Genomic DNA, 134,549 nt, shown 5'->3' with positions numbered 1-134,549 from the left:
AATGCCAGTTCTCACTTTTATTATCACAGGGACACACAAAAAATAATTAAAAATGAGGGCAAACAAAACAGACATGACCTCTTCAAACGCTGCTGTCAAAAGTTTTAACTAACAGCTTTGATTTAGAGACTGCCTCGCTGTTGTGACCAGCTACATTTACACTATGGTTACCTTGTTACAAGCGGAAAGTTGACCAATCTCATTAGAAAAATAATCAAATATTCACTACCAGAGTTAGATGAAGGAAGGAATTTTGTTGCAATTGTCCTTTCACTTGTCCTCCTTTCTGCATTGTTATTTATACTTTTAGTATTTGGCAGGAAGCTTCATCTTCTTTTCAGTCCACCTAAAATAATATAATGATTACAAGTCAGACTCCACATTGCAAAAATGAACTGAGTTGGCTCAGGTTCTAGTGCCACAGATGGGCATATGTACACACAGTCAAAATGATCCTCTGAAATACATTTTGCTAAAGATTTCAAGTCTTCATGTCCAAGTAATACACAGGAAATGTGCTTGGAAGGGTGCACAGCCAGGAAAGATGAACAATTAGCAGGATTCCCTTAGAAACTGGAGTTTGTGGTTGTTCCTTCATATACTGCCTTCTTAAGGGGACAGTACAAATCTAGTAAGGACTCCAATGGTTTAATTACAGTTAAATATCACTCTTTTAAGAAATTAAGAATATGTGTTGCTGTTAAAAAAATGTGGCTTTTAACATAGATTCTTGCCAATTTAGTTAAGTTTTTGAGGTCTCTGTGTAAAAGTTTGTTTCATACCAATTTATTTTCCATTAAGGGATTTTCGGGTGTAACTACAGGCAAAATGTACACTGTGCAAGCTCAGGTGATGTACACATTCTGTCTGTTGTGAGCAAGTCAAATAGTATTTTCTACTTGAAATTTCTACTGGATCTCTATTCTTTACGTACACCTGGAGAGTCTGTGGCAATATCCAATGTCACATGTGGAAATCTGTGTGAGCTGAGCCTGCCTGCAAACTGCAGCTTGCCAAACACAGTGTTTAACACTGAATTTCTGCTGCTTTCTTGCCTCATGAAAACAAATGCAAAACATAAACAGCAGCAATTTAGGGAGAATGTTCCTGTTAAGGGAATTAGGAGAACTCTACAGTTTGGGTATTTCTGGATCAGAACACTGAAGTCTAAAAAAAAAATAGAATTTTTTTTTTTACAAATGTAATTTTTTTTTACAAATGTAAAATATTTTACAAATGTTGTTGGAGAAGGGGTTTGTGATTCTAAATCTGCTGGTCACTTTGGAGATAAAGCATCTTAGTGCCACATGTTTTCTTACCTTGGGGAGTCAATGCCACTGTCTCCTGTAATGCTGTGGTTTTCTGTCCCCTCTGGGTGTTTCTGTTCTGGCCCCACAGGACATGCACTCTTTACAAGCTGCTCTGTTTGTCCTGCAGGGTTTCTCACTCCTCTGGTCCCTGAGCCCAGAGCACAGCGTGCTGCTCCTGCTCCCACCTCACAGGTGAAGTTCTGCAGAGAGCCAGAGTCAGAGCCAGCCTGGCAGGAACCTGCCCCAGCTGAGCCCTTCCCACACTCAGTGAGTTCAGCTCCTTCCTCCTTCCTGTGGCCTTTCAGAAGAGCCTGACTGCAGAGCCAGCTTTCCTCTGTGCAGTGTGGTTTAGGATGCTCCTTGGAGCCATCTGTTGATTCTGCAGGGCCAGCACTTCCCCTGTATCTCATACCACATTTGTTTATGGTTGTGTCATGCTGGGCAGGGCAGGTTCTAACCTTAGAGGCTTTTAGGGACACAGCTGGGCTCCAGTCTCCTGTGCCTGACAAGGCATGGCCAGGGGACAGCTGTTCAGAATTGTCATCCAGATGTGACAAGGTGCAGGTGTCACCATCACAGTCCCTTTTGGTACAGAAGATGGGAGTTAACAGTAAACCCTTCCCTTTCCAGCTCCCTTGATCCAGGATGGCTGGCACAGTCATGGTTAAATAGAGGTTCACTCTTTTTATCAGTCTTTGGTCTGTATTTCACACCATTTTGGGGGGCCAGATTAACACTGGCTGTGCAATGTGAAAGATGGACATTTTGAAAGTCACTGGCTGTTTGATCTAAGAGCTCACATACAGTGTCTGCTTTGCATCTGCAATGCTCATCTTTCAGGTAGGATGGAAATCTTTCATCCTCTTTGCACACACCACTATCTTCAATATAGGAGCAAGGGGATTTCTTTTTTACTGTTCTTTTATAGACATTTTCTTCAGGAATATTACTCTCCAGCAAGTGTCTGCTTCTGTTACCTATTTGCAGGTTACTGCCTTGTGCATAACCAGCATTTTCACTGAGACTGGCTTGCTTTAGTTGAAGCTCAGACCTATTAGCATGGAGTAAGTTGTTCTGCTTAGCTTTGCCAGCCTCACTTTCTGCACCCAGCCTTTCAGTTTCACAGCCAGAGGGTCCTGAGGGGGCCAAGGGCCGTGGCCTTTGGAAAGCCCTTCCTTCCTTGTGAGTCTGTCCCTTGAGCTGGCTGTTCCCAGCAGCCTGGTGCCCCCTGGCAGGAAAGCTGCGAGGTCTCCATGGCAGACCCTGGAAAGGATTCTTAATCTGCTTCTTGTATATCCCATGGGATTCCACTGCTGCAGCAGGTGGCTCTTGGGTTTTGATGGGCAGGGAAAAGCTCTCTTCCAGTTTCACATTCTGGGATGTTACCTTCTGTCTGTGAGATTTCCTGCTGCTCCTGCTCATCTGCTTTTCCCTCTTTGATTTGGTTTTCCTGGTGTGTTTTGCTGTTTTACTTGGTGCCCTCTGAATGCAGTTCTTTGAAAGATGGTTTTGCCTGACTGTTGGCACTTCAGCTGAGGTACCATTACTGATGTATTTTTTCTCTTTACTGTTACATTTTCTCTGCTCCTCAAACTTCTGCATTAATATTGTGTGTTTAATCAAATTATCAACTGTAAGAGCGGGGTTAATACGCTTGATGATTTCATGTTCAATATCACGTGGAATGTTGTCCAAGTCCTCTTCATCCCTGACTGGCCACTCCTGGGGAGGAAACTGGCCTGAAAAAGTGGAGTACTCCTTCTTGTGTTTTTCTTTCTTAGAACCACTTCTCCAGAAAAGGCCAAGGCCAAGCATTTTGCTTTTCAGTTTTGCTTTCAGAGACGTCAGGGATTTGATGGTGTCCCAGGAATGGTTCTCAGCAGATGTGGAGATGCCTTGAGTTCTAATTGAAGCCCTCAATTCACTGCAGCCTCCCTGTCCCTCTCCATTAGATCCATGGATCCTCACCTGCCCTTGCCTTTGTTCACAGAGCTTGTTTTGGCCAGGGAAGCAATGGCAGGATCTGGAACAGGGTACTGTAGGAATGCTTGCTTTCACTAGGTCTGCACAGGCCTTAATGTTTACCAGGTCAGGGATGGAAGGTGATGAACAGCTGTCCTCCAACAGGATCCTTCTGTTGTCTTCTGTGGCATCATTTGTGATGAAGTAAGTGTTGGGAGTCACAATGAAATAGCCTTCCCCTGTATGATAGATTTTTCTTTCCTTAATGAGAGTGCCAAGGATATTATATAATACATTGTGGGAGGGCACTGCAATGCCTAGAACAAAGAGACAGATACATCAAGTCAGTAACAAGTTTTCAAATAAAATGGGTGCTGGCCAAAAGATCTCTATCATCCAACAGCCCTGAAATCAACTGAAAATGAAATAGTGCAGCATTTAGCTGTGTTGCCACTGCAGCACCACTGTGAGGGAGCAAAGATGTTGCCTTTGTGTCTGTCAGAACATGATATTCATGAGAGAGACTTTCTGCCAGGTACAAACCAAACAACCTCTTGTTCAAAGCATTTCCTCCTGGCATGTTATCCATCAGGGGCTTCATCACTCTCTGAAGTTTCTGGTGTGGTTTGGTCAGATGTCAATTTATTACCTCACTCAGACTGGTCTCAGCTGCAGTTTTCCACCAGGTGTCACAGTCTCAGAGTCCTTAATCTAGTCACAGCTGACCTGCCCACCAAGTTAAGAACTTCCAGCAAGGTGAAAACTCAGCAAAAATACCTTCAGACCCTACAAACTTTGAGAATGATACTTCTGGCTGACCTATAAAATCTGCCCTGTGGTTATCACAGTGCACTTACTGAGTGCAAGTCATTCCTGGCATGGTTCTGTGCCACTTTGTGGGGTTACATTAATATTTTTCCCACTGGTTAAAATGCCCACCAGATCAGCCTGTAACATTCACAGAGCTGTAAGATTAAGAGGAGTCAAAAGAAGCAGCTCAGTATCAAACAAAGCAGCCTCCTGAGAGGGCCAGAATGAGCCCTCTCAAAGTCTCAAACACAGTAACACTTTGATATTGCAGATCTAAGGGAAATGGGATATTTTTCAGATATTAAGGGAGGTGGCTGCACCCCCCCTCAGAATCACAGAATATTCTGAGTTGGAAGGGACCACAAGGATCATCAAGTCCAGCTCTTAAGTGAGTGGTCTGTATGGGAACCAAATGCACAACCTTGGCATTATTTGCACCATGCTCCAACCAACTGGGCTAGAAGTGAAGAACTAAAGATCACTTAGTGTAAGTAGTTTCCTTTCAGGAAGAAAAGAGTTAGAACACGACCAACAAACCTGAGTTTGAGGCTGGTTATAGTTTTTGATAGCAAACACCAGATGTAGACTCCTACCCAGTCCCTTTGCAGTCAAAGTCAGCTGTGTTCCTGTCTCTTAGAGGAGGACTTAACAAGTCTCTGTGATCTAACAGTCTATTTTATGCTGTTCCATGTCTAGCACCTAAATACCACATCTGTGCTTTCCCACCCCCCAAAAGGGCATACTCCTAACTACAGCCAGTTCCCTCCAATTCTCAAAGATTTATTGAAATCTGTGCAAATGATTGCATTCAAATCAATGCAGTGACACTCACAGATTGATGAGAAGTTTGCACATTCATTTATCCACCAGTTCCCTGTTAACTGTACTCCTGCACTTTGCCTGTAAGCATTCCCTGATCCCTTGTCCAACATCTGAAACTCAGGCTTGATGATACAGCCACTTTTTAAAGGAGGGAGAAACAAACAAGTTACCTGGGAAATTTTTCTTTAACTGCTCCATTAGAGTCTCCTGAGTCACCACAACCTGATCTGCATTCAAGTCTGATATGGTCCAGCATATTCCTTGTGCCAAAGGAACAGAGCCTGGCTGGCAGAGAGGATTCATGACAGCAGGGGTCACATCACCTAAAAGAAAACAAAATTATTTGAATGGAACAGTGCATAATTTTTTCAATTAGCTATGAAAGATTTCCACTGAAAATTTCCCTTATCCTCAGCTAATTTTCTTTGGCAAATTACTCAGAAGTATTTCTGAGAGGAGGGAGGTGGTGCTAGCACTTGTCAAGAGCCTTTGTAATGAAGGAAACAGAGGTTGCCTTAAGCACAGTGGTTTGTTTGGTATGGAAATCCAGCCAAAGCCATAATTTAGATTAATAAACAAGGAGCTGAGAGAGAGAATTATTTCTGATGACTGCTGATTTTTTAGAAGACTGCTTACACGTTAAACCATGCAGAACCTGTATTTCTCCAAGTAGCTAATGGGGGAAGGTCAACATTCAATGATCTAAGTACAAAATGTTTTCACCAAGTCAGAACACAAGGAAAAAAAAACACAAGTAATAGGCTTTGTGCCTTGTCTTGCACATAAAATTGAATACAAATGGTAAAATGCCACTTTTAGACTAGGTTCTAGAACTAGAGATTATTTAGTAAACTGGGTAGAGAGCAAAAACTCTTATTACAACTGCATGCATTTTTTAGGCTACCTCACTATCTGTCCTGGTAAGAGACAAAAACATTGTTCTTATTCTGCATGACAAAAGCAGAAGTTTGGAGGGACCAAGAGTGTGGCCCATCTTCCCCAGTACCTCTGCAACCCCAGCCCAGAGGGCTGAAAAGGGTCTCAGTCCCTGACCTGAACTCCCCCATCCATAAAACCCAGCTAAACTCTGAGCTCTCCCCAAGGTGGCAGAGGACAAGCCCAGCAAGTACTCCTGACCCAGTAGCTGTGGGTGCTGTAGCTGAAATAAGAAATTCCCTGAGTTACTGATGAGCAGGCACAAAGCAGGGACTCACCTGAGGTCTGTGCACACAGTGAGACAAGTGACTGCAGACACCTCCTCAGACAAAACAAAAAAATCAACCCCCCTTTCTTCTGTGATGTTCTGTGCTCTCCTGGTTCCTTCAAAGGATAACCCACTGTTAAACACTAACAGGAATTTCCCCCAAGTAAAAAGTGATATTTTAGATTAAGCTGTGTTCACGTTTAACTAAACCACCCTCGTCTATTGGGTGACACTGTAACCCAATATTTATCCTCCAGGCAGAGAACTACAACACAAACACTCCTCTGAGTGAATGTAATACACAACATTGCTTTGAAGGGCTGAAGTTGCTCTTGACCTTTGTTTTACAACTGCTGCTATATTCAACAAAAAGAACTCTGAAAAGAAAATCCTGGCATACAGTTTCCTCAGTGGTGTTGCTAGGAAACTCCTTGCAGGTGCAGAAACCATTGCAAGCTTTCTTTTTCTATGGGAAAGGCCATCAGCATTCAGGAATGACTCCTGTGAATAGTTTGCTGTCTGAAGTCTGCTGTGGGCACACCGTGCTGCTGCCAATTTGACCATTTGTTCCTGCAGAGCACCAGGCTGCTAAGGAGTAAAATACCAACTGTAATTAAAATTTGTTCATTATCTTTATAGTTATTATCTTGCTGTTGTTGTCTGCATCTGTTCTGCAGCATCAAATCCAGTGCCTCCATTCAGGGAAGGCTGTTTCAGAATAATATTCAAAGCATTAAACAAAAGCTAGCTTGATACTGAAGGAATTTTTAAAAATCTAAAATCATGTTTGAACATAAGTCTAAAATGTTTCAGAGTCAATAGTGCTCACATGCTAACAACATAAATATTAGATATCATTCTCTCCTGACTTTGAAATAAAATCTGAAATTGTGAAAGCAAGAATTGGTGATATTGATAAGCAGTGTGGGTAAAGGCCCAGGCAGCACCCTCTAAGTGTCTATCAAGTTTTATTAAATCTTTGTAGATTTACTTTGCATAGCTAAATAACTGTTGTTGTGCTTCAAATAGTTTCCCAAGTTCATTGGAAGTACTTAAAAGCTGCATCCCTTAGATTTGCACATGGAGAAGATTTATCAATTTGTGCAAGCTGTGTCTCATAGGTCTGATGCAAAATCAGCAGAACACCATTCTCATTACAGCTCCTTGGTATCTGTCCTTTCACAGATCAAAGCCCCTGCAGAATGCCTTGCCCACTTCCCTACTCTGCATAAATGTGACGACAATCACCTTCCTGCTGTCTTACAGGCTCAGGAGGCCTTGCTCACACCTCTGTGAGGGCACTGCCAGCAGCAAAGAACCCAGCTGGGGTGAATACAGCAAACCTCTGAACCTCCCACCCTCCACCTCTGCAGGTTTTGCAGAGCCACTGAACTAAAGCAGCTGGCCAGGGCTCAGCTGTTCTTATCCTTCAGTTTGCTTTACAGGTCTGCTCAAACTCTGCTCATTACCTGGACACCTAAAACCCAAGAATGCCCTTTTTGGGGCACTTATTGGTCACAGTGTGGGAAGTCATCTGTAATGTGAGCATTGGGTAACAGAACTCAGCCCACAGAAAAGCCTCTGGGTATTCTTGACTAGCACAAAGTGATTTTTGTTCCATTTCTGTAATGTGAGCATTATCATTTTTCACTGAGTTGTTTAACAGCTGCAGAATTTGTGCATCTTCAGGCTATTCAGAAAAATTACACACAAGACAAGTTTATCTGGGTGAAACCCAGGCTAATTCTGGGGAATTGAACAGAGAGGCATTTGTTACAACAGCACTCAATTTACTTCTTAAGAGTTCAGGTAAACTGTCTGCAGAACAATAAAGGACTAGGAGTAAATCCATTGCAGAAAAAACCCTAAAACATCTGATGGGCAGAGAAGACACAGCATGTGGAAATAGAAGATTGGTATTTCTGGAGTTGGGAGAATCTATCATGGAATGGATTATACAAAAGATGCCACAGATCCTGTGCCTCTCTGCATGAGAGCCTTGGCTTGTTTGATGTAATTCACTTTTTGCAGAAGATCATAAGCAAGAGGAGTACTGCTACCAACTGCAAGGCTTCTGCTTGTCTATAGACTAGAGTGCATCATAGTCACATAGCAAAAACCACATATTATAGTTAAAGAATTTTCTGTAGACTAGAGTGCATCACAGTCACATTTTACAGCAAAAACCACATATTATAGTTAAAGAATTTTCTGTAGACTAGAGTGCATCACAGTCACATTTTACAGCAAAAATCACATAGTATAGTTAAAGAATTTTCTGTAGACTAGAGTACATCACAGTCACATTTTACAGCAAAAATCACATAGTATAGTTAAAGAATTTTAAGGAATAAAATGTTAATAAGAACATCATAGAAAGTTGGGAACTCTAGCAAAACTCTTTTTGAACATTAATGAGTTTACAAGATGTGTTCTTATTAAAGAATAAAAATTCTATGTAGATTATAAAGGCAGTTAAAATTAACATTTTCAAATGTAAGTCTATAACAGAGAAACTCTATTTTGGCACAAGTACTCTGTACTAGTGCTGTACTAGGTCCTGTTTTCAGAAACATCCTTTTACTGAAGCAAAGAGTAAATGGTTCAATTAAATGAAACTGTCAAGTCTTGTCATGTCTCTATCTATTACTGAAACAAACAAAAGCTCTCAGCAACAGCAAATATCTGTTCTTTGATTACTTTGTACAACCCTCAGAGAAACAATTAAGTATCAGTTTAAGGCCACCAACACTTCTTCAGTTGACATCAAAGCTACAAGCACATGAAGATGTCAGATTTCTGTACCTACTGATTCCTGCCAGGACAGACATTCCCAAATCAGCACATTTAGGCAAACAGCACCCTCCATTTGGTCACAATTTCTGTTTTTACAGTCCTAAACTTTCTGTGATTAACTTATCCTAAGTTCTTATTAACTTTTCATTCACTTACAACTTTCAAAGGATGATGCCATGCAATTTAATAAGAAGTAAACAAAACCAGCAAAAGCCAACCACTTTTTCTGCCTTCCCAACAACACATGAAAGCCTCTTCCCAAGTGCAATTGTTATGAATTTTTGGAAATACGACTTCCAAGTGCTCTCTGAGGTTCCTACCCAAGAGGCATCATGAAATCCTTACTCTAATCTTAGTGCTAATGGCAGCCCAGAGCCATCATTTCTTTCACCAGCTAATAAAAAGCCCAGAGGCAGATATGGTGAGAACAAAGCAAGATTGAGGGGGAATAGGAAGAGCTCTCTCCTGCCAGCTCTGCCCAAGTGCCCAGACAGGAACAGGTCACACAGCAATACACTCAGTGGGTACAGTTTTCCCTAAACTGAGCACTGTCACACACATGTTTTATGAAAAATCCTTTCCTTAGGATTGTTCGTCCTGAGAAGCTGAGAGGCCTCAGGAACAAAATGTAACCAATGGTTATCTGCTGCTGTGGAATGCAACAGGTGCATCTGGGATTGGGCTCATGTGGTTGTTTCTAATTAATGGCCAATCACAGTCAGCTGGCTCAGACTCTCAGTCACAAGCTTTTGTTCTCATTCTTCTTCTTGCTTGCTAGCCTTCTGATAAAATCCTTTCTTCTATTCTTTTAGTATAGTTCTAATATTATATATACATATCATAAAACAATAAGTCAGCCTTCTGAAACATGGAGTCAGATCCTCATCTCCTCCCTCATCCTGGGACCCCTGTGAACACCACCACAGAGCACAGTGGGTAAGCTTTTGCCTTTGGAATGTGTCTCTCTGACCTCCAAAGAGATTAACCCCTTCAGCTCTTAGCAAGGCCACTGATGTGTCCAGGTGGATGCTGAGCCCATCCTGGGAGCAGGTTTCAAGCTGCACAGGCACTGCCTGAACACAGGCAGGAATGCAGCTCCAAATGCACTGTTCAAGAGCACAGCCAAGGTCTCCAGGGATCTGCATTTCACCCACAGCTGGCACAAAAGCCAACAAGCAGAACTGCATAAGCACATCCAGCTTTGGGGCATTCACTGCAAAACTGGCAGAAAAATTCAACTATGAGCAACTGCACTGCAGATCATTATTTTTCATATAACGTATCATCCTTTTAAGTCAATTCATGTATGCATTGAGCACACAGAGCACAGCTGATAGCAAGGAAGTCAGCTTTAACTGTTTCAGCATTTAGTGTGAGGCTTGGGGGTAAAAACAGATTGATTCAAAACGTTCATTGCAAGGAGATAAAAAATAACATAAAACTAAACAGGCCCAAGCAAGGTGCAAAACAACCACCATGGAGCCAAACAGAACAGGAATAAACAAGGCACTGGCAGTGTCTCCAACTCCTTTAACTGTCCTGAGGTGCTGCCATCCACTGCTACAGGAATTTGACACAAGCACAGCTTTTGCATTTGGCCTCATCCAAAAATTCCCCTTCACAACCCTGGCATTTCCCCACTAAAACTGCTCTCCAGCTGTGCCCTCTCTTCTGCAATCAATCTCAGAAACTCCAATAGCTCTTTAATGTCCAAAGCTTTGTTCTAAGCAGCAGTGGGGGTTAGCCAGGTACTCACCTCTGGAGTGAAAGGTTGACTATAAAAGCATGGGGATGAAGCTGTGCATTCCTGTGCCTGTACAGCTCAAGGGCAGCTCCAGCTGCTGCAATATCCCTGCTGCCTCCTTTGCTTGGAAGTGTGCTGTCACATAAAAGGCAGACATGAAAAGCATACAATGTAATACAATGGTAAGATGTACCTATGGTCGTGTTTCCCCTCCCCAGAACGAACCAAAATTCACTTTGCACTTCAGCTCACACCTATTCCAGCCCAGGGAAGTCACACCCCAGAGTTTCAGAGGAGCTGTTCAAAGGAGAGCACAGCTCCCTGCAGGGGTTTTCCAGCAAATCCCAGTTCAGGGGGCCAGAGCTGGGGACAGCTCACCCCCAGGCAACAGCTGTCCCTGTCCCACCCCGTGCAGCCCCAGGCCCCTCCCTTGGATGAGGACAGGAGCCACCAGCACACAATGCAGTGGAACCAAGCAGGTCTCAGATCTTGTTTTGGGACAAATCCCATGGCAGGGAGGTTTTTAATTCAGCTGAGAACAAGAGTAATGGTATAGGGGCAACTTCACGCCTGCCTGGGAAGCCTGGGATGTTGATGGATGTGCACACTTTTCCTTCCACTCTCCCTAAGTGGATATCCAACTTTTAGGATGGCCCCTTTGCTAGAAAATAACTTTCTGCACCCTTTCATTAGACTGCAATTTATGGTCCACAGGGAAAAACAAAACAAACCAAACCTGTTTAGAAATGAAAAACAGCATCTTTACCACCATAAGAAGTCTCAGAGGAATTGTTTGGACACTGCAAATTAAATAGCACTAGTCTAAACTCCAGGACTTTAGTCTGCAGTTGCCAAAACTGTCTCCATGGCTTTAGTGCTATAAAACACCCTTTCCATGTTTTAGTTAATCCAGAATTCAGCCAAAAGGATGTCACAGAAGACCAACAATGCAACCAAGCAACTCCACTGTATTACAGAGGACTCAGTAAATAGTAAATGTTTTTTTCAAAAGCCAGTTTGGCAGAACACTTACAGTGAAGATACTGGGTTCTTGAATCCCACAGACCAAGGTGAAGCCTCCAAAGGAAATCACAGAGATGTGCATGTGTCTGTGGGATGCTGAAAATGTAGAACAATTTCAGGGGCAAAAATAAATCATAGAGTCTATGAAGCAGCTGAGGAACAGGGGCAAGTTCAGCAGAGGGACACCAAGATGGGCAGGCCTGGAGCACCTGCCCTGGAGGCACAGCCAAGGGAATGGCTCCTGGAGAACCTGGAGGAGAAACAGCTTTGGAGGGACCTGGCAGCAGCAGAGTGTGGTGGGACAATGAAACACAGCAGGCACCTGGTGGAACAGCAGAGGCTCAGATTTGCCATCCCCAGAACCTTTCAGCTTTGAGGGCAGCGTGGCTGTGGAGCCCAGGGAGCTTGTGCAGCCCCCAGCCCCAGCAGTTCCCAGGCTGTGACTGAGTAAAGGCCAGAGCAGCCCTGTGTGACCCCCTTGAGCAGGAGGTGGGACAGGAATGAGCAAGTGCAGCAGTCCCTGCTCCAGCTGGGCTGTACCTGTACCTCCCACAGCCACCCTGACCCCACCCTGCTTTCTGTGACCCAGCACAAGGGCACTTCTGAGCCCCAGGAGCTTTTCTGGGGTAGCACAGAGTGAGAGAAACAAGGTTACACTGTGCTCACACCGGTAGTGAGAGCATCCAAGCAGCAACCATGTGACAGAACTGTTGGTTTTCTCTTCAGCTCTCAAATAAATAGCTTCTGTATTCTTAACTTTTTTTGCATAGCTGAACCCCAGATGTAGCTGAGGACCCCAGCATGGGCTCACTGTTAGTGCTGGTGCTCTGCACAGCAATGGAGTATGCTAAAGCAAGATGGCAGTAGAGAAAAAGCTAAAAGTAGCCTTGAGTAAAGTCTCTGATTCTGAAACCATATCAAAGACCACAGCAGCAGCCCTACAAACTAATGCAATTTATTTTATTAACTTCATTATAATAACACAAACTATTGTCTTGTCTGACTGAGACAGAAAAAATTAAGCCTGTTCAAATTAACTGCCTTAATGCTCTTTTAGAATCAGGGGAGGATCTGCCTGCCATGATTCAACATGCAAGAATTCAAAAGACTGAGGATATAGCACAGCTCAGCCTATTTTCTTGAAATTCTTTTCTCACCTAAAAGACAGAAGCAATAGCTTTTGCTGCTGGAAGTCTTTAGCACCAAGAAGTACACAATAAATACCAAGTTCTTTCCAACTAATCTGCTTAGAGATTATTAAAAAATCAGAGTAAATTAAGTTGAATGGAGCTTATTATAAAAAATTATACACTTCTGTTCAGTGGTACTTGCTAAACAGTATGATTAGAAACTAATGTTGGGGTGGTATGAAAAAAATTGCATGCACAAGCGCTTTTACAGATTATACCTTTCAAGTAATTCAATCTGAGCAGATCTGGCAAATGCATCAGGATTCTGAAGAACATCCCAGGCCCTGGTACCTTGCTGCTGAGAGTTCAATCAGTAGTCTGAGTGCAGCATTTAAGGTCAGTGCAATACATGTTCTACTGAGAGAGGGCTTTTGTAATACAGGATTAACATCTTGGGAAGAGTTTTATATGGAAATGCATTAAACAGGCAGGGGATTTTCTGATGTCAGTGGTAAGGGCTAAATGCCAGCTAGAATTAGGTACTAAACATTATGAAATACTGTAAGTTTTACACAATCATCATTACACAGATAGAATTAGATCAAAAGCAAACAATAGCAAGGTAGATAAAAAGCTCTTTCAAAGAGCACAAATGTTTTCTTCCCTTTTTCCTCCTTGAAATATATCAGCAGAGCTATCACTGGAACAACTGTGATAACAGGTAAAACCCAATTACAACAGAATATGCAAGTAAGTAAGTAAGTTCTGAATCACATACCTTACTGAAGATAACTTTTAAAGTAGTGTTTGACAACAAAATTGTTAGAAACTCAAACTGTTCTTCATGTTTGGCAGCCTATCCACAGCAGTGCAAAATAAAGCACCATTTTAGGTCACCCACTCTTTTCAGGCCTGATAAAAATAAAAAGACACAGAATTCTACATAGTCCTAACCAGTTCAACAAAGCATGACCACATGCTGTGAGTTACATTTCACAGAAGCCAGCACCACTGAAATACAAAATGATTCTCCTTTGACTTGCAAACCTACATCCCTGTTTGTGGGGCAGGATGAAAGACACTGGAAGAAAGGGACTCCAAAAGAAAGGAATCCCATGAGGCACATCCCCAGCCTCTTGCTGAGCTGCCATCCTCATTAAAGTTGTGTGTTCCTGTGTACAACTGCAGTGCCTGGCAAACAATATCCACTCCAGAGTCCTGACCTTTTGTAGGCCAAACAGAAATCAGCTACTCACAAGGCCACAGTTTCATCTGTGGCTTCAATAATCGTGCAGCAGAACCGTGCTGACACTGACATTCATTGCTGTGAACAAATTTAAATTACTCAATAAAAACAAATGTGTCCTAAAAGCTTGCCAGGTAGCTTGGGGACAGGAATCTGTCTCTCATTGTAAGCAACTCTGAGAATTGTTAATAAGCAGGAAATGCTCAAATAACCAGCTGTAGATGGAGCCCAGGTGTACCAGTGCCACTTCAAACCCTTCCCAAAAGCTGCTACAGACATGCAGAGAAGCTGAGCATGAGGAGCTCCACAGGCAGGAGCTAAATAAGCTGAACACTAAATAAGTTACACCTGGGAACTAATTCAGTTCCCCAAAGCTGGGCCAGCTCTTTGAAAGGTTATTGCAGGCCACAATACTGCAGAAGTTTTGCTCCTACTCCTTAAGCTGTTGCTGAACATTTTCAGGAGATTCCATTCTACCCCTCTTCCATCATAGGGATTCTGTTTGAGTATCAAAGCAGCTTCAGGGACTATCTGCCCATTTTTTAGCTGCTTCTCTGAGTGCTTTTCTCCTTATGTTCTGTGGGAGTCACACAAGGAACAGTGAGGAGTTAGACCTATCAGATTACTCTACAAATGCACAAACAAGAGCACAAAACAATTCCTTCTCTGATCTCGTTCCAGTTCATTCAATACCTCCAGCAAAAACGTATAAAACTTGACACTTCACAGAAAAGTGCACTGTCCTTTCAATGTCACTCTTCAATAGGATATTTCCCAAGAGATATAAATTTCCAGCCTGCAGCAGAGCCTTCATTGGAAAAGGTGACCAGCACAGAAAAATCCCAGTCTGCACGTCCATCCCAGCTCCAGCCTAACTGGAAAGGACAGGGCTTTCTTAGCTTTCCTTGTGAATAATTTGTAGTTCTGCAACAGAGATGCTGAACCGACAGCAAATCCAGCCTCTAAAGGCTAAGCAAAAATGTTTCATTTTGATATTTTCTCTTCTACTCGACAGGAATCTCAAAGGAGTGGGGCCGTTCAGGCACACGGAGGACGCTGCTGGCAGGCTGGCATGGCAGAAACGAGCTGGTGAGCACCAAGGACAGCAAGCAAGCAGCTGCTGAGATGCATTCTCCTGGTCTGTCACCAGTTTCCCTCTCGGAACGCTCAGGAGGTCAGTGCGCTCAAATCGAGTATTTGTGATTGTATCTAATCTCAGCTGAGAGCTCCCCCGCTCCTCTCCCCTGCATGCATCCCCTCAGGCTGGGAGCTGTTTGCCCCTCGTTTGCTGAACAACTGACTGAACACCTCAGCTAAGCACGGGAGATGCTCGGCATTCCTGCAGAGTTTCTGAGTTATCAGATCAAGAGTTTTTAAAATTAGCTTCACCCTTTGGGGAAAATTTTAATTGCCGTGATTTTTCCCTTTTCTTCCCCTCCATATCCCAAGCAGAATATAAAAGCTCCTACCCAGTCCTGTGTGTGCCATTCACCCACTCCATGAGATCCTCATCAGAGACAGAGACATTTCTGGATTTTATCTGGGAATAAACACAGCAGGGCAGCTTGTGTTAGTTACAAGATTTTGGGACTGAATTTTCCCTTTATTTGATTAAAGTTCCGATGACCAGTATGAGTCAAGGTGTACCTGTTCTGTGAAGTCAGCGTGTCACACCCCACTGTGTTTCTCTAGAATAACCTCATTTGAACTGCTGGGGCAAAAAGCAGCAACGATTTGTGGGACCACAGCGTCTTCTGATACAAACAATAGCCAGGAAGGCTCCTTGAGATAAGCAGTGAGGAGGAGTTGGGAGTGCCCAAGGCTTTAAACCCAGCACGCAGCAGGGTCAGGATTATTCTGCACTGAAATGGGGCTTGGCAAAATCAACTGCGGTGCCGAACGCCCCTTGCTGCTCATCTGCTGCCCAGCAAACAAGTGGGGGTGCATTTCAAAGGAAAAACCTCTAAAGCCTTGGCTCATTATTCTCACGAGCCTGAAAACTCGTTCCCAACTCTTCTCTTGTACCACGGCCAAGGATGAAGGTATTGCAGGCTAAGTGATTTCCATCTCTGGCACCTGGTACACCCAGGTATTTGTGAAATTTCACCAAATGCTGCTGGAATTTGCAGATGCTGCCATTGCTACACGTGCAGGAAATGTTTCCTAGGAACCACATTGCTTGGTTCCCAACATCCCAACCTTTAGTCAGGAAACATGAAAAACCCAAGTGGTTTGAATTTCTCATTATTGCAAACGGTTACATGAGAGCAGATAGATTAAAAATGCAGTCAAATCTCTCTATGCTTAATACAGACAGCAAATCTGATACCAGTAGCTTCATTTTTTAAATATGGCAATTTCTTTTAAAAACCCAAGACAACGTTGTCCTTTGCATTTTAGTTGTGTAACTTGCTATTTGCTTTGCTATATATATATAAAATATATAATATTTATAATAATAGCTATAATATATATATCTGTTTTTATATATAAGAAATGTGAGAAAAGTAATCCAGAGCAGAAAATGGCCATTATGATGACTTTTGAAAGAGAAGGCATAGAATATATAATTTAAAATCAGAAAATTACCTAAATAAAGACACTCAAACGATTTTTTTTCAGTTAAGCTTCCAGAAATTTAAGTAAAATCATGAAAATATCACTTCAACATTAATTGTCTGAAAAAGTGAAATTCACAAAGACAAGTGAGAGAATTCTAACTTGTAAGAAATCCCATTGGCTGTTACTGCAGAAGGGGCAGGATAATAGGGGAAATAATGAAATTAATTTACCAAAGTAACATACATTTGTATTCAACTAGCCATCCTCTGCATCAGAAAAGAGGTTAGTAAAAAACAATGGAATCAGGTTCTCTAAATCATCCCCAGGAGACCAGGAATAACATATAATTTTTCATCAGTGATATAAAACTTCACTATAGGAAGAGAGAACCATTCCCAACATACCTATAGACGTTACTGCTTTTTAGGTGGAGACCAACAAAGCACTCTTGTTCCTTATAACTCCTCTCCTCACCTGGATTGAGTTAAGAGGTCAGCAGGTTAATTTGTGATGAGAGAAGATGAACTCCAGCTGGCATTAACAGGGGTTACCAGCTCGGTGAAGTTATCTGAGTGCCCAAGAAATGACTGAGGAAGAGAGAAATCTTATAGCCAGAAAATGGGGCTGCAACAGGGAGTGGCTATTTTATACAATTATTGGGAAAGAAGGGTAAATACCAGAAACAGGAAAAAAAGAATTATGTGATTTAAGTTAAACAGTGTTAAGAAATAATAATGAGATTGAGCTATGCAAGGATAACACAGGCTAGGCATCAGAGATTTTCCTGTTAAACGTTTTGAAATGTATCATTAAGAATTCCTCAGTCTTTCAAAAGTTGGCAATTTCTCCTGCTTTGACAAAAAGTGCAGTTTTGAATTCTTTCTTGAAGAATTGCTAGTTAGTTTCAACAAAAAGCTTTTGTGATCTAACATCCAGTCCTGCTCGAAATGAAGTAAAATGCACTTCTAGATATAATTGAATTAAGATATATGAATGAATATGAATTATGATATAATTCATCCCTAGACAGAGAGGATTGCAGAGCTACAGTCAGGGAAAAGTAAAAATAAACATCTCCAATTGATAGCTATGAAAATCCCTCCTAACCTTTGGAAATCCAAGTGAAAAGAGATTTGTTTGCACCCCACCAAGCACCCAGCACTGAGCTGGAGAGCTGAACGTCTCCACTGCAGCATCTCCTGGTGTTTGTCAGCAGCATTCCTGGCTGGGTTGGTAATGCTCCCTATCCTTTATCCTGGGAAAGTTAAAGCACAAAGCCCTTCACATCCACACGTTGCAGCTGATATCTGAGCTGCCACAATCGGCGCTGCACTGCTCGGGTGTCCCTTACCTGGCTGATAATCAGAACCTGGTGCTCCTACAGTACCTTCCACAGAGAGCAGTCCCCACTGACCATGCCCAAACCACGCAGAACATTGCAAGAACTCCAGAGGTGCTGTGGTGTTGTCTGCCTCAGCATTCTGCAGGACAAACTGACAGGAGCTCCACAGGCCCAAGAGTAAAAGAGACTCCAGGGTTAATGACCCCTGCATACCGAAGGCTCCCCCCAGCAACTGCAAACTGCAAAGGGATTTACTGACCAAAACCAATGCCCCGAGTGAAACTGAAGAGTTGTGAGGCAGCAACACCAGGAGCAGAAGTTTAATTGTTGATTAACTGTGATACTGGTGGGTGTATTCTGCAATCACATTTCACAGGACTTTTTGTAGAAAACTTGCATTGAGAACACTCAATAATTCCCAGCTGTACTTTCTGTGTAGACCAAGCTCTTCATTGCAGCCTGGTCTCTTTAGACTGCAGGGGTCACTAGAACAGTCAATTGCATATGCACTAATTGCAGGTAGCAAATGAAAATGATGGATAAACATTCACCAGCATGATGTAGTAGATATCAATGTGAATACTTAGATATTTAGGGTAGCAGCTTGAATGCATCTGAGTCTGATTTCCTCTTAGCTATTTTATCATGTCCACTTTTAGAAATTTTTAGAAAAGGTTTAAAGGATCAGTTTGTAGGGCTGGGTTTTTTTTTTTGTGGTTGGTTTTTTTTTTTGTTTTTTTTTTTTTTTTTTGGGGGGGTTGTTTTTTGGGTTTTTTTTTGGTGTGTGTGTGTGTGTGTGAACATTTCCAGAGGATGTAAGACTAAAAGCAGCTGCTGATTTCAGAGTAGCAGTGCCTGCCCCGGTGGCAGCCGTCACCCCACCCTCGGTGCCCTGCACCCTCCCCCTTTACCTTTCCACCTTCTCCAGCAGCAGCAGGAGGTTCTGGAGCTCTGGCTCAGGAATCTTTGTGCTGACTCAATCCATCCCATCCAGCCCCAGTGTTTTTTCCAATGCTTAAAATGCCCACAAAGAATGAACCTAATTCAGTCTTCCACTGGTTATGAATGCACCTTACAGTTCATTTCACTCTGGGGCACCAGACACATTAAATCCAGCCACTTCTTCAGGAAGAAAACACCAGCACACCTGCTTCCTACCACATTTCCTACCTGAATATCGAGGGCCCAGCCTCCCTTGCAGTGCACTCAGCAGTCACCAGGCTATCAGCAAACCCAGTTTGCCCCAGTGTCTGACTGATGGGGAGGCTGTGCCTTTGCAGAAAGCTGTGCCTTTGCAGAGGGCTGTGCCTTTGCAGTGGGCTGTGCCTTTGCAGAAAGCTGTGCCTTTGCACAGGGGTGTGCCTTTCCAGAGGGCTGTGCCTTTGCAGAAAGCTGTGCCTTTGCAGAGGGCTGTGCCTTTGGAGAAAGCTGTGCCTTTGCAGAAAGCTGTGCCTTTGCAGAAAGCTGTGCCTTTGCAGAAAGCTGTGCCTTTGCACAGGGCTGTGCCTTTGCAGAGGGCTGTGTCTTTGCAGAAAGCTGTGCCTTTGCAGAAGGCTGTGCCTTTCCAGAGGGCTGTGCCTTTCCAGAAGGCTGTGCCTTTGCAGAAGGCTGTGCCTTTCCAGAAAGCTGTGCCTTTGCAGAAAGCTGTGCCTTTGCAGAAGGCTGTGTCTTTGCAGAAGGCTGTGCCTTTGCAGAAGGCTGTCCTGCTGGTGCACTGCTTGCTCGCCACTTTTCCACCAGCCTGGCCACAGGATTTTCGCCTGCCAGGATTTACAAGCCAGTGACAGAATGCCAGAGGAGGAGTTGACCTGCCCTGGCAGAGTGGTGTGGTGCTCCAGCTGATGAGGCCGCTGATGGCAGCTCAGGCTCCTCCCGGCAGCTCCACACAGAGGATGTCACCATCGGGGTCACACCCGCAGGACAGGAAGAGTCAAGATGAACCCCAGTGAAGTCGGGGGGGCTCCAGCACGGGCTCTGTGCCTCTGCCATTGTGATCAAGCCTTGCCCCAACTCTCCCCCCTGTCCCTGCTGCTCCTAGCTCCAGGACAGGGCCCCACTCTGGGCTTGAGGAACCTGCCTCTATTTTGCACTAAGATTTCACAGAGACAAAAGCCTCCCTCCCCTTTCTCCCCCAGGATCAGGGCTGCTGCCCTGTCTGAGATTACCCTTCCACTGGGGAAGGGCTGGCAGAGCAGGCACCAGTGCAGAGCACAGGCCAAGCTCCAGCCCTGCCCTTTCTGCTGGTTACAGCACCTGCACAGGTTGTTCCTGCTCTGCATCCTCTCCTTCACCCTGCAAAATCCTTGCCAGGAAGGGTAAGGGCACAACTTGCTTTCACAGAGGGATCTGGTGTCCAATTCAGTGTGCTTTTAAGGAATTTTTATGGGTTCTTAAATTCCATGTTGTGTTAGAATAATCTTTTTTTCAACTGTCTTCATTGACAATAAGACCTTAAGTGGATTAATCTTCCTTTTCTTTAAAAGGTGAAGTAGGGAACAAAATTATTCACTGCTCAGAACATCATCTGCACAGCCACCTCTTATCAGTACTATATATTGAGCCACTGCTACCCAAAAGTCACCCTAAACAAACTCTGCTTGTGTCCACGGATCACCAGTGCTGTACATTGTGTGGCCCCCACAAGTCCCCTTTTGTACTGCCCATCACTAATGTTCAAATCACGAGACTGAAAATGCTGGCTGCACATTCTTTACAAGCATATTACTGGATGCCATGGATGGTCTGAGAATTTACAGATGTGCTGCCATCCATATGTGTCCCAGTACTATCAGTAACTCATTTTTCCTGTCCTTGTTATAATGAAAACATCACCCCTCCACTCAAAGAAGAAAAAAAAAAAGAAAAAAGAAATGAAAAAAAAAGTTCTTAGCTTGATTTCAGGAAGAACACTAAGAGAGAACAATCAGGTTCAATACTGGTAAGCAGCTGATCTGTATTTTCATCTGTTTAGTCACATTATATATTGCTTTCTTACACCAGAAGGGATACTTGACAAAGGCAGCATTTTCTCTATTTATGAACACCCTGAAGTTGCTTTTGCAAACTCTTTCCCAATACTTCACAACTTGTAACATGAATGTTCTAATAGCTACATGTAATGTTAATGAAGTGTTTAACTCACCTGAATAGTACTCCAATAAAATAAGGCATGTGAAACACAGGAGTCCTTCCAGCTGCTCAGAGAACTTCCACAGCTCTGTTGTTACTCTCTGAGTGTCCCAGCTGGAAGTGTAACAAGGCATCTACCCAGCATGTACCCGATACCTGGGGGAAAATTCCCTTTTCTCCTTCACCTTGTGCTCTGCACACAGGCACTGGGCTGTTTTACAGCACAGCAGCTTGGTCTGTGAGACAAGTGTGTTCTTGAGAGCAGCACTGCAAGGTACTTCTGTCTCCAGCTGCTCATTTCCACAACACATGTGGCAGCAATTCCTGCTTTTTTAGATCTGATCTGCTGGCTACCATCCAGCCTTGCTAAAAAGGGACCAAAAATGAAGGCTGCAATTCTCCAACTGTCTCTGCCCCTTGCATGATAAAACAGGAATGTAACTGGATGACCCCGTGTCAGGATAACTAAAAAGATTAAAGCAATACAGGGAAAAAAACCCCTGTATAGCACTTAAAAAGTTGCAACAAAATAATAAAGCAAATTACTACTTGAAAGATATCTGCTGAAAAGCAGGGTGGGGAGATTTCAGACTGGAATTCCTTGAGGCTTTTCCTCCTCCCCACTCCTCCCCTCTACCCAGCTGTGTGTGATGAAATGTGCACAGCCACTCAGTCAATCATCCCTGCACCTGTGTCACTCAGCAGGCTGAGGGGAAAAGAACCTGGGAATCCATTTCCTAGCAGAACACCTGGCATTGGCAATCTGTCACCTTGCCTGGAATCCAGCCCAGGAAATTTCTACAAATCAGTATCATAATGCAGCATGCAACAAACAAATCTACCCAGCAGCCTTATTCTACTGTCCTTTTAAAGAGAAGAATACAGACAGCTGAACTAACATTTGATTATATACAACAACTTGGAACATCATTAAATCACACCTGCAAAGGTACTGATTCTTACACCTGCTGTGGGGGACCTGATCCAAATCTTCAAACCACTTAGAATCCTGTTAGAGACAATTTAAAACCAGCAGGATACAAGAATTCAAAAGCAGCATCACATTTTCAAGACAAGTTCAGGCATTAAATGCCTAGAAATTCAAAAGCAACATTCTGAAACACAATTATGCTACCAGACACACAATGTCAGGTGAGATTTGGTGTCCCAAAGCTCTGCTTTACACTCTGTATGGTGGTGCTGTGGATTATACAGAGGATGAATAAATAAGGGAAATTGGTTTTACTTGAAAGCAATGCATTTTGTTATTAGAGCTTTTTACTACAACAACTTTTGTGCAATGTATCAGTGAGACCCAGGAGGCAGAAACATAAAAGCTTTTTGGAGGAGCACTTGTTGGAGGCAGTTCTGATGGCTGAGTGAAAGTATCCATTATTTCTGGCATCTTTACTGTCACACTCCATGGCAAGATGCAGTCCCAGCTGAACTTCTGCTTGACCCACTTCTCTCTGGAAGATACCAGTGTAAGTGCAGTGACTGTGCTACCTACACATTTTGCAATCTATTGCTGGCTGGAAGACTCAGTCACTCAAAATGAATTCTTTTATCTTTTATATTTTAAAATATAAACTGCACTGAACAAACGCCTTCAAGGTAAGAACCTGACCTGGGTACACAAACAGTACAGGAAAGCAAGAGAAAAAACACATTTTGTGCACATTCCTGACAAAATTATCAGTGAAAGTTAACTGTTACAGAAGTCCAAACATATTCACACAGCATATTACTCAGCAGAAAGAGGGATGGAAGCCACTCCTCTCTCTCAAAGCAGCTGAACACTGAAAATGAAGTTATGTTACAGGACTAGGCTTTATAATGTTCGAGACTGTGTTATCCTAGGTCAGCCTGCATGCACGTGGCACTTGGATCTCTCTTCCCAGCCTCACTCACAGACATTCATGGGGCTCAATGTCATTTTGGAAGGGTTAAACTCATTCATTTGTCCTCATTAGACAAAATAGCAAAGGGAGGGAAATAAATCCATAAACAGAGATCAGATTCCATTGATGGGCCTGCTGTAGTAGGGCTTTCTCTACAGAACAAAGCAGTCCAAGATTTACTACTTCCTACAGAGCATCTGTGATGATTCAAGGAGTCCAAACAAGTGGGATGCCAAGGCTCACCTTCAGCAGCCTCCTGCCAGTAATTGGGACATAACAAACAACTCAGAATACAAAGACTCTAAGGTGGGAAACGTGGACATGAAATACAAAAGCTTTGTTCATAAATCAAAACAGACAAAAGACTGATTCTCCAAATCTCCATTACTGATACTCTATTCAATTTTCCTTAGAATCAGTTCTGTTTCTGGGAATAACACTAAGAAGCTTTAGCTAGCACACAGCATCAGTGTGGGTCATATCCAGAACTTTGTGCTGTTTGGCCCAGAAAGTCACACAGGCTGTGAGAGGTGCCTGTTCTCCCTCAGATTATTTGTGCTTCAGGAGATTGGTCAAGCTCTGTGTAGGTTGTAAAACTTTTCCTTGGTTGTTTTTCTGTTATTCTTTACCCATTTCATTTCCTTTCCAACATAAATGCAGACTGTACATAGTATCTGAAACATTATTACATCAAATCAATATAAAGATTACAGTCATTCTAACAAATACTCTTTTTCTTAGATATTGTAAAAATCTGTATCAATCTAGCAACTGTCTCACAGGGCCTCTGACTGAAGAATGAGATGAGGAGTCCTGCTTGTTCTAAAACTGCTTTCAGCTCAGCAGTTTAAGGTAAAAATACCCAAGCAAAATATTTCAGATGTTTCAGCGTGCCTAAAATGTTTTTATCTTAAATTCTAGACTCATTTTCTTGTATGTTCACACGTACTGCTGAAATTCAGGAACAAAGTATTTCAGATGCAATTCTTTCAAGCCCATTTACACAAATGGTGCTCAACGTCAAAAATTAAACATGCTGTCAACAATCTGTACAAAGGTAAAGGTGAAAAATAGAATTTGATTACAAAAGAATTTAACACCATCTGTACACCACAGATAATGCTTTCCATAAGATAAATTGATCACCATCCTCATTCAATCATTTTGAGATGTTATCTCCCAATTTTTAAAGCATGTGTTTTCTGTGGACTTATATACAATTAGTGTTTTTATAATATTTCCTGCTTGACTGTGAACAGCTCAGGTATTATACAATGACTCAAAGGAGATGAATGAGGGGGAAGCTTATGCATGTTACTTGAATGAAAGGTATTTCACTTGTCTAGCTCCAAAAGAGCCAAGAAAGCTAAGTGATAAAAGCACCAGCTTAGACTCTTTTGAACATAAATTCAGGCATTTTAATGTGTATCTCATTAAAGCTACATGAGTTTCCATGTAGGTTATTCATACATATTATGGCACTTGGACTTTCCTAACAGGTATTTAGTTACCTAGGACATCTAGGCTAAAAAAGAAAACATCTGCTAAAATTAACCATTTCTGTAAGAAAACACTTCTGTCCCAACTTTCAAACCCCTTAATTTTCCTGAAAGTTGCACCAAAATACAACTGTTGATATTTCACATTCTTTGAGTGAGTTGCCTTTGCCAAGGAGGTCACATGAACCTGTGAGTTTCCATCTCTAGTGATTTGTGAACACAAAGAAAGGCCACCTTACCCCTCTCAACAAAGCAAGCTGTGTCCTGCTCCTTTGTAATTACAATATGCAGTACAGGTACTGGTGGATCCATTTTTTGGTTGGACTGGAGTCTTAGCAGTAATTGCCCACTTTGGCAGTCCAAACTGAAGCCAAGGCAGTTGACACTGGCAGGTTTTCTCCAGGTAAGGCATTATTCTGACATCTGCTGGCCTGGTATCCAACTGTACATCCTAATATACTGCACTTGTTATTCAAAAGGAGTATAAACATTAATCCAAAGGTGAGAACAATTTAGTGAACACAAATGAAACACATTTAAACTAGGCCCATGTATTTTCATATAAATCTCACAACTCTACCAGTATTTTGGTAGGTTTCTATTGCTTTCTTAACTCATCCAAACTGCTGTATATTACAAGGCTTTAATACAAGCAGCTTTGGGAAAGAAAGGTATATTTGGAAGGGAAAAAAAGTTTTGACAAGTGAAAACCAAAAAAAAAATCCAAGAAGCTGTTTTTTAAAAAAAACTTTACTTGTAAAATTAAGCAGCATGCTACTTTGTGATTTATATTTGAATTTAAAAAGACTAATTAGACCGAAATAAAGACAAAAACCGAAAAATGGCAAGTCTATAAATAATGAAAAATTTGATTTCACTAGACTTCAATGAAAAACATTTGGTAATTAAATACTTGCTACTGTTTGTTACCTTGATGAACTTTATTAGGGCTAAAACTATAACAAAGTTCATCCTAAAACTTTTCGCAATGCAAAATTATTTTCACTCGAGGAGTGTCTCAACTTGAATGCTAAGAATTACAAGCAATCCTCTGGAGCAGACACATTCATAAAACTTTATACATCTTTTGGAACTAAGATATTTATACTACTAAAATCAAACATGCATCACTTCCCATACATTCTGGTATCATGATTTATATTACATTATGTAACACCATTCTTCTAAACAGCAGCACTTTATCATACGTTTGCTCCGTTTTCTTTGGATTTCTGATCTTTATCTTCGTTCTTCACAACCTCCTTCAAAAGGAAAAGGGAGAGGATGAGAGGAATTGTAGAATCTACATTTCTCATGCAAACTGTAAAGCAGCAGATACTTTATGAGCTTTATGAGACACTGTTTGTATCTTTAGGAGACTATGTGAACTGTTAATTATAACCAATTCCAGGATCTTCCTGAAAAACTGAGGGGTAGAAATGCTCTGGAGCTTCTGGGTTTTGCTTAAAACTCCTTTTACTGAGATACTCTCACATACTGAAACAGTTGAATTCTGCCTTGTAAAAGTACTCTTGACCAGTCAAACAGAGGAGCAGATTTGGACTGATGGAGATGGACAAGATCAGGACAGGAAAACATTCAGATAGTTTGAGATCTACATGAATATTTATACCTTTTTAAAAACACTGAAGTCAGGAACATGTGTTGCAGGTTAAGAAAAAGCACATTTAATTTGTTACCTTTAAATATTCAATCATTAAGCTTCTTCTCTATATATGTTAAGATACTCCTGCCTTGAATTCAAGTCAAAATTGTTTTTATATTGAAGCGTTTGTTTCAATAATTAGTCTACAGAAGTGTCTGCAATAATAAAAAAATGAAATTAAACAATTCTTACCTGTTTGAGAACACTCTGTATTTCATCCATAACAGTAGCTAAATTTTTGATTGTCTTATTCAGCTGACCCTCAAATTGCAATTTTTTATCATCTGAGGTCTTCAAATTTTCTTGCAGCTGGCCAAGGTCCTTTTTTACTTCTTTCAGCTCCGCAGACAGACTTTTGTTAGAATTCTCCAGTTGCAGTATAGTTTTCTCATCCTCATCTTAGGAAGGGAAGAAATGAAAACATCAAGTCACTTCCAATGCTGTGTACTTTGCACCTTGATATTCTATTTGTGTACAACACCATAATACTAATTTTTAAAGAACATTAAAAACTACACTGAATTACCATTTGATAATACTTAATTCTGACCACATTTAAAGTCTTGCATTCAAATTGAGTAGAATTTAGAGCACAAATATTACCCAAATTGATTTCTCTACTGAAGAAGTCTCAGTGCCATGCACCCCTGTAAGCTGCCTTCCAAGTAACACCCCACCTGTTTTTTCTTCCAGTAGCTGCAGCTTTTGCTCAATCTCTGCCCGCACCCTTTCGCTCTTCTCCAGCTTCTGCAGGAGGCTGCCCACATCCACCATGGCCCCGTTGTACACGATGAGCCCCACGTTCTCCTCCACAGCCTTGCACTCCTGCTTCACCGTGGGTGATGGCAGCAGCAAACGGTTCCCTGCAGGGGGACAGGCACAGTCAGTGCAGAGAGCAAACGGAGACACCTCAGTGCTGCTCTACCCTGAATAGCCTCAGATACTGCTGCTCTATCCTGAATAACCAGAGTCAGTGCAGAGAGCAAACTCAGACCTCTCAGTGCTGCTCTATCCTGAATAACCACAGCATCCCAGAGACCAGCCTCAGATACTGCTGCTCTATCCTGAATAACCAGAGTCAGTGCAGAGAGCAAACGGAGACACCTCAGTGCTGCTCTACCCTGAATAGCCTCAGATACTGCTGCTCTATCCTGAATAACCAGAGTCAGTGCAGAGAGCAAACTCAGACCCCTCAGTGCTGCTCTATCCTGAATAGCCTCAGATACTGCTGCTCTATCCTGAATAACCAGAGTCAGTGCAGAGAGCAAACGGAGACACCTCAGTGCTGCTCTACCCCGAATAAACACAGCATCCCAGAGACCAGCCTCAGATACTGCTGCTCTATCCTGAATAACCAGAGTCAGTGCAGAGAGCAAACTCAGACCCCTCAGTGCTGCTCTACCCTGAATAACCACAGCATCCCAGAGACCAGCCTCAGATACTGCTGCTCTATCCTGAATAACCACAGGGTCATTCCAGAGACCAGCCTCAGACACTGCTCAGTGCTGGTCCATCCTCTATAACCACAGGGTCATTCCAGAGACCAGCCTCAGACACTGCTCAGGAGAATAAATAGAGACCCAAGGCTGCTGCTCTATCCTCAATAACCACAACATCATCCTAGAGACCAACCCCAGACACTTCTCAGGAGAACAAATACAGACCCAAGGTTGCTGGTCTATCCCTCACACTTCTCTCCTTCTCCTGACCCCAGTTCTCCCCCCTGCCAAAAAGCAGTGTTCTCTTTCAAGACATCATTCTATGCCTCTTTCCTGCAGGAATCTGTCTTCAAAACTCAGGCTCCATTCCACTACCTGCAGCTCTGAGCCTCCTGACTTCAAAACTAACAACAAGGAATGATGTTCATCAATACTGAACATTAACCCCTGTCCTCTTTCCTGTTCCAAGACATTAAGATTTATCCTAGGGTTGAATATTATGTGTTGGAAGCACCAAAAACCCTGTTGCTTTTGAACATTGATGAACATTGACAACGCTCATCAGTACTGAACATTAACAATTACCATTAACAACGTTCATAAATATTAACATTAACCTCTGTCCTCTTTTCTGTTCCACAATATAAAGATTTATCCTAGAGTTGCAACATTACGTGTTGGAAGCACAAAAAACCCTGTTACTTTTGAACTGCCAAGGATTTACTTTTCCAAACTGGCTCAATTAGTTTCTACAAGAAATCAAGTACCTCAGAACTCTCATTATCACACAGAAATAACTCTCTGGAAGTTTGTGGGGGGAAAAAAAAAAACCACCTAGCATATCTTCCTGTAGCTCTTCAGACTCCTCTTGGTTTTCCTCATCTTTAGAAGTGTCAGTTAGTCTTCTGTAAAAGCAAGATTCTCGAAGCACTACTTTATTGAGCAGCTTCTTGACCTACAACACATGGAAAGAAATAATAATTATTTAATACCCAGACATCCTGTTACCTAAACAAGAATGGTTTAGCTTGGAAAACTTAAAAAGAAATTGCACAGCTTTTTGAATTTTAACACACTGGGGCTTAAAATGCAAAAATAAGAAATAATAAGAATAAAAATAAGAAAAGAAGAAATACAATTTAGAGACAAAAGTTACATATACAGTATGGGCATATTATAAGCTGCAAACTTCACCTTTTCACTCCCAGTCAATTTACAAAAGATTAAACTCTTATTTCATTGTAAATATGAAGTAGCTGCATAAAAGTAAGAGATCAGGTATGCAAGCAAAGCCTGTAGAAGCTAAATTACATTTATCCCACTTCAAGCAGTCCTGTAACATTTGGAAAGTGTTTTAGTAGGATACAAAACCTGAGCACGTGACAGGTGAAGCCCAAGAGTGTACAGGATCTCCTCCATGTCCTTCTCCAGCAGGTATCCACAATGACTTTGATCAAAGTAAACAAAAGCCATCAGGAGATCCCTGTTAACAGTTACCATCTGGGTCTTGTCTTTCTCCTAGAGAAAATTGATTACAGGATCATTAGGGAATTAAAATATCATACCAACTTCTGACTTAACCAAAGATTTTTCTCTGTTTATTTTACTGTTACTTGAAGTCAACTAATTAATATTACTATCAATTCCCTACTTAGATCACATTATTTAAGACTAATTTAAGCTCTATATGAAAAGGAATCTTTTAGTATTTAGAAGAAATACATCACAATGGATGTTAATAGCTGGGAGACAATCTCCTTTTGTTCATGCCAGTATGTAAAAATGGTCATAGAATTCATCTAATTATAAAATAGGAAACGTCCCCTCTGCCCTCAATCATTTACTTAACAGCTGTTTTCAAAGGGAAAACAGGTCTTGTAATAAAAATAAAGCTAAGCCGTAACTAGGACACCTCTAACAAGGTCTGTGCAGTCGTTAAGGAAGGTGTTAATTACTTTATCTTTGGATGCCCTCTCTTTGCAATGTTTATTTCCCTCTTTTCTGTCCTCCCGTTTGTTCATTTCCTCTTCGTCCCGATCTGCAAAACAGAAAGAAAATTCAACATACCCACAGCAAACCATTACATAACCATTACAGAGTACATGTTGCCTCTATAAAAGTCCACATAAACCCCCAAACATCTGCAGTACACTTCCCTGAAAAATAATTTTAAAAAATGCCTTGAAGTGAGCCCTGTTAAACTCTGATTTTTCTCTAGTCTTATTTTAACATAAGCCATTTCTAATTTTTCCCCTGTGTTTGTTTCACACACAGGACAGAAGAGCTGAAACAAATGCTAACTAGGCCAAGATGAGTGCTGCCAACATCTCCATCTATTTCAGTGGTGTGCCAGAAATTACCCCAATTCTCCCTAATGAGGCTTGGCAGGGTCTGCACTCAGTTATGGTTATTCCTATTCCAATTCAGTATTATTTACTCTCAAATATTTCATACAATAAAACCCATATACACTATGTAATTAAAACCATGTGCTTATACTCATGTTGAGTGAGAGATTACTCTTCCTATGACTTAGATTCTCCAAGAAGTTACAGATCACATCACTTAGTAGATGTCAACTACAAATGGCAGGTTTTTTATCTAAAGGCAGGCAGTACAGTAAAACTAGACTGAAAGAGAGAAAGGGATGAGGCAGCTGCTGGGATGGATTATGGCATGCAGCTCTGCACCTCCCATGCAAGTCTTGGCTCAGAGAATCATGTGCCAAGTTCAGCTTTAAGCTCACCTTCCTTGTGAGGAAAACTTGGGAAAAACCATGCATTACAACACTTGGTTAATTTTAGCAGCCCTTTTCTGAGAACCAATTGCTTTCTCCTGCACCTCCATGGCTTGTTGGGTTTTCTCAGCAACTCTTGACTGGGAATGGCACAAGGACAGATTCTGGGAAGCAGCAGAGCACTTGTACACAACAGAAAGCCCAGGCCACTCTTACAGGTAAATTATAAGCAAATAGGATTTATTCTGGAAACCACAGATTAGCATCAGCTTTTCAAGGCTGGTGCAGTACTCTGCCAAAAATACAACTGAAAATGCTGGGACTGCAGTATCCACACAGCTCACATCCACATGTCCAGAAAAACCTCTCCACAGAAAGGCAACTGCCCCAAAGTGCAAACCAGAAAAGCACACAGGATGTTTTACACCTTCCTGAAGCCCTGAGCAGGGGAAGAGCTGCTGCCATTGCCTGCAGGGTCCTCCAGACCCTTCCCCTGTTTCTTCAGGCTAACACAGCTCCGCCCAAACAAAAAACAACCTCTTGTAACATGGGCTGCAGAGCACCCACACTGCACTGTGTCCTAGCTAAAGCCAAGATGGCATTCCAGAACTGAGGAGTAGGAAGTCAGGCACGTAAAAGTGGCTTGGTTTTTCAGAGGTGCTGAATACTCACATCTCCTACTGACTTCAGTGGGAGTTGAGAGTGGTCTGCATTCTGAAAAACATAAAACCACTTCTACATGCAGGCCTTACTTGGAGCTAGTTCACATTCACCATGTTCATACAGGGCCTGGCTAAAGGAACTTCCATCTGACATACAACTGGTCAAAACTCCTAGAATAACATCAGTTTAATAATGCAATTTTCAATTGTTTAGTTCCAGTGTGTTCTCCAGCTTGAAAGAACACAATCAGCGATGATAAAAAAATTGGTTAAAGGTCACAGAAGTCATAGTCCAAGATACCTTCATCTTCATCTTCAGCCTCTTCTGCCTCCATTGGATCGTACTCTTCTTGATTATTGTCCTCTTCCGTTTCTTCTTCTTCTTTAGAATCATCTTTCCTTTTATCTTCCCTCTGTAACAAAAATTCCTAAATATTTATCTAGTCAGAATCAGAACCCAGCAAAATAAAACCCTTACTGCCAGTCAAAATTTGCCTACAATACATACATACATGAGTCATCTAAGAAAACAAATACAAATTTATATGATACAGCTGAATGTTAAAATACTCCCAATACACCTGTAAAAATTTTCAATTACTGAATAAAATTCAAGCATATTTAAATAGATCAAAAAGTCAAATCAATGAACTAACATTACAAGAGCTGAGTTTCTGAAAGCAGTAATGTAAAATAGAAATAGAAACACTTGAATATTGATCCAGACAGGCTAGACTGCATATGAACTAAGTGCAGACCTTCTTTTCATCTCTCTCTTCTTTTTTATCTTTATCGTCTCCAGATTTTCTTCTTTTAGGTTTTGGATCATCTGTTTCATCATCTTTTTCTTCTTTCTTTTCTTTTCTCTCATCTTTTTTGCTTTTTTTGTCCTTTTTGTCCTCTCTCTCTGGGAGAGAAATCAGTGCTTTGTAAATTCTGACACCAAAATCTCTCTGAAGCATTTCATTGAAGAGTTCTGCAAACAACGATACCTGCACATAAAGAAGAAAAGTGACAAAAAGTTTTAAAACATGTATTAAAAACTTACAGAACTATGATAAAATAGCTGTGAGGTGCTGTCAGAACCCAGGAGATCCCTCTGGCTGTCCTGGATGGCTCAAGCCCCTGCCAGGGGGCTCAGAGCCCAAGACCCCTGTGCCTTTGATTTTGACCCATGGAAACAATTACCAGTCTTATATGAGGATCTGTAAACCATGAAAGTTTAAGTAGAATGATAGTTTGTCACAGGGTGAAAAGTAGAATTTTGGGGTTTTTAGAATGGGAGATCAGGGTCCCAAGATGGAGGAATTTGGGCATGCCTTGTCCTTCTTTCTCCTTCCTAGCCTCCATCTTCTGGTGATGGTGGCACTTTTGGATAGGTTTAGAGTAGGAACACACTGTCTAACACAGGTGATAGGTATTGGGAAATTATTGTAAATAAAGTACATGTAGTTTTCAGTAGAAAAAGATAACACTGCACTGAAAGTGTCAGTGTGCCACAACCCAACCTGCCAGACCTTGGGGGGTTGGAGAAAGCATGTTATAGATAACAGAAAATAAACAACCTTGAAAAGCAGAACAGAAGAATCCTTTGGTTGCCAGGCTGGGAAAAGAGACTCTCTAACACATCTTGGGGTCATCCTGAACCAGACCCCGAGAAGGTGCAATTTTAGCAACTTCCACCATATCAGAATTATATGAAGTGTCAGATTTCTTACTATCTGCTTTGAACATGGAATCCTTACACAACTTTACAGATTCCACTCAGTATCTGAAAACCTGTGTGTTCCTCTGGATAGCACGCAGTGAGTGCATGGTAACTACAGTAACATGTACCAAAGGCTCAGCAATTCAGGAACCTTCACAGGACAATTACAGAGGAACCAGAAGAGCTGGGCGTGTGTTACCTCGAAGGAATGCTCTTTGTTGTCCTCCAGCCTGTAGTCCAGCAGCACGCTCAGGGACATGATGCTGCAGTCGAACTTGCCGCTCTTGGCCGCCCAGTTGGGGTGCACGATGATGGCCGGCTCGTCGGGCAGGATGTAGCGCCGCTCCCGCCGCTGCCGCTCCAGCTCCTCCTGACGCTTCCTCTCCTCCTCCTGCAAAGGGACACAAAACCAGCGTGGAGCAAACTCCAACGTCACTGGGGTGTTTTCTGGAAAAATCCCTTTGCCAGGATTTCTTCTCCTGGGAAGCTGAGAAGCCTCAGAGAAGAATGAAAACAATCATTATCTGATTGCTTCTCCTGTGTTTGGCTGCTTTGGAATGTGGTTGGAGATTGTTTATCCAACAGGTGCATCTTTGATTGGTTCCATGTGAATTGTTTTTACCTAATGACCAATCACCATCAACTGTGTCAGACTCTGAGGAGTCAGTCACGAGTTTCTCATTATCATTCTTGTTAAAGCTTCTGTCTGTATCTTTCTTTTCCTTTAGTATAGTTTTAGTATATCATTCTATAATATTGTATAAAATATAGTAGATATAATATAGTAGAGTATACTCTATTATACTATACCACATATTATATAGTATAATATATAACATTATACTATACTATTATATAGTATATATATTATACTATACAATAGACTAATATAATATAGTATAATATAACATAATATAATATCATAAAAATAATAAATCAGCCTTCTGAGAACACCGAGTCAGAGTCCTCATCTCTCACCTCATCCTGGAAACCTCACAAACATCACACTCCAAAGCTGAAGTTTCAGCCTCTACATGAGTTTTTGGGACTCAGTGCTTCCCAGAGCAAAGGAAAGCCTAAGCTGCTGGAAGGAACACACAGCTGTACAGCACAGCGAGCTGTTTATTCCTTACAAAGGAAGAGAAATGTTTCATAGCTCACCTCTCCAAAGACACCCAACACAGCTCTAACAGTTACCAGGTGACAATTTTATCTAACTCTTGATTATGGAAATGCAATCTCTACGGATATACCTGATGCAAATGAAACAAAGGGTTACGAAATGTAAAATGCCACCATCTTTCTGACTGCCAAGAGACAAATCCTGAAGTCTCCTGACTACAGAGGAAGTCAAGGCAGAGCTTGTGCTTCATAAAAAGCCAGCACACTCACAGCTCCCCCTCCAATCCTAAAGAAAGCTGTGGCAAGAAACCCAAGCTAGCTGAACCCCATCCAAGCTGTGGGAAAAGGCAGCAGCAGCTGACAGAATTAGCAAGCACATGGCCTTTCCTCCCTCAACAAGGTTTAGAGAGATGTATAAAAATATCAAACTTCCAATCATCCCATACAGGTTAGCAGGTAAGATACAAAAAGGCAGGTTTAAAAGCAACTAAAGCACAAGGATTTTCCAGACATTTCTGCCCCTTTTCTATGGTTGAGCTTTGGCCTTACTGCACAGATTTTGTCAATTTTTGTGAAGCAGCAAACCAGACTAGGCACTGCAACTACAAACCACAAAACTGAGAAACTCTAATACACAGCAAGCATCCAAAAGCAAAGATTAAAGCTTTGTAATAAGGGAAAACAAACCCAAGCAAACCATCAGCCACGTGAAGAAGCTGGACTGTGAGACACAGAGGCTAACAGAACTAAGTAATTGCTTTTCATGTAGGTTTAAGGAGTTAAGGTGTTGTAAAGTGTGTTCACTCATCTTGAGCATGGCTTTTCTCAGGAGGGTTGGATTTATTTTTCCTTAAGATTTAAGGTCAAACATTAATTCAGACACCCTTAGTGCAGTGGCACATTTGAGCTGATTTGGCTGACACAAAGTAATTCAAACTAGCCAAGAGTTCTTCCCAATTCAGCAGCTCAAGGCACAGCAAGAGTTCCCAGCACAGTCACCTGAGAACAACAAAATGCCAGCAGAATTAAGCATATGCCTCTATTTTTGTGCTTATACATATTTATATAAATATTTCATATATTTCATATATTTCATATATTTCATTTCATCCTTAGGACTTAAACCATGTCCAAATCCTAACCTCTTTATCATCTTCAGATTTCCTATCCTCCTCCTCTTCCTCTTCTTTCTCAGACTTCTCTAGCTCCTTTTGCTCCTCTTTTTGTTCCTCTACTTTCAGCTGCTTTGTCAGTCGAGCTATCAGCTGAGATTTCAGTCCCTTGGAGCTAAGGGTTCGACTTTCTAATTCTTTGCGAAGGTCATTCACCTGGTAAATAAAAGCTCTGTCAGTGGCATCAAGCAGTGACATCACAAAACACTGGATTAGTAGAGAAAGTGAGGTAAAAATCAACAGCACTGAAAAGTCAACTGTACTCTTTAAACTTGTGCTGAAAAACACTAATAGTTACTGATAAAAAAAAAACCTATTGCATTTAAATTGATGTTTTCCACAAAACACTTCTTTCTGAGGAACTTCTCACAGAGGCAGGGAAAGGATTCTGTTAAAGTAAAATAGTTTATTATTACTACTGCCTTTGAGGAAAGTTTTTATTATGTCTCCTGACAGAGTTAAAAAAGGCAGTAATTGTACAAAAATGTACAATTTTGTAAGTATTTTAGACCCCACATTTCTTAATGTAAATACCAATCTGGTAGATTACAGCAGAACTCTTGTTTTCCAGTTCATGTATCATAAATGATGTCCTTTAATTGTACAAAGTTCAGAATAGATTTAATTAGCTGCATTCACTTTCTACAACCAGGAGTCACCCCTGCATACTGTGATACCACCTCTGGTACCTATAAATTCAGCAAAACACTACTGAAGTTTCTTCCCCAGTTAAGGGAACAAACTGCTGCATTTCAGGTCATGTCTTAAAAGTGAAAAAGTACAAATTTTCAGAAGTGTTTGTTACCTTCATTGTTTTTGGATCCAGTTTAGACCAGTGTGTAGGCGTAGAGATCTCTTTAGCTTCCCCATCATCCTTTTCCTCTTCATCCTGACAAATAAAATTTCAAAATTATCATTCAGAAAGCTTGAAAGCATTTCAGTTATTTTTTAAATTCTGTTGCTGATCTGTGCAAGGTCACAACTGTTTCAGATAGTCTTCTCCTAAAGTTATTATTTAGACAAGTTCACACACACATTCTACCACTTTATAAATGATCACAGTGCCACTCAGCCAATACAAGCCAGATCTGTGGAACACAAAAGGGTGATAAGCAACACCACAAAGGATATTGGGGTTACACAGACACTGCTGGTCTCCAGTAACCACACAGCGGGTGATCTTCCCCCACATTTTAAATCCCCCAAATTACTCTTTGTTCAGTCAGACCTTCCCTTATTCCAAGATGCTGATCAGCCACATGGCCTGAAATTCAGATGTTTCGGACTAATGTTTGTTCAATTTCAAATATCACAATTAGAACTGGCCACAAGAGAGAATTTAGAAATTTCAGAAAATGGCAAAATGTTTGAAGACAGCTATTCATAAACTGAATCTCACTCAACAACTGGTCCCAGATTCCAGCAACTACGTCTACGATAAAAATGTCTGCGCATCGTAAGCACAATTTAATTCCGTTTGTGATCTCAGCATACACATTTAAAGTTAGTGAACTAGCTGAAATAAAAATAAAAAGCAACATTCACTACACTGCTGAAAGCTGGTTTACCAGTCATTGTTACCAGTTATGTTCCTCCTGTGTATGTATGTAGTGTAGTATGTGGTGTGCATTTTGTGCCTGTGTTCCTGTGCCTGTGAGAAGCAGAAATAGAAAAAGGGATTAGCGTTCAGTGCCTGTTCTCCATCAGCCTCCTTGCGTTCACCCTGAAGCTTCTCGACCAGCTGCTGCTTGTATCCTCGGGAGAGGGTTTCCCACTCTGAGCGGGTGGGAAGGCAATGCCAAACATCCGGGAAAAATAAAACCACTGTCTCCACATGAGCTGGAACTGTACGCCCCTTGTGGGTCTCCTCAGGGCGATGGTAGCGAATCTCTGCAAAACGGTACCTGTTGCAAGGGAAGAAGCATGTTGGAAAAAAAATTCTACAATACATTTTTCAAGAGCCTAGATCACTTGTAGCACATCAAGTAAAGAAATTTTGCTGCAAGACCTTGAAGTTTATCTAAAGAAAAAAATTATGGAAGCCATATTTTCTCTTCTGGCACACTTGTAAAAAGGTATCGCGACTGAAAAGGAGGAGAATCAACAAAATGCTTTTCATAAAACTTGTTGTTTAGCCCAAGTAGGTTTTATGTGCAAACAGAAGTTGTTGAAGAACTTCAAATTTAGCATACAATAGGCTTTCCTGGTATTGGTACAACCACAGTGAGTGTTAATGCAGGACAGAAACTCATCAAGAGAAAATATGGCTGTATAACAAACGGCTATTTATTTATAACAAAAGAATAATGAAATGAAGTTCTCTTGACGATCCTCTCCAGCTATGCACAAAATGAAAAATATTTTCAACGCACATTCATTAAAAAAATTACAGTATAACATGTCAAAATAAACCCAGAATTTTTAATTAGTTCTTAATGCAGTATTCAGCACAGTTGGCACCAATCAAGCTGATTACCAAACAGAACATCCTTTGAGTAGTTCACCTGAACTACCAAGAGCAGTTGACAAAGAAAAAAGGGTTTTTCCAGCCTTTTTTGTTTTGGTTTTTTTTTAAAAGTCCTGGTAACAGACAAGTATTTATTTCTACAGAGTACTTGGCTCTGCAGGGCAGTATGCAGTACTTACCATTGCGTGCACACACTCAAGTCAATCCCTGTAAGAGCCTTGCAACAGCGAATTGCCGTCTTTATCAGCACCGAAGGGTCCTTTTCTGGATCAGGTCCATCCAGTGAGGGGGACCAGTGTCCTCCAATAGCCATTGCTTCATCTTTGCCTTTCATACCCACTAAAAACTAGACAAAAAGAGTCTTCTGAATGTTCCCCTGCTAGGGGTAAAAGGTCATTTTCCCAAAGTGCAAAGAATATTTCATAGCACACACACTGAAATCCGTGAGTAAACCCGTGAAATTATTTTGAAATCTGAAAATGAAAATCAGTCAAGAAAGAGTTCAGTTATTTTTTTCCACAGATTATTTCAGCAATGGAATAGGTTTAAAACATCATCACTCATTCTTGCTTTCAAGATTTTCCATCAAGGTTGTTTACTGGTATAGGCTTGTCCCTTTGCAATTAAAAGCTTTCTAACCCAAAAGACACACAGTAACTTAAATGGTGCCTTAACTCTGACACACATTTATAGATGTGCCTGCTTAAAAGTGAAGAAGAAAAGCTACAGAAGGTGAGACCACAAGAGCATCATACCTATAAATGAAAGTACTCCCGTGTGCTGTAAGTTAGAATTTAACTGGAAAACAAGTCTGTTGTCCTGAAACACCACAGCACTTACAGCTTGTTCAGTTTAATGGTTAAGTTTCCCTTAACACAATGGCTGCTTAACTGTTGCTTCAAGTTCTCTGTGTTCTCTTCACAGCTGAGCCCTTACAAAATCACTAAATGCTTGTAAAAAGCAGCTAACAAAGTTAATTATTTTAGTTTAACTAAGTGGAACAAAGCAGTAAATGAGAAGCTCCTATAAAGTGGAAAAAGAATTGACATATAAACTAGATCTCTTCAGAGGAAAAATGAAGTCATCATTCAACTGTCTACCAGCTCCTCTCTTACTGTCAAAAGCAGCAAAGCTCAATAACCAACCTTTATTGCCAAAAGGGTCTGGCATGGAAACATATTTACCTTTACAAGTCTAGCAGGATGCTGAAATCCATCACGAAGTTCTTGGGGATCCTCAGCCAGAGCACATGACTTGTGGTAGAGGTCTTCCATGCTAGGACTGGCCATCAGCATCACCTGGGGGCAAGTCACAGCAGTCTGGTGAAGGCCTCACTACAGCTGATGAACAACCACCACAAACACACATACCAAAACTTAACAAGGTTGCTCTACACCCTAAACAGGTGTATGATAAAACAGGATGCTCCTCCTCAGTTACTGACTATGTTTTGAAGCTCAGCTTTCTGAAAGGCAGCTCTCGCTCTGCACAAACAGACTGAAAAACCAGCATGGCTGATACTCGAGCAGAGGCTTCACTGGTTTTGTACACAGAAGGCGAGGAAGTTAAGTCTCTATCTGAATATCAAAATATGCTGCATCAAGGGCTGTAACCATATATAGAAAACACCCTTTATCAAAACATTTTCCTAAAACCTGATTCCTTTGAAGTCCGTCATTAAAATAGGTCTGAGATTTTGCCAATCTGTGTTAGAAGTATTACTTTTAAAGACAGATCTCAATCTACTTCAAACAAAACAATAAATATCGAGATGAACAGGAAATAAGGAAAGAAAATACCACTAAACAGAATAACACAAACTGCACAGAAAGAGTTCAGTTATTTTTTTCCACAGATTATTTCAGCAATGGAATAGGTTTAAAACATCATCACTCCTTCTTGCTTTCAAGATTTTCCATCAAGTTCATATTGAAGGAATAAAAAGGACTCCATTAACTACTCAAAATGAATTGCCTAAGAAATCATTCAGAGACCTTGCAGGAGCTGGCTTTCTTTCCTATAATCACATCACTGCAACTGAGTGCAGACAATGGAAGAGCCCTCTGTAAACACAAGATTTAGCACAGCTCTAGTAACAGAAAAACAGACTGAATTTCAGTTGTGATTTTTTTAAGCTCTACATACTAGTTTTTTACTGAAAAATTTAAAACACTGTACTTTGCTCAAATGGCTGCAGAATGTCTTCAGTTCAGTTACACCCACTTTTGCACCCTATTGATAAAAAAATTTCTAACGAATAGCAGTATCAGTGGAAAAGCACACAAACCTTAGCACTGTAGAGATGATCAGCATCAGGTGGATCGAGGACAGCAGCGTTCTTATCTATAGGATCTACTTCTCTGTGCATTACATAGAAATTACAGTAGTTTCCCAGCTGAAAGGGTCTAGACATAGGGAAAGCATCCACCCACGTAAACTGAGCATCAAAGAAGTCGCTGGGGATATACAAGTTCTGGTAACGCCTCCTCAGCTCCATCATATCGCAGCTACGGCTGGAACACAGGCAGTGTGGAAAGATACAGCAAGTAAGAACTATTAACTCAAGAGCTATATTAATTGGCAATACAACCATTGTATATTTGGTGCTAGATATATAAAATCTCAAGAATATTACGTTTGAATGTCATGGATGAAGTTTAAAAATAACTATTAAACACTCTTCCAATTCAGGTGTCTGCATGTTAGGGAATATTCACTAAACAATGCAATAAAGCTATTTTGCAATAGCACTGTAAAGTAACACAGAACCTCCAACAAGTTCACCATAGAAGGTTCTTAGCCATTATATACTTGACTACCTGGGTTTGTTGCATGTTACATTTAAAGACGGGAGAAAATAGGGAAAATTCGTTTAAAAAAGGTTCTGGGAAGAGCTGGAGAGTCAGGATCATCACTTATAGACATGTGGGCTGACACAGCTCCCAGCAGCTGTGCCACGATTACAGGCACTGCAGGCAAACACGTGGCACCAGGAACATACCAGTCCAAGGAGAACTTGGAGAACTGCACGGTGTAGCGGGGCAGGACGCGGCGCGGGCGGCGCGGGGAGCGCTCCCTGTCCCGCCGCGGCGATCGCTCCCGCGAGCGCTTCCTCTGCGGGGATCGCTCCCGCGAGCGGCGCCGCTCCCGCTCTCTCTCCCGACTGAAACAACACACACGGAATACCGATATTTTAGCAGGCTGCTAACACAAAATGATTTCTAGCACAACTGTCAGACACAACTCAAAACAGGGAAAAAGGTTCAGTACAGTCTCTTAACAGGAGAAACTGATTACACAACTCCTTACTTTTAGGTAGATAAGGACTCTTCCCTCATTCCTAAGGGTAACACCACTTGTGGCTCTTGCTGACCCACTCTGGACAAGCAGCTCAGCTCTGCGTGAGGAAAGCTCTTTATGGAATGCTTGGCTCACAGTCTGGTCTACATACCTCCTGTCATCCTTTCGGTTTGGCATGGGGTCTCCACCTCGGTCATTCCTCCCAGAAAATCTGGATGGTGGGTCGAGTCTTCGAGCTGGCTGTGGCTGTGAAACCAGACGGACTGGGGGCTGCAGCAAACCACCTGGAACAGAATGTACAGCATCAATACAGAATAGGGGCAACCACCTACACTTGGCAAACACTGCTGCTTACAGCTGATTCATTGTGGACATTTTCTGGTTTTAAATTTAGCCATTAACAGCCCCCCAAAGAAACTCAAGACACCTAAACTTTTCTTCACTGTGGCAAGCTGACACTTTATCCAAGTGAAATTGGTTAAAAGCATCTTCTTGAGATAAAAAGCTACTAACATAACCTAAGCACATAGAATTCATCTTAATAAACAGCTAAGCCTTTTCAAAAACTTAAATTACAGATATACTACCTACTCATCGAACTGAAGGAAAATTGAAATCCTCATTTTAAGGCTATTCATACATAAAAATAACTGGCATCCTGAAAAATGATTCCTAAATCAATATATTATACTGCTACATCAATCCCATAGCACATAATCTCTTTGCTTTGAAGCATTTAACCAAGTGATTTAGGTAGAGCAAATGTTACCAAACACCAATGAACAACTACGACTAATTAGATTGTAGTAAGCATTTATGCAAAACAATTCTGCTTTGGTTCTTCTGCCCTTGCTTTTACTGTGTTAAGACCAGTCCTAATATTATCACTTCTATCAATGATTGCCTGGCAAAAGATTTTGAAAATATGGCAACTATAAGTGAGACTGAAGTGAAAGCAAGCTTTGAGATACCTTAGTTACTGAACAATGGGAAAACAATGGTGTGGCCAGCTGAAGGTGATCCCCTTTTGATCAAACAACACCCTCTGCTTGCAGACAGGCCCAAGGCTCAGAGCAGACCCTGCCAGCTTAGCAGAAGGGGTCTAAAGAGGAGTTTTTAGGGTTTAAAATGTAACACAGTAGGTTATGTAATGATTCTTAAAGGCTGTATGTAAACGCTACAAGATTTGTATCTTAAACTAGACTGGTCAGTGAGAATTAGAATATTCAGCACAGAAGACTTATGGTATTGTCAGGGGAACCTCGCTCTCTGATCCTCTCTTTTACTCTCTCATCCTCTTTACCACACTCTTGCCTTCTTTCTCTTTACCACTCTCTTTACCTCTCTCTCCCTCTTTGGAGCCTGGCAGCTCCCAGCAGGGCCCTGCGCCCAGGCCCTTTGCAATAAACCCCAAGTTCCATGACCTGGCTGCAGAGATCTCTCGTCTCCGTCTGTCCCATCCATCCCAGCCCCCATCACGCCTACCAGGGTGACCCCCAAGTGTGTGCACTGAAGGAGCACCTTTCTGCTGTGGCTGCTGCAGCAGGGGCTGAGGCTGTGTCTGGAGCAGGGGCGTGATGGAGGCTGCAGAGATCTGTGCCTGCAGCAGGGACTGTGGCTGTGGCTGTGCCTGCACACCGAAGGTCTGCTGGGCCAGGGGCTGCAGGACGGCCGGCGGCGTCTTCAGCAGCGGCTGCGCCTGGCTCTGGTTCTGGGGAGACATGGAGGGTCAGGAGCCAGCTCCAGCTGAGCCTCTGCCCCTGGCACCTGCAGCCACACCCACCTGGTTGGGCAGGGTCTGGATCCTCTGGGCGTTCCATTTGAACGGCATGTTGGGGTTGTAAGTAGCTTCTACCAGAACTCTGTCACCCACCTGAGGCGTCTTGCCTTTAACAGCGCTGCAAACATTACAGAAAATGTGTGTGAGAGGCTTCTTTAGCTTGGCTTTTTGCATGTCTCATTTGAAGATAGGAGAAAGTAGGTAAGATTCATTAAAAAAAGCTTACAGGAAGAGAATCTACCCCCAAACTCAGCGTTAGTGCTACCTGCTTCAGTTCAGGTATGCACAGGAACTTAGTAATTCCCTGTCTTTGGCCCTAAGGGAAAAGTTCCCCAAACAGTACCAAGTTAAGACAGGCAGACAGCAGGTTTTGTGCTTTTAATCAGCTGCAAATTCTGCAATTCCCTATTACATGAGGCTAGTAACCTCTGGGTCTCCCAGCTTTGGGCTTTGTATTAAAAAAATTCAAAAGTTCACATGAAGTACTGTCACAGACACATTTTACAAAAAACCCTTTCCTTAGGATTTTTTGTCCTGAGAAACTGAGAGGCCTCAGAAACAAAATGTAAAATAAAATCATGTGCTGCTGTGGAATGCAACAGGTGCATCTTTGATTGGTCCACATTGGTTGTTTCTAATTAATGGCCAAGCACAGTCCAGCTGTCTCGAACTCTCAGTCAGCCACAAGCTTTTGTTATCATTCCACTTCTTGCATGCTAGCCTTCTGATTAAATCCTTTCTTCTATTCTTTTAGTATGATATTACTTGTAATATCATAAAATAATAAATCAGCCTTCTGAAACATGGAGTCAGATCCTCGTCTCTTCCCTTCTCCTGGGACCCCTGTGAACACCACCACAAAGTACCTCAGACATCTATTAACCTCTTTGACTTTCACTGTTGAATGCAAACAGCACACTACTGTACAGAGAATTAGTGTGCAGCCATCTCCACCTTTGACTACTGAGAGCATCACAAAGTGATGCATCACAAAGTGATCCCATCTGCAGGTGAGCGTTCACAGCTTACCTAAGCTGGAAAAAAGACATCTTCATCCACAAAGCCGAAGGTGTCATGTAGCTTGGTGACCACCCCAGTGAAGACCCGCTGCTTCTGGGGCTGGGTTTGCTGCTGGCTGGAGCGTGGGGCGGGGTAGGACACAGTGATCTGCGCCGCCGGCTGGGGCGTGGACAGGCTCAGGCTGGTGGGGAGCGCCACCGCCGGCTGCAGGCAAAACAAAGGAACGCTCAGGGCTGTCACAGCTGCCACGCTGACAGGGAGCAGCTCCTCCAGCCACACAAACAGCAGTTTAACATGATCAGAGCACCTCGAACTGACATTTCAGGTGAAACAAAGGAACGCTCAGGGCTGTCACAGCTGCCACGCTGACAGGGAGCAGCTCCTCCAGCCACACAAACAGCAGCTAAACGTGACTAGAGCACCTAGAACAGACATTGCAGACGGTGGAAGTTTCTTGTGGTTTTTGTTGGGTTGTTGGTGGTTTTTTTGAAGATGATATGTTTCTTACTTTGAACGAAGACTGGTTTTGTTTATCCTTCTTTTTACAAGAGTCAGCTTCCCCCAAAAATGTACCTTGTCCAGACAAACAGCATGAAGACTGCATTACTGTCTACAGGCAACCCACAGAGTGGGACTGAAGTGGAGATAAATTCCCAGCTTTGCTAGGAATAAATGCTTAAGAGGTCATTGTGCATTTATATCCCACCTGGAATTAGAAGTCAGTAAAGGCTGAGGACAACACAAACCCTTCCCTAACTCAACAGGTCATGTACTTTCCTTACAAAAGCAGAACACAGTTAAGATAATGAAATCAAGTCAAACATTTTTACCTTTTTAACGCCTGTTTAAAAGTTCAAGTGCAAATGGAACTAGAGGAATTTGCAGTGTGTTAAACGGCTGCATGTTTTAAACCAGTCAAGCTCAGCAAGGTTCTTTTCAAACCTCTTTATACACATACTGTTAATACAGGAAATTAAATTCCTTCACAGAGAAGAGAAAGATTTTCCCCATTTGTCATTTACTGCAAAACAAATGGATACTTGAAGTTCAAACAAAAAAAATTAAAATATAATCAACACACATGTTCCCTTCAAGATTAAGGAAGAGTGGTTGCTATTAATTTTTGAAACCAAGGCTATGCATATTTTAACATCTGGATAAAATAAACCTGTACCAATAAAATGTCCATTCATATTAGTTCATTTTACAGATTAAAATACCAAGATGTCACAAATTTGCACTCTTGCATTATCTGTGTTTGGGGATGAAGACCAAACAATAAAGCCAAACTAACCTGAGTTAAAAGGGTCTGCTGAGGTTGCTGCAACTTAAAATAAATAAAGTTATAAATTAATTTTATATGCTTAAGGAAATTGTACAATTCTACCTCTCTTTACAAGTAAGAGTTTTTGCTTAAGCTGAGTCAGTTAATAGTCCTTTAGGGCTTGGTCATTTCAGCAGTTTGCACAAATGTAAAACTGTGCTTGTGGGGTTAATTTTGAGATTGTATAACCCAGGTTTATACAGAAAGGAGAAACGCTAATTTTTTTTGAACTGAAAGTTAATAGCAATACCAAAAAAATTTTGGCAGCTGGAACAGCTTAGGCATGTAATTCCCTTGTATTTTTATTCTTTTTAAAAAATCCTGTTAAGTTAGAAGATCATAATAGAAATCCAAAAGGGAACGTTTTTGGACAGCGTCTTTCCAGCAGTTAAAATACACGGCCCTGTTTGGAGCAAAGTTCAGCAGAGAATCATTTACACATGGAACAGTACATAGTTTTAAAATTTGTTTTTGCAGGAAGGTAGGCAGGTTTCCATTCTGCACACATCTTTCCAAGTTTATGAACTTCAAGCTCTCTTTTGCCACACAAAGTTTCTTTAAGTTACTTAAGTTTCTTTAACAACTTCCCATATGAGGATGATTTCGGAGACAAATCCTACAAGACACACAATCAACATTATTTTAAAGTTATTTGTGATGTACACAGTAAGAATTAGACAAACCTGTTGCTGTACACTATAGAGAGTCTGCTGAGGTTGTGAATATTGCTGAAACAGATAAAAGCAAAATATCTCATAAACAGGAGAATTATTACCACAATAATATCAAATATAAGTTACCTGCTTAACGAGTTCTAGATAAAAAACAATTAAAATTTAACAATTTTAATTTTAAAAGAACTAATAATATCAATGTATATAATTTTCCTAACAAATGTATATAATTTTCATAACAAATGTATATAATTTTCATAATATCAATGTATATAATTTTCATAACAAATATTCTGAGCCTTTAGAGTGGGCCCTGATGTTCTCTTTCTAGCTACTAAAGTTGGCAATTTTTGTTAAGCCTAACACAAGACAGTATTTAAGGCACATTACAAAACCATGCAAAATCCCATAAAAATGTACATATGTATATATATATAGAGAGAGAGAGATGGGAGATACTTGAGATTCTTAGTTTAGATGCAGCAAAGCCGTTCTCCCAAAGGGGCTAAAAATCAGCACCTCCACATCCCAACTTCCCACTAATTCTCTTTCTAGCTAAAGTCAGCAATTTTTGTTAAGCCTGACGCTTAAGACAGTACTGAAAGCACATTACAAAATCATGCAAAATCCCATAAAGGATACATATATATATATAGAGAGAGATAGAGATAGAGAGATAGAGATAGAGACAGAGAGAGAGGGAGAGAGGTGGCAGATACTTGAGATTGTCAGCTTAGATGCAGCAACCCCATTCACCCAAAGGCCTAAAACTCAGCACCTCCACATCCCAACTTGCCCCTAATTACCTCCACCACCGCTATCTACACCCCCCCGTCCCGCCATGGATAAGAGACAGGTTCACACTGCGATGTTCACCATTTGCCATTCTCCTTTCCTCCTGGGTCCTTTAGCCGGCCGCAGTTCGGGCAGCGCCGGCCGCGGTGGGTGCTTTACCTGCTGCAGGGCCGCGGCCGCGGCTGCCGCCTGCTGCTGGAGCGCGGCGCTCTGGCTCAGCTGGTAGTTGGCGGGGCTCTGCGTGGTCAGCCCCGCGGCTGCCAGCGCCGTCTGCTGCGTGTAGATGGTCGGGGAGGCTCCCAGCAGCGAGGGCTGCTGCACGCCCAGGGCAGCTGCGGAGAGAGGGAACACGGCCGTGAGCGCCCGCAGCCCGCCCGGGGCATGCAGGACATGCAGGACGCGGTGCGCGATGCTCTGGCCTCAGCCGAGATCACCGAGGCGGTGAAACAACTGCCCAAATTCAACACAAAGCATCACGTCCCGCTACCCTCCCTTCTACATTGATCTAGCAAACTTTTCTTCTAAATTCATCTACCAATAGTGAGCCACAGCAGAGGAGCAGAGACCATTATGTTGTGGAAGATGAAACAGGAAAGCCTTATAAATATGATAGTCTAGCAAAAGATTTTGAGAATATAGAAACTATAAGTGAGATTGAAATGAAAGCAAGCTTTGAGATACCTCAGTTACTGAACAACGGGAAAACAACGATGTAGCCAAACTGAAAGTAATCCCCTTTTGATGGAACAACACCCTCTGCTTGCAGACAGGCCCAAGGGTCAGAGCAGACCCTACAGCTTGGCAGAAGGGGCCCAAAGAGGAGTTTTTAGGGTTTAAAATGTAGCACAGTATGGTAATGTAATGATTCTTATAGGCTGTATGTAAATGCTCTAGGATTTATATATTGTACTAGATTGGTTAGTGAGAATTAGAATATTCAACATAGAAGATTTATTATTGTAACGGGAACCTCGCTCTCTTACACCTTTTACTCTCTTGCCCTCTTACTCTCTCACCCTCTCATCCTCTCTGCCCCTCTCTTCTCTCAGTCCTGCTCTGAGCTGTGCCTGGCAGCTCCCAGCAGGGCCCTGCACCCACGCCCTTTGCAATGAACCCCAAGTTCTACAACCTAACTTCAAAAATCTCTTGTCTCCATCCATCCCGACCGTCCTACCCCCAACGCTCCTACAGTGAATCAACTTCCCAAATTCAACCTAAGCATCACATCCCACTAGCTTCTCTCTAAACTGATCTACCAAGCTTTTCTTCTAAATTGATCTACCAAGCTTTTCTTCTAAATTGACCTACCAAGCTTTTCTTCTAAATTCATCTACCAAGCTTGTAGCCATGGTGTTTTCTGAAAAATCCTTTCCTTAGGATTTTTCCTCCTGAGAAGCTGAGAGGCCTCAGGAACAAAATGTAACCAATGGTTATCTGCTGCTGTGGAATGCAACAGGTGCATCTGGGATTGGGCTCATGTGGTTGTTTCTAATTAATGGCCAATCACAGTCAGCTGGCTCAGACTCTGTCTGAGACACAAGATTTGTTATTCTTCTTGCTTTTCTATTCTTAGCTAGCCTTCTGATGAAATTCTTTTTTTCTATTCTTTTAGTATAGTTTTAATATAACATATATATATCATAAAATAATAAATCAGCCTTCTGAAACATGGAGTCAGATCCTCATCTCTTCCCTCATCCTCGGACCCCTGTGAACAGTCACACAAGCTTTTCTTCTAAATTCATCTACCAATAGTGAAGCACAGCAGAGGAGCAGAGACCATTACATTTCCTTCTCTGGAGCTGCTCATGATTTTCCAGCTCTGTTGTTGTCATATCCACCTGCACCCACCCCCACCCCCGTGTACTTCCTTGGACAACCTTCATTTGGATGAGCCAAATGAAGATTGCTGCTCTGCTCTGTAAATGAACACATTGCATTCTATTGAGGGCAAGAGAAAGCTTTACTGTAACAGCATCTGTGAAACAGAGGCTTATGGAACGTGTCCTCTGCAATCACCAAGTTTTTGCTTCCCTCAGTGCTGTCTTTGTGCCCTGTGAAGTGGGGGCTGGTGGAGAAGGAGCAGCCTTGTAACAACAGAGATCAGTCTGCATGTGTAAGGGGACTCAAGCTCTCTGCAGCTCTTAATAGGAAGGGTTTGTGCTGCCCAGGGCTCAAACTGCCTAGAAGGAAAGATTCGTTTATTTTATTGTCACGCCAGCTTTTAATTCACCACAGAACAGAAGCAAATCATGAGGAGCAGCTATGCACAGGCTATGCTTCTGGACAAGGTATGCTCAAGGTTTACAGAGGGATCTTTTGGACAAAGAGCCCTGCAAAATCTCAGCAAAAAGTGCAAACCTATCTGGAAACCTGCTCCCTCTCTGGCAGGAGTTTTTTTAAAAGTTATGGGCAGCTGCATGATCAAATATCACTTCATTAAACTATCAGTCTAGTCCACATGTTTAAATAAAACCAGAGAGAAACTGGGCAGGGAAACACACTGCCAGCAAAAACAGGTCAGCCAGCCATCTTCAGAACTGAGCAACATTCAGGATTACCCAAAGCCGTCAAAGACACACAGTGGAATGAGGAAGAGATTTACAGTATTCCTGCAGAGTTTGTGCTCCACACTGCTCTTACTGATGCAAAAGGAACCTTTCATTCCTGATCCAGGGATGCAGTAAAACCCTGCTTGTAGTTGGTGATTGTTACCATAAATAATGCTGCACCCCACTCAACAGGTCCTGGATAATGTCACCCTTCCCTTTCCAGCACAGCAGTCTCTGCTGGTGGCACTGATCATCTTGTAATTTTGGAATGAAACAGGAATGAAATACATAAACAACACTGAAAATAATTCCTATCACTATGATCTGTATCAAATATTGCCACATAAGCATTCCAGGAAGTAACAGTATTTTAAAAGTGAAATCAAGCGTTCTGCAGTGTACAGCATATCATTAACTTTCCCCCCTGGAAAATTCCAAAATTTGCATGTCTTTAGAAGCCAGCAAACAAAATTTCAGGCTTGTCTCCTAACAAACCCTCTACTGTCTTCATTCTCTTGCCTCCTGCTTGATCACCAGCTTCAATTTGAATGTGCAGTTTGGACCATCCAGAAGGACACCCTCAACTGGATCCTCACCAGTGTCTCACATAACACACCTTAAACAGATCTTTAAATATAATTTACAAGCTTTGCTGCTGTATCCTGGGACAACTTGCACTTTTCTTGGCTGTAACACTTTGCTGGCTCAGTAAATGCATTCATCTTTCTCCTCTTACTTCCACACGCCAAGCAGAAATTCCCATTAGTGCAGAAATTTGCTGCCTGCTCTTACCTTTGAACATGTGTGACTATGCCAGCTATTGTCACTCAGTCCAAAGTTCTATCCTAATGTTGTTCCAGCACAGGGGAATGGAGTTGGGAAGCATTACCAAAAGCAAATTTCCCAAGTTTTCTCCTACTTTGTACCAACAAAAATGCCTACTGCCAAAACCAGATCTTGGAACAATTCAGCTCTTCAGCTTCACTATGGCAATTTCCATTTCAGCATAACCCAGAATTATCTCAACCAATTCCCAGCCCATCCTAAGACCCTTATCCCATTTTGTCAACTAAGAAAAACCAAGAAATTTTGCCACCTCTACTGTCACTTTTTGAGCATTTAACGTTAACTGGGTATCTATAGTCTACAACACTACAGATCAACCTACTAAGAAAGGGCAAAGACAAAAGCCAGCCAAGATCCTTTCAAAAGATAACACCTGTAGTAACAAGTTTTTCAAAGCTGGATCTAGTTCCCACTGATTTGCCCCAAAGTATTCCAGGACTTTCACCTGACTACCTTTCATCTGTGTACTCATCTTGGTCAAACAGGCTCCAATTAATTAGGCAACTGAGTTTGCATTACTAGTTAAAAATGAAAAAGAAGAGAACAAAAAGGAAAAATCACACAACAAAACAAGAGACAGAGAATGAATCAGACTGAGTCTGCAATTCACATCTGACTGCCACAAGCATCTGCAGTGGCAAACAATAGCTTCTCAGGATTTGTAATCATCTCAGTAAGTGCAGTGATGGAGATGCCTTCCTTCAAATGCAGGGCAAACAACCCCCACTGGCACCAAACACTGTGTGGCACCTCCAGCTGGAAGGGCTCAGACAGAAGCTGGGCTCCCAGGCTGCAGCTCTGGGTTAGGTTACAGACATTTCTGTGGCAACCAACACAAAGACAGAATTTACTAGTCCCTCTTCCTACCCCTAAACCCTACAGGTCCCTAGAAGTTAGGGAACATCTTCAAAATACATAGCTGCAGATGTCCCCTTGGTCAGTGATGTGGATTTATTAGAATTACAGTAAAGGAGGACCCTATGCAGGGCCTGGGACACTGCTCACAGTTGTCAGAAATGGTGAAATTGGGTCCTTGGGCTTTCAAGTTTCTTTCAGCTTCACACACTTGCAACACAAACATCACACAACCTACTCCAAAACCAGTCCTTTAAACAGGCATGCCCTAGAAACCAGGCTCAGCCTATTTGTCATGGGACATGTGTTTACAGCCAGCAGCACTCAGTGCACAGCTCCTGCTCCTCAGGGGCTCACACCCAGCACATGCTCACCCTGTCCCTGCACAGGGCTGCAGCCACCTCACAGGGCCAGCAGCAAAACAGGCACCAAGCTCCATCAGCTGCACCATTCCTCACTCCAACACCATTCAATCCTGATCCAGCACAGACAGCACCACCAGAGCAGAGCCAGAGCTTCCCTAGCAGCACAGCTCCATAAAACCAGGCTTGTCATCATAGCCCATGAACAGCACAGGGCAAGCACCGTGGCACAAACCACAGAGGCACCAAAAGTGAAGAGCTAGAGAGGAGGAGGGAAGTCTCCTTTGCATCATTATGCAAGTTGAAGTAATTTTCTGTAGTAGGCATGATTTAATTTATTCTTTAACAATGCTCAACCACCATGGCGGGGGCTTTATTCTGGTTTTAGTCTTGTGATGCACAAAATCATGAGATGAGGAGCAGACAAAAATTCACTGTGTTCCATGTAGGAGTTTCTCTTCACACATCGATCTCTGCTGGCACCTGGAATTGCCCATCCCTCTTCTAATTCCTCAGAGAGTAATTAATAAACCCTCCCAAAGGATCACAGACCCTTCATTACAGAGCCCTCAGCCTACAACCAGTGTGCCACACTTTAATAATTAAGAGCTTTTACTTATTTAGTTACTTCTTCACCAGGGATGGCCAAGACAGCATCCACATCAGAAATTAAAAAAAAAATCCACCAAAAAATCCCTAAAGCAAAACAATGAAAACCACAAACCCCCAACAGTGATCCCACCTTTTCTGCAATAATCAAATTGGGTTTCTAACACCATCACTCACTGCTTCTGACAGCTTGAAAAAAACTATATATCATGTTGTTTGTGTTACAAAAATCCAGATCTTCCCTCATACTCCAGCACCTCAAAGCTCTGGAGAAGGAACCTGACACTTGGATAGAAACAGCTGGCATGCATAAATACATGTAACAGCTTTGGCCAACCCTCTGAAAGGATGTTTTAAAATTGAGTTTACTGACACTGAGGTTAACAAGGATAAGCCAATCTGCACCATTTCTTGGGTGCAGCACGAGTGAGCAGCAGGTGAGGCTGGTCAGCACACCTGAGCCATGACAGCACCTCTTCCTTGGGAATACAGCCCCCTGGAAGGTCACAACTTCACACTGAAAGGGGCAAGTTCAAGCAGAAACACTGCTCTTCAGCTCCCAGCAGTGTCAAAGAGCACTGCTCACCTTCCAAAAGATGCTTCCTGTGCTCTTTGTATGTATTAAAAATTAAAAAAGCAGGGGAACAAGTATGTACTAAAACAGCAGCTGGGCAGAAGAATGCCAGGGACTGGATTCAGGGGAAGAAAGAGGATGCACACACGGTGACTGCACTGCAGCAGGAGCAGTAAAGAACACAAACATGTGAAGAGGACACCAGAACATGAAGGAACGTGGAGCTAGCACAGAAAAAGGTAAAAGTGCAAGCAAATGTTACATTTTGAGTGGCTCTCAGGCTTGAGTCAAGTGCTGCTGGCTCAGATGAACAGCCATGAACCCCTGCAGGTGCTGCCCTCACTGAGCAGGTGGAAAATCTCTCACAGCAACTGATACTGAGCAGTCCCATCCCAGTGACATCTGCACTCATCTGACTTCAGCAGGCTCACGAGTGGCTGGCCCAGGCAGAGTCACAAGAAAAGGGCTCAGAGGCTGATGGATGCTCCATCCACCCCCTCCTGCTCCCACCTCAGCAAGCTCTGGGATGACTGCAGCTCCTCCCCTCGGCAGGTTCTGGGCAGCTTTCCCTCTGGAGCAGGACATGGAGCTGCTCCTCCACCTTCCCCCACTAGTTCTGATTCCTCAGAGCAATCCAGGAGCTCCCATTCTCTGACTGCTCCAGTGCCTCCCCCAGCCTGACATGAGAACCAAAACCAAAGTTTGTCCCACATTCCCAACCCTTTCCAGCTGTTAGGGATTTTCTCACAGAAGGAGACAGAGCCATTTGGATAAGGGAAGTGTGAGCTATTCAGAGAAAAACTGCTTGTGGGCAGCTGCTGAGGGACAGCAGCAGTTTAGGTAGGGAAGGGAGCAGAGAGGGCATGGAGGAAAAGGAAAAGGCACACGGGGACAAAGTGCTGTGAGTCACTCCTTGGGACGCACCGTGTGAGTGGAGCAGTGCCCATGGGAAACACTGCAGCCACAGGATTCACCTTGGGAAAGAAACTGAGTCAGGAGAGGAGACAGATTCCCACCCCAGAGATGCACCTCCAAAAATGTCACACACTCCCAAGCTCTGCCAGGCTGCCATTGACAAAGGAGGTGTGACATGAACTTCGTGTCAAACCCAGACCCCTCTGAGTGCCACTGCTTTGCTGAACTCTCCTCACACTGTGCAACAGAGCTCCAACATTTAATTAACAAATTTTTGTACTCAAGAAAAGCACGAGGTGCTCCAGAACTGGAAATGGAAGCACCAAAATTAATCATGCATCAAACTTCACATCCTTGCCTCAAACCTTCTGTGCTGTAAGCCAACAGGCAAATGGAGCCAGACAGGTTTTTTAACCAGTGCCTTGCAATTAATAACACTTCTCAGCTGAATCAAAGGAAATTCTCTACCATTATTAGGGTAGTAGCTCTGGTTACAGGGACCTTTTAATTCTAACTCAGCATTAAAAAGTAAATTCCCCCCTTCTGACCCAAGTAGCAAATTTCAGAGAACTTTCCACTATGTGGATTATATCGAATCTATTAATAAAACAAATTAATAATATAATTTGTAAACATTGATTCAGGCTGCCCAGAAAATGAAAGTCAGGCAGCATTAAGAAATCTGTAACACCTTACTAGAGCTGACGTTATTTAGTTCAGAACCATGTAATTTAATAGGAGGTAATTTGATTTACACATCTTGGAATATGACTAACTTGATATGTTGTTTATTGACTGAAACAATCAACACAAATTCACCTGGGATTTTACTCACACCACTTAAGAAAACCAAATAACAAACAAAACCAACAGACAGCATCAGGCAACGACCTTTAAAGTCTCTATTGTGGGGAAAAACTCCCGATTTAAACTACCTAAATAGACTTTGGATAAGTTAGTCAGCATCGTGCCACTCTGAAGTGCATAGCCAAGTATGGAATCGCCAAATCCCCGATCTGTCAGGGTGCAAACACCGAGTGTAAACTGACCTGGCTGAGACACCGCAGTGGCTGTAAACTGAGTAGCCCAAGGGGGATTTTTCTGTCCTCCAAACTGAGCCATGGCAGAAGGTAGAATCGCCCGGGTGTCTATCTTCCGTAACTGCAATCTAGTAAAATAAAATAAAGCGCAGCTGCAATCTTTGAAACAAATACCGGCAGGCTATTTTAATTCTGGGCAAAAAAAAAAAATCAAAAACACAAAAACCCCCAGCCAACAAAAACAAAACAAACAAAAAAAAAAATCAAAATCAAACCTCAAAACCAGAAAAGGGAAAAAAACAAAACACAAAAAAGAGTCTCGAAATATTAGTTTTACATCCCTAAAGCCTGGTGGGCAACATGCGTCGCGTATGGCGAACACAGAAAGTTGTAAGACAAGTTATTTTATTTTCCCAAGGCCCAATCGCCATCTCCCACTTCTTAGAAACGGGACTAACGAGACTGAAAACGCAGAGCGCATTCCCATTCCCAGGCACCGAGGGAAAGGTGACTGTGCGGAACCCAGAGTTTATGTTCCTTGTTTGTTCCCCCGGCCGTGCCCGGGGCAGCGCTGGGCGCCGCTCGCGTTCCCGCACGGCCGGGCCGGGCCCGGGAACCACGCGGGCCGGGCCGAGCCGGGCCGGGCCCGCACCGGCCCCGCCGCCTCCCGCCCGCCCCCCGCCACCGGGGTCCACCACAGCTCCTTTACCCCCTGGGCAGCCTCCGCTCCCGGCCGCGTGTGCGGGCCCCGCCGCCGGCCGGAAAGCGCCGCACGGGAGAAAGGCAAAGGGAGGCGGAGGCGGCGGCGCCGGGCCGGGCGGGCGGGAAGCGGGGCCTTCCCGCCCCTTCCCCCTCCTCCTTCTCCTCCTTCCCCCTCGTGCTGCTGCTGCCGCCGCCCCGCTCGGCCCCGCCGCCCCCGCCCGGCCCGGCCCTGCTCCGGGGCAGCCCCGGCCCCGCGCGCCCCCGGCCCCTCGCGCCGCGCCCGCGGTACCTGCGCGGGCCCGCGCCGCCGCCATCGCCGCCCGCCCCGCGCATGCGCCTCTGCCCCGCACCACGTCACGGCTGCGACCGCGCGAGGCGGCGCGCGCCCGGCCCGGCCGCGTGCGGGGCCCGCGCGCTCGGGGGCGGGGCCTCGCCGCCATCTTGGGCGAGGCGGGCGGGGCGGGGCCGCGGCGCCGCCATCTTGCGGCGGGAGCGCCCTGATGGCGCCGCGGGCCCGGCCGTGCTGGGGGCTGCTCCTCAGGCTCCCTCCGCCCCAGCAGGGCTGGCAGCACTCACACACACTCCACGGGCCCCATCCCTGTCCGAGATAGGCAGCCTCAGCCCCCTCCCGGCCCCCGGTAGCCGGCACACACGTTCGGGCCGGTTTGTGGGGGACTGGGGACAGCTGAGGTGAGGGCAGAGCAGACGCGCCACAGACGCATCAAAGCTCTTAAGATGCTTTGGGACGGAAATTGCAGCCAGGATCAGTGCAGTAAGCAGTTCAGGAGTTCTGGGCAAGAGTCATTTCTCTTCTTTCTTAGTCTGAGCTGGGAAGGACTTAAAAGGATCGTCGAGTCCAGCTCTTTGAGTGGCCGATTCGTGCAGGCATTGATCGAACCCATGACCTTGGCGTTGTTACAAAGAGCTTTCCATCCCTTAAATAGTTTTTCACAAGAGTTAGTTTTGAAGGAGATAGAGACATTGATTCCTACCTACATTTGAGACTTAAGTCAGCACTTCGTAAATGAAAATAGGACTTAGAAGTGTTACATTGTCATTAAAAACAAGTTGGTGATGGAAAAAAATCGTGAGAAGCAGCAGCATCAAATTCACTTGCAGTGAGGTGGGTTATCTTGTAGGAGGGCACCTGGATAAAGAAGCAGGAGATCATCAGGTGCAAGTAAATTTCTGCCAGCACCTGCTAGTTCATAATCTATAAAGACAGATCTGCCTTTGCTTTTTAAATTATATTTCAAATTAGATGAGGGTTTAGATGTTTTACACTCAGAAGCATAGTTCTTTGAAAATCTACACATTTTATGCCTTGTCTCTTCCTGGCAGAACTCCATCCAGCCCACTCAGTTGACCAAAGCAGAATCTGTACCCTTTAACCTGGAGACAAGATTAAATGTTAAAAACTTGAAGGACTTTCTCCCATATTGTCTGTGAAAAGGACAATAGCAAAATAGTATTAAAGTAGAAAGTAATTGTAATGAATATCAGAGTATTGTGAATATTCTGCACTCCTCTGGCCCAGGGTCTCTTTATCAGACAATAAAGGCTCTCAAAGAAAGCTCCAGAAGCCCAGAGGAACCCCAGCCCTGATTCCTGTACCTCAGGCAGAACATTTCAGGTACTTTCCTGCCCAGGTACACACTGCTGCCATTACCTGGCAGCTTTTGCCCCTGCCATTTTTAGCACAACAATGATTCCTTTTGAATTGCTGAGGTCTCTGCGTCCTCTGCTCAAGACAAACCATGCTGCTGGGATGAAAACCAGCTGTGCTGGAAGTGGCAGTGAAAAATATCTGCACTTCTGGTCTTGTTTCTTAAAATCCTTCTAGGCCCCCAGACTATCTCTTAAGTGCATTGGACAATTTAATCCAAAATTCAAGTCTGAAATACATGAGATTTCTACAAATCACCTTAAAATAATGAGGCAGGTTGAGAAAAAGATACAGATTAGGAGGCAAACCCCATAAAGGGAATTGTTGCTCCAGCTTTCTGGTCTTAGATGTCTGCTATGAAAGAAAAATGGAGAAGGAAATGTGCTATAGGCTTAATTTTGGTTGGGAAAAAACCCAACCAACAGCCCAAACACTTAACTGTATTTGTGTGATGTATTTTGGGGACAGAACTGGAAGAGAATTCTTCCAACTGGAAGAGAAATGATGATCTGAACAGGCTCTTGATAACCTGTGCCATTGACAAGACACAGGAATCGGTGTTTCATACCCAATGTGCAGCTCCTGGACCAAAAGTGAATGAAGATGATTTCTGTATCTGTTCCACCAAATGCCACTCCCAGGGAGATGGGTATTTCACTCAGTTGGGATGATGAAAAATCATTTTATTACTTTTCCATATTCTGATGGAAATACATTGCCATGCATCCTGTTCAATTTCTGAATTAATTTGCAGATCTAAACCCGTCCCTATTGGAATCTCTTTTTTTGCAGCTCCTGATGGTGTTGTTTATTTATTCTCTCCAGAAGCCAGGAGAGATCCTTCAGAGAGAATCAAACACATTTTACCTTTCTGCATATCCAGGAATGGTACCAACAGCCCAGGTAATGGCTTTGTGGTGCTGCAGTTGTAATAAAGTGCAGCATGTAAGGCTCTAAGCAAGTTATCATGGATTTTTGGGTGCACAAAAATTTCTCTTGTAGTCCTTTTGCCTGTAGCCATGTGTTCTTCACTGACTGTGTGACACAGTCAGTACTGAAATTTAATAATAAATACAATAAACTGAGCTTTATTGCATACTGCTGTATGCAATAAATACAGTGTTTGACAAAAGTGATTCTGACCTGGCCAGACCCCTCAAGAATACAGGAAGGATGTAACAGAATTTAACCAACCTGCTCAGGTTTAGCTGACTGCAAGTAACAATTGTTTGTTTGTTTGTTTGTTTGTAAGAGTCCCAGGGTAAGGACAGAAAATCTTTTGTGGTCTGCTTTATTGCAATACAATAAAGTGCATTGAGAACAAACTTCTGACAAAGTTTTAAAAGAGTAAAAATATCATGGCATAAATAAATCCCTAATTATTTTGTAGGTAATAGACACCAGAAGCACAGGGGAAATTTCTCATCTTGATAAAAGAGAGAATTTTTTTTCAGTAGGAGCAATTGAGAGAGTCCCCATCCCTGGAGGTTCTCCAGCTGAGCAGTGCTGGGCAGTCCCACCTGGGCTTTGTTTTCCACCACAGGTGGCACCAGGTGATGGTCTGGGGTCCCCACCAGCCTGGGGAGCTCTGTGATCTGTGAAGGTTGTGAAAAATCTGTATTTTATGATTGGCTTTTGGCAAATATTCAAATGAATATTATATGTGTTGTGTTAGAAAGTAATGCTGTATTAATTGTTTTAGTAGTGTGCTAAATACAGTTTTAGGTTATAACATAATATTACAATAGAAACAATACTATTATATAATGTTAAAATAGAAACTATACTAAAATACTTTATTTTTAAGAGAGGACTCACACCAAAATAGCAGCCACAAAACCTGAATCTTTGAGGGAAAGAGAATTTCTTGCTCTCTCATCGAGATCCTCCCGCCTTGCTCAGCCCTGAAGATGCCATAAAGATTCTAAAAAAAATTGACACTGACCAAACAAAATTCTTTGTTTGAATAAAATTTATACATCATATATGAAGCATATGAATATGCAACAAGTTATTGCTTTTAAGGGTTAATCCTCTGTTAACGTGGGTCCTTTTTCGGGCTTATTTTGCCCAGAAAAGGTACCTGTAAACTCTTTGTTTTTATTGTCTCATATTGCCCTAATCCAAATTTTCAAATTTTTATTACTCTAATTCTATTACTATTTTATAACCATTTTATTACAATTCAACTTTTAAAATTTCCAAACCAAGTGATTGGTGTTTTTCACAAGATCACATAAAAACAGAGATGTAATTCACTTGGCCAGGAGCAGGGACCTTTTATTTCAAAGGTTCCTCTTTCCTTACCCAGCCTGACTGGGTTCAAGCCCTCAGCACCTTCAGGGAGGTGCTGGCTTTGCCTGCACACCCAGAAAAGGCTCTCAGCTTCCTCCTGACAGGGGGAACCCAGCCCTGTGAGAGCCCAGTGAGGGTACAAATGTACACAGGACCCCTTCAAAACCTCAGCTCCATTGCTTGAGAAGCAGGACATGGAGGGCTGAGAACCCATTTCCCTTCCACCCTGCCACAGTGCTCAGCCATCTGCAGGACAGCCAGCCAGCAGTTCCTGGTGCAGGACAGACTGCCAGTTTAACTTCCAGGCTGCCATGGACAGGAGGAGCAGGGAGCAGCCTGTTGTGTGTGCAACAGGAGCCAGGCAAGGGCTCCTGCAGCAGGGACAGCAAAGGACAGAGAAACAGCAATGCTGACACCTCAATACCCTCCAAGAAAAGGCAGGAACCACCTTAATTCTTTTCTTCTCAAGCTCCTTCAATTCCATTTTTTGCCACAGAGGAAGAACATCTTTTTTCCAAGCAGTCCTATGTTAGTTCAGGCATTTAACACACATAGTACCTGGAGATCTCACAAAGACTGAGCAAAGACAGCAAAGGACCACTAAAACTGATTTCTGCTGCCTGCTGAGGTGCCGCAGCAGCTGCATGTGAAGGGAATTTTGTGTTCTCTGGGGGTCCCAGCGCCCCTGGCACCTGACAGGCCTGCTGAGAGCACCCACACCCAGCACCCTTGGGCTTCTCTCTTTTTTCAAATTTTGGTGAGTGCCTACCTAGGCACAGCTGTGGCCTAAGGAGGATTGTTGTGCAATGACACATCTGAGCCACTCACAGCCTCCTACCCTCACAGAACAAAAAATCAACAAGTCCCACCTTAAAGGATGCAGGTGAGTCCTTACAGGGCTTTCTGCTGTGGTGAGGTGAGTTGGGGTCTAGCACTGAGTGATTGCTTGGGGAGGCACTGGCTCAGTGCTGCATTTCCTGAAGGGATTCCTCCAGTGAAGGGGCTCAGCCATCCTCATGCAGAAACAGCCTGTGTGTAAAACAAAGGGGCCACAAGAAACTCAACTGCTCACTTCTTACACCACAGGAAACAAAGGCTTTGCTGTCCTGAGCTGGAGAAAGGCTACATCACACCTGCAGCAGCAGTTTAGGACTCCTTTAGGATAAACAGCATGAAAGGATTGCCCAGTTACACTACAAATGGAGATGTACACGTGGGGCAGCAGGATTGTAAGTCATGTTTGGCCTGGTGTAAAAAGATTTGGACATTTTCAAGAATTCAGGTGCTAAGAATGTAAGGTTTTGTATTAGTGGTATGATTCACAAAAGAGTATCCAGAAGCAAACTCACTGGACATGGAATTGGAGGCCCATCTTGGGAACTGTGCTCCAGCCAATGGTTATTGAAATAGATAGGTTTAAATTTCCATATTTTAAATACTTTTTCAGTTTGTCTAAGATTAAAAACAGACAGGGATTGCTGGTATTTTATTGTAGACTATCTAGGCTGCATCCTGGACCAAAACACTAACTGAAGCATTACCTTGCTTGTGTTTAAATCACATTTGAATATGCTCTTGTTCTGATATACAGAGTGCACAGAAACCCCAATATTTTGATGAATACCCTTCTGAATGTAAACTGATCCTCTGTGTTCAATATTAACTATCAGCAGCAGTAACCAACATGAGCACTGCTGAACAGCAAATCCTGGTGTTCTGTGATGTGTAGCAGTGCAGGAGAACTACAGAAAACTTGCAACTGTAGCACCAGCAAAAAGCTCATTTTGCAGCTGAATTAATTGTTAACAATTAACACCATTTTTGTAGGCACTGCAATTTAAGGCTTAAGAATTTCAAAGCAACCAACTGTGCTACATCAACATTCTATTACCTTGCACAATGTGTATGAGAAGTCCAGGATATGGAGAAAGCCCTGGTGCCAGCTCCAGGGGGTGGCTCCCTTGGCAGCAGCAGCGATGCCAGGGCAGCTCAGGCTGGACGGGCTCTGTCCACAGGGCACAGGTGAGCCTGCTCTGCCACCTCTGCATGGAACATTCCAGCCCTGCCCAGGGGAGCCCAGGGGCTGGCAGCACCTCACGGTGGCAATGGGAAATGCTCCTCATGGATGGCTCCTCCTCAGGAATGCTGCTCCTGGCTCTGCCCAAGGCTGGCAGTGCTTTAGAAATCCTTGTGCTTTGTTGGGCGCCGTGCTGGGGGCTCCTGACTCTGCCACTGAAGGCTGGAGGTGAGGCTGTGACAAGGAGGAACAGGGCAGCTCAGAGAGGGCTGGGGCAGCTGGGAGGGAGAGGCTGCTGTCCAAGCCCAGCAGTGACTGTCCTGCAGAGCAGCAGCTCACACAGGAGGGCAAGGGCTCCCTGCTGGAGATCACCTCCAGCCCCAGGAACTGCACAATGGAGTTCCTGTCCAGGGCACTGTGAGCCACAGGAGACCAGCGTTCTTCTGCTCTCTAGGAGGTTCCAGTTACCTGGAAGGTGATTTTTGCTTATTATTTTGCTGCTGCACATAGTGGAGAAGGAAAAGAAGCAAGTATGAGCAGAGTGGTATTCCTCCTTTCCTTCAGATCTGAACCACAGGGATCCTGTTTAGTATTGTGCACTACCATGTCAGTGAAGCAGGCTAGTGCTGAGGTCTGCTTTGACAGAAAAGCCCCAACCACACCCTCTGATTTGCAGCAAATAAAACCTGATAAAAATATTTCCAGTGGCTGTAGTTAAATGCCACAGTAAGTGATTCCCATAAGTTGCTCTGCCAGACAGGCAGCAAAAAGAGGCCCTGTAGAGATGTGTTCACAAACTGCTTTGTCCTTTTTAGTCAGAAAATGAAGTTCAGATTTTCTGGCTACTTCTCTTGCTCTGGGCACAGGTCAGTCCAGGCTGAAGCAGAGGCAGACTGAGGACAGGGACTGGTTTTAGGCCTGCCCCTTTCCAGTGCAGAAGCTGCTGACCTTTTGGGTGAAGCCCCTGTAGGTATTGCTAATTAACAAATACACTTCTACACATGACAATGGTAATTATTGCTAAGAGCAGGAAAGAAAAATTAGACGACTAAGTGCAAAATAGAAGTATAAAATTTATTTAAAACCACCCACAAAGTTCTGTGTAATCAGGAATGATACAATTTGTAATAGTCTTTTTAAAAACTCATGACAAGATTTAAAATATATTTTCAATTACAGTATTCATTTAGCCTTATTCAGTTAGGACAATAAAAAAAAAGAAAGTTTACGTTCTAAACAGATGAGACACACAAGAAAAATAGAACAGAACAGACAATTTCCACAACGACAATTTTTACATGTATGTTTCAATACTAGTATCAACATTTCAATGCATCTTGCTACATAAACATGAAATCATGTACAACAACTGCTTGCACCAAAAAACATAGCTTAATTAGATCTTTCAAGTAACATGCAGTCACAACTCACAAGTCTTCAAGTACTGCTGGTAAGGGTTCCCTTGTCTGCAAAGAAGATCTTAAGGTTCACTTTCTCAGCTAGCATAACTCTGCCCAGCTCCACCAGCCTCAGGGAGCTGGGCTCAGTTACACTAGGAAAGAATCAGGCCCCAAATGGTTTTTTGTTGAGAAAAGGAGTAATTTTTACACTTTCTCCTGTAAATACTGTGACATAATGAAGTGCTTTTTCTTTCTGATTTTTTTCTCCCTGTACATCACCTTTTGCTTAAAAATCTTAGTTTTATGTTCCAGATTTCAATACAGTATGTTGGTAACTGGGAAGAAAACCTCAAACTCAAAGTTGAAAAATAAATATCAAATGCATCCCAAGGAAAGAAAGAAAGATCGAAAAAAGAAAGAGAGAAGGAGAAAAACCCATGACTTTTTTCTTCTTTTGCTTTGGCATATTGGTAATGTGTTATCTTCCCAAAGCAGGAAGGAATTCATTAGCCACTGCATGTCAGTCCAGCATGTCCTTACAAATTCATGTTCTTTCTTAGTGACAGCAAATTCTGATCAGTATTTGTGACCTGGCGTGACATTGTCACATTCTGAAGAGCTGTCTCTTTCAAACTGAGCAAATAATCATAGAATAATTCACTTTAAAAACTGAAACGTATGAATGTTTGCATTGGTTAGAACTGCCTTTCTTTTAGCAGTACTGGGATATCCCATTTGTTTTTCTTGACTCCAATTGTTTTTTCATTTAGAGGACAAGAGCTTCATGAAGTTCAACTGCTGCCTTTTGAGTTGCATGGATTAGACAGGCATTCACAAAGCTGGTACAAAATCTGTTCTCATTAGGCTCTGCAGTATCACTGCAGTGTAAAAATTTCAGAAGGAAAGTACATTTCCTGGATACTTTCTTTTCCTCAAACCTTTTCTGAAGGAGAAGTTTGCACTGCATCCCTGCAACGCAGCAGGGGCTGTTGTTGACACAGAACTTGCACGGGCAGCAAGGGGAGCTCTGCAGGACTCGGGCATGCAGAGCAATGCCAGGGCTCTCCCTGGCAAGTAGCACCACAGTCAGGGAAGGCAGAAGGTGTTGGCTTTAATTCTGTGTCCCCAAACTCAGCAGAGTGTGACAAGAGCACACAGCACTGCACACTCTGCTGGGGGTGAAGTCGGGACAGAAGGGAGTTCAGTAGATTGTCACAACCCCAGTTTATATCATCAAGGACAAGGGATCCAAGTTATGATAAAGGGTAGCAAGTATTTTAAGAATTGCCATAAAAATAGCATTTTGGATAATTTAGTGAGATTTCTGGGCTGGCCATTACCTAGAGGTACAAATCTTTTAGCACATTGTCTTTGTAGACAGTGTTGGGCAAAGGACAGCCGATATAAGCAATATTTAAAACCTGGTAAAACCCAAGCAGGTCTCTTTTCAACCTGTATTTCTAAACTAAGAACAATCTGGATGTTACTGGCCAGTATGTGCACAGTAAGGATACCATGACATTGATTTCAGATGATTGTACAAATCAGTCATTTGATAACTGGTTTTATTTATACTACTGACCTTTTATCCTCTGGTCAGTGTGATGGACACCCCAAAGGATGTAAGCCCAAGTGAGATCCATTTAGGGCCCCTTTATCCTCCCAATGCAATGCAAAGGACAGTAGTATAAATGAGAATCAGGGCCTCCATTCTTACTTTAAGACAACTCCCAAACCCTAGACCCTTTTCCCATTACAATCTAATAAAAATACAGATATACATGTAAAATATTGATCAGGTCACAAAACTTTCCACGACAGCATTAAAACGTTCTGTGACAACAACTGCACTACTGAACATCAAAACCAGCAGCTCCCTGGCCCCAGTGCAACAACAGGAGCACAGCTCAGCTGCTCCAAGGGGGAACTGGAGCTGAAGTGCCAAACCTGTCCTGCCCACAGCTGCAGTTTCTGAGGTACATCTGGGCTCTCTGACTTTGGGAGGACAAATGTCTGCAAGGTGAGCAGGCTGTTGACAAAAGCACCGTTGGTGTCACACCAAACCTGTCACCTTCAGGGACTGAGCACCCCAGTCCTGCACTCACTGCAGGGATGCTGCTGGAAGATTCTGGCATTGGAATAGAAGTGTGTGTGGAAAAATGCCATATATATGGCCCAGCAGAAGAGAGGAAAAGACACTGTCTGCAGGAATTAAGGATACAGCACCAAGAAGCATCTTGAATCTTTTAAAACTGCAGCCTAGCAGTGCATGGTTGGACACCATGAGCAATTGTTGGGATGGTGAACTGGGGAACTGGATTGGGAAAAATCCTAAAGTCCTAATTCTCAGAAAGACAAAGAAACAGCAATGCTGACACCTCAATACCTTCAAGAAAAGGCAGGAACCACCTTAATTCTTTTCTTCTCAAGCTCCTTCAATTCCATTTTTTGCCACAGAGGAAGAACATCTTGTTTCCAAGCAGTCCTATGTTAGTTCAGGCATTTAACACACATAGTACTTGGATATCTCACAAAGACCGAGCTAAGATTTAAAGAAGATGTAAAGAAACACTCCTGCTCTTGCAATCATGCAGGGGCTGCAGCAGCTGTCTGGTGTCAGGAATGGAGCAGAGCTGTTAAAAGTGACTCAAAAGACAAGAGGACACAGAGATGCAACCACATGAAGAAATCCTGTACTCTGAGAAGGAATAATGGCTTTTCCTTCTCAGGGGATGAAGGTTTGCTAGTCTTACAGTCCCTTTTGTTTGGCTACTTGCAGATACAAGAACAGACTGTAACAACTACATCAAAAAATCTGAAAATTAACTGGAAAACCGATTATTTGATTTAAAAAAAGAAGAAAACAGTGACTGTGACAGATTATGAATTGTCCCTCTCTACTGGACTTTAAAAAAATCCCACCTGTAATATTCTAGGCTCTGTATGAGAAAACATGAAGTAAAAGCCCTAGAACTGTCACATACAGAATGTTTATCAAGGAATCAGACTGGTTTGGGTTGGAAGGGACCTTTAAAGCTCACTTCCTTCCACTACTCCAGGTCACTTCAAGCCCTGTCCAACCTGGCCAGGGACACTTCCAGGGATGGGGCACATCCCAGGCTCTCTGGGCAGCAGGATATAAAACAAATGGATTTCAGGGGGAGAGTCCCAAGGAGGACACTCAGTCTGACGCTGCTGAGGTGGAGGTGGCTGGTTTCACACCAAGCAGGACAGAGTGCAGGGGCTCACGGGCAGGCTGGCAGTGTTGGTGCTGCTCATGGCCAGTGCTGACCCAGGCCTGTGAAGGGAAAAGCTCCTGGGGCAGTTAAAGCACTGAAAGCATCCAGCAGCAGCAGGTGACCACGCGAGCCAGCACTAACTGAGCACAGCTGATGATTTGGAAAGACCATGGAGAAAGGTGGCCAGAGAATGCAGTGTCACCTGCACAGAGTACAAGTGGTACCCACTAATCCACACCAGCCATATTAAGTGTTTTTCAGGGACACAACACAGTATCACATAGAACTAAGTCTTCATAATTTAGTCAAGAATGTGACAGTATTAAGAAGTTCTGCCTGTTCTCTAAAAGAACAGAACAGGCTTTAACAGGGAAGTAACAAACACAGCACATATTCACCACTCCTCAGGGGAAGTGATCCACATGCAGCCTGATCAGGTTCTACTGTTAGAAATCCTTGGCCTTTCAGGAAACCTCGAGTGGAAAACTCCTCCCTTGATGTAATCACAGTTTTGTAGCAGAATGGGGACAACTTGTGAAGACTGACTAAACACCAGGTAATCCCAGAAAGAGACTGAAACCATTTCCTGAATTGTTGAGAGTAAGTAGCCACATCCTCTAGACTTTTGACACTGGTCACTGTTTAGATTCAAGAAGAATGTTAAGTGTGTCACAGACTAAATAAAATAAGCTACTGACTTTAAAGTCAGATGGACCAAAAGAAGTGTTAGTATAAAGAAGTACCATGGCAACTACATGTACACAGAAGGCTGACTCAAAAACCAACTGTACCTTCACAACTTGGCCTGCAATTTACCTGTGCTGTGCAGAGAATCACCAGGGCTGGAAAGGAGCTTAGAGACCATGGAGTGCCAGCAGCACCAGCAGCTCCCTGTGCTCTCTGTGCCTCCATCCTGGGGGCAGAGGGCAGCAGGCTGCCCATGACAGCAGTGTTTGCTGCCTTGTTTGTGTGTGTACATTGACAATGGGGGCCAACTCTCTCCCTCCTTCGGTGCTTTTTTAAACCAGATTATGCAGGCAGAGACCAAAGGAGAGATTTCTGCCTGTGGAGGAAAGGGGTGAATTTGTACCCAATACCCACAATGAAACATCTCAGTGGCCAGAGCAGGGCTGTGACACAGACACTGCAGGGCAGTACCGTGGTGCTCAATCATCAGTGCAAAGACATTCCCTCCACACCTCCTCCTGCAAGTCAGATCAAACCTGATAAAGCAGTGCAGCCCAAAAGTGACTGCACTGCTCCTCATCTCTAACTGCTATTGAGGAGCACAGCAATCACAGCTCACAGCTGGCAGACAAGGAATCAAACCCAATTTTATGGAGCAGACATCACAAAGACCCTAACCTGCATTTCAGTGACCACAATAAGCAAGAAAGAGTTTGTCCCACACTGCCTGAATGTGACTGGTGTTAACAAACACAAAGCATGGAAGTGGCCATGCAGTTGAATTTTCTGTATCTGAGAGCATAGCCATGTCCTTCTGATAGCCTAGAAAAGACAGGATTTCTATGGAAAAGAAACAACCAGATATATAAATGCATTACAAAGCTGGTGACTGCTTGATAAATGGAGCTAATTTCAACATTAGTTGAGCTACATGGGAAGTGAAAGAGCAAGATTGACCTCAGTTGGCACAAATGTTGGTCAACTGTTGCCCATATCCATCCAATTGAACATGGACACTGCAGGAAAACCTCATGAATGAGCCCTTTGGAGTCAGCAGGGCTGCAGCAGTGTGAACAGGACCCAGATCTAATCCACCATACTCAGTTAATACTGCAATGAAATAAAAAAGGTCTTTAAAAAAACCCATACAGTTGTATGCTAGAAAGAATCTTGAGTACTAGACAAGTTGTCATTTACCCATGCTTAACATAAAATGTTGCTCAAGATTAACTACAGTTATTTCCTGTTCTACATCTAGAGGAGCACTGCCATAGGTAACACAAGGACTTTCACCAGCAGTTAAGATTCTTAGAAAGTCCTTAAAAAATCTGAATACAACTGTTACAGGTTGGAAGCTGCAAGTATTTGTAAGCAGTTAAAAAGCTTGGATCTTGTGACTGAAGTATTTATAGAAATATTTCTTTCTACTTCCTGCAATACACCAGCATGTGAAAAATCAGTAAATTCACTCTTTAATTGGACACAACTGCAGTGACTCCCCCAGGGAGTCAAACGAGCCCTGCTCCTCCCTCCCTCCCAGTGGAGGTGGGGTTGTGGTACTGGACCCAGGGGACAAAGGGCTGAGACACAATTCTTCTGAAGTCAGAGGTGCCCTGTGCTGGATCATGACAGTTTTTCCTGGCATTCATACATACAAGAACTGATCCAAGACAAGCACACCCCACTGCCAGCCCACACCTGCATCCATGTGCAGGTTTTTCACCCAGAACATTGTGCCAGCTGATGGAAACCAAATAAAACATGCAGGTCTGACCAAGCCAGCTACCTTCATTTTTGATCCAGCTCCTGGTCTGGCTATCCAAGGAGGACTTGGGTTAAAACCTAAGAGCAAATTACAAGTGGTTGTGTGGGTTGCAAAGGAAAGAACAGACCCACAGAGTTGAAATTTCTAAGAGATAAACACTGTTATAAAATGATAACCTTACTGAAAACAATGCAAATTTGTGTACAAGACTGATAAATATCCTGAAGCATTACAAGAAATAGCAGAGAGTTGTAAAAGCAGGAAATAGTTGCATTTTCTATACTGCAGTACAGCAACAGAAAGGATCAGCTTCTCAAATCACAGCAGGAAGTGGAAGTGGCCAACCTGCCTGGCAGGAGATGTAGAAAAGGAGTTTAGGTGAAAGCCAAGGAAAGAGCACCGTGGGTGATCTGGTATTGTGCAGATGATACATTTCTCTCATGTAAGTAATATTAATGCAGTAGTAACTGTGAGTTTAGCACCTATCAGTTAATAGTATTAATTATGTTAAGATACACATTTCTTTGTTAGAATTGCTGTTTCAAGAAAAGGTAGACCTGGGCTACCTGTTTGAAGGGATCCTTTTAGATCCACCTTTCAGTGCCTCACTTCTTACAGGGAAGCTGCTGGGTTTTCAATGGAAGATTTTTATCTGGAGTTTCCAGTAATTAAATGTGGGCATTTGTAGGAGAAGATTCAAGTAAAATGATCCAATTCACTTTAATGGTATGAGCATTTTCAAAGGTAGAGATGGCTCTGTAGCTTACCAAATTCGTGTAGAAAATTTGTCACAGCAGAGTGCTGAATTACAGCATTGCAGAAACTGAAGCTGTCAGGCTATCAGTGAAACCAAGAAATGAATCTCTGCATGGTGGGACAAGTACATGGCTGAACAGCTATGGAATGTACAGCACCACTGACTATGGACAGCTGCAATTCCTACTCATCTTCGGCTCACCAAAAATATACAAGTTTTAAAATGGAAATCTAAGGCACACAAAATACCATAATGATTTGATGTATACTGTATATTACATAGTCAATAAGCATAAAACTGCTGGTACAAAACAATGGCATAATATTGGTTCTGTTTCATCATTATTTACAATCCCTTCATATCCTCTATCTGAACTAATATTAAGCTTTGAACTAAAATTTGCAGCATACCCGGTTTTTACAGGTTTTACTTAAAATAGGTAAGATACAAAGAACTGGTTCAATTCCTCCACCCTCTGCCATTAACAGCTTTGTCAATTAGACCAGGAATCTGCAGAACTGAACCCAGGATCATGACATAGTGATTGCTACTCCAGCCCTGGCTCCAGAGGAGTCTCCTGGATCTGCACCGCACCAAAGGATTTGTAGCACCAAGGTCCTGACTGGCTCTGTGTTCCAAACACAGATGCACTTCTCGTACCAAACTGCAATGGAGTTCTTGCACTTCAGCTCCTCAAGGAAAAAAAGCACCTTGTCTTTAAATAAAGCAGATCCAGATAGTTCATATTCCTCTATACAGCACCACTAGAGTATAATATTATCAAGTATATGATTAGTATGTCTTCACACTGGCAAAGTGACTTCCTTGTGCCTGCAGGTTGAGGCAGAGGAGGGGACAGCTGTGGCTGTGGCCTGATCCAGCACCAGGGACCCTGGGGTCAGGGCTCCTCCTGCCTCCAGCCAGCTCGCATGGAAGAAGTTGCAGGATGAGGTCAGTCCTTAGCTAATGTTGTCATTTGGTAATTTGTTTAAATAAATAAGTTTAAACAAGAAATACATAGGAAAGGAGAATCAGAAAGAAGAGTGGGATGCTACAGTATTTAAAAGCAATGGAGTGTCTGTTTTTCCTCTGGTTTAGCAAATACTCGTTTTGTGATATGTCACTTTCTCAACAGAAATGAAGAACATAAATTTCAAGGAAGATTGCAACCTTCTCCATGTCAAATGTATAAATTGCTTCAAAAATTTACAAAACATTTTTGTAAAAAATCTGAACTCAGAAAGTTGGTGAATATAACAGATAGGTTATTCTTAACAAAAATTTGCTGCTAAATATTAGAAATTTGATTGTTTTCCAACACTTCCTTTGTATTTTTCCCAAATTATTTTTTTCTATCAGAACAGAGTAAGGCAACTCTAGGGGGTAGCTTTTTATCCCAAAACAATCCTAGCCCTGAGGCATTAGGAACATTTGGTTGCCATGTTAACTTAGAAGGCTGCAAACAAATGAGACCGATGCACTTATTGCTCAAAGAAACCATAACAAATGCTGCCTTAAAAAACCAGATAATATTCTTAACTCCCAATAGCAACACACATATTGACCAGACATCTCCTCTTTCACGTTTGTACACTCTCTTGAAAAAGAATAAAAAGGTTCTACAATTCATAACTGCTTGTTTATATGCAACATAAAATCTTCAGTGAAAAAGGGCAAGTTGAAAACAACCACATATGCTGTCAGCATACATCCTGCACCTGTAACACCATGGAACTCTGCACAGCAAGAACAAAATCATTTCTTCTGTAGAGTATGCACAAACCTTAGACAATATGATCCTTATACTATACTATTTCAAGTTAATTTTAAAAATAGAAAGTGCTTTTAAAATATATATTTACAGCTTAGAAACAACTTCCAGCCATCATTACCAATAACTTCATTCTACTGACGAATCTAAAGAACAAAATTAGTTGGTTTTCTAAAAGATTTGTCTGTAATTTGGACTATATAGCAATGGTTGGAAGTTGTTAAAGCAATGGCACCATGAAGTAATAATTCAGCTTATTTATTTTTAACTGTTTGATGTGGTTAAGCACCAAGAGCTGTGTAGAGCTATAACTGTATAACTTGATTTAACACCATAAAATGTGAACCTGTTAAAATAGCTATAAATGATTTCTGTAGTAAACAGACGATTTAAAGCACCAAAATATAAATTCCTAAAGGTAATAAACTGAATGATTCAATCAAGGTTAATAACCTAACCAAAATCTTTCTTTAGAATGTATTAAAACTATACAACTTTTTTTTTTTTTGCTTAAAATGTGCTTGAGCACCACCAAATGTTAAAGTCACAGTTTAAGAAGAAATCCCCCCCCCCCTTTTTTTTGTTTTTACCTCAGCCTTAAAATGGTTGAGATGAGCAAAGAGTAAACGACACGAGACTTGTTCTGTATCAGCACCTGAAAGCACCAGCGTGTGACTGCACCGGGCCCACGGGCGCTACGCCCAGTGGTTGTAGGGCCCTGCCACTCGTGTCAGGGCGTATGAAGAGACTGTGATCACGTTATCCTTGGTCACTGTCAATGCTCTGCGGGATGGAATTTGGTTGAACTCGTTGTCTTCATAGAAAACATCTCTGTTTTCACCTGGCTGCTTTGCTTTCCTGTTGCTGGAGCTCAGTTCGGGGTTCTCCGGTCCCAATCGTTCCGCCTCTTTTTCTTTTTCTCGCGCCCTCTCGGCCATCTTTGCTTCCCACATGGCTAAACCATGTTTTGGCTCATTTAAATTTTTGTGTTGGTAAAAAACTAAAGAAATTCTCGTGGGATGATTGCGGTTGGGTTTTTTAATTGGTGTGGTAGCATGGAGCTCACGCCTCGCACATTCAATTAAGATAGAACCATGAGAAGGTGCCACAGCAACTCCACCAATGTCATCATCCAAAAAATTGTGCTCGCTGTCTGACCACAATTCCTCAGCCTTTTCTTCAGAATCAGCTGCCTGTCCCAGTGCACTGCTTTGCTTTACATCAGCACAGTCAAAGTCACAGCTCTGTCCCCCATGGGAGCTGCCCTTTTCCACTGGGCATCCATGGGAGCAGTCGGCCGCGGGTCTGAGGGCATCCTGTGCCAGAGAGCTTGGTGGGAGCGCTGAGTCACAGGAGCTGCTCAGCTCTGAGGGGGCAGAGGTGTCCAGCTGAAGCTGACAATTCTGTTTGTCTGGCTGCTGTTCAAGTAGAGTGGGCAGGGGCTCTTTGTGGGCTGGGGGGCCTGGAGCAGTGACCTCGGGAAGAACGGGTGGCACGCCGTTCACCTTCTCATCCAGCACAATTCCAGTATAATCTTTCACTGACACATCAAAGCTCTTGCAGTTAACATAAGGTGGCACGTGAGGTTGCTTGGTACTGCATTCAAAATACCCGTAGGGAACTGAAAAATCTTGTTCAATATTAGTCACTGCAGCTAGGCCAGACTTGTGTGCGAGAGATGGGTAAGGATGTAAACCATCCACCTTGAAGGGGGAGGAAGCCGTGTACTGCTTCAGTAAAGAGCAATTTTTAGTAGTGTTTGAAGTATGTTTCATGGCATAAAGGTGGTTGGAAGTCTCCATTTTTATTCCAGGTTTTAAAGCATCTGCTTTGTTCCCTAGAAGAAATGCACACCAAAGTTTAAGTACTTTTCAATCACTAAAATACCTCCCTTATATTTGCATACTTGCCTTCTAACAGGAAAAATGCACATTGACTACAGATTTTTCAAAATTATTATTTTTAGCTTTCTAGGAGTATCTCTATGACTGTACACATCTATATATATATATATCTCACATATATACACATATATCTATTTCATATATATATATATATATATGTATAAAATAACCTTGCTCAATTAATGCCTTAACCTTTTCCAGTCAGGCTGCTGGTATATAAAATAGAAAGGTATTTCACTAAGGGATGAAGAAAACAAACAGAAAAAATTAAATAACCACTAATTCCCAATTCACACAGCCCAGGCTTACAGAAATGCTTCCCAGCAGCTGACTGCTGGCCTTCAGTGTTTACATCATGGATGAAATTCAGTCTGAAATTCAGCCTGTGAATCAGTTAAAATTCTGACCTGCCTTAACCCCACATTATGATCAAAGGAAAAAGCATGTTTATGGATCTTGTCCATCACAGCAAAAACAGTTACTGAATTACAGTGACTCATGCATTCCAATACTGACTCAGAAATTGCCTTAAAAAAAAAGTATCTGGCAATATGCTCCAGGTAAACCCATCCTTGTAAAATGGATTTTGAGTCATGTGATTTGGCTGCCTTGCATCTTTCCATCTAATTGCCTCATTATTTCAGGTCTCTGTGCAGGCATCCTTGTTCAGTTTCTGTCAGCCCTTAACCAGTTTGCAGCCATGGCTGCCTCTGCTGGGCTGGATGGGGAACAGGCTCCTCTCAGGACTGGTCTCATCACGGGCAGGTTCAGCCCAGAGCCCATGGAATCAAGAATTCCATTGACTCTGCTGGGCTTTGCACCATGCCCTGCCATGGCTGTACATGTGTTCTGCTGGCACACCAAAGAGCTCTTGCTTACTCTCATAGAGGACTGTCAGTGTTTCTTTATTCCCTAAATACACAGAATGGTTAATTCCCTTAATACACAGAATGGTTGTTTTACCCAGTGTAGAAGCATAATTCTTTCTTCTACTCTGTCTCCTAGTAATTTATAAATCAGTGATGAATTAAAAACATTCCTCCCATAGGAATGCAGAAAAGTCAAAGTGGGATAATGACAGGCACAATAGTTAGTATGCAGAAACTGAAAGCTGTATGGGGACATGAGGAGGCCACATCAACTCTATAAAAACCCTTCTATGAAATAAACCACAAAGTGTTTAATGACTTTAACAGCCCCCACCCCAGGGCAAGGCCTCTGCCCTAAAGATTTTAAACACAGCATATGAGAATTGCATTCTCCATCACCTCAGGAGAGAGATTATTCTGTGAAAATAAGTTTTAACAACCCTCAGCACTCAATTATGGATTCTGTGAAAATAAGTTTTAACAACCCTCAGCACTCAATTATGGAACTGTAGCAAATGGATTTTATTTGTTTTTTAAATGTTATCCCCCCAAAATGCAGATACTCTTTGAAACACATTTACCTGTTATTCCTCCCCTTAAAAATGCTGCACAGGTCTGTGTTCCAGATTGCAAGGCAAGAGTATTCTATTCCCATCTATATGGCAGATTATCTTTTATCAAGTGAGCAGTTTGCCTGATCTCTCTGAGTGATCACGATCACTCCTCCCTTGGGAGGGGACATCAGCTGATAACAGCTATGGAATGTCCCTGCAGGGCTGATAAGAACTGTAACATCCCATTGGGAGATGTGAGCCCAGAGGGAGGAGCCAAGCATTGCTACCTGGATAGAATCTGAGATTCTGGAACACCAGCACGGCTTCTCCACTGGATTTCCCAGAGGAACAGCAGCTGCCTCTTGCCCTGGATCTGCAGAGGCAGAGACTGCACCTTTCTCCAGGATCCCTGCTCCAGCAGAGCCAGCCCTGGCACTGCAGGAGGGCTGAGCCACAATTCCAATGGTTCTGCTGCCAACAGCCTGACCCACAGGGTGTCAGGCTGGGTTCTGACTCTGGCAGTGTTGGATTGATTTACTGCATTGTTTATTTTATCTTTTTATTTTCTTCCCTATTAAAGAACTGTTATTTCCTGCTCCCATAATTTTTGTTGCCTGAGAGCCCCTTAATTTAAAATCCATAGCAATTCTGAGGAGGGGGGGTTCATTTTCTCCATTTCAGGGGAGGCTCCTGCCCTCCTTAGCAGACTCCTGGCTTTCCAAAGCAAGGCAGTCTGGAAGTCTCTTATGAAATGAAATTCAAAATTACAGCAGATGGGCCAGTTTTCCTCTCTTCTTCCTAACAGGCTGTGCTTTAATTCTATTTATTTTTCCCCTGCTAATCAGAGAGTTCAAGTGCACGGCTTCTTCCACCTCTTCCTTCTTTTCTGCTTCTCAGGACTGGCCAGTCCCATGCAGCAGCCCTTCCCTGGAGGCCTGACCCAGGATGTGACACCAGGCACAGCCCAGCCTGGCACAGCCCAGCCCTGGCACAGCCCAGCCCTGGCACAGCCCAGCCCTGGCACAGCCCAGCCTGGCACAGCCCAGCCTGGCACAGCCCTGCCCTGGCACAGCCCAGCCTGGCACAGCCCAGCTCTGGCACAGCCCAGCCTGGCACAGCTCAGCCTGGCACAGCCCAGCCTGGCACAGCCCAGCCTGGCACAGCCCAGCCTGGGCACAGCCCAGCCCTGGCACAGCTCAGCCTGGCACAGCCCAGCCTGGCACAGCCCAGCCCTGGCACAGCCCAGCCCTGGCACAGCCCAGCCTGGCACAGCTCAGCCTGGCACAGCCCAGCCTGGCACAGCCCAGCCCTGGCACAGCCCAGCCTGGCACAGCCCAGCTCTGGCACAGCCCAGCCTGGCACAGCCCGGCCCTGGCACAGCCCAGTCTGGCACAGCCCTGCCCTGGCACAGCCCTGCCCTGGCACAGCCCAGCCTGGCACAGCTCAGCCTGGCACAGCCCAGCCTGGCACAGCCCAGCCTGGCACAGCCCAGCCCGGGCACAGCCCAGCCCGGGCACAGCCCAGCCTGGCACAGCCCAGCCTGGCACAGCCCAGCCCTGGCACAGCCCAGTCTGGCACAGCCCAGCTCTGGCACAGCCCAGCCTGGCACAGCTCAGCCTGGCACAGCCCAGTCTGGCACAGCCCAGCTCTGGCACAGCCCAGCCCGGCACAGCCCAGCCTGGCACAGCCCAGCCCTGGCACAGCCCAGTCTGGCACAGCCCTGCCCTGGCACAGCCCTGCCCTGGCACAGCTCAGCCTGGCACAGCTCAGCCCAGCCCTGGCACAGCCCAGCCTGGCACAGCCCTGCCCTGGCACAGCCCTGCCCTGGCACAGCCCAGCTCTGGCACAGCCCAGCCCTGGCACAGCCCGGCCCTGGCACAGCCCAGCCCTGGCACAGCCCTGCCCTGGCACAGCCCTGCCCTGGCACAGCCCAGCCTGGCACAGCCCAGCCCGGGCACAGCTCAGCCTGGCACAGCCCAGCCTGGCACAGCCCAGCCTGGCACAGCCCAGCTCTGGCACAGCCCAGCCTGGCACAGCCCTGCACTGCCCACAGGCACAGGAGCCACCACAGCCTCCTGGCAGCTCCGTGGCTGCTGACAGCCTGCTCTGCCCTGCTCCTGGCACAGCCCTGCAAGGGCCAAGCTGCGCTGCCCCTTGATAAACCTGGGGTTTTCACACAGCTCTTGCTGTGCAGCAGTGTTCATCCATTGACAGGGAGGGGCCCCAGCTCAGGTCCTGAGAAAGCCAAGGTCTGCCACAGGAAGTGGAGAACACGGTTCTTGTACTTCAAAGTGACACAAATTCAAGTTGCTTACTTAGGTCAACATTCCAACAACGTTCTTTCAAGATGGTCTAACTGCCATTATTTATTAGAATAAGGGAACTTGGAAATACTTCGTAGGTGTTCACAGACCACCAACAATCTATTTTTGGGGGATCACCTGGAGTTTTTTCTGCCCCATGAGACAACACTGGCTACAGTGACTTGTTCATTAACCCCTAAAATGCAGAATATACAAGTGGTTTACTTTAAAGGGGCTTTTCCCTCCCATCAGATGTGTGAGAGAACATGGAATCAGAACAGACTGGTAGAATTTCTTAAGTATCACTCACCTAAACAATGCAAAGCGTTGCCAAGATTTTCTGGGGCTTCAGTTTTCACTTTTACTGGTGTTGAATATTTTTTATCTATTAATGGCTGCTTTTCACTCGGGGTCCTCCTTGTGTCTGGTTTCTTTTTCTTGGTAGCTCTGAGAGGCTCAGCCAACATCCTCACTTCCCTGGGGAACGCTGTCAGCACCTGGATGGCTCCAGCTTTGATCTTGGCCTCCAGGCCCTCCTCGGTGCCAAACTCATCGGTCTGGGAGATCTTGTACAGGGGCAGCACGTGCAGCTGCTCATCGCTCGGGATCACCCCCACTCTCCTGTTGTCCTCCTTGGTTAGGGTGCACACCTGCCAGGAGCACAAGGGCCACAAATCATCCACAGCACAAAGCAGCAGTTAATGAAGGCTCAGGCACTCATCCTAGGCTTCACTGCTGACTCCTGCTCTGTGGCCTCAACACCATGGGGCTTTCAGATGCAAACATCTGACAAATAATTTGACAAATTATTTGTCAGACAAATAGTATGATCTGTGATGACACAGAAAAACTGTTATACTTTAGGATCAAGGCACATGTCTTGGACAAGTGAAATTTTGTCTCAGCTTTCAGTATGCCAGCCTTGGTAAATAATCTCAGCTGTAAATATACTGTAAAGTTCCTAAGCATATTGATTTTTTTTTAATACATAAATACATCATTGATGTTCAGATTAATTCTTAAGGATTATAAAATATGAAAAATTATTTTTGCATTAACCAAGAAGTGCCTACTGGAATTTATTCTATGATTTGGAATTATTTTTGTTTTTTGTTTTGGCTGGTAAATGAAAAAAACCCCAAATCAGCACAAACAGTCACTCATACTGCTCTGTAAGTTTTGCAAATCTCAACTCTAACTCCCTCCCTCTCTCAACACTTTCTTAAATGAACACCCTGCTGTAATTAACTCACAGGACCCAGGAAATGTTCCCTTAGGCCACTGCCCTACTTCCTGTTATTCTGAGCTGTGAGATGCTGGAGCCCAGAGCAGAGTACTGATCATATCCAGTTTGATGAGCTCACATCAGAAATGTCACAAATATTCCAACCTATTGCAATACTTTTCTTGTTGTCATTACAAATGCTGAACATTTCCAGCACTCCTTGAGTTCCAGCTGTTACCAACACCAACCCATCCCCTAGAAAGCAGCACTGACACTGGTACTACAATCCCTGGCATCATTCCCAAGGGATGGCAACAGCTCCATGTGCCTGAGCTCTGGTACAAACATTCACCCTCTGCAGCTCTGGCACCTCCATTCCCAAGGGATGGCAACAGCTCCATGTGCCTGAGCTCTGGTACAAACATTCACCTTCTGCAGCTCTGGCACCTCCATTCCCAAGGGATTGCCACATGGCTGGAAAGCCATGCATGGATTCCATGGCTGAGGGAAGCTGCTGCTCCACAGGAGTCACTAACTACACACAGAAAGGAACAGGAGCACCATCCAAGGCTGGGATTAGATTCCCTAAATGGAAGCTTAGCATTCCATCATTCTGCAGGCTCAATCTGACACCTATCATAAACAGTCAATCCAATTTCCCAGAATCTTGTCACCATTCCTAACATTCCAGGGGAGAAGAATGTTATTATTTAGGGGATGAAAAAAACCCAAACATTTTTTATTTCATAGCACAGCTTTTGCATAAAGGCATCACACAATTATTTCTAGAAAAATAAAAGTACAGAAACACAAACTAAAAAATCCTGGACCAAAAACATGGTGGCTTGGGCTTTATCAATAGCTCTATGCAAAGCTTGGCAGTTGCAGAGCAGCAAGAGAAGGAAATCTGAGGGGCAGAGAGGAGGAAGAGCTTTTCAGGAGGCAGTTGGAAGGATGCAGAGGGGCTCCAGGGCAGTTAGCAGCTGCTTTGTAGCACTCACTGAGGTACTCACCTCCTCTGGGCAGCCTGTGCACGAGGAGGCAGGTTTAGAAAAAAACAGAAGTTGTTCAGTGAGCAGGGACTGGAAGCTTGCTGCCTGTGGGCTCTGCCAGCCACATTCCCACAGCCCAGGCCCAGCAGGGCTCCTGCTCCCACCCTGCTTGGGCACCTCCTCCCTGCATGCAGCCCCCCAGCTCACTCAACAGGGACACTGCACAGCTCACAGCCTCCACATCCCCAAAGACAATTCTGTTCCTGCCCAGTTCAGAGACACCTGGCTGAAACTGGTGTCACAGCAGATGCCACTTTATTCAGGAAGGGTGAGAGGGTTGGACATACAGAGAGCATGATTATATAGGAGTGATGTTTTTGGAAAGCCAGTGCACTCTCCCTGTGGGAACCCAGGGCATCCCTCTGGCTGTCCAGGACAGCCCAGACCCCTGCCAGGGGGCTCAGAAACCCTGGCACAGAGCCCAAAACACCTGTGTGGGTTTGATTATGACCCATGGAGCAAATTACCAACCTTAGATGAAGATCTGCAAGCCACAACAGTTTAGGTAGAATAATAGTGAATTTATCACAGGGTGGAAAAGTAGATTTTGGGGTTTTTGGTATGGGGGTTCAGGAGGCAAGATGGAGGGAACTGGGCATGTCCAGCCTTTCTCCTTCTTCTTCTTGGCCTCCATCTTCTGCTGTGATGGTGGCACTCAGATTGGTTTAGAGTAGAAGCTCAGTGTCTAACACAGGTGATGGGTATTGGAAAGTTATTGTAAATAATGTACATGTAGTTTTTAGTATAAAGACATAACCCTGCCCTGGGGGCAGGCAGAGTGCCTGGAACTGTCCTGCTGGATGGACCTTGGCAGGGCAGGAGAAAATTTTTTATAGATAAGAAACAATGAACAACCTTGAGACTGAGAACTGAAGAGCTCTGACTCCTTCTTCAAGCACCAGGCTGGGAAAAGAGACTTTTAACATTCTGAGATTTCCCATTCTAAATTAAACAAAAGCTGTAATAAAGTCAGCATGGAGGGGCCTGGCTCCCTCTTGTTTTCATCAGAAAATGGGCAGTGGTCTTTTAGAATACCATGTCCAGCCTGTGTCTGATCCAGGCACTAGTCTGAAAGAAGTCTTGAAGATTCAATCCCCAATATTTATTAATTTGAAAATTGAGACCCTCATCCAATTTACAATTATAAATTTCCATGCAAAAGTGAACACCCTGTGGAACAAGAAAGATGAAAAACTGTTCTGAGGAACTGAACAAGATGAGTGCTGTACTATATAGACAAAAATATGGTGAAAGTACTGTCAACTCCAGCACACCCTGGATATTAAATACTGACTTCAAAGACACATTAGGAAATTAATGTATAACCAAAATTGTATCCAGATCTGAAGACCAGAACATCTACAACCTAAATACCATAACACCAATTTTAATACATATACACTTTCACAGTTAGTGCCCCTTTAATATATTTTAACTTAAAAGTGAAGGTGCTAGAGCAAACAGATAACTGAAAATAATGATATCAGAAAACCAGCCATAAATTAAGGCAGTACAGATTAGCTAAAAACTTACAGCTAAAGGTGGTAAATCATCAAATGAGAAATATCTGCTTAAAAAAAATACTCCAATATTCAAATCTGTGCAAAATATTCCGTTAAGAACTTAGGAGCCATTGCTGAGAAGTGAAAAGCAGAATTTTCCATTGGTGCTGACACTGCTGCAAACTGAGCAAAATGAAACACAAACATGAGAAAGCCATCAAGTCTGTTAAAGGCCATTTACAGCATGAAGCTGCATATCCTGCTACTTTGCTTTTTCCACAACAGGCAGCTAAATCATCCAGGATGCTCAAAGGCCAAAGAAGTGTTGGCCAAAAGGTTTGTTTAGGTTTCCAATGTGCTTGGTGATCAAACTCATTACCTATTCTGGGTTTAGTGATGTCATGGTAAAAGTTGCATGTTTATGAAACTTGATTACTATTCCCTTCATTTAAACTGAAAATGCACCAGGAACTCAGTGCAATCCCCCCAGACATCCATCTGTATCCACACAGCTTCCAATGTGTTATCCTGGCTCTCTTTGATGTGCCTGTGTCCTCTTGAACCTCACATGCAGGAATGATGGAGCCTTTTCCACTGTGTTGTAATAACAAGATGTTTCCCATTCAGGTTTCAGCAGAGCAGTCAAACAGCCTTTCCAAACCTGGGAGATGGGATCAGGTTTCCTGCACACCCCTCCCAGAGCAGCTGGAGACTCACTGGGTGCCCCTGGGGGCTCAGGGACTGCTGCAGCCCTGCCCACCATGATGGATAAAACATCATCTTTGCTTTTCCTTTGCAGCCAGGACAAACCACATTGTTCTCTTGGCCTGCTCTACCCTGAACAAGTGTATGTAGGTCAAAACCAGAGAAGGGAACCCCAAACATCTCTTCCTTTTGCCCACTTGATGCCCCCAGGCTGTGCCACCAGACAGGTGACACAGGTACAGCCCAGAACTGCTCCCTGGAGCTCACAGGTCAGCAGAGTGAACCTCTCATGTCTCTCCATCTGCACAGCAGAAAAACCTAACAGAAATTCCTCCTTTACAGGCCCAGGGACTCATCTTTCCTCCTGTCTGTGATAAGCTGAAGCACCAACTGAAGCACCTGGAGCTGCTGCAGCTCCCAAAGTGAGCAGGGGGTGCAGAAAGTGGTGTAACCATGCACAGCCACCCTGTCAGGCACTGCAAAGGCCTGGAGCCCTGTGCCAGTGGTGTGATGGGCTGTGCCTGACAAAATACAGCAAGGTTTGGCAAAAAGAGAGGGTTTGGGGGTTTTATCTGAACCCCAAAGAGTTTGTTGACAGACTGGTGATTGTCAGGACTTAGCTCTACTGCCAGGAATGAATTACATATTGTAGGTGCCCTCAAAGCAGAGATTTATCTTCCTCCCCTTCTTCCCCATGTCTGCTGCAGAAGTGCAGCTGGGCTCTGTCCTTCCTCACCCCAGCACCAAGGGGCCCCTGCCCAAGGATGAGCAACACCCACACACAAGCTGCAGAACCAGCAACAACCTTTGTGTCCCAGTCACTTTTAAAGCCCAGAAAGAACACTGCCAGTGCCTTAAATGGACTCCCACAGCCATGAAGAACATGACCCTTCACAGCTAATCTGATAAAGAAACAGAAGTACTTACATTTCACAGGCTCCATCAATAACTACAAAGCTTTTATCTGTGTTGCTCATTTAGCTTCATATCCATAAGGAGCATGCACCCTACACTGCAGCTGTAACATACATCAGTGGCCCTTAGGAGAATGTTAAGAGATGACAAAAGAGTCTAAGTAAAAATGAATGGTATATTTATTGCCTAAAAGTTCTTTAAAAACTCAATTTGTAGGCAGAAATTATTTTTGCTTCTTTCAGACAAACACATTAGTTTACATCTCTGTAGAACTGTCATTCTACTCCAGAGCAAGCAGGGAGTGATTGTTTTTAGCTTTCTACCAGAAACAGTGTCAATTCAGAGCTTGACTCTGCCAGCCAGGAACAATGTCTAGCAACTCAAATCTTCAGTGGTAATTACCATGTAATGGCACTCCCCAGTTTGTGTAAGTTAAGGTCTACTATTCTCTCTTGTATCTCTGGAGATACAAGACACTCCCACTGCTAACACATACTTTACAGGATGATTAATTTTCAGAGTCACATACAAATAGTGCAGCTGATCAAACACACATACTGGGAAAAAATGCAAGAATGTTTTAAAATAGATTCTTTTAAGTGTACAGCAAACTTATTCCTTATTATTAACCTCATTTAAGTCCTTTGCTGAACTTGGTTTAAACAAGTCTGTGCCTGGTTTAAACAATTTGAATAGGCTCTGGTTTTCTTTTTCTTTGGGTGGCCCATGCAGAATTCCTGTGGTACTTGCAGTAAAAGTGATTTACCAATGATAAAGGGAGAAAACTAAAAGGTGTCACAATAACAGAGCCAGCAGCATTTGCAATTATCAACTTACAAGGCATTTACTTTAACCTTTTTAGCCTAGAAGAACCTTAGGTTTTATAAATAAAGATTCTGTGTTCCTGAAAGGGGAAAGGGAAGAAATCTTAACAACACTAACAATGGCCAAGATGACAAGAACACCCTGCAGGGACTTCAAAATGTAAGGTGTGACAAGCAGTTAAAAAAAAAGTGAAAAATAGTAAAGTCGTGATGCTGCAGGTTTCCAGTGCAGTGCAAATTGTTCTCATTCTGTTCATTGCCACATGAGGAGAAAGCAATCTCTGGGAGAAGTGTCACCCCAGAATTGTACCTGCACTCAGTACATTTTACAGACAAAATACCAACAGTTATGCAAATATCTCCTCAATCATAATCAGTCATTTATAAGAAACCATCACGTATTTTAAGCTTTGTAGGCAGTCACAGAGCACCTTCTGGAAGCAGAGAGGAATGCAGGAGGTGCTGGTATGCACTAATTTCTCTTTGTGTCCTTACCACCACATTTCCTATGGTATTACCAGACTTGGTTATAAACCAAAACTAACAACCCTAATTTTGATTGTCATGAAAATCTGGACTGAAGCAGGGCCAGCCTGTTCTGCCACCCTGTTTGCAAAACCCAACGTTTTTTGCTTTAGGCTTCCAATTCATGTGAGTGTAACTGTGCAGAGACAGGAACAGCAGACACTGCCACAGCTCCTCACTGGGGAGGCTGCACAGAGACCAAGAGGTAACTCCCAACTCCAATTCACCTTCATAATGTCCCAGTTCAAGGCAGTAAACTCAAGTGTTGATACTTACAGCTGGTTTCTATTTACAAATAGCCCCTTGCTGCAAGGATACTAAAATAAAGAGAAATCCTATCTAAATAAAGAGAACACAGTATGCAGTATTTATTTGTGAGTGAGCTACCCATGCAAACCAGATTGCAAGGCAGAGTTTTCACCAGTTACGATCAGTTGGTCATGTTCTGAAAAACTGACAAAATTTGGCAGAACTTGGTAGAAGGTGACAGTGATGAGCATACAGTGACCTTGCACAAGTTGTTCCATGCTGCTGGGATGTGGAACCACTTGCAAACACACCACACACAATCCATGAAGCATCAACACCAGCAAGGACCATGTGCAGCTGAAATGACAGCAGGTCCTTACAGATAAATGCAGTGGTAGAACTATTCCCCAAGACATTCCACAAAAAAGGTTTAATTGTCCCTCCAGCTGCTTCTGGCCAGAACTTAGGACTTTTTTGGGATCCAGTATGGCAAAATGAGTAGCAGACTCAGCTGCCATTTCGTCTCTCATTTAAGAGGTAATGGAGCACTTAAATTATTAATTACAGAACACCTAAACTAAATTTCATCAAAAAGCATATAATGTAGCTTGTCTGACAAGGAGATCTCATTTTCAAGTTTAGAATCTTTAAGGGCATCAAATTCCTATGTTTCAGAAGTGATTTTGCAATGCATACTTCCAACACTAAGCAAAAATAACAGTCTATTGAGGACTGGCATTCCTGGTGGATTCCCAGAGCTGCTTCCATACTTTAAAGGAATGGACATTTGCTCTCCTTACAAGCACAAAATTAACATTAAAACAACTGTACCACTCATTTCATTTTTGTCACATAGAAATGGACAGTGTTAACTATAGGTGTAAATGCAACCCTTTAATGAATCACAGCAACACAATAATTCAGTTTGTATTTCCAAAAAAAAAAATTCTAGAGTAAGCAGAGATTTTAGATAGATTTTTTCCAGATATACATCCTTTGATAGAAAAGTTACTCTTGTTACCTGCACTGCTGTACGAGAAGTCACCCTCACTATTCAGAGCACTGTGATGCTCCAACTGCTCAAAGAGTACTGCCAGTTTTATCTTTTCTGCTTTGACCTTGTCTTTCTTCAACACTATGGTCTTAATTTCTCAAAGATCACTTAATTAATTCCCAACCAATTTTCTCCCTGGTAATCCATTAAGGTATATAATACAGCCACACCAATCTGGGGGTTTTTCTTTCATACTGAGATTTAAAGACTGTAATGGTCACTGGCTCCACCCCAATCCATACTGTCTGCTTCCTGACCTGTAACCACACTAACAGGGAACCTGGTAAGTGCCCAGTGCAAGAAAGGGTGAATTGGGTGAGCCTGGGGGAGGTAAGTTACTAATTAATCAGTTTGAATTAGCTCTTCCTCCACAGAGGTCTGTACAGCTCCTTGGTCAGACAATCATTTGCCTTGAACATCAACCCTTTCCCAGGAAAAACTGATCTGCCCTCTGGCCAGGCCTCCCCAAAGGACCAGGAGTCTTTACAGAATGAAGGCATTTTGTAGGAAGGATCACTCCCATCCCCCTTTTGATCTGTTATGCAATAAAATGAACCCATGTCCTCTGTAGACAGTAACAATTGAGTCTTTATAGAATGAAGGTATTTTGTAGGAGAGATCACTCTCATCCCTCTTTTGATCTGTTACTCTCATCCCTCTTTTGATTTGTTATGCAATAAAATGAACTCATGTCCTCTGTAGACAGTAACAAATACATGGAAATAAGATGGGCATCGATAAATGGCAACTTGCAGTTAATTCTGAAACAGCTTCAATGAAATGAGCCCAGAGCAGCAGCACTCTGGAGGCTGCAGTGCCCCCAGTGAGGGCTGCAGGTACGTACCACAGTGCTGCCGTTGTGCATGTTGTGTGTGTCCTTGTGGGCGTGGGCACAGAAGTCGATGCAGGCGGTGACACCCGAGAAGGGCCGGCCGTCCTTGCAGCCCAGCCGGCAGTCGGGGCCCATGTGCTCGTTTTCCACCTGGAGGGAGAGAGAACAAACTGCAGACACTGAGAACTGAGAGTGTTGGGTGTGCAACCCCACCAGGCACCCACAGCTCTGGGACACAATCAGGGCAGCCAGGCAGACTCAGGGATTCATGTTTTCCTATGACACATGCAACATCTGTGCCTGGATGCCAACGAGATAATAATGAACCCACAATCAAATGTCTTGGACAGTAACAACATTTTATTTACAGAATTATCTCTAAGCATTTCTCACAGATAAAAATATGGTGCTACTTAAGCACCATGAGTAGTTTAAGCAGCTCAAGTAAAGAGGGGCAGTGTGTGGAAACCTGCCAAATGCACCAGGATTCCAAATGCACAGCCACAGGAACACCCTCTGGGGCTGCTGCTCCCGTTGAAACTGTTCATCAGAGCTGGATCTCACACACCCACCTGGTTCTGGAAAGCTTCTGGAGCAAGCTTCTTATAAACCGGAGCCACATCAGTAGCCAACGTTTGCAAATTGTTTTCAAGAAGTTCCTCCTGCAGGGAAAGGCAACATTTGGTGCTGCAGTTTGCTTTAAAAGAATCTCTGCCAGTTTAGACATGCCCAACAGGTCAGCTTCTACCTCATATTTTATTAAACTGACTTCTGTTCTGCTGCCCTTTGTCACCAACCATAAATGCCTAAACTAAACCATCAAAGCTGTTAAACAGAAATCAGCCAAATAACAATAGAGGATACCTGCTAGGTCAAAGCAACCCAGCACACAGGAACTGATTTCTGCATCCTTTTCCTTATGCAGTCAAGGAGTGAGGTATGCTGCACACAAGAACACAGAAGTAACATCCACAGGAGAAAAACCACACCCCAAGCTGAGTGGGGATGGAAGCCCAGGTGTTCTGTTGGTGTTTTGCAAATGGGGCCTTAGTCTATGATGACACACCATGTGAGAAACTGCTAATAGCATTTATTTTCAGCTCTTAGGTCTTCTCTCGGGTACTTTTCTCATTTTCTGATAACTATTTTGGTCTTTGGAGGGGCAAAAATCAGGATTTAATGGAAATAACTACTAGATTCAGAAATAATATTCCCTTTATATGGCTAATCCATATAAACACAGAATTAGCTAGGTGGGCTTCTACAGCAGTGTCATATTTAAGCTCTTATTTGTAGAAACAACCCCTATATTCTTATCCTAAGTTTTTGCTTTTCCAGGAAAATCACCAACTGGGAAAGCAGAGGGCAGTGACAGACTCCCTTATTTCTTTTCCTCCCAGGACCAAGCTTTGAGAGACAACTGCAGCTTCAGTTTCTCACAGTGCATAGTGGCAAAATGAAGCAAGCTGTTATTTGTTATTTTAAAAAACCCACTTATCACCACACACTGTAAACACCAACATAAACACCAGGAGACTTTGCTTTTTTCAATGGGATGTTACATTACAAGATGATGCTGTATTTTTAAGTTGTACTAAACCCAGCTTTATCAGCTGTAAATGGCTCCCACAAGGTTTTCTGAACCACAGTGAAGGTAATGTATCCTTAATTATCCATCCTACCAGGAGGATATCTACCCTAGGAACCATTCTTTCCTCAATATATTACACCCTTAACCTCCTGTCATTCAGCAGAAACCTACAGGGAAAATGCATGCACAGAATGCTCCATGCACAGCATTATACAGGGGAGAACCTAAACACACAGGCAGCAGCAAAGGACAGGGAAGGAACAGGATCCTTAAAATGCAAGGATGCCCAATAAATACATTTTCCTATTAAGTGGAAGTTCATAAAACAAATTCCCTCTTGAGACAAGCAGAGCTGGGTTTGCTGCAGAGCCTCGGGAAGGTGCTCAGTGAGGAGGGCAGAAGGGCAGAGTGTTGTGCTGAGGCAGAGCCCCAGCTCAGCCCTCATGAGGTTTGTGAGTACCCACACAGCTCAGGGGAGCCTGAGGGCTTGCACTCATGTGCATGAGAACCATTTCAGAAACCCTTCTAGGACAACAATCAGGAGCTGGGGCAATATTTCCTGCAGTGAATCAAGTGACATCTATCAAGAAGAAGGGATGTCTCACACTGTGTGTACACAGGAAGATTTCTGCAGTGTGAGCCCAACAGAGAGCCTGGCACTGAGTGCCCAACAGTGCCCCAAACGTGCCAGCTGTGGTAGCAAAGATGTGGCACTTTTACCTGGGAGATCCATAGGGCACTGGGGTTACAACACCTACAGTCACAACAAAAGGCACTCTGGAGCCACCCTGAGAAGTCTCTGTTCACCAGGCAGTAGTTCCCAGCTTACACCACCTTTATTCCTTCTCCAGGAAAATATTTTCAATGTAAAGTAACTAATGTGGCTGGATTTTTTAGAGGTTTGTTCACATAATCCATCACTGTTTTCTGTGCTGCCTCACCTTTATGGCATCACTAAGACTCAGAAGCAGCAATTATGGTATCATTTCACTGCACTTCATTTTAGTGTATTCATTCCTTCAAAACTATTTTTAAAAACCACACTGTCCACAGAAAAAAAAACCAGTTTATTCTTGGTGACAGAGGGGAGCCCAGGCTGTCAGCTGGTCCTACAACAGTGGGAAAGCAGAGCAACCCCAAGGCACAACATTTTCTGTGCCAAGGCAAAAGGCCTGAAACCCTGAGCTGCAAGCTTGGCCCTTAGAAAAAGGCCTTTACTTACAAAGAATTAAAATTTCACACAGAGTTACACAGTGAGCTAAACAGGCATGCACAAAAGCATTAAGAATAATTTTATGGTAGATAAATACATAGTAATTATTCCACTGAATGAAATCTCAGTGTCCTTTATTCTAAATACTACAGACACAAAAACTTTGTCGGTCAGTTACACATACTGGGAGAGAGAAGGGGTGGAGAAGTTCTGAAAATCATCAGAAAAGGCATTTGAGAAAAAACATATCTTACTTGTTTAGGGTCATCAGTGAGAAGCCTAAATTTCCTGGGGTTTTTGCTCCTGGCAAACTTACAGCCATTGAAATACATACTCCATGAACAGCCAAATGAGAATGATGCTCCACAAGTTTCTGGGTCAAGTCCTTGACACGCACAAGAACGACTAGAAAAGGAAATAAAGACAGAGCAGGTCAGCTGGCAACACAGCTCTTGGCTCTGGGCTTTTTTTAGGTCAGTGCTATTTTGCTATTTCTTTAATAATACAGAGCATAACAAAGGAATTTGTGAAATTCATGGCTTAACCAAGTATTTTCATTAAGAAAATACTCCTGTGTAGAGGGCTGACTTTTCTCCATGAAGACAGTCTCAACTTCCCCAAGACCAAATTTGGGACAGAAATATAAACAATTACAGCTATATAGTAACATCCATACATTCATTTTGACTTCTCCAGGTGGATAACAACTTCAACCAAGAAAATAGCCCTGCTACTTAACATTACCCTAAATCCAATAGCTCTTGTGTTATGTGCAGCAAAATCATTAACTCCAAATTGATTTTGACTTTCTGAGTAGACCCTTTAAGAACACAACCATTAGATTCAGGTTCCCATACAGCTCTCAGAGTCTGTTAAATGTGGGCTACACAGCAATCAGCACACAGACAGCACTGCAGTTGCAAGATATTCTCTAATCAATTTAAATTCCTCTCAGAGGCACAGAGGAAGATCCTAGTTTGAGTGTTCAATCTCACATCTACTTTACAAAGTCACAACCCCCCTTCTTGGCAGCTCTGTTAGCACTGCTGTGAGCACAGGGCACACTGCTGGTGTTTGGGCAGAGCCAGGAGCAGCTCATGGCCACTGCTTGCCTTGGGCATGGCACACACAGCTCCCATCAGAGCCTTGGGCATGGCACACACAGCTCCCATCAGAGCCTTGGGCATGGCACACACAGCTCCCAACAGAGCCTTGGGCATGGTACCCACTGAGAGCCTTGGGCATGGCACACACAGCTCCCATGGGAGCCTTGGGCATGGCACACACAGCTCCCATCAGAGCCTTGGGCATGGCACACACAGCTCCCATGGGAGCCTTGGGCATGGCACACACAGCTCCTAGGAGAGCCTTGGGCATGGCACACACAGCTCCCAGGAGAGCCTTGGGCATGGCACACACAGCTCCCATGGGAGCCTTGGCCATGGCACACACAGCGCCCAGGAGAGCCTTGGGCATGGCACACACAGCTCCCATGGGAGCCTTGGGCATGGCACACACAGCGCCCATCAGAGCCTTGAGCATGGCACCCACAGCTCCCACTGAGAGCCTTGGGCATGGCACACACAGCGCCCAGGAGAGCCTTGGGCATGGCACACACAGCTCCCATGGGAGCCTTGGGCATGGCACACACAGCGCCCATCAGAGCCTTGAGCATGGCACCCACAGCTCCCACTGAGAGCCTTGGGCATGGCACACACAGCTCCCATCAGAGCCTTGGGCATGGCACACACAGCTCCCAACAGAGCCTTGGGCATGGCACACACAGCTCCCATGGGAGCCTTGGGCATGGCACACACAGCTCCCAGGAGAGCCTTGGGCATGGCACCCACAGCTCCCACTGAGAGCCTTGGGCATGGCACCCACTGAGAGCCCTTTCTCCAGGAAAGGACAGGTCCAAGGTGTGATCCCGCAGTGACAGCAGTGCTCTGGGGCTGCAGGTGTCCCTGGTGAGCTCCCAGCAGTGCTCTGGGGCTGCAGGTGTCCCAGCCTAGCTCCCAGCAGTGCTCTGGGGCTGCAGGTGTCCCAGCCTAGCTCCAAGCAGTGCTCTGGGGCTGCAGGTGTCCCTGGTGAGCTCCCAGCAGCGCTCTGGGGCTGCAGGTGTCCCTGGTGAGCTCCCAGCAGTGCTCTGGAGCTGCAGGTGTCCCAGCCTAGCTCCCAGCAGTGCTCTGGGGCTGCAGGTGTCCCAGCCTAGCTCCCAGCAGTGCTCTGGGGCTGCAGTTGTCCCAGCCTAGCTCCCAGCAGCGCTCTGGGGCTGCAGGTGTCCCTGGTGAGCTCCTGTCCCTCAGGAGCACAGCAGCACTCACTCTTCGTTGAGGGCGCAGCGGCGGCTGGTGGGGCAGCCGTACTTGCGCAGGCTCTGCCTCAGCTCCTCGTAGAGCGTGTCTGCCAGCAGGTGTGGGATGCCCTCCCAGGCCAGGATCAGGATCACGATCACGGCCGTCTGGCAGTGGTGCCCCGCGCGCTGACGCACCAGGCACAGCAGCTTCTCCTCGTCGCTGCTTCTGCGGATCACCTGCAAGAATGGTTTGGGTTACTCTAAGCATGGGCACTGCCTCAGGAGCTGCTCTCCTCCGGGACAAGTCAGGCCTGGAAAAGCAAGAAGGAAAAAGGAAAAGGAAAAAGAAAAAGAGAGAGAAAAAGAGAAAAAAAGATAAAGAGAAAAAAAGATAAAGAGAGAAAGAGAGAGAAAGAGAGAAAGAGAGAGAAAAAAGTAAAAGAGAAAAAAGTAGAAATGCTGCCCAGAGAGTGTCCATTACTAGCAGGACTGGGACAGCATCACAGACCATCTCTGGTGTACAACGTGATTTTGTGCTGCTTTTTTCCCTGCAGTAGAAATAGCAGTACATTTTACAGGAGTAATATTTTAGGTGTTGTACACAAACAATAAAGAAGATGAATTGCAAGGAAAATAACCCCTAGAAGGTCAACAGATCCCCTGAGAAGCCAACATTACCTTAAAAATACGACAGAAAACAGTGCCAAACACTCCAGAAGGCAGGTATGTGAAAACACACTGCCAAAGCACACACAGACATGTGCTAGGGCAGCTACCACTGTTACAGATCAGTATCTAAGATGGTTCCCACCTTGCAAAGAAAAATTAGAAGAATATTATGAAACAGACTGTGCTCTTAAGAGTGCTGAAGCTTTTGCTAACCTGTATGATACACAGAACAGCCTTATTCCTCACACCCAGACTAACCAGGATGGAACAGTATAGTACATCACTGAATAAAAACAGGAAAAAATTATAGTCCTATTCCCACATATTTAAGTTTTTGCCACAATCTGAAACAGAGCTGTATTTAAGACCACCAAAACCACATTAAAGCTAGGTAATACTAGAACATAATCTTTGAAAACAGGTTTATTTATTTATCCAATGTGTTTCAGCCAGCACAGCCTGCACAAAGCCTCCAGGTGTCAACTCTCCAGTGTGAAGCTTCCAGGCCCACAGGCTTGGCCCTCTCCGAGGCAGCAGAGGCTCCACCCTCCTCAGCCCTGTCACACACAGGCTGGGGCCCCGTGTGGCTCTCTCTGTGCCCCCCAAGCCCTGCACTGCAGCCCCCTGTGCCAGCTGTGCTGCAATGCACCTGCTCCAGGCATGCAGCTGCTCAGCCAGGCCCTCACCCAGCACCCCTCCACCAGCTAACAGACAGCACTGGACCAGAAAAGCAGAAGGCAACAGTTCACTTGCTCTTTCAATACCTCCAAATAGCTGAGCATTCAGGCAGATTCTCTATTGGACTGATGTAAAATCTGCTTTGCTGCCAGATGTGCAGCTGTCATTCATATGTGACCTCTTAGCCTGATCACCTCTGAATATCTAAGTCATTTGGACTCATCAAAGCACACTTGTAGTTCATCTGTAAATGAAAAGGTTTGCAACCAATGGGCAGCAGGAGAGAGATCTGTGCAGGCTGAGCAGGAAGAAGCAAGCTTAAAGTTTGTGTCAAGAGATAAAGCATGGCCCTTCTAAAGTTAATCATACACTCTCACAAGCAGCCTTAGGATTAATGAGAATATGAGTAAATGCCTCTGATAGACCATTCCTCAAAAGGAGTCTTGGTTGTGACTCCCCAGCAGTTCAGTATGTTTTATAAAGAAAGAAGAATAATCCAAGTCATTCACATTTGGGTGAAGTTTGCAGAAATCTGTTATGGCTGATTCACAATGCAGGTTACTCATGTCAATGTGGGTTTTACCTTGCTGAGGCTGCACAGTTCCTTCAAGCCAGAAAAACTTCGTTTTATTACTCAGTGTGAAATATTGCTTTTACTTTTCTTTTTTAAATTTAAAAAAAATTAAAAGAATTTTTATAGGAAGAAATCTATCATATATAAATAAATATAAATATATAAAAATATATATAAGAAATTTCTAGGCTGTAACTTCAACAGCACAGTGTGGTACTGTACACCATCAGGTTGCCCTTTTTAAGTTCTCTTATACCTTTAAACTAGAAAGAGTGTCCAGGAAAAATAACAAGTGAACACAAAGAAAATTTACAGTTTCCTTTAAACCAAGACCACACTTTTCTGGAGTTCAATGTAGCTGGAATTTGCTTCATTATGTATGGAGGGGCTTGACAGCTGGCCTGCAAGCAAAGCTGAATTAATAGAAGAAATAATTGATGATTTTTGAGTGTATCTACAGCAAGGAAGAAGACAAGGCCATCAGCATTAGAAACAGATTAGAAAAGATACATGGAAATGTTTGTAAGCTACCTGCATAAGTAGATGTGCATATGTGCCTTATTAAATTTCTGTAAAACTTTTGCCAATTATATTGATGCTAATTGCTTTGCACCAATGAACATAATAAGTTATTGTGATGTAGTTAATGACTGAAGATCACAGTTTGTGAAGAGTATATAAGCTGGAGAACACACAGAATAAAAACTTTTTTCTTCTTAGACCCTAATCCCATGTGTGTATGTCACGTCCAACCTAACAATACAATTGTGTACATAGCAGAGAATCCAGTATTTCTTACTGGACCCCAAAACATTTCAGAGTCCCTCACCTTTGAGGCTGCAAAGGGATTTAAGAGTGGTGTGGATTTCAGTTTGAGGGTCAGGTTCCACCATGTGCTCCCCCAGCTCCACAGGCAGCACTCGTGTCCCTGAGATCAGGCACTGCTCCCACCTGGCACAGGCACAGAGAGCCCACCCTGCCCAGGGCCAGGGCCAGGGCAGCCAGAGCTGGAGCCAAGCTGCTTTCCTTGGGAACTGAGGATTCCCTCCATGTCCTACCCCAACATCCTCACAGAAGCACTGAACTGAGTCTCTCTTGTGGAATAGTAATAAATCTGCAGCCATGCCACCCTCAATATACAGAAAAGCAGTTTTGAGCAGGACAACTGAACTCTGGAGTGTTTCCTCAGGCTGGGAACAATGCAGAAATCAGCTGGCAAACCTTGTGTCCAAAGGTTTTTGGTATTACTCATGATTTCTGTGATGTAGTTAGCAACAGTGATAAAGTAAATAACTTAATACTTCAGTTTGTTTAATTTTGGTCCCTAATGAATTTAAAAGGCATGAGAAAGTAATCATTTGTTAAGTGGGGGAACTTAAAAGCTAGGTTTTTAGAATGGGAAAATAAAAACCTTTCTCCTGCAATTGCTTTTCCACACAAGCTAACCATGACTGACTGTGTGACTCACACTGAAAAAATAACATAATCAACAAAACAGACTTGTAACAAGTTTGTGAAGCATTATGTAACACTGAAATGCAACAAGCAATAGCAACAGCCTCAAGTTGACCCAGGGAAGGTTTAGATTGGATATTATGAACAATTTCTTCACAGAAGGGACTGTCAGGCCTTGGCACAGGCTGCCCAGGGCAGTGGGGGAGTCCCCATCCCCAGAGGAATTTTAAAGACATGCAGATGTGGTGTTTAGGGATGTGGTTTAGTGAGGGCTTGGCAGTGCTGGGTTAATGATGGCTCTCAGTGATCCTAGAGGGCTTTTCCAGCCTAAAGAATTCTGTGATGCCATGGTCAGCTCCTTGGAAGCTTGCAGGGCCAGAGCACCCCTGAGCTCACTTCAGGAAGCACTCAATGTCATCAGTGCCAAGCATCCACCAAGACTCCCACATTAACAATGAATAATCTGCTTCAGCTGCAACACACAATGTCAGGAAAGAACAAAACCTACCAAACTTCTCCACAAAGCTCAACTGATCCCCACTGGCCCTGCTCTGCACTCAGTAACAGAGCATGAAGTGACAAGGCCACCCACTCCCTCACCTGTGTGTGAACACACCCATGGCTGGGACAAAAGGAGACACTGCCATGGGACACAGCCCCTGCACAGAGCTTCCCTGGAACACTCACACCTGGACCCCCAGAGCCATCAGTACCATCCCTGCAGTTGCTCATTTGGGCAGGATGCTCAGTTATTTTGAGCATTTTTAACCCCAGGTTTGTCCATCCCTCTGGTGCTGTAGTTGTGCACCCCCCCCACCATGCACTGCAGCTATCCAGGTGTCCTTGTGGGTGTCCAAAGGAAGGCAGCAACTCAAGTAATTCAATTTATCAGCTAGCCCAGAGAGTCTCAAACAGAATCTGAGAATATGAGCAAGCCTTCAAGGTGAGCCACAGCTAACTGAGACACAAACACAATCAACAGCTCTTAGGGCAAAACCCCACAGCTACATCTTTTTCTACAGCCACAAAGGTCTAGGCTTACCCACTTTTCTTACCAGAAAGCATGAGCCAAAAACTACAGCATATTTACTGAAGAGGTGCCTTATCCAGCAGAATTTGTTCCAGCAATTTAGAAACAAGTTCTGGGATAAACAAGAGAAGTTCAGATTTTTCACACCTTTGCATAAGAGGATAGTCAAGAGACAGAAAGGGATTCTAAAATTGCAGAGTACAAGAACGAGGTCAGAGCAGCAGATTGTCCAGCCTTATCCTGACCCTGAGCCTGGCTAACAGCAGTGCCCATGGATGAGCAGCAAAAAAGGCACTGGGATGTGCAGATGGTTCTCAGTGAGGGCAGGCACCCTCCAGCCACCCACCCAACAGCTCAGGGGATGTGTTCTCTCCCAGCTTTTTAAGGATTTGCCTTTTCTGCATTTCTGCACTCATTTTTAAATCCATGCAGCAATTTACCACCCACTAAATTACCAGGAAAGCTTAAATGCAGATTATGTGCAAGAAAAACCCATTGCCTTTTCCTCCTGCATAGCTCACTCCTTGCCCTCTAGCTTTGATCCAGGATGAGCCTGGCTAAGACCCTGCTGTGCAGCTCTCCATGTCCCTGGGGATTTGGGAGAGCCCTGCTTTCCTCTCCCCTTGCCACCTGCCAGGCTGCCCAGCCTGCACCTGCCTGTCCCAGTCCTGCTGGGCTCTCTGGACATGGGGGACCAGACCTGGCCAGCCTGAGGGACAACACACTTTCCCCAGAGGCAGAAATACCATCCATGACTTCTCTGCTCCTCCCCAGTAGTTCTCAGCTGTTTGTTCTGCTGTTTCCATCACAGCTGATGTCTAATGAATCGTTATCTTGAGCATGAGCAGTGCTCCATCACTGTGTATATGAAACCACAACACTGGTTTTTGGTGGGACTTTATTGAGTTTTAGCTATTATTTTAATGGCCATTTGTTCTGATGGCCATTGCAAGTCCTTCCTGCTCTTCATGATGCCTGTCCCTCCTCTTCATTATCCTAAACAACTTTTTATCATCAGCGGTTTGGCTCCTGTCTCCCACTTTTTTCAAACAATTTCTAAATGGTTTGCAATGAACAGCATCAGTAAAGTTACACTATCAATAAAAGCTGCTTCAGCTGTCCAAATGCTCGAGTTCTACTTCCTTGGCAGGAGCTCTAGAACAAGGAATAAGAACGCTGTGAATAAAAATGTCCTGAGACATAAGCCAGTCTATCTAAATTAGCACGTACACCACTTGTGAGAGTAGCTAAGAGTCAGCCAGCTCAGTGCACCAGATGCTGAATTACCACATGGATGAGAAATTACTTTCCAATTACCACCACCAGAAGAGCTGTGTTAACTTTAACATGACAGAAACCAGACACCACTAGCAAAGAGTCCAACATTTTAACTGTGTTAAATACACTCCTGTAAATTACTGGAGAAACTCCCCCAAAACAACAGAACCAAGAAAAAAGTCCTTTTTAGGTATTTTTCATCTCCATGTGGTTCCACTGCAGTATTCCCTCCAGCCCATTCTGAATTTCTTCAGTAAAATAAACTATGTCTGCTTTGCAGGGTATAAGCAATAGATTTGAAAGTGAGAACATACTTTGATGTTCCCTGTCATTTCCTGAAATAGGAAACTCATTTACAACACTGTGCCTTCAAGTCTTCTAACCTGCAGATTTTGCCTCTGTACAGAGTCAGTGTGTGGAGATGCCTCAACACAGGCCAAGACCCTACTAATTCCTTAATAATGAATAATACAATTCCTTCCAGCAGTGCAGGGTGCTGTCCAAACCTGCTGCTGCTCTGACAGACAGCAGGACAAATGCCCAGCTTGTCACAGAAGTGAGTCTGCCCTCCTTTTCCCTAATTGCCCCTTAAACACACACTAAATCACATTTAAACTCTTTTCTTACTGGAAAATGTCACAGCCTTTTATTCTCAGCATGTCTAAGAGATATTAAAATGGAAATAAGCTCCACTTTGCTGAATCTTCTCTCCTCAGTGCTAGCAGACGACATCAAAGAGTTGGCTCTGAACAGCTGCTGTCAATCCAATCCTGTGGAGCTCCTTAGTCATTTCTGCACCAGTAGCACTGAGGTGCAGTATCTGCAACACTTTTGCAGCTGCTCCTGGCACTGGTGCTGCAGTGGTTACAGATGAGCAGATTGCAGCACACACAGGGGAAGTGATTTTTCTGCAACAAGAATCAATTCATGCCACCAGCACTGCAGAAGTGAGGACAAAACCCTCATCTCCGTTCCCAGGGCCCTTCCCCTCCTCAATCTTCCCCTTCTGCCACATTGCAGCCATGGAGAGCCGCACCTGGTTTGGTAGGGATGTTTGTTCAGAGGTCACATTGCTTTAAATAAAGCAGTGATAATATTAAAATTCTTGCTCCTTAATAATACTTAACCTTGTTTACCTTAACATAGCTTTTCTCCTTTATTTTTACTTTATTACTTCTACTTGAAGAACAACTTTACTTCAGATGATGTTACAAACATTTCTGTCCAAAATAAACTCCTCTAGTTCTGTATTTAGCCAACAGTGAAAATAGTGCCTGCACAGCAACACACACTATCATAATGTGGTACAACACTATGGCAAGAAAGTGATGCTCTAATAAAACACCATGAAAAAAGTGAAAAAAACCCCACCAACCACCCTCTCTCTGCTAAAAATAATTTCCTTTAAGACTTCTCCTATGGAGTACATCACTTAATCCTAAAGACAGTTCAATAAATGAAATAAAAGCACAAAGTACAGCAGGCTGTTTAAGGCAGAATGGAACTGCACATCCCACTTACACCTGTGTCTAGGAGACAGTCAGGCCAGCAGAATTCACCTTCAAGTCTTTTGCAAATCTATTGTAACAACTCCCCAGTCATGTTCCAATTACATGAGAGCTTCACCATCCCCTGCCAAGCAGGGCTGCACCAGAACTCCTGAGCCCTGAAGTGCCAGGCAGGAACAGAAATAACCATCACAGAGCCATTCTCCTTCAATGGATTACTAATACTAATTAATAACTGACTGTACTGTAATAATAATAACAATATTGTTAATACTAACAGTAACAGAGAGTCAAAGCAGGAGTAACTTCTCCATTTCCTCACTTTCTCAGTTCCCACTTTCTCAACTCAAACCAAACTAGCAAACTGAAAAAAAAATCAGCTCTGCATCTATAGAACAGTTTATTGTTATTGAGTGTCACTCAGCACTTCACAAAATGCAGTTTCTGGCATTTGGTTACAAATTCCTACCGGTTCAGTGATCTAGAAAATCTTGATTATAACAGTGGGCTATCTAAGCATTACTTAAAAAACATCACTTTTAGTGGCTGATATCAGGTTTGCATTTGTACAGGACTGTAATAAGGATTTTTATGTTTTTATTCCACCCCTATTTTTTTTTATACAGCCTACTAATAAACAGCCAACATAAAAAAATTTAGGATCTGTCAAGCTATAAACAAAAAACTCAAAAAAGGCAAACAGTCCACGAAAGAAAGAGCCTAAGAAACAACTTCCAAAAGGTATAAAAGCACCATAACACTCTATTTTCAAAGAAATTAGGGCTACCACCAGTGTAACAGAATCTAAAAGGCCAACAGATCATCCAACTGTTAATATAAACCCAAAAACCAAAACCAACCAACCAGCCAAACAAACAAACAAAAAAAAACCAGGAAAAAAAAAGGCATTCAGAGAAGATAAGGCTCAGATGTTCACAAACAAGGAGTTTGGAAAGATTCCTATGTCAGAAAAGCTTCACAGGGGACACACAAGAATTTTTTCCTGAAGTTAAAGCCCTGACAGAAGTGGTTAGAGGACAAGCATAAAAAAACCCCACAAAACCCAAACCCCCATTCCCTGCCCCCAAAAAGCAGGAGTTTGCCAAGTTCAGATGATGCCCACAAAAGAAACTCAAGGATGAAACAAGTGCAGCATTAAATGTGATCTGCAGTTTTGATTTTTAACACCTTATTACCAGAAGATTCCCAAGAGGACTCAGCTCTGGAAAAAGCCCTGGAAGAAACCCCTGAAGCCATGATCACATCAGCCTGGGCTGTCTGTGGGGGCAAGGCAGGCATCACTCAGGAATGCTGATGCACAGGGCCAGCTCCAACTTCCCAAATCAGCATTTCTGTGGCTCTGGTTTTGGACAGAGATGGGCTCTGAGCTGGGCATTACCATGCAGGAATGAGACGCTGGCAGAAGGATGGAAAGCACTATGGAAATGCCAAATCACTGCTCTGCAGCAGTGAAAAAGCAAAAACAACTGCAGGGAATGACTGGGAGTGGAGCACTGGCTGAAATCATTACTGCCTGCACTGTAACTTCCAGCATAAGGGAACAGGAAGGAAAGGGAGAAGAAGATGACATTTATGTAAGGCAACTGAAGACAAAAACACTGCCTCCAGCTCAGGGAAGCAAAAGCTGGGAATTACTGCAAACCAAGTGAGTCTTCTGGGAGGCATCTGCCCTGCTCTTCCACCTTGGTGCTACTGATCAGCCACAGAGACACAACATTGGCAAAAAGAACCTCAGCCTGGCCTGGAGGGCTTTTGTCATTTATTCTCCCTCTTTTTTTTTTTTTTTCCCCCAGAGCTGGAGCCTTAAAAATTGTATTGCAACTCCAAATGAAGGCACAAGATAGACAGCAATGATACCTTAGGTGATCCAAGTCAACATCCACTGAAATCAGGAGAAGGAACCCACAGGAAATGGATTTAATCCCAAATCTCAGCCCCCTGTGAGGTCATCACTGATGGGTCTTTGGCTTCAGTGCTGCAGGATGATGCCTACAGTGAGCTGCTCATGAACCACTCACTGATTCATCAACCCTTTCCCATAAACTGAGGTAACTGTGAATTTACCCTACCCAGAGCAGGAGAAAACCAAACCCCAGCACATGTGTTAGCAGCTGAAGCTCTTGAGGAAACAGTGGGACAGTGAGTGCAGGCACCACTGGCTGTTCTGGGGATGCCCAGCAACACAAAACCTGTCCTTACACAAACAGGCTGCTCAGGGTGACAGGCAGTCACTGCAGACCTTCAGAGCTTCCTTTTCTCTAAAATACAACACAGCAGCATGATGAGCTGGACAAAGCACAAGAAATCCTAACAGAAAAGAAGGAAGCATCCACCTACCCCAGCAAGTGTCCCAGGATGGGAAGTTATTTTATTTTCTGACACACACCTGTCACCTACACAGATATCCACACATTAGAAATCTGTGGCAAAACTCTATTCATTCTGTTTTGACAAACCAATGAGACAACACAATTTGGGGTTTTTCCTTCTCCCCATCAAAGGTCAAGCAATGTTGCTGCTGCCTCATGCAGTGAAAACAATCAGAAGCTCATCCCCAGTCCATGTGTCAGCCTGACACCTACACACTGAACAGGCACAAGGTTTCCAACCCTGGGCAAAAGTTACTGAAAATGTTTAACTAATAGGAGCATTTTGTTCATATGCAGAAGGGAAAAGTATCACCCTAAAATATAATACATTAAAAATGTATGCTATTTTGTAAAAATAGAATGTATTGTAAAATAGAATGTATTGTAAAATATACAATACAAAATGTATTGTAAAAATAAAATGTATTTGTAAAAATACATCTCTTTTGTATAAAAGAGATGCTTGGTATTAAAAGAGTGAAAGAAGTAATTCTGCAAATTTATGGCAACCTGAAATCTAAGAAAAGAGTCTGTCCCAGAAGGTGTTTAATACACCAGGGTGTCACTTAAGAGAAAATAACTTAGGAGAAAATCAATATTGTGGAATAGAGTCATTAACAGAAGAATGTATGGACACAGGTATTTCAGAAAGCCTCCTTTAATTTTAAAATATTTCTAATAAACCAAAAAGATAAAATAACCTAGTGGAAATAGGGAAAATTAATTGGGAGAAATAGTTTAATGTGATCAACAGGTAAGTTCCATTCTTTTATCCTGTTTGCTTCAGCAGAGCTCCATCCCAGTGCTCTCAGCAGAGTCCCTGGGGACCCCTAAGGGCAAGAGCAGAAATGAGTCTGTTCCAAAGGACACTGGAAATGAGTAAGTGCAAGTCCCTGTGCAGCTGCAGCTATCAAAGAGCACAGCAAACCTTTTCCAGACACTTTGAAACAAATCTCACCATCCAGTTTCTTTGCTTATAGCCAAAACCCAAATATGCTCCATAAAAGGATTAGAAGCAGCACTGCCTAGAAAAATTAATGCAACACATTAAGAATATCAACCAAAACATGCATCTTATACAAGATGAAACAGTTCTACAGCTGTCAGGGATTCCCTTTCCTCTCTTGTCCTGAGCAGTCATACACAACAGCAGACTTGGAAAAACATTCTTCCCCTTTAGGTGTGAGCCCACACGAGAGAAAGTCACTTCTCCCCAGAACTTCAGCTAAATGAACATTCAAGCTGTGTCTCCCAAACATTGGACATACAAGTGGTGAAAATCTAACTGGAGAGCAGGTCCCCCCAGCTTACACCAGCCCCTCCACAGGCACCCCCAGGGATTGCTGACTGTCACACTGCACAGCCCCGTGGGCACCTCCAGCCATGCTCACAACCATCAATGCTGCCCTTTCTGCCTTACACAAAACACAGTATGCTGATACTGGCAACAGGAAAATCAAGGTAAGATTTAGGTTAGCTTTAAATGCCTTCCACATTTTAGCTGCTCACAAGTCTGTGGTACAATTTCTAGCTCCTGTCCTCTGTTAAAACTAAGTGTTTTACTGAGCTGAAGCACTGAGAAAAATCTTTCCATTCTTTTTGGGTCACTTGCTTATGAAATTAGTTTAATTTTTTTTTCTTGGATACTGGATTTGGTATTAAATATTAACTGAAGCACAAGCACATATGTGATTCCCTTCTGAAAAAACAGTTTATGTATTGAGTATAAGAAACACATTTTGACTGTTCCAAGCACAAGCAGTAAATGTTTAACATGCAAATTCCCTCACACACAATATGCAATAACCTTATTTTGGCACACGGTTACAAACACTACCCTACCAACTGTACAGTTACCTCCAGTGTTTTTTCAATCAACTCTGAAATTCCTAAATACAGCAATACATTTTTTTTCTTTTAACAACCAAGTTCTTTCATTATTTTCCAAAACTCAGTTTACAAGGTTTCCAGTCTACTTTTTACCTCCCTCAGTGGTTTCAGCAAAGATTAAGGACAATCAATTCTTTCCAAGCTCTCTCCTGGAGCTTGTGTCTGTTACCTCATTTCCTGGCTCCTATGAAGCAATGTGAGACAAGACTTTGGTGAAAACTATCATCATAACATTTACATTTTCAAATACTGAGTTCAGTTCCTCAAAAATAGCAATGAATCCCTTGGCATATGAGACTGAAATTCTACCATCACCCTCTTTTCTTCAAGTGGTCATGCAACTGAGACGGGTTTTTAAAAACATTCCCAGATAGTTTTCCAACTGCCCCAAGCAACCATCTCTTCTTTTCTCTCTTTCCCAATGACATATTTCACAGAACACTCCAGCTCTCAGACACTCTCAGGGTGTTTCAACCCTTGTTCATCCCTGCTAGCTCTGTTAAGCCTCTCCCTTTCACACTCATTCAAACCACAGTACATAACACACAGCACCATACCTTACATTTAAACAAAAAAGAAAAAATTGCTTTCCTTCATCATTCAGGCAGACTTTTCAATCAATTAGAAATCAGATCTTTATTCAAGATCAGATTAGATTTGAGGTCAAGGACTACACATCATTTGAAGCCACACAAAACAACTTTATTGATTTAATATAAAAACTTACCCACTTGGCAATTGGACACCCCTGAGAGCTCTTTCCTTCCTTTCCTGTATAAACCACCACCTCAATTCTTACAGCACTTCCTTTTGCTCCATACCTGCATTGAAAAAAGTTCATGACTAAAACAAGCTACTATAGGCAATTTTAAAAGATGAAACATTTTCAATAAAAGATTAATGAATTTATTTTTACTTAGAACAGAAGAAAAACAAAATATTTATAAAGCAAAAAAAAAAATCCTTTTACTTTAAAACCCTACTTGCCAGAGTAGTTTTTGACATCTCTCTTCTGATAAACTTCTGCCACTAAGGAAATGTTATCTGCATATAAATCCTAGTGCAATCAGTCTCTATTATGACCTTGTTTCTTCCAGTTTGCCACAGCTTCTTTACAGGTAGGACACCAGAAAACCTTACTCTGCCAGCTGCTGATCTCTGTCCTTCCTATTGACTTCCAGGGCACCTCAGAACACACTGCACTTGACCTCCAGCCCTGGGCTCAGAAAAGACACACGAGTTTGGACCTGCAGTGCTCATGCTCACCTCATGCACATCTGAACAAGAAAACACTTCACAAATGAATACTGACAAAAGTGCAATAAAACAAAGCTAAACACAGCACTTCCTTTCTTATAGCTCTACTTCTTCCCTGTTTAGACAGTCAAAAATCCAATGACATTAAAAGCTGAATTTTCCTCACCTGTTCTCCATAATTTCTCTCACAGCAGCAACACTTGGTCCTGTCCCGAGGTGTGTGTAATAGGGGCCTTCATCTTTTTCTATAATTTGCTCTGCAAACAGGTAAAGAAAACTATGTTGGCACATCCAAAATTTATTTACCCCATTAAAAGTAAACTTAGAAGCAGTTTACGGAAATGCCTTCTAATTAAATTAGAACACAAAGTTTGAGCCTGAATAAAGAGTATGACAGGCTTTTCTCCTCAGACACTTTGAAATTATTTTATGCTCCAATGATTCTGCTAGCATTTTTTTAGTGTTATAAAGTAAAACCCTAATTAAAGAATGCAAAACATTGCTGTAAAACTTTCATTAGAGGAGCTGGCATGTAGTGACTACATAAAATTCCCAATATCCTTGTTGGTAGGAACATTATTAATTAATTTCAGACAAAGAAGAATTGAGGGCAGTAAAATAAATTAACTGACAGTCATATCCTACAGAACAGAAACCATAACCCAGACCTCTAACAAGCCCTCTGTTGATTCAGAGCATGCAAGCCAAGGTGAAGATCTGCCTGCAGCCCATTTGCTGTGAGGCTCTGACCTGTCCTTCCCCCTGGGTGCCTCCACAGTGACCCCACAGCGCGTGTGACACCCTCAGCCAAGCCCTGTCTGCACAGCCCTCCATGCCCAGCTGGCTCTGGCATCTCCTGCTGCAACAGAGGCACCTGAGCTCTCCCATGTGGCCAGAGGTGGCAGGAGCCCTGGGCCTGGACTCTTCCAAGCATCAGGACTGACAGTGGCAGGAGCAAGGCCACCCCCAGCTATGCTCTCCTGCTTGTCTAAGAGATTTTTAAGCAACAAGAACAATACACTGGGACACTGCTGCCAGCCCACTCAGGTACAAACCAGTTCTAGACCATCAAATTCATGACCTGAAACAATGCAGGTAGGTGCATATAAAGCACAAGTCAGCAATAGCAGACAGAAAAACTCCCTTTCCTCCAGGTTTAAATTTAAGTGGAGGATTTAAACCTGCCAGGTGCAGTACAAAACTCAATTTTGCTGTGCTCTGCAGGCCCAAAGAACACCAAGCAAAAGTTGCAAAGAGGGGAAAGATAATTTCCTCCTGCCTTCTAACTGGTGAAACACCAATTCTTGTGCAACAGCTGTCACATACACTTCCTCACATTAGAGGAAGCAACGTGAGCACACCTCCATCTGAAATGTACAGGCAAAAGTTAGCAAAACCACTTACCAACACAGTCACAAGTTGGCAATTCAGATTGTCCTTTTTTGGTAGGTGTGTCTATTAAATTTTTTGTAGGGGTATCAAGAAACTTCATAGGTGATTCAAGGAAACTGCTGAGCGTGTTTTTTGCTGGGGAACACCCTGAGTCGCCTGTGCTCTGGGCGTGGTCAGTACCCAATCTGGTTGATGTCAGAACGGTCACCTCACCCACACACTCCATATTCCTGAGAGCTTCAGCAGAACCTGGCACCTGGGCCCCAGCACAGGGAACAGGCAGCACCTGGCACTTCGGATCTACCTGCTGAACATGGGCTTTGTTCTCACTACACATCTCCTTAGCTCTCAGGTTAGACCGGTTAAAACTTGGTGGCAAAGGATGCGCCTGACTGACATTTGCTGTTTGCTGTACCTGAGAATTACATTTTTCTGTAAACATCTGTAGGTTTTCAGTTGGCCTTTTCAACAAGGATGCTGTTTTCAGCTGAGAACCAGCCAGAGGATTACGGGAGGACAGGTCGCTGTGTTGGCTACGTGCAGCAACTTCATTTTTCATTGGATCAGCACCTAGTGGGTCACTGGAGCCCACAGTTTTCATTTGCTCATTCACCACTTCACAGCCAAACAACCTGTCTTTTTTTTTCTCCTGTGGTGCCTCAGGTAAACACCTGTGGAATTTTATCTGTGCTTGTGGAAGAAATAATCTAGTTTTTTCTTGTGATGCTGAAGTATTTTGACTGAGCGCTCTCTGTACTTTGGTTCTCGGAGATTTTTTTTCAGATGGAGCTACCCTGGAGTCCTGTGGCATGGTTTGACCAAGCTTATGCAGTTTTGATGATATCCAAATGTCCTGCAATTCGCTATGCTGGCATGACAACAGCTCTAGCTGGTTTTGATTATTTTGTTGATAGCGTGCTTCTGGAGGCTTCTTTTTGTGTCTCGGTTTCCATGGCACACCATTTCCTTTCTTATTGGTTGCTTGCTTTTGCTTTAACAGTAAGGAACTATAATTACGCCTAAAAAATACAGATTCTTTTTTCTGCAACACTTCTTGGTTATATTTTGGCTGCCTCTCATGTGATATTAGATTAAGCAGTGATGCCTTTATGTTGTTCTTCTGCTCTGGATTTGCCTGGTTTGATTCAATCAGGGCTGCCAGTTGAGTTAGCTGTGCAGCCACATCCTCTTCATCCTGGCTGTGAATTCCTCCTTCTTTAATCAAAGAACCACCTTCCAATTTCAAATCACTACACGATGGCTTTTGCTCCAGCTGGCCAGGAGCTTCCAGGTTGTTCCCTGTATGCTGCACATCACATGAAGCACTGCAGAACCCTGTGAGGGTGACTGGCTCATGAGCACAACTTTTGTTGGAATCATATCCCGAAAACGATGCTGCACCAGATGTTAGGTCAGATAAAGTTTTGGTATCTCTTGAGGGTAACTGTAAATTATACATCTCCCCAGCTGGATTGGCAGGTTTATCACACAATTCAGACACTGAACTTTGGCCATTGTATAACACTGCCTTATTAGGGAGCTGCTTCTGCGAGTGAGTGCAGTGAGCCAAGAGCTGTTGCTCATTCTGTAAGTAAGTGTCTTTGATTTCTTGTAATGCAGAGGATGTAAAGGAGGATGAGATATCCCTTTTAAAACTGTGGAGCAAGTTGGAACTTGTTTCTCCTGTATGTTCAATACTTTCACTTTTAGCTGGTGAAGTTGTTTCTAAAGGAGCTTCAGATAATTGTGTTAAAGCTTCAATAGCTACAACCTGCTCCAGAGTTAAATTTCTGGTTTTAATCAGGGACAAGAAAGTGGGCTGGAGTGCAGTATTCTCAGGCTGTGTCTCCACACTTGGTACTGTAAAGCCATCCTTCCCTGCCTGCAGCTCCCCTTCAGGCAGCAGAGGACAACACAAGCTTTCTTGCACATCCAAGCTGGAACCTGTCTGCAAAACTGACTGATCAGAATACTCAGAGATGCTGCAGGTGCAGTTCTCCTCTTTCATTAAAACATTCCCTTGGTTTTCTGGGTGAACACAGCCAGTGCCACTTGTCAGAGTGCTTACTATGTTATTCAGAGCGCCACCCGTCGGCCATTGCATGTGGGAGCTGCTTGTCAAGTCTGTCCTTTCCTCTGCAGGTACATTGTTCAGGGAAGCAACTACTTCTGGTGGTGAATAATGCAGGGTGTTGATGCCATTTCTGATGGTGTGCACCAAGGGTTTTTTTGGCTCAGGGAAGGGGCAGGGAGAGGCTGCCCCGTGGCTGTGCTCGGCGTGGTTCAAGCGTGGGGTGCCCGTCACGGCTGCGTGGATGTCCCCGTTGACGTGGGCACCAAAGGATGGCTTCTCAGCATGTGCCCACTTCTCTGCTTCCAAGCCAGTCATGCTCTCCTTCTCCTTACACTGCACATGTTCAATGGGTACTGCTTGCTTTGTCTTCACCCTGTATTTTTCACCATGACCACATATACTGCATTCCATGAGTTCTGGTCTGCGGCCATTTACTGCTTTGTTTTCTAAATTTGCCTATAAAACAACAATAAAAAACCCTTGTTGTAACAGCTGTTTAAAGCACATTAAAAATAAGAAGCTTCATATTTAAAGCAATTAAACCCTACTTGGACAGACACAAGGAATATCCTAATTAGGCACAGACATTGGAAAATAAACAAAACAGGAAGTTATAAAATAACCTGAAGGCTAAAGACCCTATCCATTTTTAGAGCTATTTTTCCCCACTGTTGAAGGACAGAGAAGGAAGGGAGACTAATGAAATGAATAGTCAGATAAAGGATGTTAGCATTTAGAATGAAATGTAAGCATTCCATTTTGAATTAATTTGCATGAGCAGATTAAAAAAGGGTAAAAAATTACGTTAAAAGTAAGACTGAAATCCAAGGGATTAGATTACAAAGTTCAGCAGTAATTTGGCATAATCACATTCATTTGGCTAGACCCATTAACTAGCTTAACCAACTCCACTTGGTTGGATACTTTAGCTAATCCTGAAAACCAACCATTCTTGCTTCAAGCCCTTAAATAATTACAAACCTTAATTTCATTAAGCAGAAATGAATAGAAAGCCAATTTACATCAGTTCACTTGGAAGTTACTCTTTAAACAGTTGTTTAGCTTCTGTATTTAGATGGAAATTTCCAGGTTTCTCCACAGTCTCTCATGTAAGCTATTCAAAACTGTATTTTAGTAAATGCTACATTTTAATGTTTTGTTAAATATGTTCTTTATCTTCACTGATATTATACAGTTCATGTGGTTGAAGCAATGTCAAAATCTAAATCTAGACAGAATCAGAATATTGTGCCCTGGAAAGAATATATATATATATATATATATATATATATATATATATATACACACATATATATATATATATATACACACATATATATATATATATATACACATATATATATATACACACATATTTTAAGATAGCATTATGGATATGAAGTAAGGAGTTATACAAAGTAAAAAGAAAACTAATTAAGGCAGAAACTCATGCAGAACAGTAAATAAGGCAGGAATCCAATCTTTCTTACGCTAGTCAGATTTTATTTATATTAAATTTCCTTTAAAAATAATTTTAAATCACAGTAGATAGTGCTGTTCCTTTATCTGATTTAAGAGTTCTTCAGTCCCCTGTAACCTTAAGCTATACTTAAAAGAAAACCAGGACTGCTTTTCAAATCAAGTATCAGTAACATGGGGCTAATTAATCCTGTGCAGGCACAATACCTCACAGTGCCCAGAAAATCCCACCACTATGAACCATTCAGTTAACTCAGAGATGGTGCTGTGCTCATACCAACAAAGGCATGGACTTCTGACAAAACTGGGGAAAATAAATGCAAAATAGATTTATGATTAATTATAACCATCGAGATGGAATTGTCACAAACCCCCAGACAAAACAAAGCAGCTCCATCTGGAGCTCAGTGGTCACCTTGGAACTGATAAAACACAACCCCAGGAATCCACAGCACATCCTAGATGTTCTGAGAGGCATCCTAACTTCTCACAAAATGTGTAAAAACATGCCCAACACCTGTGCAGCTAAGTCAGTATTAGACACACAAAGATTCCTTATTAATGACTTTTCAGCAGCCCCAGATCCTCACTAATGGTCAGTGAGCTGGAGCTCCTCTGGTTCCTGGTGATTTTCTGTGAGTGATTCCCAGACTCAGGAGGGCACTGAGCACTTTCTAAGGGATCCACAAAAACTGAACAGGTTCCACCATTCTATCACTGGCAGGGGTAAATGCATCACACAGGTCTCTGTCACTGTACCAGAAAATATGTTCAGGGTCCACCATAAAAGAGTAAAACCCCACAATTCTATACCTGCACAAAAGCTGAATTGCAATTGCCTTAACTTCAGAAAGAAGCAGAATTGTTGTTCTTTCTTAAGCAAAAGTACATCTAACATCTCTACCAATCTAGAAGATTCCCATCCATGTAAAATTTTTATTAAAATTATTTAATCAGACAATGAGGAGGCTGTGGACATAAAATCAAGTAGATGAAAACTAATTCCCCATCAAGTGCACATTTTCAACACAACACCACATTTTGTATTCCATCCATCATAACAGGAATTGTTCACTACATTGAAGAAACTAATAACTTAAGTCTGATAATTTGGGAGTAATAAGAGGCACAGGGAAGGAAGAGGCTTCATCCACAATTAGCAGAGATGAGAAGATCTGATACAGAACCCACTGACAGCACTCAGTACAAAGTATCACCACAGTCCTCCCAACTAGCCTGTTCCTCAATAAAATAAAATACTTTATCTGATCAAAAAGCACTGCTATGCTCAGAAATACTCAGCATATTCCATGATCTGCTAGAACTGCACAGGTAGAGTGCTGTGTGCCTACAGAACTCCAGTGATCCCAGCAGCAAAGGTAGAACTGCTTAAAAAAATTAAATTCTTCATACTTCATATTTTCCACTAACATTACTAGAAGCTGCCCACATGCAATGAGGAAGAAAAAAACCCCAGATGAATCATATCACTGGCATGAGTTAGTTATTTCATATTCTATTTTTCCACATGAAGACAAAATATTGTCATTGAATCAGCTGTTATTGTTTTAATTAAACTCTGCCTTGGGAGCACTGTGTTGCTTTATCTCCTCTTACTGAACTGCAGTGGATACTAAAAGATACATTTCTTTTCCCTCACAAACAGGAAAGGCCCCTGGATAGTCTGTTAGCATGTGAAGTCAGTATTTCCCACCCCAGAGAAGTGCAGACACACTACCAGGGACAGAGCTCATTTGATTCTTCCCCTCGAGCTAGGAACAATCAACCCTCAAGTCCTGAACCTGCAACAGGACTTGAAAAACCCAGTGAAAAGTACAGACAGGGATATCACAACCCCGAGCACAGTGATAACATTCACAGGAGGTAAGCACAGATGTGATCTGGTTCTGAGGCTTTTACAAATGCAATGAACAGCTGAAGAATAAAGCAGATCAACAGCAGCAGTTTCCTCTCTCATTAAGGAGAGCTCTACTCTGCAGGAGACACGAGGCACTAACAAATCATGCTCCAGCTCAGGCTCTGAGCTGCTTTGTGCCGTTAGGACAGGAAGCACAGAGCCTCTGTGGCCATGGCTGTTCTACTGAACTTCAACCAAATACTGTCTCGTATATATACACACAAGAATTCCTCTGTGAGCTAATGCTTCCAGCACACACCAAGAGCCACTTCCAGCAAATCAATTGACATTCTGAAGTTGGACTTACTATTAAAACGTCTCCTTCAACACATGATGCCCCTGAGGTAACGCAGAATTCACCAACTCCCCATCAGAAGGCAATGTTTAAGCTAGCCCAAAGATAGTTCCAGATCTGAGCAGCAAGCAGCCCATTGTTTGTGTGCCATTTCAGAGCTCCACAGTGATAACAACACACACTCTACTGAAGGACACCACCACCATCAATTACTCTCATCAACAAGAAATAACAGATGATGCCTTGTCCAACCACTGATAAAATGCCTCATCAAGACAAGCAAGTCTTGATGAGTTACACAACAATTAGTGCCGAATCCCCCAACCAGCCCTCCCTGTAAGATTCTGCTCAGGTCCCATGTGAACCCAGTGCCCAACACAGCAAACAATACTTGCACCCCCTGCTTGTGCCAAAACTGAGATGACCCTAAAGACAGCTCTTCCAGGGTCACAACATCCATCAGCACAAAAGGATGAGTGGGTGAGAAGCCCCTGCAAGCTGCAGGGCCATGGGTCAGCCTGGATCCTGCTGCAGTGTCTGCAGCCACACAGCCAGCCCCACATGTCCCTCCAAGCTGGGACAGAGCTGGCAGCTCCTCAGAGATCCAAAACCACAATATACTATAAGTGCTGCTTCAGAAAAACTGTTTGGAAAAGGCCCCAAATGTATTTAATCTAACATTCAAACAAGGATCATGGTCCAACAGTCAGGTATCACTGCCCCACCAAGAGGCAAGAAAGCACCACCCAGCTGACCAGCAGCAATTCACTCTTCTGTCATTTATTCCTGCTCTCTGCTCCCTGGTACATGTAGAAATTCATGCAGAAATTCAGCAGAATCGAGGACCTGCACTGGACAGGACCAACAGACAGATGATGCCCTGAGACAGGGAGATAAGACATGGAGAGGACAGGCAACAAGGAGAGGCAGCTGCTCGTGCCAATGCTATGTAGGAAGCCATGCACTAGTTAGAACAGACAGATAGAAGGGGAATGCTGTGGAAGATATAGGTCACCTCCTGAATACAGCTACATTTTGTTCTTGGATTTTTTTTTTTATTTATTAAAGGCAGATACAGTAATACAACTAAGAATAAGCTTCTATCTCTGACCACATGACATGTCTGACTACTGCAATAATGCAGATAGCAGCAGCAAGGCTGCAGCAGGAGCAGGGTGCCCAAGCAGGCTCCCAAAACAGAACAGCAGAGTAGGGGCCAAGCTGCAAGCTGGGGAATATTCCCCATCAATCTCACCACAGGAATAAAGCAGGTACCAGCACGCTGTGTAACTGTGCACATGAAGGAGTCTCTCAGGGTACCACACTCCTGCAGGGGCTCAGCTAAGGCACATTTTCTGTAACTATTAATGCACAGAAACAGATTGGGGACCTTTGTTAATGTAACACAGCCTGACTGTACAAGGGGCTTTGTTCTGCAAGAGAGCAGCATTCACAGATGGCACTGAGGGACAGCACAGGACTTGGCAAAAGATTGTGGGCAAGTTTTACCAGAAGCTGATTTATACAGAAACCCAGAGGAACAAGAGGTTCTGCAAATCTGCAGAAAGGAACCTGACCTGGGGCATGACATTCAGGCTTTCCTGGAGGTATCCCACTCACTTCCAACTTCTCTGAGTATCAAACCACCCACTCACCAACTTGAGCATCACAGCAAGGCAGCATTTCACACTGGATCCTAGTACAGCTGAAAAGTCTGCTCTAGCTGCTGGTTGCTTTTATTTCCATATTTGTAGCCACAACAGCAAAGAACATTCTCCAAGCTGCAGCTTAGCTCTCCATTTTATCTCCATTTAATCTACATTTATATTCTCCTTGCCATGTTCTTCAAATACCAGCCAACCTCCCACCAGAAAAGCTCCTTATTGTCTCTTTCCAGCAGGAATTAGCACATTATGGCCCCAAAGTCTTTATACCTTTACTCTCTTCCTTTTCTCTCCTACACCACTACCAGAGCAGAGCCCTCCCACCCACCTTGTGCAACAGCTTCAGTGAGACTGCTTAGTTCTACAGTATCAGACCCCAAAGGATACACTTACTACAAAATAAAAACTGCAGGATACTAATTCTGACTGTAAAGGCTTCAAATGGTGGCTCCCATAGAAATGTATTTATTGAATGACTACTTGGAAATGGGCTCTCTCAGCCACAAACTCAAATTGTTGTTTCCATCAATTCCTATATCTATCTTGCAAAAGCTACAAACAGGAGCAAGAAAAAACAGGGTGAAGGACACCCCATTCTCCTACACAGGCATCCAAGAAGTGGATTTGTTAAGAAAGAAAAAACCCCAAACATTACAGCACTTTTTCTGCCACAGAAGCAAATATAAACAAACAGCTTGCCTGGTCATTTTTGTTTTCCTTGGGTTTTGGGTTTGGTTTGGTTTGTTTTTTACTGGTGTTTTGAATTATTCAATCATTTGTCATCAACATTGAAACCAAGCACTCAAAGAGACCCTGGCAGCTCTGGAAAATATAGCACTCAATTAAGCCAGAAAAGAAAAATGATACAATCTGCAACAATATGTATCTCTGAGAGAACTTTCCCCCAGTGTGCTTTAGCTCAAAAGCCGAGATGAAAGAATTCCAGTCTCAGAATTTCCCCACCCTAGCTAATGTCTCTTGTGGTTCACTCATTTATGAAACCATCAGCACAGTGTTTAGGAAGTGCTGCCTGGCCCTTCCCTGCAAATGGAGAATCACCACAGTGCTCAAAGAGAGGCTTCAGGGAGCAAACCCCAGCCATGGGCAACCTCCTTAGCAACAATCTGAAAGAGCAGTCAATTCATACCTAGAAAAACAGCAAATCTGCAAAGGCAGACATGATGCTTCAGAAATGAAGCTGGCAGGCCAGCCACTTCACTCCAGCTAGAGAGACACTCTGTGTTCAGCAGAGCCATGGGGCTGGATGTACAGAAGGCAGGTTTCTACCGTGGAAAGCAGTGCCTCCAGGAGGACATTCACATGGGCAACCATCAGCTCACAGTAACTATAGAAACTCCTGCACAGCTTCGTGGCTGAAAGGGTTAGTTAGATTCTTGGGTGCATAAATAACAATATAATTAGGAAAAGAGTGGTTACTTTCAGTGCTGCACTTGGCACTTTTGCACCTGCTGGCAGAATAAAGCATCCTGTTCTGGCATCCCCAATTCAGGCCAGACATTGATATGCTGGAGAGGGCTCCCAGGACCACAAGAATGACAAAGGATTGAAACATCTTGAAGTGAAAGCCTCAAGTTCACTCTCTACTCACTCTCTCCAATTTACCAAAGAGAAAGAAAATTGAAAAGCCACAAACTCCTGCTCAGTCCATGTGGAAAAGAATGCTGATAACAGAGGGCTCCTTGTTCTAGTATACAAAAGATTAACAAGACTCAATGACTTTAAGTTAAGGCTGGAGAAGTCTGGCCTTGAACTATGGTGCACTTTTTTGCAACAAGACAGAGCAAAGAGTTTTTTAAAGCATCTTGTTAGATGTTTGGATGCACTTTTCATCCATGGGCATTTTCAAATTCAAGTTCTTTCAGCTATCTTTTCAAAAATTTATGTTTAAGCCAAATAAAAGGATACAGTCTTACAACCTCCCAGCACAAGAACAAGTGTTCAAAGTGGTCTTTCCTGGGTTCACCACATGAGAACCAAACTGAGACAATTTCTCTTCAGGTTCAGTGCAGTAAAGATCCAAACTGTTGAACTAAAAACATAACCTTGCACAGTTCCTGTAATCTAAGCAGGAAGATATTCAGCTCCTTCATTCAGGACCACAGTCTGTGCCCCATCACCTGTTGTACAAGCAATTATATTATTTACAAGTTACTACATGTTGGTAGCAGTTCTCACACCAGAACTGCTAAGGACACACAACACCATTCTATCCTGGTTTTAAGGCTGATGAGGGGCCACAAGATAAAAAGGAGTAACTAATACTCTTTAGAAATAGAAAACTCAGTGACAGGAGCAGCTTAACTGAGATTAAAAAGAAAAAAGAATAATCATGCTGATCTCTTAAGGCACCAGGCTACGAGGCAGCTCTATTCAGGATTTTTCATCTATGTTTTGCTTACTCTCATGAGGAAAAAAAGCCTAAAAAATGGCAAACTGTGTTTCCTTTTCTGCCTTGCACACCTATGGTTTAAGTAAAGCTGAAGGCAGAATTTGCACTGTAACTTCCCCGTGCTCTTTACAGGAGCAGCAGCTTTCACTCCCAGGCTGCAATAACAGCACTGCAGCTGTGGTGTTTGCACTGCAGAGCTCAGCCAGTGATCACTGCCACAAAGTGAATGCTCTGCATTTACAAACACACAGCAGCTTGTCCTCTTATTGACAAGTCCAGCAAACCCCTTCTTTTAGGAAAATGAAATGTACAGCCCCATTTTACTATAGGGGGCACTGATTAAACTATAATGCAATACAGACAGCACCAACAAACCACTGAGAAAGGAATTCAGTAAGACACAAACCACTCAATTGTAAGTCAGCTTCAAAAAATCCTCATATTCTAGAAGGCTTAAAATTAAAGTTGGTAGGACAACAAGGACAGCCTTGTTGCCTATAGTCTATAAATTAATTTTACGTAAATGAATGAAAAGGGATTATTGTTAGTTGATTAAATACTGTCTTCCTTTCTCTTCATATCATTTAAGTTTCATACATTTAGCATTTAAAAAGAAAGCATGAATTCTTCTTACCTCCCCAATAAAATCATATAATTAAGAATTTATTTTAGTACAAATTAGATCTCTTGGTCTCTAGAAAAGCAAGGTTCCTACTATTGCCAGTGGGAAAGTTTGCTGTCATTGTATCAGTTAAATTAGCTTTCCAATAATCAGTAACATTAACCAAAATTCTTGGTATAAAATGGCAGAAATAAAGGAAAAAAAAAACCCCACAAATGTTAAGAGTGTGCTGCCACTCAGGTAACTTTAGGGCTCCTCAATGGTTTTCTCCCACATCAATTGCTAAAAGCAATAAACAAACTTGCTTGGCAATGTGGTATCAGATCCTAAACAGGGAGCAGCCGTTTTCAAAGGATTTTTTAGGTGCTACTGTCAATAAATGTACGGCCAGCAGCACACTGAGAACCATTACTGGAACTGGCAGAGCCATCTCAGTTATTTCAAAGCAAGTACAAGTATGGAATAAAGCTCATGATGCAGTACTGAATGCAAACAATATCAACAAAGCAACATAGCTGGAGAAAAACCTGTGTTTATTTTGTAATGCCTCATTAAGAACATCTAAACAATGTATCAATCAATATACCTACACAACTGACCTTCATCTCCACACGCACATTTTCCTCCCTTTCCAAAAGCTATGCTACTTTTACTGCATATTTTATGACATTTTTGATCACAAACACATTTTCTAGTTTTTGAAGCTCCATTTCTAAATAAAATGAAGTATTTAGAAGGAAGGCCCTACACTAAAACAGACCATGAGAGTCAAGATCTACAAATAAATTGCAATTCAAAACACACAAACCCCCCCAAAACCACTGTGATGATGAGGCTCAGCCTGGCCTCACTCAGCACTTCCCAGCCCCACCAATCCCTGAGGAGGGGCCCTGTGCTCACAACTGCTGTGCTACAGCAATGAAGGAGTTAAAACAGAGCCCCTGCTCTGTGTTACTGTGGACATGAAGGAGTCTCTCAGGGTACCACACTTTCCTCCCTCAGCGTTCTGGGGAGCTGTGGGGCAAACTGCAGCACAGAGGAGGGAGCTGCACAGGAGAAGGGAGCCCTACAGGAATGGGGCAAGGGCAGCACAGCATCTCTGCACCCCAGGAAAGAATTCACAAGGGACAGGCTTCCACTCCACCACAAACTGGGAAAATCAAGGATTAGAAAACAGAGTAAGATTAATAATTTACAGCTCACTTACAAAGGCTTTCTTTGTTAGGGCTCTATTCAAAACCATCCACATCCATGAGTAGTCCTGGCTGAACTGTACAAACAACATGCAAGTGCTTCATATGTTCATGAGTGCATTCATGGGGAAGTGCTGGGAAGCTGCAGGGCCAAATGCCCTGTGCTAAATCACAACCACAATCACGCCTGCTCACATCAAGTGCTTGCATGAGTCTACCAAAAGCAAAAAAAAGTAAAGATTTAATCCCATTTAGACAGATGCATATTAACTCGAAAAAGGTGAAAAAGAGAACATTTCTTTCAATCCAGGTAACAGCTAAGTTAATTATCTTACTTTTAAAAATACAAGTTAACTGGTTTGTGTTGGATGCTCTGATACCAAAAGTAAGGTCTACCTATCAAAAAAACAGGAGCAAAAAGGGAGTAAAAAACAAGAAGAAACTTTCAACCCGTACTCAAAGCAATTTTAATTGGTATTTACTGAAGGAACACACTCCAAGGTGATGATGTCTATTTGAAAAAAAACCACAACAAATATGAGAAGTCCTTTCTGGACAGCATCCTTTCCAACTTGTACTGTACCATTCTTCCTTCTTTCCCCATAAAATTCCACTGCAGTGCAACTCCATCCATTGACTTGCTCATATCTCAGTTCAAAGGGGAAAAAATAATAAAATTTAATTTCATCCAGCTAAATATTTTGGCAGATATTCTGCACTAAAAATATACACCATAATTTAGAATAAATGTTCCAAATCAGTTCAATCCTTGCTCTCTCCAAGCATAATGAAATTTAGAACTTGTATTCCTAAACCTTGTTAACACATGTATGACCTTGATCAAAAAACTGTATTTTTAGTTTCTTCAAGCTGCAAAACTAAAACTGCATCATAAAAAGGGCAACAGCAGGTCTGCCAAGCCAACTTAATGTTTTAAAGTTGTTTTTTTACAAGACTATGCTTTGTACATCTGGAAAAGAAAAATTAAGAGGGTGCTCAATCAGCTATTTGCAGCCTTGATGGAAATAAAACTTGGATGTTCCCAGTATGATGTTTATAAACAGCCCCAAAGTTGTGGATACTGAGTCATGTCTGGCTTTGGCTTGCCCTCGGCTGAGGGGATGTGACAGGGGTGAGCAGGCACTGTGAGCACTGTGCTGGCACCCCTATCACTGCTGCAGGGTTTATGCACAAGCACAGCACAGCACAGACTGCAGGCAGCCACAACAGCACTCAGCACTGCACATGGCACAAGGGATTTCTCCCAGGCTCTTCCCTATTTCTCCTCTCCCTTTCTTTCTTTCTTTCTCCTTGCTTTGTTTTGTTGTTGTTTTGGGTTTCTTTAATCTCCATCAGGGCAACAAACCCCTGCAGCCCTGGCTCCCCAGAACCCCAGCAAAGACCATGGACTGTGCCTCACCAGCTGCCTCCTGATCCTGGGGAGGTCTCCTCACTTTCCTCACTGCTGCCTGCACGTGTCCTGGAGGTTTCCCTGACATCACAACATGAGCCCATGTGCAACTGCCCCATTCTCCTGAGCTCTGTGGTAATAACGACCTTGGAAAGGACTGCAAGCACCTCCCTGTCCTCAGGAAGAGGTGCACTGCACTGCCCAAATTCAGCCACAACCCCAGTAAGTGGCTAAAAAGGATGATGTTAAGTGAAGCAGGGTGTACAATGTGACTTTAGAAATGCAGGCAAATTAATTTTTAAGTATGAATCCCTTCTGTATAGATTTTCCATTACAAGGGATAAAATTAAAGAAGTGTCTGCTTAACTGGGAGAAGAACATAACATAAACCCTAAGGAAAACTAAGTATATTCCTTCCCTTGTATCCATTACTGTGAGCTTACAAAGCTTGCTTTCTTTAATGAGCACTTGCCTGCTAGAAGTGATGAATATTTCAGATGCTCTTTCAAAATAAACATAGAGAACCTAATACAGTATTTATGGCACAGATGAATTTCCTAAACAAGCTGCCCAATAACCAGAAAGGAGCATTAAGACATGAGTATAGAAAAGTATAAATAGTACACAAAAGGTACAGTGTAATAGTGTGCATCACTTTTAGTCCTGTTTTTTCTGTCCAACCCATTTGCAACTGGAAAGCACTGCTTATTTTCCCCTGTAGAGAATTTGTGAATGGCCTGGTCCTCAGCAGCACAGTTAGAACATGAACCCTCTAAGTAAATAAACGTGCATCTATCAAAACTTAGGACAGTCAGGAAAAAACCCAAAGCTCCATGTATTATTGGAAGAAAGTACTACAAATCCTCCTTTAAGGAGCCTAAGAATACTACTTGAAGAAAATACAAATTAAAAAGGACACATCCTGTTTGAATTTTGAAAATGTCAGTGGTCAGATGCCCTCAGCCACTACCAATCATAAAATCAAACACTGAAGTCATAATTCAACAGAGAGGACAACACCCCTTTACATGGTGTCCCAGCAACAGCAGAAAGCAGGTTAGAGCCATGGAACACAATGCCACATTTCTAAAAATGCCCTAGGAAAGAAGTCTGCAAAGTATGCAGCTTTTTTGAAGTTTCCTGCGGCTGACAGAGCTGCAGTGGAACTTAGATACCCAACCTCCCTTCTCCCATCCAAAACCAAAGGCAACCCCAATGCAGCATTGCATGAGATGCCTTCAGAGCTACTGTGCCTTCCTGGGTGGATGCAATGAGACAAACTCTTAGGAAGTACACCCCAGCACTACAAAACAAATACAAATACTAGAAAACACAAAGCCAGTACCTAAAACCAAAGGGGAAATATCACAGAATCAGTTCAGCAAAGAGAAAGTCAAACCATAAACCAGCCCAGGTCCAACGACTGACGTGGATATTACACACACAGAACCAGACAAGCCTTTCCATTCAAGAGTCAAGGGTGGAAAAAAACTCTTCAGAAGGTTTTTTGGAAAGGACAGGAATGACAGACTCCTATTCCATAGCAACCTGCTGGGCCATCACATCACAAACAGTGGCAAAATGCACTCAAGAGGAAAATCTCAAGACCAACCATGAGCCACGAGTGCAGACAGACACCCATCTGTCTGTGACCAAAAAACCACATTTTCCACTCTTTGCCAGAACAGGCATCACACCAATTACACATTAGAAACTGACTCCTTTACAAACACTCCTTATTTTGCATGCTACTGTCAACAGCACAAAAGACAGAATGAGCAAACACTTCAAGTTATAGCTACACCCATGTGGTATATTACAAAGAGCAACAGTATTAAAATGAATAATTAAAATCATACCCAGAACAACAAAAATACAAATATTTCAATGGCTTATTTTAATGCAGAAAAAGCCCACTAACATTTGCCAGTGTTGTAAAACCACAATTAGTTTGCACAACTACTCCACATGAAAAGACAGACACCATTCAGGGTTGGACAGGTTATCTGCTCCTTATTTAATCTTAACTTTGGTTTGTCTTACCAAAGTTTCTGTAACTGTAACAATGACAACACAGCTGTTAAGAAATTGGGATGTTTTCAAGTAAAATGACACTACAGACCAGTCAGCACTTAAAAATACTATATCCAATAACTTCTAAAATTTTAGTGTACTGAAGCAATACTAAACTATCTTATTACATTTAGCTAGAATAGTTCAACAAAGTAAGTTTAACAACATACTTTTTGTTTGCATTTTCACTAGCTTCATCTTATCCATACCATCCATCCATCTTGCCCCATTCATCCTCCAACTTGTTTGCAACAACAAAATTAATGACTTATTTCTATTCAAAACATTCTAAAGATTAACTGAGAGAAGCAATATCAATATACTACCTGTTACTTAAAAAAAACAAACCCAAACAACCCCAAACATTAGCCATGAGTGCAGCAAGTCTATATTTTGATATAAAAACTAAGATATTTGAATTTGAAAGACCAATCTTTTGTTATCAGGAAAGATAGCCATTTTAAAAGTGTGGAAGGAATATGTTACCACTGAAACTGAAGGTTGTTGTAAGTTTACAGGATTTTCAGTTTCAGCTGAGGTATTCTAAAGTTTAAAGAAAGGGAGGATATCAAAACTTTAGTAAAGTAGGTATAAAAATTCCACTTTTGTTAACTTGGCTCGCAGTTCAACGTTGACTTCCCCCATGAAATTTCAGCTGCCATAAAACCTGTATGCTAAAAACATTTAACTGTTACGTTTGAAAGTATAAAACTAGGAGCAGAAGAAATTAAAGGGAACGTTCAAGCAAGGGAAAGCAAACTTTTGGTCTGCAGACTTGAGCGGGGAGGCTCAAATATGTCTACAACATGCTGGAGAGAAAGAGGAAAGAAAGGACATGTTCTGTGCTTTTAAAATTAGCTAATCTGCTTAATAGCTGGAAAGCGCCGCTACCCAGCGTTTAACCCTTTGCCTTCCTGGGCCGTATGACAAGAAAATGCTGCTTAAAACGGGAGGGGATAAATATCAAAGCAATCATCGGTTACCTTTAAAACTCTTTGCTTCCTCCTCTGAGGCCTTTTGTTTTCTGTTAGGACCTAAAAAAACATCAAATTGCAGAATATAAGTTGTGGTCACAAAGGCAGGCAGCCACCTCCGATTTTTATTATGGAACAGCGATATTTCTGCAGTACCCCGAGTGCTTTACACGCGGCCCTTCCACGGGCCGGCGGCGGCTCCCGGCGGCCCGTCCGCCGCCCCCGCGGCGCCCCTCACATGGCGGGCGCCCCGCGTTCCCCCTCACGGCGGCGGCGCCCCTGCCCCGCCATCTTTGCTTCCTGCCGCAGCGGCGGCCGCGCGCGGCCCCGCGGGAGCGCGCAGCGCCGCGCAGCGCCCCCCGGCGGCCGCACGCCCGCCCGCCCGAACAAAGGGGCTCCGCAAAGGCCGCCGCAAAGGCCGGCACGGACCCGCCGCGCCCCGGGCGCGGCCCAGGCGGTGCGGGCCGCCCGCCACGGGCACCAGGGCCGGGGTCGATGGGCTCGGCTGGGGCCGCGAGGAGAACGGGGTCAGGCGAGGACATGTGCCCCGCGCACCCGCACGCGTGCGCACACCGCCGCGCACCGGGCGGCGCAGCCCCGACCCAACCCTGAGCGGCACCGGGCGTGCAGCACCGGGCACCGGGCGGCACAGTCCCGGCCCTCTCCTGAGGGACACCGGGCGGGCAGCACCGGGCACCACAGCCCCAACCCTCTCCCTGAGGGGCACCGGGCGGGCAGCACTGGGCACCACAGCCCAAACCCTCTCCTGAGCGTCACCGGGCGGCACAGCCCCGGGCACCGGGCGGCGCAGCCTCGACCCTCCCCTGAGGGGCACCCGGCGTGCAGCGCCGGGCACCACAGCCCCGACCCACTCCTGAGCGGTACCGGGCGTGCAGTACCGGGCACCGGGCGGCACAGTCCCGGCCCTCTCCTGAGGGGAACCGGGCGGCACAGCCCCGGCCCTCTCCTGAGCGGCACCGGGCGTGCAGCGCCGGGCACCGGGCGGCACAGCCCCGGCCCTCTCCTGAGCGGCACCGGGCGTGCAGCGCCGGGCACCGGGCGGCGCAGCCCCTGAGGGGCCTGAGGGGCACCGGGCGTGCAGCACCGGTCACCACAGCAAGGGGCCTCTCCTGAGCGGCACCGGGCGGCACAGCCCCGGCCCTCTCCTGAGCGGCACCGGGCGTGCAGCGCCGGGCACCGGCGGCCGAATCGCCCTGCAAAGAGTGAAATCGCCGCTCCCCGGTGCAGGCCGCAGCACAGGGCCTGCCTTCACCTGCTCTCCCCAGCCGAGCGGCCGCGGCGGCAGCAGCCCCTCCAAAATGCCAGCCCGGGGCCGGGAGCCCAGCGCCCGCCGCACTCCGCGGGCCCGGTCCTGTGGCTTCACCTACTCCTACAGCACTGTGAAAAATGCGAATTTTATGACTGGCTTTTTGCAAGTATTCAAATTAATATTATATGTGTTGTGTTAGAAAGTAATGCTGTATTAATTCTCTTAAGTAGTGTGTTAAATATAGTTTTGGGTTATAAAAAATGTTAAAATAGAAACTATGCTATGTAAGATCCTTTTTTTAAAGAAAGGACTTGCAGCGAAACAGCAGCCACAGGACACCTAAATCTTTCCAAGAAAAATAATTTATTACTCTCTTATCAGAAGAAACCAACTTCTTCCCGCCTCGAAGGCACTGTTAGGAATCAGAGGAAGAAGCTGACATGACCAGACAGAATCCTGTATTTTAACTGAATTTATGCATAATGTATGAAGTGTATGAATATGCAACAGGCTGTCGTTTTTAGGGGTTAATCCTCTGTTAATGTGGGTCCTTTTTAGGGCCTGTGCTGCCCAGAAAAGGTACCCAGATGTCCGTAACTCTTTGTCCTAATTCAAATTGTCCAAATTATTATTACTCCGATTGTATTACTATTTTTATAACCATTTTATTACTATTAAACTTTTAAAACTTTAAACACAAGTGATTGGCGTTTTTCAGAAGCACCCAACAGAACAAATTCCTGCACATGGACTGCCATGGGAACTGGCCACCATATAAACATCAAGTGCAATTGTTTCCCCACAACTCCACCTGCTCCACACATTGGAGGGGCCACACTGAGCCCTCATTCCCTAACCAGGGACATCAAACCAACCACAGCAGATCTCACACTGCAGGCACCCAAGCACTCCCTGAATTCCCAACAATTCACAGTTGACATCTAAACCAGAATGTTGGCCATGAATTTATGCTCTAAAGATAAAAACCAGTAAGAACACCTTTACATCAGCTACAAACTGCAATCTGCTTTCTTATCTAATGCTACACTGTAATGTAATTACTGTCCACTTATTGGTCCAAATCAGTTAAACAGCAGAAATGCTCAGACGTGGACACACAGCTCATTCCCCAGTGTAGCAATTAAATCAGAGAAAGCTGTCACCCATTTTTTGTTGTCTGATGCTACCTTGTATCTAAGCTCTTCATTTGTTGCATCGGAATGATGTATTAAATAGGATTTAGGATAAGGCAAAATTAAAATACTGATTTATATTCTTTCCCCCAAATAGCCCATATCTGCAAGGGTCATTTTTGCACATTAAGAATGAGAGAGTGGAAATCACACACACTTAGTGATCTGATTCTTCTTGGTAGTTTGGCTACTTAGATGCTTTTCAATACAGGGGGAAAAGGAACTATTTTGTTTGTTTAGAAACCTAAGACCCCATATTGTGATTTAGTCCCCAGACTGGTACATGCACTGGACAGCAGTTTCAGGTTTCCTTGTAACCTCATGTTAGAGCTCCTCAGACACAAGGAAGGAAAGAAACCTCTTCAAATAATTTCCCCATAAAAGCTTTAAGAACCTACACAGAAAATAAGGAGCAGTGAAGAGGCAATTTGTTAAATACAGCCTCTGAAAATAACTAGAGCACAAACGAATCCATCTCACTGTAATTTAGCCTGCATTATGGTCCACACCCAGGAACACAGAATGGCAAAGTGCTGTGAGCTGTAATTATTATACACTCCCACAGAGTATGAGTGTCAGTGAAAAATACAAGCAAACTGCACAACTCCAACTCCCTGCCCTGCATCCGTGGGGCAGGGAAGGCTGCATGCAGCCCTGCTCATCACACACATTCCCAAACTCCTCTAGCTGTGTGCTATCCCCTTACAAAACTCTCAAGTATCCTACTCAGGAGTGTTTTTATGTGCACCCATTTTAAAATTCAACTGGCTTAAATATTTCTGGAGTCTATTGTAAAATAAATACCACTAAGTCTAAATTTCTTGATTATAGCTGGGCCTGGCTAGAACACAAGAATTCCATTTTCCCTTTTTTTTTTTTTTCAGATTTCAGCTCTTGATTTTGTTCCAAAGCAGAGCAAAACTTTCAAAATTCAAGAGGAGACAGATGGGATGTGGGAGACCAAAGTTCAAGCCCCTGGTCTGCATCAGGCAAAAATCCCTTACCACCAACACATTGTAATAATTCTCATCCCTTTTTAAGTTTTAAACAGAAATTGCATTTCTCAAGCCTCAAGAAACTTTCCCCAAAAAATAGTTGCATTAAAACAGATAGTAGCTGTGAAAAGTTCCTGTTCATTCAGCATTTTCCATTCAAGGAATGGCTACTGGAAAGCTCCCAACCAACTTGAATTGCAGCATCCTTTTTCAATATGTCGGGGTTTGTCGGCAGCGTGTTAAAAACCCACAGACAAGCAGGCCCTTATTGTTATTTAATATTTCATGCTACTCAGATTACAGCAATTAAATAAGATGTCTTGAGACACCTTGGGCAACCCAAGTGAACTCAGTGACCTCATTTTTTTGGCCAGTCTGTTGACTACAGCTCCCCCTAAATCTAACTATTTAGTTCTAATAAGAATTAAAGCTCTCCCCAGCAGGTGGTTTCAACCCAAGAGGGCTCCCTGCCTAGGCAGGACCCTAAAATGTGGGCACCTTCCCTTGACAAGCCCTGCAAAATGATGCCTCAGGGTTTAGCTTTTATATTTCTCATATTCTGTGCTGGTTTAGTGTAGTTCTGGGTTTCATATTATGGGATGGTGAGCTCTCTTCACAGAGCAGGAGGCAAAACAATTCCTGCTCCAGCTGGGGACCAAGGACAAATGATCCAAATCTCAGGCCCAAGAGCACAAACACCGTGGGCTGGAGAGAGAAAAACAAGGATGGGACTGCATGGGCTAAAGCTGGAATGGGACAATGAACTGCAATTTGCAAATGGAGCAGAACTTATCAAAGTGAGAGACCCCATGACTTGTTGTGCATTTTGTGGCCATTTTGGGTTGTGCTGCCCAAGGTGGATCTGAGGCCTTTAATAAATTCCTACTTTATTCTTTAGCTCCATCTAGTTTCTGTTCTAGGCCAGCCTTCTGAAGGCATCAAAAAGCAGCCCTGGAGATGAGGGCTCCCCACACTGCCAGCTCAGCAGCAGCCCTGTGAGTTCAGGGCCCTTTGGGAGCTGGGGGGTCACAAATCCCCACAAGTGCAGCCCAGAACTGCAGCTCCCAGCCTGACACCCCTGTGGGCAGGGCAGCAGCTCCCCCAGGACAGCACCAGTGAGCAGGGGCCCATCAGCAGCGGCTCCAGGCTCTGTCTGCAGCATCTGCCCGGCCAAAACAGGAATCCTTTGGCCATGGAAAAAAGAAAATAAACCATGAGCCACCTTTCCTGTCCACATGCTACTTTTGAAGCCTACAAAATCCTCACCCCACACTGCAACTCATGAAGGCAGCCCTGACAGTATGCAATGCAATGGCACACCTTTAATTCTTGGAATTAAATCTGCTTTTTGGAACAAAATAGCTGTAAAATAGCCCTCAGTAACTGCAATACTGTTTCAGAAAACAGCAGTCTTTAAAGAGAAGACAAAAATGTGGCAGCATCATAATCCTGTGTGGGTAAGCATCTCAAGCTCTTCACTGTGAAGTATTCCTGCATTATTCATTCTGAGAGGGACAGTAACCCAAGATAATGCCTTTTTCCTCTTCTTATGAAAGCTTCCTTACATTTTATTTACTGGGCTGCCTTTCAAAAAATTCAATAAGCAAGAAAATGCTTTCCCTTATATATTTTAGGATTCTTCTTTACCAGCTCCAAACCAAACAGGCACAGTGTGAATTCCTCAGGAAGAGGGACTTTATATGCAACAATATTGCTCCACACAGGGGCTGGGAACTACAGCCCACAGTGCCTTATATCCAGACTTTCATGATGTCACATCCCTGCAAAACCCATTACATTCAGGAAGGTACAATATCACTTAATGCTTATATGGCTGTTATTTTAAAATGGTATTTTTCAAGTCCAATATAGCTTTCAAATCTTTATCTGGATTATGTGTGAATTAATGGAAATAACAGTACCCTAACTATTGCCAGTTCCAAACATGCAGCTGATATCCTCCAAGGGCTGAGTGCTGGTGCACACGTGGCCATGGGTGCTGGAATATGCACTTCAGTTTACACTCATGGCTTCCACCAGCCAGGCCTTACTCCTTGTAACTGTAAATCCACCTCAGTTCTTAAAGAAAACCAACACTTTTTCTTTCCTAAGCAGCAGGTATGGACTGCCAACCCCCACAGTGGCTATACAGCCATTTAATGCACACAGCTCTCACTGACTTCACTGGGACTTTTGCATTTTTTAGTTGGAATGGGGAGAGAAAATTCCTTTAAGGCAAAACACCAACATTTCAACTATGCTCCTGCTCTATCCCCCTACACCCTCCTCCCAGTGAATCACCTCTGAAAAATGCTTACATTCCACCAACATGAGAGCAAGAAGCATGACTCTTCTGAACAAGGAACACACTGAAGCCAATCTCATTTCTTTTCATTATTTATGTTCACTTTCCATACCATGGACAGAGACCTACAGTTTTGGGTTTTCCTCAGCTGTTTCTATTTGAAACACATTACTGCCACAGAAGTCCCAGTACTACAGTCTGGGAAAACAATGGAATCCCCTGCAATCTTATCTAAAGGATAGCTGCTAAACTGAGTGACAGCATTCCCCATCCCCCAACACCTTCCCCATCTCAACACCTTGAAAGAGCTGATAGAACATTGTAGAAATACTTTCTCATTTCCTCAGAGCACAGTTTCTAGAGATTGAAAATGAAGCAAGGCCTCTTTCTAGGAATATCTGAAAAGACACCAGGTTTCATTCAAATACAATTTTATAAGAAAATACCTGACATGTTCTTATATGTCAGGAATACTTCATTTCCTCCATGCAGCACCCTGAAATTTTATACAAAATTTAACAAGAAATGAAGGAGGCTTCTGGTGCAGCTCTGAATGTATCATACAGAGTGTGGCCACTCTAATGAAATAAAAGCACACCAAAATAAAAGCTGCCAAAGAATGAAAACAAGGAATCTCTCATAAAGAAAGTAAAAGCAGTGCCCAGAGAGGACAAAGGTGAAGAAGCAAAGCTAATCTGCAAGGAGTAGGTCAGGCTGAGCAACAAGAAAAGCAGTATGTTCAGCCTGGAAAACAAAGCTTGAGAGAAAAGCTGGAGTGCTTCCTTTCAGTGACCCTGCCAAAACCCCTTCTAAAACATGGCTTTTAGATCACTTCCTACCTCAGCTCCACAACCCCTCTCCCATGAACTTCTCTTCAATCCCACCGACTCAATATACAAAAGGACAATGTCACTATTCTTTTGCTGTAAAAGGTCAGGATAAGTCTCTACCACCTTTATTGTTTTAATATCCATCTTAAGTCCCATTACAGCTGTCCCTCTCCCCACTTATTTTTTAAGAGCATTAAGGAGCAGCTGAAACAGAAAGAGGTTTTTGAATGAATTCTGAGCCAAACTGTTTAAGCCTAGTTCCCTAAACATCATACCTTAAAATATACTCCCCCCACAAAGGGGAATATACCTTATCACCCCCTCAGTGCTCCAGGACTCTGCTTTGTGCTTGCCTTCCTGAAAACCAGAATGAACTTCTCTGCCAAGCCTGGTAAGCACAGGACAGAGCAGTGCAAGCAGGAGCTCTCCTGAGACCTCTGCAGCTGACAGGAATTCTACCTGCTCTAAGAACACAGCATTTCCATGGAACTGCTCTGGAGAAAGGTTTTGCAGGTGCATTATCCCCAGTGTGAACTGCTCCTCTCAGAGCACACGCTGGTGGGCAGAGACTGGAACTTCAGTTTCCCACATCCCAAGGCAGGTGTGATTTAACGACCAAGACAGCCTCTCCCCTCTGTGCTTCAGGTACTATTGGATCCCATGAAGAGAACACTCCCAGCAGGACCAGCACTGCAGAGTCTCACTGCAGCTCACAGGTCAGGGAATTCAGCTGGGATGTGGGAAATCTACCTTCAACTCCCTACTTACCTGATTTAAAGCCTGATCTTGAAACTGAAATCCCTCAGAAGGTCAGTGCTGTTATCACATGGGCATACACACTGTCTTTTCCCCTCCTCTTTGTTCCAAAAGTTATGACCTGGGTTACAAAAGGCTGATGGGCCAGAAAAATGAGTAAGAAACACAGAAAAAGAAAGGATGTATGGGGAATGTGGTAAAAGACAAAGGGAGAGAGAAAAGAGAAGTGAAATGAGAGAAACAGAAGAATAGACAATTAGAAAGGCAGAGAGATGCGAAAGGGGAAAATGCAACTTGGTCCTGAAGTTTATAAATTGATTTCCACCAAATCTGTCATCACAAGCAAATTACTTTAACTGAACCAAAGAGCAGAAAACATGCCTTCCTTAGCTTTTAGCCTTCAGTTTTCTGAAATACCAACACTCTCCCTTGTAATTCACAGTCTCCTAAGACTATCCTCAATCTCCCTCCTCCCCACACCCTGTGCCTAAATCTTCCTCATTTCTTTATGCACGCCAATGAATCCATTCTTTTGGCCAACATAGCAACATCTGGGACACAGAGTTAAAGCCATATTTACCTTTGATTTTACACATTTATATAACAGGAACAAGACTAACTCCAGCTCGCTCTAACCTACAGTTCTGTAGATGACAAGAGGAAGTTACTGTGCAACCTGTTAGCACCAACAGTAACCCTGGACTCTCTGAAGCTGTAATGTGGCCAGCACTTCCCTTTGCAGAATTTTAAGATGCACCTCAAGCCTCAAAAGAGTGACTTAATTTGCAAGTTCTTTGCCTTACCTCCAAAGGTAGCGTGACTGGCGGCGGTGGCTTTTTCAGTTCCTCACATTTTCTCTTTTTGCATATCCGGTGGCTGGTTTTGCGCTTCCTGCAGCAGCTGCACTCCTCACAGTTTGTTTTCCGCAGACAGGGCTCACACACTCCACAACGCCTTCGTTTCTTTTTCTCCAGCATAGGGAGCAGAGATGAATATGGAAGAGGGTAATCACCAGCTGGATTTTTAAGAGAGTATGGCCCTGAGGCCTCAACTGCTTCAGTGCTGTTGCTCACGTTGTTGTCCTGAACCAAATTCAAGCTTACTCCGACACTTCCCAGCTGTGATGAATAATCATTATGCTGCAGTCTTGAGTCAGCTGGCAAATCTGCATTTATGGCTTTTTCTGAGGCAAGAGCAGAGATTTCCATGCTTGAAGGCAACTCTGAAACAAAACCTGCAGAGAATTGTCCAGAGCTTTCAGCAGAGATTTTATCAACTGTGCTGTTTCCTAAATCTGAAGGTAAAGTGGGGACATACCCTGAATTCAAAATTAATGTCTCTGCATCAATACATTTAACAAGCTGTTCAATGTCCTCTACTTCAATATTGTTTAAAGAGGTATTGGAGACTGGTTCACATACTCTAAATATGTTCTTTGTGTCAAATTCTGAATTCTCTTTTGTAAAGCTCAAATCTGAATTTGAATCAAGTTCTCTGTGAATGGGTACAAAATCCACAACCAGTTTCATGGGGTATTCTGCAAGTGAGCTTGCACCTTCAAAATGTAAAAGCAAATTTGATTCAGAGGCAGCTACAGAACTGGAATTTGAACCAATGTCTTTATTCTCAGATTCCAAACCCCAGCCTGCCTTCAAGCAGGAATCTGCCAGTGACCTTGCATCTTCTAATAAATGTTCTTGTGAGTTAAACTCAGAGGTAACTAGAGATGCAGAATCCAAGTCTTGTTCTTCCCTAGGTAGCACCATGTCCAACCCTGCTCCAATGTGGAATTTGGCAAGTGTGACTGACTCTATCAGTACTGCTGAGCTGAGGCCTGAGGTATCAACAGAGCTGGAGTCAGGTTCTGTACTGTTAGGCACCACATTGAAGGGAGCCTCTGCATGCACCTTCGAGTTTGATTCAGAGGCAATTCCAGAGTCAGAAGGAGAAGATGGAAGCACCAGTGCAGCATCTTCAACAAATGCTTCAGCCAAACTACTTGTACCAAGATCACTGAGTATCTGCTCACAAGGCAGGTCTCCAAGCTTAGATTTCACCTCTGAAGCTTCTGTACCATCATCAGTTAGGTGACTGTTTGGAATGGAGTCATCTGTTTCGGATATTTCTGCCTCCTCGTGCTGGCTGGCACATGGGATAACAGAATCCTCCTCACCTGCACCACACAGCCAGCCTTCCACAGGCAGAGCAGCTAACTCACCCTCAGCTACATCTTCTTTCAAAGCTGTTTCATCATTTTTCTCTTCTACTTCTGCCAGGGCTTCTTGTCCATGTTCTTCCTTTGTTTCTAGCCTTTTTTGTGCTGCAGCTTTCCTGGGCTTTGCAGTTCCTGGAGTTTGGGCCAAGCTTCTGGAGAAGGGTCGGTTCCGGAGAGCCATTGTGAAGCCATTGATGCTGAAAGAATCCTGGCTGTGGAAGAGGATATTGTCACCTTTCTCCAAACTCACCCAAGATGCTCCAGACAAGGTTACACTGCTCCTGAGAAGTCTACCTGAAGAGCTCATGATTGGTTTCTTTTCTTGCTGTTTTTTCTTAACATCTTTTTCTTGCACTGGCTTTTTACTTTTTCCAGAACTAACAGCTTTTGTGGAAGCCTTTGTGGTTTTCTTTCTCACTTGGCTAGATTTCTTTTTGCTCTGGTTAGTTTTCCTTTTGCCTAACTCTTCTTTTTTGGCTGATCTGGAAGGCCTGGCATGGTGAGCCATGTCTGCAGAGCAGGAGCAATGTTAAGAGAAGAGATGGAAAAAAATCATGAGCTCTTGAGAGACCTCTTCAGTAGAAAACTGCATACTCCCATTGCTGCTTTCTCTGCTCATACAATGCCAACTCTGAAACAGAAAAGATACAAAACAGCATTAATATACTTCTAATTTAAAAAGGTGCACATATATTCAGCTGACCATTTTTAATATTTAAAAATACAGAGCTAGAATCAGAAATAGCAGTATTGGGCGTTATGTTCAACTAGCACAAATGCTTTTAAAATATTAGTATACTACAAAATAAAAAGCTTGCCTAAAGGCCTGTAACACAAACAAAAAAGCAAACTGAACTCAAATGACCAGGCAACATCACATATTTACTATTTTATGTCAGTACTAAAAAGTTTGAGTTTTCTCAATTTTATGAACAGTTCATTAACCAATATGCTTCCCCTGAGTAAGGAGAAGTTAGTATTTATCAGTGTAAGGACATTCAGGAACAAAAGAACAAAGCTGAGTTTATTTTTTGTGCATATTCAATATATCAACACAGGGCATCTATCATTCTTTCACCACCCACTGGCAGCCCACCATGGTATATTTCCATATAAAATGGGATAAGTAACTAGCTCCCCAAAGAGATCAATCTGTGATTTTTATAAGGAACTGGACTAGGGAAGAATGATCTTTCCCAGTGTTACCTTCCAGAATACCTTCACAGCACAATGTATTACATAATGTGCCTATATCATGTTTTATGCAAGGCAGATGTCTCTGCTTCATCACTAAGACTTAATTTACCTTCAAAAAACCACCACGCATCTGTCCCAAGCTTTTGTCCCCAGTCACAACTGCAATGCACAGGTCCCCCAACTCCCCAAACAAACTGAACCATCTCAAAAGATACAACAAATTTCTCATGCTCCAAACCAATTTCCTTCAAGGTGGGTTTTTTTAAAGTAAAGAAATTCTCACATGTACATTTTTTAAGCACATGGAGCTATTTAAGTACCTATAGAAGGCTTTAAAAACTTTATTTTGCTCTATGAATATATCACATGGGTAGACAAGGGCCCTTAAAATTGGAACAGGCAGAGCCAGAGGCTCTAAAGTGTCCAGCAGGAAGACCTTCCCTTCACCATCATTCCTTAAGCCTCCTCCAGGCCTTCTATACCTCTCATTGATGGGAAGAGGCCAAGAAGAGGAAGAACAAGAAGTATGGGGATGATGTCTAAAATCCTGACCTCAAATGGAAGTAAAAGAAAGGGCATTTGGCTCCTGAAGGAAACAGAAAAGGAAAGAAGAGAGCAACCAGTTCCTGACAAGGTTCCTGACATCACCACTCCACTCCTGTGACCTCAATCCCCACCTTGAAGCCAACAGGGTGATCTCAGGGAGGCTGCACTTCCCCACAGCCTGCTCTGAGCTCTGCTGAAGGTGGGGAGAGTTTTGCTACTGCAGCCCCAAGAGCAGTGCCCCCAGCACAGCCAGCTCCCATGGCCTGTGTGGGCACCAGCTCGCTGGCCCCAAAGCAGCACGCGGGCAGCTGTTTGTCACAGCCCTGGCCAGGCTGCCCAGAGGCCACAGCACCCACCAGGGCCAGCAGGAACTCCCCAAACTCCTTCTCAGTAGCTTATTTAAAGCATTTTGTAGCCTGTCTCTTATTTATTCAGCTGTGGCAAGCCAACTGATCCTCTGTACTAGAACATACAGACCAAGTAATCTTATCTGACCACGATGGGATAATCTTGTATCACATCTTCATATTGCACATCAGATGAACGTGATTCCTCAGACAGCAGGCTTCTTCACACACACCAACACCACTTAGAGCCAGCAGTGCTGCACAAGACAAGGCTAAAGACACTTCTCAAAAAGCAAACAGTGCCCACCAAACACACAGGGAACAAGCTGAATCAATAGCTGAATCCCTCCTCCACAGCAACACCTCCAACCTGCAGGGACTAAGCAGACACCACGTGCAGCTGTTTATAGTCGTGGGTGAAGCTTCAAAGGTCGTACAAAACACCTGAACAGCTCCCACAGAAGCTCTCTATAAAAGCTGGGTCAGACAGAGAAACAGTAAAACAAACACAAGGCTGAAAGGAAGGTAACCCGAGGGCTCTCCTCCCCCTGCCCTTCTCCGGAGGCACATGGGGGAAGGGGACATGGCCATTAGGAGTCACTCCATGAATCAAAAAGGGCATCACATCAGCAGGCCCATGAAATGGTTGTTGGCAGCCTGCAAAAAGCCTCCCCAGTTTCTTGGGGTTCTGAGAGACTGGGATCCTCATTCCAAAGGATGGCCTGGAGGGCTGCAAAACCAGCTGGAAGCAAGCAGCAGGCACATCTGCAGCCACAGCAGAGGAGCTACATAACAGTGGCAGGAGAAGAAATGTGAGCTACTTTCAGAGCCTATAGCCAGGAGACCAAGGAAGAAAGCAAGCCATCAACAAAGGCCAGGCAACACAGCCACGTGTGAATCAGGAGGGGGACTGAAGTGATGAAGTCTTTTCTCTTTATCAGCTCTAAAGCAGAAGCAGAATGACCAGAGAATACAGGAGGTCTGCAGTGGAAACAGTGAGTGGATTTTTGAGAATACTGAATGTGAATGATGCTTTGCTCATATTGTTTGCTTGCACAAGTAGCTGTTATTGTGGAAGTTCAGGAAGCATGACCATCAAAATTATCAATCAGAAGCTTAATTTCTAAGAATTTGGTAACTTTTAAAATCATTACTACAACTACATTATAGTGTCTTTATGTGCATTTGGACAGGGATAGGACATGGGGGAATAGCTTCAAGGTGAAGGAGGGAAAGTTCACATCAGATACTAGAAAGAAGTTGTTCCCTGTGAGGGAGGTGAAGCCTTGGCACAGGGTCTGCCCCTTCCCTGCAAGTGTCCCAGTCCAGGCTGGATGGGGCTTGCAGCAACCTGGGCTAGTGGAAGGTGTCCCTGCCCACAGCAGGGGCTTGGAATGAGATGGGCTTTAAGGTCCCTTCCCACTCAAACCCTTTGGCAACTGGATAATTTGAAAATTGCAAAATAGTTGCTTCAGGACTGAAGAGGCAAAATCAACCTGGAATTCTTTGGTTGGTTTTGTCATTTAAAAAAAAAAATTAATACAGGGAAACACACCTGTCTGGCAAGAATGTAGAAAACTACCAATGCCAAAGCATTGCTTCTCCTCAGGGCCAAAATTACAGAGGCTATGAACAGAGTGATTCAAGACTTCCCTTTTTTTTGCTAAAAAAAAGAATGCTGATATTCGTAGGAAATTGCCTGGCTTTAAATGCTGCATTATAAAAGATGGCAAAGGCTTTGTCTGACTCAGAGATGACAATACAGGGTCACAAGACCAGCAACACTTTAATCCATTTTGTTTCATTTTTGGCACTGGAGTGACTTTAGGTTTTTCAGAAGAGATCTGAATAGACCCCCAAAGGATTTTTTTTGGGGGGTAGGGGTGGATGCTTCACTTTAGTTATATTTGTCTGGGACTTTGAGTGCCCAACCTGCAAGGTGATCTTACAGTCTCAGGCAAAATGGTTGTTAGCAAGAGATCTCTGCTTCCCTTAAAAAACCCCAGTCTTGAATGCCAAAACCACCTTAACTGCTAGCTAAAAACTGTCTTGACATTTTAAATAACCTGTCCTATAAGTTACATGGCTATTTCTTTGTTTCCTCTTCCACAGTCAGCACCAGATTATTAGGTAGGTTCAAGGTTGGTCTTCAAGTTTTGTTTCCTGTAACACAAGGAAATAGTTTATCTTCCCTTTTCCATTTAAAGCACTGGCGAGGACTGTTGATATCTGCAGCAGTTGCAAATCATCTCATGCTGCTTCTAAAAGACAACAAATGGCTTTACCACATTGGTCATATTTCACAACACGGAATTCATTCTATTTCCAAAACATCTACATGGACTCAACAGGACTATAAAACATAAACCTCACAGGGCAATATAATAACTTGTCAGTTTTCTATCATCCTGGAGAGAAAGAAACTTATTCCATGCTTTCTTCTGAAAGCCCAACCAGGTGAGACCTGCCATGCCTTCCCTGGCAGGGGAGCACAGGTGTCCCTAGGATGTAAAAGGGGCAATGGGCGACAGGAGGTTTTGCAGGGAACTGCCCTAGATAATATCAGTGCATCCTGAAGCTGTTTCTTGAGGCAACTTATCTCTCCTAATCCATGTGCAAAGCTGAAAGCTGGGTTTAATGCCAGTTGCTT

The 134,549-nt window shown here is 43.4% G+C and overlaps 3 protein-coding genes and 2 non-coding genes across 5 annotated transcripts; all 5 read right to left on the bottom strand.

Moving 5' to 3' along the window:
- Positions 1-1,792: 1,792 nt before the first annotated feature.
- On the bottom strand, positions 1,793-10,704 carry STOX1 (storkhead box 1). Its single transcript, XM_036385731.1, has 3 exons — positions 10,661-10,704; positions 5,075-5,227; positions 1,793-3,589 (listed from the first exon to the last, which is right to left on the bottom strand). The coding sequence occupies exons 2-3, from the start codon at positions 5,205-5,207 to the stop codon at positions 1,884-1,886; spliced, it is 1,839 nt and encodes a 612-aa protein (XP_036241624.1). The 5' UTR covers positions 5,208-5,227; positions 10,661-10,704; the 3' UTR covers positions 1,793-1,883.
- An 11,931-nt stretch (positions 10,705-22,635) lies between these two features.
- CCAR1 (cell division cycle and apoptosis regulator 1) lies at positions 22,636-55,150 on the bottom strand. The gene is made up of 25 exons (XM_036385309.1): positions 55,091-55,150; positions 54,109-54,227; positions 46,506-46,678; positions 45,561-45,605; positions 44,848-44,880; positions 43,570-43,757; positions 42,537-42,657; positions 42,275-42,464; positions 40,905-41,037; positions 40,455-40,616; positions 39,741-39,966; positions 38,638-38,751; positions 37,633-37,799; positions 36,680-36,890; positions 35,792-35,875; positions 34,957-35,142; positions 32,892-33,083; positions 31,743-31,976; positions 31,286-31,397; positions 29,541-29,623; positions 28,957-29,103; positions 28,420-28,540; positions 26,824-27,009; positions 26,339-26,544; positions 22,636-25,742 (listed from the first exon to the last, which is right to left on the bottom strand). The coding sequence occupies exons 1-25, from the start codon at positions 55,132-55,134 to the stop codon at positions 25,683-25,685; spliced, it is 3,537 nt and encodes a 1,178-aa protein (XP_036241202.1). The 5' UTR covers positions 55,135-55,150; the 3' UTR covers positions 22,636-25,682.
- Positions 37,952-38,015, bottom strand: LOC118688607 (small nucleolar RNA SNORD98). Its single transcript, XR_004980489.1, has one exon. It is a non-coding gene; the product is annotated as a small nucleolar RNA SNORD98 (small nucleolar RNA).
- On the bottom strand, positions 39,285-39,348 carry LOC118688608 (small nucleolar RNA SNORD98). Its single transcript, XR_004980490.1, has one exon. It is a non-coding gene; the product is annotated as a small nucleolar RNA SNORD98 (small nucleolar RNA).
- A 6,682-nt stretch (positions 55,151-61,832) lies between the features above and the next one.
- On the bottom strand, positions 61,833-130,380 carry TET1 (tet methylcytosine dioxygenase 1). Its single transcript, XM_036385567.1, has 11 exons — positions 128,398-130,380; positions 120,255-120,305; positions 104,145-106,662; positions 102,907-102,997; positions 102,211-102,304; positions 90,040-90,248; positions 87,970-88,120; positions 85,484-85,573; positions 84,924-85,061; positions 76,339-76,678; positions 61,833-72,235 (listed from the first exon to the last, which is right to left on the bottom strand). The coding sequence occupies exons 1-11, from the start codon at positions 130,315-130,317 to the stop codon at positions 71,094-71,096; spliced, it is 6,744 nt and encodes a 2,247-aa protein (XP_036241460.1). The 5' UTR covers positions 130,318-130,380; the 3' UTR covers positions 61,833-71,093.
- Between the last annotated feature and the right edge of the window lie 4,169 nt (positions 130,381-134,549).

Source organism: Molothrus ater, chromosome 8 (genome assembly GCF_012460135.2).
Source record: "Molothrus ater isolate BHLD 08-10-18 breed brown headed cowbird chromosome 8, BPBGC_Mater_1.1, whole genome shotgun sequence".
NCBI lineage: Eukaryota > Metazoa > Chordata > Aves > Passeriformes > Icteridae > Molothrus > Molothrus ater.
Note: the sequence above shows the minus strand (reverse complement) of the source record. Positions and strands in the feature narration are given on the sequence as shown.

Excerpts from the sequence above, each read along its gene's own strand:
- CCAR1 (XM_036385309.1), bottom strand. The coding sequence starts at position 55,134 with ATGCGCGGGGCGGGCGGCGATGGCGGCGGCGCGGGCCCGCGCAG. Across the intron at positions 42,658-43,569 it reads GATGAAGATGTCTTTTTTCC|TTGCAGCGCTGTTAAAGGCA; the intron begins AGCTTAGGTAAG and ends TTTCTGTAATGT. Across the intron at positions 39,967-40,454 it reads TCCAAGTTCTCCTTGGACTG|CCGTAGCTGCGATATGATGG; the intron begins GTATGTTCCTGG and ends CCTGTGTTCCAG.
- STOX1 (XM_036385731.1), bottom strand. The coding sequence starts at position 5,207 with ATGAATCCTCTCTGCCAGCCAGGCTCTGTTCCTTTGGCACAAGGAATA. Across the intron at positions 3,590-5,074 it reads GTTAAAGAAAAATTTCCCAG|GCATTGCAGTGCCCTCCCAC; the intron begins GTAACTTGTTTG and ends TCTTTGTTCTAG.
- TET1 (XM_036385567.1), bottom strand. The coding sequence starts at position 130,317 with ATGGCTCACCATGCCAGGCCTTCCAGATCAGCCAAAAAAGAAGAGTTA. Across the intron at positions 88,121-90,039 it reads CGCTGCGCCCTCAACGAAGA|TCGTTCTTGTGCGTGTCAAG; the intron begins GTGAGTGCTGCT and ends TTCCTTTTCTAG. Across the intron at positions 85,574-87,969 it reads TCACTGATGACCCTAAACAA|GAGGAACTTCTTGAAAACAA; the intron begins GTAAGATATGTT and ends CTTTCCCTGCAG.